This window comes from Lycium ferocissimum, chromosome 10 (genome assembly GCF_029784015.1).
Source record: "Lycium ferocissimum isolate CSIRO_LF1 chromosome 10, AGI_CSIRO_Lferr_CH_V1, whole genome shotgun sequence".
Taxonomy (NCBI): Eukaryota; Viridiplantae; Streptophyta; class Magnoliopsida; order Solanales; family Solanaceae; genus Lycium; species Lycium ferocissimum.
The window spans coordinates 23,669,757-23,813,935 of record NC_081351.1 but is presented as its reverse complement, the minus strand read 5'-3'; the positions used below and the strand labels follow the sequence as shown (position 1 = coordinate 23,813,935).

General features: G+C 33.7%; 10 protein-coding genes and 1 pseudogene across 21 annotated transcripts; 3 read left to right on the top strand and 8 right to left on the bottom strand.

Moving 5' to 3' along the window:
* Nucleotides 1-790: 790 nt before the first annotated feature.
* Nucleotides 791-5,741, bottom strand: LOC132032893 (zinc finger protein SHOOT GRAVITROPISM 5-like). Its single transcript, XM_059422684.1, has 3 exons — nucleotides 5,337-5,741; nucleotides 3,892-4,291; nucleotides 791-1,584 (listed from the first exon to the last, which is right to left on the bottom strand). Exons 1-3 carry the CDS (start codon nucleotides 5,452-5,454, stop codon nucleotides 942-944), a joined length of 1,161 nt encoding a protein of 386 aa, XP_059278667.1. The 5' UTR covers nucleotides 5,455-5,741; the 3' UTR covers nucleotides 791-941.
* A 2,645-nt stretch (nucleotides 5,742-8,386) lies between these two features.
* On the bottom strand, nucleotides 8,387-12,020 carry LOC132034737 (uncharacterized). The gene is made up of 7 exons (XM_059425101.1): nucleotides 11,715-12,020; nucleotides 11,105-11,301; nucleotides 10,498-11,017; nucleotides 9,820-10,035; nucleotides 9,605-9,665; nucleotides 9,341-9,555; nucleotides 8,387-8,977 (listed from the first exon to the last, which is right to left on the bottom strand). Exons 1-7 carry the CDS (start codon nucleotides 12,018-12,020, stop codon nucleotides 8,387-8,389), a joined length of 2,106 nt encoding a protein of 701 aa, XP_059281084.1.
* Nucleotides 12,021-21,587: 9,567 nt separating this feature from the next.
* Nucleotides 21,588-35,883, bottom strand: LOC132034736 (G-type lectin S-receptor-like serine/threonine-protein kinase SD1-13). The gene is given in 16 exon segments (XM_059425100.1): nucleotides 21,588-22,071; nucleotides 22,856-23,006; nucleotides 23,107-23,344; nucleotides 23,649-23,859; nucleotides 23,944-24,236; nucleotides 24,445-25,617; nucleotides 30,650-30,659; nucleotides 31,675-31,953; nucleotides 32,807-32,881; nucleotides 32,883-32,958; nucleotides 33,057-33,294; nucleotides 33,387-33,446; nucleotides 33,449-33,596; nucleotides 33,702-33,994; nucleotides 34,350-35,256; nucleotides 35,258-35,883. Coding segments are annotated over 16 exon segments (4,821 nt in total). The 5' UTR covers nucleotides 35,645-35,883; the 3' UTR covers nucleotides 21,588-21,789.
* Nucleotides 35,884-40,793: 4,910 nt separating this feature from the next.
* Nucleotides 40,794-43,180, top strand: LOC132035220 (putative clathrin assembly protein At1g25240). The gene has a single exon (XM_059425504.1). It carries the CDS (start codon nucleotides 41,031-41,033, stop codon nucleotides 42,210-42,212), a length of 1,182 nt encoding a protein of 393 aa, XP_059281487.1. The 5' UTR covers nucleotides 40,794-41,030; the 3' UTR covers nucleotides 42,213-43,180.
* A 1,970-nt stretch (nucleotides 43,181-45,150) lies between these two features.
* LOC132032892 (65-kDa microtubule-associated protein 6-like) lies at nucleotides 45,151-53,013 on the bottom strand. Of its 3 annotated transcripts, none has more exons than XM_059422681.1 (12): nucleotides 52,055-53,013; nucleotides 50,365-50,568; nucleotides 49,430-49,693; nucleotides 48,888-49,103; nucleotides 48,660-48,815; nucleotides 47,514-47,673; nucleotides 47,278-47,429; nucleotides 47,027-47,132; nucleotides 46,873-46,946; nucleotides 46,725-46,799; nucleotides 46,114-46,467; nucleotides 45,151-45,542 (listed from the first exon to the last, which is right to left on the bottom strand). In XM_059422681.1, exons 1-11 carry the CDS (start codon nucleotides 52,169-52,171, stop codon nucleotides 46,132-46,134), a joined length of 1,860 nt encoding a protein of 619 aa, XP_059278664.1. In that variant the 5' UTR covers nucleotides 52,172-53,013; the 3' UTR covers nucleotides 45,151-45,542; nucleotides 46,114-46,131. The 3 variants fall into 3 exon arrangements, with proteins under 3 accessions (XP_059278664.1, XP_059278665.1, XP_059278666.1); XM_059422682.1 differs by having other exon boundaries at nucleotides 47,027-47,114; nucleotides 52,055-53,011; XM_059422683.1 differs by lacking the exon at nucleotides 52,055-53,013 and adding an exon at nucleotides 51,784-51,993.
* A 16,339-nt stretch (nucleotides 53,014-69,352) lies between these two features.
* LOC132035218 (type IV inositol polyphosphate 5-phosphatase 9) lies at nucleotides 69,353-75,434 on the bottom strand. 2 transcript variants are annotated; one of them, XM_059425502.1, is made up of 8 exons: nucleotides 75,305-75,434; nucleotides 74,453-74,637; nucleotides 73,886-73,993; nucleotides 73,476-73,794; nucleotides 72,072-72,256; nucleotides 71,009-71,117; nucleotides 70,400-70,554; nucleotides 69,353-69,707 (listed from the first exon to the last, which is right to left on the bottom strand). In XM_059425502.1, exons 1-8 carry the CDS (start codon nucleotides 75,314-75,316, stop codon nucleotides 69,503-69,505), a joined length of 1,278 nt encoding a protein of 425 aa, XP_059281485.1. In that variant the 5' UTR covers nucleotides 75,317-75,434; the 3' UTR covers nucleotides 69,353-69,502. The 2 variants fall into 2 exon arrangements, with proteins under 2 accessions (XP_059281485.1, XP_059281486.1); XM_059425503.1 differs by lacking the exon at nucleotides 75,305-75,434 and adding an exon at nucleotides 75,069-75,172.
* Nucleotides 75,435-85,923: 10,489 nt separating this feature from the next.
* Nucleotides 85,924-94,334, bottom strand: LOC132032890 (uncharacterized). Of its 5 annotated transcripts, none has more exons than XM_059422675.1 (8): nucleotides 94,221-94,334; nucleotides 93,343-93,469; nucleotides 92,525-92,600; nucleotides 91,582-91,654; nucleotides 90,791-90,886; nucleotides 88,669-88,719; nucleotides 86,811-87,197; nucleotides 85,924-86,425 (listed from the first exon to the last, which is right to left on the bottom strand). In XM_059422675.1, exons 1-8 carry the CDS (start codon nucleotides 94,281-94,283, stop codon nucleotides 86,087-86,089), a joined length of 1,212 nt encoding a protein of 403 aa, XP_059278658.1. In that variant the 5' UTR covers nucleotides 94,284-94,334; the 3' UTR covers nucleotides 85,924-86,086. The 5 variants fall into 5 exon arrangements, with proteins under 5 accessions (XP_059278658.1, XP_059278659.1, XP_059278661.1 ...); XM_059422676.1 differs by having other exon boundaries at nucleotides 85,924-86,422; XM_059422678.1 differs by having other exon boundaries at nucleotides 94,179-94,289.
* Nucleotides 94,335-96,958: 2,624 nt separating this feature from the next.
* Nucleotides 96,959-103,888, top strand: LOC132032889 (dolichol-phosphate mannose synthase subunit 3). 2 transcript variants are annotated; one of them, XM_059422674.1, is made up of 4 exons: nucleotides 96,959-97,009; nucleotides 100,167-100,273; nucleotides 101,108-101,215; nucleotides 103,524-103,888. In XM_059422674.1, exons 1-4 carry the CDS (start codon nucleotides 96,985-96,987, stop codon nucleotides 103,581-103,583), a joined length of 300 nt encoding a protein of 99 aa, XP_059278657.1. In that variant the 5' UTR covers nucleotides 96,959-96,984; the 3' UTR covers nucleotides 103,584-103,888. The 2 variants fall into 2 exon arrangements, with proteins under 2 accessions (XP_059278657.1, XP_059278656.1); XM_059422673.1 differs by lacking the exons at nucleotides 96,959-97,009; nucleotides 103,524-103,888 and adding an exon at nucleotides 102,028-102,098.
* A 362-nt stretch (nucleotides 103,889-104,250) lies between these two features.
* On the bottom strand, nucleotides 104,251-128,285 carry LOC132032886 (uncharacterized). Of its 4 annotated transcripts, none has more exons than XM_059422666.1 (3): nucleotides 127,956-128,285; nucleotides 107,245-107,709; nucleotides 104,251-106,752 (listed from the first exon to the last, which is right to left on the bottom strand). In XM_059422666.1, exons 2-3 carry the CDS (start codon nucleotides 107,598-107,600, stop codon nucleotides 104,844-104,846), a joined length of 2,265 nt encoding a protein of 754 aa, XP_059278649.1. In that variant the 5' UTR covers nucleotides 107,601-107,709; nucleotides 127,956-128,285; the 3' UTR covers nucleotides 104,251-104,843. The 4 variants fall into 4 exon arrangements, with proteins under 4 accessions (XP_059278649.1, XP_059278650.1, XP_059278651.1 ...); XM_059422667.1 differs by lacking the exon at nucleotides 127,956-128,285 and adding an exon at nucleotides 110,113-110,130; XM_059422668.1 differs by lacking the exon at nucleotides 127,956-128,285 and adding an exon at nucleotides 109,877-109,980 and having other exon boundaries at nucleotides 104,251-106,754; nucleotides 107,259-107,709.
* On the top strand, nucleotides 122,884-125,765 carry LOC132032884 (receptor-like protein Cf-9; annotated as a pseudogene).
* Nucleotides 128,286-130,384: 2,099 nt separating the features above from the next.
* On the bottom strand, nucleotides 130,385-134,208 carry LOC132032883 (probable xyloglucan endotransglucosylase/hydrolase protein 28). Its single transcript, XM_059422661.1, has 4 exons — nucleotides 133,829-134,208; nucleotides 133,645-133,745; nucleotides 132,505-132,713; nucleotides 130,385-131,211 (listed from the first exon to the last, which is right to left on the bottom strand). Exons 1-4 carry the CDS (start codon nucleotides 134,010-134,012, stop codon nucleotides 130,704-130,706), a joined length of 1,002 nt encoding a protein of 333 aa, XP_059278644.1. The 5' UTR covers nucleotides 134,013-134,208; the 3' UTR covers nucleotides 130,385-130,703.
* Nucleotides 134,209-144,179: the final 9,971 nt, after the last annotated feature.

Genomic DNA, 144,179 nt, shown 5'->3' with positions numbered 1-144,179 from the left:
AGGTAAACATTGTCACCAACATCCCATGGCGGACATTGGTCCTACTATTCATCATCCCACCATATTGTGATGTGATGATATGTATCTATGATATCTTTCTTGTTCAAACCAAACAAGCCTAACAACACATGATTAAATAGTAAAAGTAAAGTAAGACCATTAGCTAAAAGTATGGCTTTCAAAGTTATTCATCAAGACTTTCAACTTCAATTGTATGATCACAATTAAAGAGCGGAATATTTTTTATGGATGCGTGGTCATTCAAATTATGATTTGTTGTTGAAAAGTTACTATTCTTTACATTGATACATAAGAAGCCCAACAAATTATATTTCGAGCTAATCTAAATAAACAAAAGCCAATCCAAACTTGTCTCTCAATCTCATTTTATGTAAACTTACTATTCTTTTTCGTATGTCTAAAAAAAGAATGACAAATTTCTCTTTTTTCTTTAAGGACACGTTTCTCTTGTTGTGTGCGTGAGAACTATTCAAACATAGCATTCCCTTTTACCTTCAATAATATGATTTGATACTTCTTTTGATACTTTACATATATTTGGCTTATATCTTAAAAGTTTTTTCCTATATTGCCGCTGTCTCTCATAATATAATCCAATTATGAGATCTACCACTAATGTTGGCGCCCCATTGTTTATATTATTATCATCTTCTTACTACAATAACAACAACCGTAACTATGCTTCAATCTCAAATAAATTGGGTTCATACTAATCATATCACCTCCTTATTTGCCCAAACAAAAATGAAATGATTGTTTGAATGATTCAGAATGAGTCTTATTCAAAAGAAAAACATACTAGCTAATAGTCCTCTTTCCAAAAGAAACAAAAAAAATTGAAAACCCTACATTAACAAAATACATTAAACACAAATATACCACAAAAAGTCCTAACCAACACATTACATTATATCTTTTGGTCATTGCTCTCCTTCAGCTTCAGTTGTAGCAGAAGACATGTAACTCATAGCTGGAGAAGACTCAATATCAATAGGTGCATTTTTTTGAAACTTGCTTTTGCAAGCATGGCAAGTAATTTCCAAAATGGAAGAACTTAGTCTCTTAGTAGCTGCCTCTTTCAAATTTGTTGCTCTTTCAATTTCAGCTTGTGCTGCTTGTCGAATTCTCTTTGCATTCGCGAATTCCATCTCTGCGTATTCCATTTGCCTCTTCGCTTGCCTTCGTGCTTCCTCAGCATAAGCTTTTTCAGCCATAGCTAAATTTAGTACCTCATTTTCCCCATGGCTTTTTTTGGGACTACTTTGTGATGATGATCCAATTGATAATTTCAATTGTGGTTCTTGATTTTCATGATCATGATCACTAGTACTTCTTATTGATGGTAAAAGGCCAAGTTCTAAATTATGATGTTGATGATCAGAATTAGTATTTGGCAAGGACATTGTGGTTAACTTTGGTAAATTTGTGTCACTTGAAGGGCTAGTACTTGAAGCAGTTCTTGAAGAACAATTACCAGCTGGTGATGCTGCTTGCAATGTTTGCAAATCTGGCCTAATTCTCCTTACAGTGCAAGTATCTTGGTGCTCAATAAAACTTTCCACTCTGAAAGGTCAAATAGTAACAAGGATTTATTAATTAACCATCAATAATTTCGTATCTTGATATTTGCACAAAGTTAGCTAGGGGTTGTAATTATATAGCTAAGAAAAAACAAAAGAGGCTATTTCTTGTAGGGTTACCATAGAAAAGGAAAAAGTTAAAAAGAATGCAGAGGGACAAGATTTTTAACAACAAACAGATAGATTGTTCCTATTTCGAAAAAATTAATTGCTATAGTAGGAAAAAGTGATTTGATGGTGTAATTTTTTAAAAATCGTTGAATGTATATAACTTAAGCTCAGGTGTTAACAAATGTAAAAAATATTTAAACAATAGAGTCATTTATTAGATGATTACGGGTAAATCTATTGACAAACATTAACTAACAATACAACAACATACCCAGTGTAATTCCACAAGTGGGGTTTAGGGAGGTAAGATGTACGCAGACCTTATCTCTATCTTTGGAATAGAGAGGTTGTTTCCGATAGACCCTACCAAAAGAAACATTAACTAACAATAATTTGGTAAAAATAAACTAGCATGCACGGACCCCCACGCATAGCGGGAGTTTAATGCGTTGGGCTGCTCTTTAAACTAGCTTACTATTACAAATTAAAATTCACAGATTGTATAAGACAAATCTTTGCATTATCAGCTTATATATGTGACTTTAATTCATAATATAATATTAAATTACACAGAATGTGGAAGTCAATTACTAATATATATGCAGCACAAACAAAGATGCACCATTGTGTTCTTGACAATGACTGTACTATATACTTTAAAAAAGTGAGGCATTTATGGGAAATAGTGAAGCTAGCTAGTTTATCACTTCCATTGGCTACAGCTACTAGTTAGGGTATAGTCCTAATTCTTTTGGAAATTGTAACAGGACAGAGGAATGTATGTTTGTCTATCTACCCCAACAGAAATTATAACAGAACTTAAAGAGAAGTATTAAAGACTTTGTAAAAGAAAACTCTACAAAAAATTAGCGACTGATAACTGCTATCGCTGAACAGTAAAAATTCATCGTTAAACATGATTCAGGAATGTACGTATGTCTACATCTCCACGGAGAATATATAAAACTTAAAGAGAAATATTAAAGACTTTGTAAAAGAAATGACCAAAGAAAATGCCACAAAAAAGTATAGGATTAGCAACCTACAACTATTGTCGCTAAATAGTAGTAAATATCTATCATTAATTTTATTTAAACGATTATTTGAGATGAATTATTAAAAAATTATTAGCTACGAATTATTTAGCAATAAATTTTGTAATTAATTCCTTTATTTTATAGCAAAAGGTTGAAGATTTCAATGAAAGCCACAAAGTTCATGATATTAGGAAATGGCTAAAGGGATCTTGGAACTCTGGAATATGCCAGCCTAATTAAAGCCAAAAAAGAAAAACCGATAACAAGAAATAGCTAAAGGATATCTAGAATTTGGCTCTAATTTCATGAAACCCAAATATTAAAGACAGAATTCTTGAGAAGGAAAAAGTTGGAACTTGGAAAAAACAGAATCTTACGGTATCGTTTATTCGGATGTTTTTATTGGCTTCTATAGTGAATCTTGTGATAGAAAACATATACTCCGTAATATAACATGATATGAAAAAATCGATGCCAACAAAAAAAATTAATCATTATAGTGAAATATTATTATAGAGGATGGGAAATGTCTGTCATAGAGAAGTCTGACCGTAGTGGGAAGTCGCTAAAGAAATCTTGAAGAGAAATTAAAGACTTTGTAAAGGAAATGACTAAAGAAAAAGGTTAAAGATTTCCATGAAAACCACAAGGTTCATATTAGTAGGAAATGGCTAAAGGAATCTTGGAACTGTGGAATATGTCAGCCTAGTTAAAGCAAGAAAATAAATAATAAGAAATGAGTTTAAGTTATATACACTATCAGTATAGTTTTTTCTACATTATCAGGTCACTCAACATATATTTACATGTAAGTTCTTTCAAATGTGGAATTTATAATCTTAAATATATGGAATTTATAATCCTAAAATAAGACATGTTATTTGCTACAACTACAGAAGATCTAATAGTATAAAAACACTAGGTGCTTTCGGCCGTATGTCTAAGCCTTGATAGACAAAGTTACCTGATACCTGTTGCTGGTGGAAGATAGCAGACAGCTCGTGGAATTAGTCTAGGTGCGCGTGAAAACTAACCCAGACACCACGGTCATAGAAAAATATGGTATAAAAAAATTTAAACTGACGATGTATATAACTTAAACCCGTAAAAGAGAGAATTTTCGAAAAGGAAAATCTTGGAACCTGGAAAAAACGCGGCCACAGTCACAAGAATGGCCTCTAGTACCACATGTTTTGAGATGTGCTTTGTAATCAGACTGAACAGCATAACCTTTCCCACATTTCTCACAAACCCATTGCTTATTATTGCTATGTTTCCTCCTAAAATGCTTCTTTATACCAACAAGATCACCAAGGGCATGACATGGATCATGGTGCAAACAACTTGGCTCAGGACAAACAAATACTCTTTTTTTAACTTGTGGATTTTCTCTTTTGACTAACTTCCATGGCACTTTGTGCCTTCTCCTGTGCATTTGCAAGTTTTGGTCCCTTTGGAAACCTTGGTTGCATATCTCACATATGTATCTATCTGATTCCAAAAGTGTTTTTGGTGAAAGCGAAACCACTTCTGCATCCGGATCTATCATAACGAAAAGAAGAAGAAAAAAACATATCAAAAGGATTCAACAGTTTATAAATAACAAAAGAAAAAAGAATAGAAATGTCGCACGTAGGAGTTAAACATGTAACCGGAAGAAATTCTTGAAACTCCTTTACCATTTCACTAGACTAATTAAGGGATTCAACCGCTTATATAAATAACAAGAAAGAAAGAAATGTTTTTAACTTATTTAAACTTGTAACCAGAAGCAATTTTTCAACCCCTTTGTCATTTTACTAGATTTTTTTTCTTATATCAAAGGATTCAACAGTTTATAAAAAATAAAACGAAATTGGTTTTATCCAATTTAAATGTATAGCCTCAAGCAATTCTTGTACCCCTTTACTATTACACTAGATTTTTCCTTATATCAAGGGATTCAACGCTTATTAATATAAGAAGAGAACCTAAGGCTTATTACTAGCATCGGCAGAGCCAGGAATTTATACAAAAAATTCAAAAATAATAATAGAATATCACACCTAGAATTTAAACCTGTAACTAGACACAATTCTTGAATCTTTTGCCATTTTCACTAGATTTTTTCCTTATATCAAGGGATTCAACCATTTATAGATATAAAAAGGGGAGCTCATGACTTATTACCGGCGGCAGAACCAGAAATTTATTTATATAAAAAAACTCAAAATAGCAATAGAATGTCACACCTAGGATTTAAACCTATAACCAGATGAACCTTTTGCCATTTTACCTAGATTTTTTACTCATATCAAGGGATTCAACCATTTATAGTTATAATAAGAGAAGCTCAAGACTTATTATCGGCGGTAGTGCTAGGAATTTATATAAAAAAAAATTCAAAATAACAACAGAATGTCACACCTAGAATTTAAACTTGTAACCAGATGAAATTCTTGAACCCTTTTGCCATTTTTCACTAAATTGTTTCCTTATATCAAGAGATTCAACAGTTTATTGCAAAAACCGTCTTTATCCTATTGGCGCATAGTTATAATTTTTCAACAAAGGAAATTCAATTCGGTTTTCAAGAATTGTTAGTTACCTGGTGTACCAGCTGGTCTTCTTTTCCTTCTATTAAAACCCCCACAATTTTCAGCAGAATTAAGTGCCTCAGAAGAGGAAGATGGACCAACTGGAGAAGAAGAAGAATTATCCAACATGGAGTAAATTTTTTGTATAGCTATAAATCTTTTTTTAGATCAAATGGAAAAAAAAGATGAATACTCAGACAATAGTACCCTACTTGTAACAGCTTTCTAAAATGGAGGGGGTGGGGACGTGGGGGTGGGGCTTTTTAGGAAGGTGGGAAGGCACTTTCTTTTTGAGAAAATCAGTTCTCTTTTTAAGCTTTTTAAAGCTTTTTTTCTATGAACTTTCTTGCAAGGTTTTCATTGATTCTCCACCTTGAGCAAGTAAGGTTGAAGATAGTCTTGCTTATCATCTTTTCTCCTTTTTATTGTATATAAATGTTGAAACAGTGAGATGTAAAAGAGAAAGTTAAGTGGGGTTTTAACTTTAAGCTGGCGTTGTCACGTGAGTGGTGAATTGAACATGTTTCGTTGAAAGATTATATTTTGTATATAAGAAAAATTATATTTTGTATATAAGAAAATAATAATTCCTTCATTAGCTATGTTAGCTTGTAGTACTTTTCTTGTAGTTTTGATAAATTTATAAGTTTTATTTAAAATTTTGTAAAGAATCTATATATACCTGAATTCATAAGGGTCAAAATTAAGTATTTTTATCCTCATAATTCTAAATTATTTCATATAAATTGGGACAGAAGGAATCTTATTTATATAGGTAAGATATTACTTTTTTATAAAAGATTGCAACAGTGATGAAAGAGGGAAGGTTAAGTGAGGCTTTTAATCTTGAGTTTGAGTTATGTACATTTTTTTATATTATTAGATCATCTATAAGGATATTTACATGTAAGTCTTGAAAATAAGATAGGTTGCCTAATACAACAGGTAAAGCTGACAGAATGGTAAAAAATTTCTTACATTCACAGCAAGGACGGATTCAGAATATTGAGTTTATGAGTTTGAATTTTAAAAGAAAGTAACTTAATTAATTGATTCTGGATAAATTATTACATATTCAAATGTCCTCCAACTTTGCTTGTGCAAGTAGACACCTCAACTTGTGTAAAGTTGAACACATAAACACAAATGCTGACATGACACTGACCTAGCACATAAATTCTGGAGGTGTTTAAATGATTATTTTGTAAGTTAGAGTGTTTAACTGACAAAGTAGAAATCGACAAGTGGAGGTGTCTACTTGTACAAGCACTCAAAGTTGGAGCATACTTTTAGCGTGAAAAGAGTTTGAAAGAAAGTGTTTATGTATTATGCTAATTTTTTTAATACAAATACATAGTTTTTTTAATCAATATTATTGAATTTTACTTATCGCGTAACTAGAATTATAACTTTGATTCTTATATATATATATATATATATATATATATATATATATATATAATAATAATAACCTTGAATTGAGCCAATTACTTTTGCTTCTTTTACTTGAAACTTTGAGCCCACACATGTACAGAGAAAGAAGCAATAAGACAAGAGAATCAAAAGAACATCCCTCACACAAGAAAACAACAAAGAGTCATTATTATTTCATGAGACAAATGTAATTTGCATGAATAAATATTTTTGGCTTTGGAGCCTTTAGAGTAAACTTAGGATATGAGTTACACGTGATCTCACGTCTTACTCAGGTAGCCTTTATTATCCTTTTTAACTTTTTTTAACAAAAAGTGAAAAGGTGAAAGTGGTTTTAAAAAAAGAATTTCCATTGACCAAAGTTTTGCTCTTTTAATAATGAATGAACCTCAAAGTAAACATGATTAAGTTTTTGTAGCAGCTTTTGTGAAAGATGGTGGAAAACGCACGATTAAGCAGCTTTGTTAACAAAGTGTCAATTGTATAGTAATGCATCTTTAAAAGGAATTGCTTCTTTTTGGAGTTTCAATTTTTCAAAAATATTTTTACAACTTGAAAATAAAAAAAATGTAATTAAATACCAAATGTATAAATGCTTTTGTTGTATATTTCGGAATTTTGTGATTTTCGATGACCCTTTTTTCACCCCCATTATTCAAATAAACCTTTGAAAATGATGATCTAAGTGTTGTGTGTGTGTGTGTGTCAGTGTGGGAATAAAGTCTCATTTGAGGAGTATAAAAGAGATGAAATTATTTAAAAGGTGTTAGCTCTTATGGTGTGAGGCTTCTTGGGAAAAAATTGTGGTCCGAAGAGGATAATACTACACTATGTTAAGCGTATTTTTGTGTTGTTTTAACTCAACAACTGATAATTAGAGTCAATAGTTTGGTCCGGCGAGTACTGGTGGCGGATCCAGGAATTTTACTTAGGGGATTCGAAAATAAAAATATTGTGCTTAGGATTTGAACTTGGAACCTCAAGGTGAATGATGAACCCCTAATCATTGAGCCAATCCATCCTAGCGAGCACGGAGATGGCGTGAGTCCTGACTTATTGTCTTTACATGTCTATGTGATAGTTTACTGCCTTCATCTGTAGCTTGGAGACACACACAAAAAAGAAGTCTGTGTTATTCGTGGCCATAAATACTCAAATGATACAGATGACACACAATTAGGAAACAAACAATATCATACCATGTTAGCTAAAAGTATTTTTGAGTTGTTTTTTTTTGGGTAACTAACTTATATTATTAATCACCAAGCGAGATAATTACAAAAACATAGCTGAACACCTCACTCAGCTATCTCAAAACAGAAATGAAAACTCCAGTAACTCTACCTACTATTGGCTATACATACTAAAAGGTTAACAACTGAAGCAAAGTTCTAATGCCTGTAGGTGATCTCACATGACAAATATAAACAATATCCTTAGCAAGCCTCTCCCAAGTCCTCTCTTCATGTTCAAATATCCTATGATTCCTTTCATTCCATATGGCATACACAAATTTAGTTAGCATTAGCTTGAAGAGTGTAGCTCTCTGAGTTCTTCCTTTGGATGCACTAATGATGAATTCTTGATGGTTCTGTCAGTTGTTGCTCTGTCCAGGACTCCTTTGAAGCTAGTTTAGCAGTCGTGTCCAAAGTCTTCTAGTGAAATCACACTTGACAAATAAGTGTTCTCTTGTGTCATCCTCTTGGTGACACAATGAACATTCTGGATCTACATTCATGCCCCATTTCAACAACCTATCAATAGTACGCAGCTTACCATGCATCAATAGCCATAAAGGGAACCTGGCTTTTGGCCTTGCTGCATTATCAAACATCACACATTTCCAGCTTACCCTTGGCGGATCACCTGTTAGATTCAAATACAAGAACCTGATAAGACTTTGATTTGGCTTACCCTGTACTTGAACTGATGCTACTATTGACCTTGCATTAATGATCTTTTTCACCATCCAGCTGGCCTGTTTGGGACATGCACAGTTAAAGAAACTCTGATCTTTTATGTAATACATGTGAATCCATTTAATCCATATCTTGTCTTGCTTGTGTGCCACATCCCAGCAGTGTTTAGCAATTGCTGCTCTATTCCATAGTTGCAAATTAATCAAATTGAGTCCACCACATGACTTGGGACTGCAAACTCTCTCCCAAGCTTCAAGAGCTTTCTTGGTAATCACACTTTCGCCAGCCACACATAACTTCTGCAGTAAGCCTTAATCATCTTAATCACCTTCACTGGTAAGATAAACATTTGAGCCCAATATGATTGTATGCCAAACAGAACTGTTTGTACTAATTGTGTCCTTCCAGCATAGGATAGTTTTTTAGCAGTCCAAGATGATATTCTGGCAAGCATCTTATCAATAAAAGGTTGCTATTGCAAGATTGCGAGTTTTTTTTATTGCTAAAGGAATGCCCAAGTACTTAAAAGGGAGCTCACCCCTAACATATCCACACTGTCGCATGATTATTTCCTATTGCTCATGACTAACCCCACCCAAATAGATTGAAATTTTGCTGAGATTGGCTTGTAGACCAGATGCACTAGAGAACTACTTGAACACCTTCTGCATTGCCAGGATGGAAAGCAAATCCCCTCTAGAAAATAGTAGTAAGTCATCAGCAAAACTCAAGTGAGTAATCCCCAGTGGTTTGGACTCTGGGTGAAACTTGTATTCTTGATTATTTATCAGGTCATTCAACCCCCTACTCAGATATTCCATAACTAAGGCAAACAGAAAGGGGGACATAGGATCCCCTTGTCTAAGGCCTTTAGCAGCTGAAAATGAAGGGGTTGGTTCTCCATTTAGGACAATAGAGTAGCTCACCGTTTTGACACTCCATAACCCATGCTATGTAATTCCTAGGAAATCTGAGCTGCTCCATAATCTGTTCCAAATAGATCCATTCGACTAAATCATTAGCTTTCTGTAAGTCAATTTTTATCATGCACTTGGGGAGATATTCTTCTTGTGTAAGCTCTGACTAGTTCATGTGCAAGTATAATGTTGTCTGAAATCCTTCTCCTTGGTATGAATCCAACCTGTGATTCACTAATGACACTAGCTATGACATTTTGCATTCTAGAAGCAAGGACCTTGGAAATAATCTTATACAAGACAGTGCAACAAGCTATAGGCCTATATTCCTTATTTGTAGTAGTATAAGCAGTTTTAGGAATTAAGGTAATAGCTGTGCAGTTGATTGCCTTGTACATCCTCCCCTTAGTAAAAAATTCCTGCACTGCTGCAATGATATCCTGCTTGATTAATTAAGGGCCAAGCTTTCTTATAGAATACTGTATTGTAACCATCTACCCAGGGGCTTTGTCATCCCCTATTGACATTAGTCTATCATAAGTTTCTTTATTAGTGACATCTGAACACAGATTGCATATTTGCTGATGTGAAAGAACTGGTCCTCTATGCATGATCACCTTATTTACTGCTGGAAGAGAATTGACTGAGGCTTCTATTGGGTTTTTATAGAATTGAATTATCTCTACAGTAATAGCATCAACATGTGTTAATTTGTCTCTATTGAGTGCTGGAAGTTCAAATGTGTTTCCTCTGATTCCTGTCTTTGATCACTGATGAGAAGTATTTATTATTAGCATCTCCTAGTTGATCCACTTAGCTCGGGCTTTTTGCTTTAATGCATTTTCTTCTATCAATGATAATTTCTCCAAGTCTTGCAGTAGTTGTTTCTCCAGTAAAATCACCTCATCTGTGCACTGGCTAGTCAATTTCCTCTGGACCTTATCTAGATATTTCCTGGCTTTCTCAATCTTTTGAGAAATATATTTAAACTCTGTGTTGTTCAAGTGCCTTAGATCAGGTTTCAGTGCCTTCAACTTGAACCAAACATCCTTCATTCTATGGCCAACTAGTCTATATTTCCACCTATCTGACACAATAGGCAAAAACTTATCATGTGTAGCCCAAATATTGAAGAACAAAGGTGTTTTCCTATTCCATAGGCTGGTCTTCAAGCTCAATACCATAGGAGCATGGTCAGATACATTTGGTACCTCATACTCTATCACAATGTGCCCCCAGTTCATCATCCACTCATGGTTGCCAAACACTCTATCAATTCTTGTGCAAACTCTAGCATTCCCTAATTGTTTGTTTGACCAAGTAAAGTATTCACCCTTCCAAGCTAATTCCGTTAGTGCTGTGTTTTGGATACATTCAGAAAAAAATTTCACTTCAAAGGCAGTCACTGCATTACCCATCCACCTATCAGCAACACTCAGAATGGAGGTGAAATCACCACTTACGATCCAAGGTATATTTATGCCCCGATCTAAAGTGTTCAATTGTTACCATAGTGTTTTCCTCAAAGCCCTAGTATTGAAGCCATATACTACAGTCACCAACCACTTATAGTATTGAATCACATCTTCTACCAAACAGTGTATCAATTGGTCTTCAACTTGCAGCACTTGCACATCATAACAGGCATTATCCCAAAGCACCCAAATTCTTCCATTGACTCCTTTTTGATAGTTAGTATGGAGACCCTATCCAGGTAGAATACTATTGCTCACCCTTTTAGCACTATGTTGCTTAACTCTAGTTTCTATCAGTCCAACTAACTTTATTTTTTTGGTTTTCATATAGTTCCTAAATTCCCTTTGTTTATACCTTTTATTGATGCCCCTTATATTCCAAAAAAGCCAAATCATGATCATTTGCTTTTACCTCTATCAAGAGGTCGAGCATTCTTTTCTCTGTTCCTCAGTTGCACATTCCCAGTAGCTGGCTTTGTAGTAGTGGTTAATGCTAGAAACTCTTCCAAACTTAAACCTGGACTAACTACTTCAGTTTGCCTATTTGCAATTATCGGACTCAGGGGAAGCTTCCCAGATGCTAAGTTTGTTGTAGCCTATTTAACTATCTCCTGGTTGCTGTCCTCATTTTGCACATGAGATACCACTTGGCTAGTTGAAGGAATATCAGGTGCCATTGCCACTTGTTCCTCAACTTGGTGCAAATTTTGCATAACTCTTTTGGACCTCCATGCTTGAGGTACCCTCATGTTCTCCCTTCTCTTTCTAGGCTGTTTAACAGGTTGTTTAGGTGGAATTGATTCTTTGCATATGTGTCCAATGACTTGACATTTACTACAAAATTTAGGTTTCCATTCAAATTCTACATCTTGTTGAAACTGCCGTCCTTTTGGACCAACCACTTTTATTTCCTCGGGCAAAGGTGTTGTAACATTAACTTCGATTAACATCCTTGCATATAATATTCGGGACTGCTTGGTGGTGCATTCATCAACATACAGTGGCTTCCCCAGTACACTTGCTATTTTACCCCAAGAGGCACGCCCCTAACAGCTCATTGGTAGCTTTGGTAATGTAACCCATAGTGGAATTTCAGTAAGAAATTCCTTGCCCAGTTCAAATTCAGCTGTCCAAGGTTTTAGAATGATCGGTTTATTAGTTATTATATAGGGTCCAGCATAAAGTATCTCTTACATATCCTCAATTGTCACAAATTTGATTACAAAGTAGCCTTCATCATGATAGAAAATGTCCGGGTCTGCAACACTCGACTCATTGCATGATAGCCAGGTCCAGGGCCTATCACATATGCAATTAGGGCACATTTCCATTTTTCCTCTTTAGATTCAACATCAGCTTGTTCCAATTGAACTACTGGTTGCCCATTAATCAGTTGAAGAGTAGTCCAGATTCATACCATTTGCGGCTAATCGATTCTTCTGGAAAAGTATATTCCATGGTTTCACTGGTGATTGCACAGGGGTTGTTACAGTGTCCTCGTCGGTGTTGACGATTGTTTCATCGGTCATGACTGGGACATTCCCCAACTCAGTTACTATTGCTTTGGCTAGATTTGTACTTTGGATGTCTCTGACAACTTCTCGATTGATTTCCCACTCATACTCAGTTGCTTATTAACACTGGAAGCTCGAGCAGTCTACACCTCTTCTCGATTTGTTTGTTGCTTCCCAATTTGCATAGGGGTAAAGTCATCTTGGGTTTGTCTCTTTCCTTGGCCAAAAGATTCCAAAAGTACTTCGGGGAAGAAAAAGTGTTTTTTTAGCTTATAAAAAAATAGCTTTTGCTACAACTCAAAATCATTTAATTTTTTTTTCCTAAAAGCTTGACCAAACACTTTAATTCTTTAAAATAGATATCTTTCTAAAAAAGGAGTCAAGTACTTTTAACTTCCTAGAAGCTTGACCAACCATACTACTATATATTAATCACATAAAATATGTTCTATTTTCCCCATTTTTCCTCTTTAAGTTGCCCTTCACCTCTTCTTCCAAAAATTATATCTCATTATCTAGTTTCTTCTTTAAAATATGAGAGATTACAGAACTGACCAAGTTGTTTTCTACATAATTGAATGAAACTAACAATAGTAGCTTGTGCTTAACGAAGACAAAAATTATTAGGACAAGAAGTGAAGAAAATAACAAAATAACAAAAAGAGAGCTGTATATCTTTTTGTACAAGCTTTTGACAGTACTCTAAAGATGATATCTTTTTCCTGTTATAGATTCCTTTGGCCCAGCCTGACAAACTTTGGACTACTTTCAATTGAGAAATTCATCATCCTACAAAAAATTTCACACACTAGCTAATTATCATCCTATATTCAAACACAAAAAGTTAAAAGTGTCGGCTATTTTGTGTAAAACTAAAGGTAGTAGCAACCTCTTATCTATTTTTTTCTGCACTATGAGACGGTTCGATGACTAAGATGTCACAGCTAGAACATGTTTGGAACTACAAAAAATAAATAAATACTCTGTCGGTCCCATTTTAAGTATCTTAGTTTAACTAGACACGAAGTTTAAGAAATAAAGAAAGACTTTTGAATCATGTGGTCCTAAATTAAAGAAGTGTTTAATGTACTAAAATGTCCTTTGAATCTTTTGGTTATAAACTTGCCATGTGGGATATTCGAATTTTCAACTAACTAAATATAGAAAGAGGCACTAGTTTTGGGACAAACCAAAAAGGAAAGTAAGACACTTAAATTGGGACGGATGGAGTAGAAATTAGCTAGGGGTGTCAATGGGACGGTTCGGTCGGTTATTTTAAAAAAATTATAGCATCCCAATTCTTCGGTTATTTTATTTTGTATAACCAAAATTAGACTTTTCGAGACCGTCCCATCATCTCTGTTTTTCTTCGGTATCGGTACGGTTTGGTTATTTTAGTTTTAAAATGTCACCTAAGAATACACCACCATTAAAATGTAACGACACAGATCTCCACAAACCTATTTGTAGTACACCATCAAATAAAGCTTCTATTAGTTTCTTATGAAATACTTAATGTAAAAGCTATTAAAAAAACTACACAAAGTAATTAAACTGAAATGTGTTATATCAAGTAGCAAGACAACAACGACGTGAATCCTCACTGATTGACCAGAGAGAAGAATAACTTGCCAAAGATAACAATGTTGAATTGAGCCAAAACAAACATTAACTTATAGGCCACGGAAATCACAACTTGAATTTGATACAATTACATCAAGCAACATAGTAGAGGAGACCAAGATGGAGGTAAACTTCTGTTAGTGCTAACTATAACCAAAAATGCCTACTTAAATCATCTAATTCTATGACCGTAATACTATGTATATGAGGTATCCTTTTGAAACTAAATCCAATCAACTAAAGGCCCAAAATTTAGTGCCCAAAATTCTTTTCAATATTTGAAACAGAACTTATAAAATATATTTTATATTTTCAATTTAACATATCTGTAATATATAAAATATATTTCATACATGTAAGGCTATTTGGTTCGGTTCAGGAATTTTTCGATTTTTTGTATAAATTAAAAAGACCACCCTAATTGTTCGGGACGGTTATAAGCTTAAATAAAAATCCACAATTTTATTGGAAAAACACTATAAATCGGTTCGGTCGGTTTTTCATATTTTTTTGACACCCTTAAAATTAGCGAGAAACAATTTATGTCGCTAACTAAACAGCAAAAATCTATAGCCCAATTTAGTTAACAATGGATTAGTTATGGGCTATTTAGTGATAAATTCACGATGATTCTATATATATATATATATATATATATATATATATATATATATATATATATATTGAGTTTGGAAGGCCCGTGCTCCCAAACTCAAAATATAAACAATTTTTTGTGCGGAGTGCCCTTACAATGCACTGGTCTTTAATTTTTGCCCCTCAAATTGGTGGTCTTTAATTTTTGTCCCTTTCGCCTAATGTCATGAGGTTTGGGGTTCGAACCCCGACTCAGTTGAAAAAAAAAAAAAAAAGATAATTTCGCAAGGCAGAATTTTATAGTAAAGTTGGGCTTGTTCGGGCCAAAGTTAGGCCTTAAGGCAGAGTTTTGTAAGGCAAAACTCTGCTTTAAGGTGTTTGGGCATGCCTGAAGGCAAAACTCTACCTTAAGGTAAACTCTGCCGGATCAGGAAGAGTTTTGAGGCAAAATTCTGTCTGAAGGCAGAAGTTTGTAGGCAAATCTCTGCCTTGCGATTTTTTTTTTTTTTAAATTTTTGACTGAGCGGAGGTTCAAACCCGAAACCAAGGGGTTCTAGTGAAGGGCAAAAATTAAAGACCACCAATTTAATGGGCAAAAATTAAAAACCACCCCAAAATAAGGGCATTACTGCGAATTGCCCAACTATAAAAATAGAAATTCTTATTAAATACGTATAACGTGACACCATTTCTACCGCACAATTAATTTAATGTATTTGCAGGTTAATGATATCTTATTGATAAGTTTTATAATTGTTAAAGTTTCTTCATCACACAATTAGATGATTTTTAATGAAAAATTTATTTATGAGTAAGAAAGTTAAATAGAAAAATTAGCAAATCTCAAAGGGACACAATGGCTTGATATCCTATACTAACATTGATTATGATAAAGTATGGTAATTACAACTTGCAAAGCTCATAAATCAAAAAATATTTTCGTATTTTTGTGAATTTGAGAGCGTGTGATTTTATTCATAGATAAAAATCGATTTGTTTTGACATTTATTAAACGAAATAACCTATATTTATTAAAATGAACCTCAAGATTCAATAAAATTTAATTCTTCATGTATTCTTTATACTTAAAAATAAAATAAAAAATTATTTAACCAAACAAGAGATTTTAAAGATAATCCGATCTTAACGGATGACATTGTCTTCATTTTCAACACTATATGGCATCATTTTAAAAAATTTACTTTTTGTATTTGTAATAAATCATAGATATTTCAAAGGCGAGTATAAAATTGTCCATAAATTTTTTTATTAGGCTAAAATTACATTCTTGAAAAATTATCTTATAAAATAAAAAAGGACCTAAAAGTGATTAATTGAAAAATTTAACATTAATTTGGAGACTTTTGTAAGGACTACAAAAGTCCCTTGATTGTCCCTTATATATAGTAGCAATATTAGCATGGAGAGAGACTGGCAGTATCACGATTCCAATTGAATGACAAGGAGCCCATTGCTAAACTATTTAAGTCCTCTTTCTTCTCTTAACTTAAAACATGTAGTACTAATTTTCCTATTTTATGTAATTTTGCAATCTCATTTCTAGGATTTTCAACCCCGAGCTATGCTTTAAAAATCAAATTCCCCCCTCAACTTGGAACAATAGTCATTCTACCACCTTTATCCTAATTGACTTTTTAAAATTTCTATTTCACCTATCAACTTGTCTTTTTTACTTTTACTTCTTTATAATAATGATTTTTTTAATCTCCTTAATCTATGTGAAAATTTTCCTATAAAAAAATAAATATTACTTTCGAGACGGAAAAAGAAAAGTGAGAAATACTAGTTGAGTATCTAACTTAATACCGTTCTATAATGAAATAAATGAGAAGAAAAATAATTTATATTTATTAATAATAATCAAAACTCTGATATCTATTTATACAAGTAAAAATAACAGGTAAAAATAACTTTATAAATATCTTTCAATGCTAGTAATAAAAAATAATTAATAAAAATAGATGTATATTCTATAACAAATTCCTAAAAGATTATCTATTTATATTATAAATGAATTTTAAATTATAACTTAAAATATTCCATTAATGACAACCAAAACTCGTTTATATATTGACAATAGAGAATAAGAGAGAAGTGAAACTTAAATATATATATATATATATATATATATATATATATATATATATATATATATATATATATATATATATATATATATATATATAAAAAATAACGATGATATACGTGTGTGTGTATTAAAATATCAATCATAAAAAGTAACATTAGATTTTTGTGATAAATTAGTAAAAGGATTATTCTACTTATAATATAAATTTAAATAAAAATCTGTAAATACCTAGGTTAAAAAAAAAATTATATAAAGAGGTATTACATAGATGGAGGATTGAAGATATCAAGGGTAAAATAGACATTGCATGGGATAATGGGGGGAAAATATCTACTGTTCATAGTTAACGGGCGAATTTGATTTTTAAACCAAAGTTGGGGGTGATTGATTTTCACCCCATTTCTAGTGTTGCCAAAGTTATTCGAATTATAAGGTAGTGCATATATTTAAATGTCCATCAATTTTTGCTTTAAAATAGACGTACTCTTTTGTCTCACATCAAATTTTGTCTTTTGAAAGTATAATCTTTTCCTTACATATTAGAAACATTTCTTTTGAATTAGAAAAGAGACTTTCCTGGTACTTTTAAATACCTTTATCAAAATCACATGCCACTAGTATCATAATACTCAATTTCACCAATGCTTGTCATCGGGTCGGGCCAAACCCAACCCCTAAGGGATGACCCTACGGGTCCAGGCCGAACCGGGCTACCCTTAAGGGGCCGGGTTTTTGGGGGTAAAGTGTTTTCCAGCACAACACCTTACCCGTTTATGGGTTAGCTGGGCTTTAGGCGGGGCACGGTAGGCTGGTGAGGCGGGCTGTAATTTATTTTCTTTAGATTTTTTTTTTTTCGAAGCTATTGAACTTTGTAAGACTTCAGCGGAGCCAGAATTTTCAAACACGATTTTTATAATTTCATGAACTTTAAAAAAATAAAGAAACTCCAAATTCAATCTCTGAACGATATTCTACTCTTCCTTTGTTTCTTCTTTCCGACACGTACAATCCAATCTCGAACCTTCTAGGCTTCTAGCCTTCTCTTTCACTCTCATATGTGGGTGCCTATGAACCAAGTGTCTCATGTATTTCAGTACCTTTTATTCGATCAAAATAAATCTACGTCGAACTATCCATTGTACAAATAGATATTTGATAGCAATTTAAGAACATGAGGAGGGAAGAGGGGGAGTAGGGTGTGTTTTGGGGGTGGTTTCGGCGGCCATTTTGGCCGTTACCAATTGTCATACTGTAGAATAATAGAAACTTGAGTATGACTTTTAACTATTGGTATGTTTGTCTCTGTAGCAAGGCACCACAAGCATATTGTATGGTACAATCACAGTTTTGGATCACAAACTTTAATGAGACAACCCTAGTCCTTTCCTTTTGTCAATTTCCCATCTTCTTAGTTGTATTTGTTCCTTCATAGCTTTTCAATCTTTTCCCTCTATCGTTCAATGGAGGTTTCTCAAGTGTTTTTTTGTTCCTACTAAGAGACAAATGGTAGGGAAAAAAATCGTCTCACCTTGTTTGGATTGACGCGTAATTATTGTTGTTATATTCACTCCATTCCAATTTATGCAATGTAATTTGAGTCAATATAGAATTGGAAAGAAAAAAAAAAAGACTTTACAAATTTATGATGTTAAATATGTCATAAGACATTCTTTGTGTTGCTATAAGATTTTCAGAATCTGTGATCTAAAAATTATAGTAGCTGAAAATTATTAGGTGATATGCAGAGTCACATACTATTTTTATTTAACTTGTACATCCCTAATTTTTTCTAGGGAAGAAAAATGCTAAAGGGTAAAAGAAGATTACGCACTCATATTTTATGTTTTACACAGAAGGAGAAATTACAACATCTTTTCACTGAATAAAAACAGAAGTGGGAGCAATACATTCATTCAATTTGATACTGATAGAGTATCCAGTTTCAAGAGTTAGAATTACTCATGCATGTTTAATAAGTATAAATTAATTTTCAAAATGTTTAATTTTATTGATATAATTTAATGTAACTTCTAATAATATAAATATATAAATTTTATTTCCTCATTATCCTTTGCGACAATAAAGATGAGTAAAATCTCAAAAAAATTCTCTACCAGTTTAAGTTACGTACATCGTCATTGTACGTAAGGAATCTTTACACCATCGTTTCACCTTTACCTGTTGTAGCACGTAACCTATCAATTACCTATCTTATTTTCAAGATTACAAATATCGTATTTGAAGGAGATTTACTCGTAAATATCCATTAGATGACCTGATGATATAAATATGTGAAGGTGTATATATATGACTTAAACTCTTATTTTCAAGATTACAAATATCACATTTGAATTAGGAGATTTACTTGTAAATATCCATTTGGTGTGACCTCATAATATAAATATCTGAAGGTGTATATATATGACTTAAAACTCTTTCTCTACTACTTCTGCTAAATATTTGATAGCTTTTACAATAAAAAAGCTTTTAATTTCAGTAAATCCAAATTTTGGTATTAGGAATTTCATTTTTCTTCTTTCAGAATAAACTAATATTTTGAGGGTACATAGGGACAAAAGGGTGTTTACTAGCTTTGGACCATACAATACACACACATAGTTTGTAATTCTACAACTCTATATTATCTCTTCTCCTAGAAAATAAAAGTTAGAGAAATCTTGCATACTGAAAAGGAGAAAAAGACAAAAATATAAAGACAAATAATAATCTTCCAACATGAAACATCCCATGCTATTGTTGAAGGGTTGATGGGAAATAGTACCTTAGTATGGGATCCTCTTTCTTGCAGAATATATTTGTTGAGAAAGACTTGTGGCATCAATATGTCTATTTGGTGTGTCTCTTAGATGCAAACAAAAGTATAGAAGACAAGATGCCACAGAATTCAGTGTAATGAAAGATGCCATTACTACTGCTCTGGTACCCACCAAAAAATTATTGAGTTGCATATGCAAGGTGTTTAATTCATATCACTACTAGAAAATCGTTAATTTCCGATGAAAATTCCGGATAGATTCCATCGGAAATTGGCTTGTCGGCAACGTTTTCGACGGTTCTTCCGTCCAACCCCTTACCAATGAGCCAAATTCTAACGGCATGTCCATCGAAAATTAACGACTTTTTGATAGTGTATGCAAGATGTTAGATTCAAACCTAAGATTTAAATATTTTAATTTAGAATTATTATTAAAAAGATATGAAAGACAATTGGAGTGACAATTGAGTGACTTGAATTTGCTTGAGCAGTTTGAGAAAGATTGGAGGGAATTCTTACTATTAGCTATCATGGGAAGACTTCTACATCAATGGGCCTTTGTTTAAGATAAATGATTGCAAATATATCAATTTCCTATTGCGTTTAACTCATATGCATAGATAATGTACAACTTTTTTAACCTATCATTGAATTTTAGCATGTAATGATAATAGGTTAGATACAATATTTATTTATTATGTCGTCAATTAATGTTTATCACAGAAAGTTACATGTAATTATCTTATATATCACCTCATTGTGATATAGCTAAAGTTCAAACAAAAATGACAGAAGTTCAGGCAAAAAAGACAGAAATGCAGAACTTCACTCATATGTAACTTCAGACACTTTGTCCGAATTTTAATTTTGTCAAGGTTAACTTCAGACACCTTATATTTGAAGTGGTATATGTTGAAAAAAAAATTAAAAAGCGGGTATAGGTTAAATGACGGTATCAAAACATACTGAACCATGAAACTTTTAACGGTTTTGATTATGAGTGTGTAAAGATGAGCTAAATAGCCCAAAGTTTGATTTGTCAAGGTTAACTTTAGACACCGTATGTTTGAAGTGATATATGTTGAAAAAAAAAAATTAAAAAGCAGGTATAGGTTAAATGACGGTATCAAAACAAACTGAACCGTGAAACTTTTAACGGTTTTGATTATGAGTGTGTAAGGATGAGCTAAATAGCCCAATCTGAAATATTTGGTTAATGGGCTAAATTGTAGCCCATTAATTAGGGGTCGCGTACCTCGTGTCTAATTAGGGCTAAATTGTAGCCCATTAATTATTTGGCTAAAGATTTCTCTTTTACATTGGTGTGGGCACTGTAAAAAAGTAATTAGGGGTCGCGTACCTCGTGTCTAATTACACCCGGTAGCATTTTATTTCACAACCATTTCTACTCTTTTAGAAAAACTATTTACACCCAGTAACTATCCCTTTTAAAACTGCAGAATCCCCAAAAATTATGGATATGGTGATATTTTGAAGGTAATAAGTGTTACTAATGTGAGGAAAGTAAATGTGTAATGGAGGTCAATGAGTAAACACATCAGCTGCTTATTATTAGTTTCAACACTTCAATCTAAATAATTAGTTTCTCATTTATAAAATCATCTTAATACCAAAAAGTATTTTTCACCACTTAATGTTTATCAACTACTTTCAATCAGGTAATCTGAATAGGCTCTTATAAGCTTATTCAAACAGTCTCATAGAAGACTCATATAGTGATTCTATCGTTATTTTACTTTGCACGTTCGAGATATATGCATTTCCTCCTGCTTCATAGAATTAAGATTCATTTCTTGACGCTAATATTCACTTGTGGCATAATATATTTGATGAATTGACATACGTAGATGCAAAAAGAAATGGGATAAAATAGCTAGCAAATGTATAAATTTTGTATATTATCTTTAAATATACATATGCTATGCATATAATGTACGTATAATATACATATCAATGTATAAGTTTCGTATATTTGGGCTACCGTCGTAATTAAGTTTGGCAGAATGGATAAAAGAAAGAATCCCAAAAGAAATTGGTAAAGCAGATGTTAATCTAGTTACTTTTCACAAATCTCATGTTAATTATCTACCATCAAGGTTTGTCAAAGTAACATAATTTACAGAACCTCCATTAATATCATCATAAAAGTTAGCAAAAGCAGGCTGCAATGGTGCTGGCAGACTTATAACTTCACTCGAAAGCATAGAAAGTACTGTTGAAATTGTTGGCCTGTCTCTAGCAAATTCTTGAACACATAGCAAACCTATGTGTATGCATTTTGTTAACACCATTTCAAAGTTGGGATCCCATATCACTGGATCAATGAAATTTGATAAATCATTCTCTTTCCAGTGTTCCCATGCCTGAACAAAAAAATGTTTTAGTGGTTTTAGATGTAAAGAGTTGCAAAACTTCAGGTTCAAACACATAAACGGATTCTGGATTTGAAGTTTATGGGTTACGATTCTAGTCCTTTGAAGTTAGTGAGTTCTTATAATTTGTACAACTTAAATGGACAGATACAGGATTTGAGCCAAAGCTACTGAGTTCCGCCGAACCTATAATGTAAACGGCCTATCCACCCCTGTTCAAACATGCAGACAGAATATGAAGGAAATCCAATAGAGTTCTAATCCGGTTGTCCACAGTAAACATATGATGACCCCAAACAAGAAATCTAAGACACCTAGATACTCGAAAATTGTTTTTCCCAAAAAAGTTGAAATAATATGACTATGATACCGGATACAATCATACAGGCAAAATGGGAATAGACACCTCTAGATGACTGAAGAACCAAAAGAGATGTTCTTATAATATGGGGGCTCCCCTCCAGCGGGATCAAAAAAGTTGTATTAAAGTTTCCGTCGATCAACCTTATTTCACAGGGCTATAACATTCTTAAGTTCTCAAGTTAGATTCTGATGAACGTCTTTATCAAAAAAAAATTTGCTTCTCTCTTCGGTCAAATTAGAAATAATGTTATAATGTTTATTTTACTTTTCACACATATGTTTCATCCTAGTCTTCTCCTCTGGGAATTAACGAGTATTGAGATAGATTCAATTTTTGTTTTGTTTTATGAGACTATATTCATCCGAGATATATTGAGAGGTACAAGTAGAACAGAGGTTTAAATGAACTTACATATCCAAGAAGGCTTAATGACATCTCCTCATTCCAAAAACTTGCAACCTTTTGCCCACTCATGATCTCCAACAGTAGCACTCCAAAGCTAAAAACGTCGGATTTCTCAGAGAACGTCCCTTTGATTGCGTACTCTGGGGCCATATACCCGCTAAGACAATGCAAATTAGATGATAAGTCAACGAATTGGCTTAATATGGGAACTTTTAGACAACAATGAAAATTTGCACATTGAATGTTTATATACTTACTAGGTTCCTGCAACTTTCCTGGTCACCGCTTGATCTTGGTTACATTTGAAAATCCTAGCCATGCCAAAGTCGGAAATCTTTGGATTGAAATCATTGTCTAGCAATATATTACTTGGCTTTAGATCTCTATGGATTATCTTTATTCTTGAATCTCTGTGTAGATATAGTAGTCCTCGGCCAATCCCTTCGATAATGTGCAATCGTTTGCTCAAATCTAACATCCCTTTATGCGTCTGATCTAAATATTCATCAAAAAGAAATGACATTTAAGATATTTTATTCCCGTAACAACTTAAGCATTTGTATGAGATAAAACAAGAAAGTTATAATGAACATACAGTCAAACCTCTCTATAACAATGACGTTTGTGTGGATATTTTTTTTACTGCTATAGCAAAATACTATTATAGAGAATATATAATATAACATAATATTAAATCGGTTCCAAAGAAAACTTGGCCTTTATAGTTAAATGTTGTAATAGAGAATGACTGTTATAGAGAAGTCTGACTATATATATTGCTGATTTTTTTAGGACTAACCAAAGAGAAAAACATCCAAGCTTTTGTTTGGCAAATACTCATAGATCAACATTTTCTCTTCTTTTTCAATGCAACATCCCAATAATCTAACAAGGTTTCTATGTTGGACTCTAGCTATCAACAAAACTTCATTCATGAACTCTTCCATCCCTTGTCCTGAGGCGGTCGAAAGCCTCTGGACAGCTATTTCTTCTCCATCTGCTAATACTCCCTACGAACAAAACAGGAAAGCGATATTACTAGATAGTTGCATTTACAAGAACGGATTGCTCCACTCGAAGAAAAAATGGTTTACCTTGTATACTGGACCAAAACCACCTTGTCCAAGCTTATTGTTCTCATGAAACTGGTCTGTTGACATTGCAAGCACTTCAAACTTGAAAATTGGTAACTCCTCCAAATCAAGTTTAGTAACATTTTCTTCCCAAGAGATCTTCTTTTCGTCCAACTGATGGTTCCTTTTAAAGTGAAGCCATATTTTACCTCTTCGCCTTGACATCCAAAACCAGCTGAGAAACACACCAACACAAATGATAAAAAATGATACGATCATTAGAATCGCGATCAGTCTAATCTCTCCGGGATGATCTGCAACAAAAACAAAACATGTAAAACTACTGAAAACAGTGGAAGAACTCAATGAAGATCCATTGGTTGCGGAGACGGAGCCAGGATTTAAAACTTATGGGTTCAAGATTCTAGTCATTTTAATTTAGTAGGTTCTAGATTAATAATTTGCATTTATACAATGAATTTCTTAAGACAAATGCAGAGTTTGCTGGAAAAGAATTAGTACCGAGTTCCGAATGTGCCACACGGATGTAAAGTGTCGTGCCAGAGCCTTGGAATTTTTGAACGTCAATCAGGAATCTGCTCCAAGACATGCAGCCTATCCCGATGTCAAAAGCATAGGCTAAGCAAGAACAATTACTCAAGCATTGGCTTCTGCATTCATCTTCAAACTTAGGAGGTAACCATTCAGCGAAATCGGGCACTTTCATGAATCCCATCTTTAAAAATCCATCTCTTTCACTTGTTATGTTCTTTTCTTGATTACATTGCAACGGTTTCCTCCTCACACAACCACTAGTCCAATTTCCCTTTTCCCATTCCTCTCTATTCTTTGGCTCGAACCCTCTTAAACACGAACAAATTGGCGAATCCAATGAATTGCAACTCCCAAATGGACCACAAGTTCCATAAACATCACAATCGTTTTGTATAGCCGACCACAAAAACTTCCAAATCCTATCAATCCCGTCCCAGTACGATTGCACAAAGTTCCCACTCGGGTCCAACACGATCCTTGTCACTTCCTTTCGTTCAACAAGACCCGTAACATAGACAGTACCTTCATCATCAACAACATCATATCCACCTGTGTGCACGCTACGCATATCCTTCACCCCAATAAAAACCTGACCATTCCATTGACCACTTCGCCAGTGAAGATTTTTCCCTTTCCAAATCAAAAGCTGAGGAAGAATCACGGCAATGCTAGTCGAAAAATTCCCAAAATTTGGGTCCAAAGGGTTTTTCCAAGATCTTAACCCTGTTTTCTCCCCTGTTTTAACAGAGTTAATAGGTATTTTCATCTTAGGCAAAAATGTATCACTAGGATGTTGGTAACTTTGCCATATTATGTTCCCATTGCTCGAGTTATCGAATAAAACAAGGTTCCCACCTTGTAATTGAGCAGTAATTGAATTCGTATTGACCTGTGAAGCAGATGAAACGTTCGACGTCCAAAGAATTTCTTTCATTCCATTCATCACAACAAGATTTCCATCCTTGTGAATCTTGAAAACCCCAGATGAATCTTTCAATGGCTTATCTCTATTTGCAACCCAAACAACAGTTGTTTCAGAGAAGTTATACCAAATACCAACGTAACGATTCGACGTATTTCCAGGACTGAAAAATCCCAACTTGAAGATGTTATCATTGCACCATAAAGTTCTTTGGATCTCTTAGATACTTGAGTCTTGTTAATGCTACATATTGAGAAGCAAAGTCCTAAGTAAAAAGAATGAAAAACAAGAATGTTAACAAGAAAATCTTGAAGATTTTGGTTACTAGTCATCATCACTTTGGTTTTTTCTCTGCTGCAAAAAATAAAGACTTTGTTGGAATTAGGCTGGAATTAATGCCCTTTTAAATTTGCAAGAGTAATATGCATACGCAACCACAAAAAAAGGTACGGTGTTGTAATGACTAAGTTCACATAATGGTGAGGGACGGTAGAGTCTGTTTCGGCCGTAATTTTTCCCCAATTTGAATCACTCTCTAACTTTGTTATACAGTAGTTTGTCCACATTTTTGCTGATAATAAGTTGACACTTGACAGTGCATTAATTTGAAAGAACTATGTTGCTCCTAAATGTACACGTAAGTATATGCGATCTTACAAGTAATATAGAATATCGTATTCACTTATGATAAACTATTTACTAAATTAAACTAATGCTAATTATCGAAACAAGAAATAAAATTCAAAGTTATATTTATAAACTAACTAAAAATAAAAGAAAGCAAATAATGAACTTCCATCAAGAAAGAGCAGACTTTTATCGGAGAAGAGATAAATCTAGGGCTATGACCACTAACAATCCAGTTGAGTCTTCCAATTGTTATATCTATTTTATTTCCTGGATTACTAGTTGAGGGGGTTAATATTTACTTTATGAGTATCTTTCGAGTTTCTCACAAGTCTGTAGATGTTACTCCAATGCCTATATCCCTATAGTCATTAGAAAATAACAAGAACGCATTTAAATTTCCGTAATCAATTAAGCAAGACTAAAGGGTATATTCCTATCCTCAAGAGCGAAATGATTACTCGAATAAACTTTATTTTTTCTAATTACGCATGCAAATTTCCTATCCCTGGTTCAATTCACATAGCCACAGATAGTGTTCAATTATTGGCCAGATAATCAAACCAAGAATAAATAAATAACCCAAAGATGAAACCAATATATATAACCGATAATCAAACGTGAACTTTCGCTAGTATCAAAACCCTAGAACTATAAAGTTTAGCTCCATGTAGACATGGAGAAAAAATAACAAATCATCCGAATAAAAACGAAAAAATAAGTATTACAGAGAAGAAAAGATAAAATCCTATAACTTCGGCCTCCACGGCGGCTCCAAGCTCTCTCTAGGTCCAAAATTATGTAAAAATTATGTAGAATAGGTATTTATAAGGTACCAAAAGGCTTGAACTTTTTAAAAAACCAATTCCAACTCGAACCGGAAAAAATTACTAGAATAACAGCCACAATTCCCATGAGCAATATTTCTGGCTGCCAGGTGCGTGTGTTGACTTTGCTCTTCTCTTTTGTTCTGCCTCTCTATTCTTTTATTCTTCACTTGGTTGCCACGTGCTAATTCAATTTCAATCTTCAATCTACAATGTGTTACTCTTGAAACATATTTTCCATTCAATCTATGTAATCCCCTTCCTTGTCTCCCTTTTTTCCTTTCTTTTCTTTTCTTTTCTTTTTGTTCCACGTTTTATTCAATTTTTGCTCCAAACGTACTAATTCAATTTCAATCTTCAATCTTCAATCTACAATGTGTTACTCTTGAAACATATTTTCCATTATGTATTCATTATGTCCCCTTCCTTGTCCCCCTTTTTTTCCCTTTTTTTTTTTTTTTTTCCTTCCACGTTTTATTCAATTTTTGCTCCAAATCTCTTCATCTTCATCCTGCTTTATTCAAAGGTCAAAAATACCCTTGAACTATCAGAAATGGATCACATATACCCTCCGTTTGCATTTAGTATCAAATATACCCTCGCCGTTACCAAAGGAAGCCACAATTACCCCTCCACTTAATAGTTGGCCGTTTAGGCGCGTGACGATTGCCCACGTGTGGAAAAAAATATCCACGTGGACGGCCACGTCACCCCTCTCCCTCTTCCTCTTTAGTTCAGGGGTATTATTGACCCCTTTTTTTTTGTTGTTTTTAATTTTTTTTTACGGATTTTCTACACCGGACATACCCCCCCCCCCCCCCCCACACCCACAATTTTTTTTTTTTTTTTTTTTTGTAGTTTTTAGTTTTTTACCTCGAATTTTCTACACCGCCACATACTCCCCCTCACCCCCACCCCCCAAAAAAAACTTTTCTTTTTTTAAGTTTGTAATTTTTTTTTGAATTTTCTACACCATCACATACCCACCCCCACCACCCAAACACCCCATCACCCCTCCAATTTTTTTAATTTTTAACCATGCAAACTTTCAATTTTTATAAAAAAAAAAATTTATAAAGGTAAATTAAATATGAAGTAGAAAATACGAGAGAGGGTAGGGGGTGCGTGTAGAGAATCAAAAAAGAAAACTTTTCAAAACTTTTTTTTTTGAGGCGTGGTGGGGTGTCGGTCATTTTGGCAGGGGGGGGGGGGGGGTCATGGGGGTGCTGGTGTGAAAACAAAAACTTTTTTTATTCTACTTTATATTTAATTTACCTTTTATAAAAAAATTATAAAAATTGAAAGTTTGCATGGTTAAAAATTAAAATTTTTGGAGGGGTTGGTGGGGTCTGGGAGGGGGGTCATGGGGGTGGGTGGTGTAAAAATTCAAAAAAAAAAGTAACTTTTAAAACTTTCTTTAAGAAATTTTTTTTGGGGGGGGGGGGGTGGTAGGGGTATGTGGTGGTGTAGAAAATCCAGAAAAAAATTAAAAAAAAAATTGGGGGTGGGGTGTGGAGGGGGGGGTTATGTGGTGGTGTAGAAAATTCGGAAAAAAAAATTAAAAACTACAAAAAAAAAAAAGGTGTGTGTGGGGGGGGGGGGAGGGTATGTGGTGGTGTAGAAAATCCAGAAAAAAAATTAAAAACTACAAAAAAAAGGGGTCAAAAACACCCTTGAACTAAAGAAGAAGAGGGAGAGAGGCTGACGTGGCCTTCCACGTGGATAATTTTTTCCACGTGGCACTGCCACGTCAGCTTAAACGGCCAACTGTTAAGTGGAAGGGTAATTGTGGCCTCCTTTGGTAACGGCGAGGGTATATTTGATATCAAATGCAAACGGAGGGTATATGTGATCCATTTCTGATAGTTCAGGGGTATTTTTGACCCTTTTCTAATAAAAATATAATATTAAGCACAAATCATTATAATTAATACTCAAACAACGATTAAAAGTAATAGAATGTGAGGCAACAATAAGTAAATATATGCATTTTTTTACCGAACATCAAACTGCTCACATGTCACAGCCAGACACTTATTTTTTATTTTTTTTTGGCTTAACCACTGAGTATATGAAGCTCACTGGCTCGATTAAGAATGTTCATCTTAATTAGATCCACTAAAGGGGTAAAATGCTCCTCACCGAAAAGTTTTTCATTCTCAGAGCTCGAATACAAGACCCATAATTAAAGGTGAAGGTTCTCTTCCATTTCATCCATAACATTCCTCAGTAGTAGCCAGGCCTACTGGCATAAAATGTTCCTTATCGAAATGTTTTTTATTCTCAATGTTCGAATCTAAAACCCCTAATTGAAGGTGAAGGATCACATCCAGAGTGAATTGGTTAAAAACCCTCTAAACTATCACCGTTTTGCGAGTCTCATACTTAACTATTAGGTGTTCACAGAACCCCTCTAAACTATCATGAACTCATACTAAAATATCCCCCGGAGAAATATGACATGTTATGTGAATATCACGCCTCAAAAGCTCCTCCAAAGAATTCCAAATCGTGATATACGTGGAACTTCTTGAGTGAATAAGTTAAAACCCCCACTAAGATTATCACCATCTTGCGAGTTTCATACTTAAACTATTAGGCGTTCACAAAACCCTCCTAAACTACCACAAACTCATTTTGCCACATGGACTCATTTTTAAGACTTTCTCTCAAAGAAGTTATCCCAAACATTTTGCCACATATTCAGCCGGAGGTTTGTAATCTAAAGAGAGTTACAGTCCAAAGAGTAATAACATGAACACCTAATAGTTAAGGCATAAAACTCGCAAAATAACAATCATTTAGGGGGTTTTTAACTTATTCTCTTTTTCATCCATAACACTCCTGATCAATGGTTGCCAGCCAGCCCCCCGCCCCCCACTGAGGGGGTAAAACTCTCTTTACAGAATGATCTTTCATTATCAAAGCTTGAATCCAATACTCCTAATTGAAGGTGAGGATTCTCATCCACCGCGCTCAACAGTGATAGCCAGGCTCATTCCTTAATGAAGTGACAAGCATGCTTGAGCTACCTACTGAGCAAGGTGTTGTTTGGTTACTCTCAAACACTTTTGAATTTCATCTTCATCTGTATAAATCTCTGTGTTCCACTTATTTCTAACGCAAGTGTTTGAAAACCGCAAGAGGCTAGGATTCAAATTTCAACAGAGATAAAAATAAAATAAAATAAAAAAATAACGCTTGAGATTGATTTCTTCTCACCTACCTAAATCTTGGTTAAATAAGTTAGCTGGTACATAGAAGGTAGCAGAAGGTAGCAGGTATCCTTTGAAATAGTTGTGAAAATAAGAGAATATAAGAAAATGGCTTTTTCAAATCTCTTATGTGTTTTTTTTTCAGATCTCTTATGCGAAAAAAATGAAGATCTCTTATAAAAAGGTCATAAAACTAAATAAAGTTTGTAAAGGACCACAAATCCAATTCTCCCATCCTTTTCTTGGACCACTATTGGTGATTGAAATAATTGCACACATTATAAATGCAGATGAATCCTCGTATGTTCTTGTGATGAGTCTCTAGTGGAATATTCCAGTGGTCACAATTGAATCATAGCAAATACTTATCTACATTGAATAGTTATATCAAATCAATCAATTTAATTTTAATAGTTAAAAATTGAAGTGAAAATATATATCATTAAATGGTTTGGTGATAAATAGATGTATGCAAGATATTTCATTGATCTCATGTGAACATATATACGAGTAAGTTTTTACCATTGAGTCATATATAGTAGCTTCTCCCCAGTTAATCATTCCTTACTTCCCTTTTTTACCATTAGCAATCTGAAAAACAAAGAGAAAAGGATCATGTAACCAAAAAACAAATTGCCAGTTTCCGAGAACTATAATGGTCCTTTGGACTGTTCTATATATTGGTTAATTTGCTGTATTATTTGTGTTATTTTCAAAGCAATTGTTGAAGATTTACTCTTCTGTCTAGTTTTTATTATAATTATTAGTTTAGATAATTAAACTCCCTCTCTCACATTGCGGATCCCAAGCCGGGGTAAAGGAGGAAGATCGCGGTAGGCTGACAGATAGAGTAAAACTTGTCAATTTATGACGAATCCTGATAATACAGATATCGTTGGGACATGCTCACATAGGAAAGCATTACGTTGGCACTTGGATGTGATGAAAAATGAATATGGAAAAGTTGAAGATTTAATATCCAAATTTACTTCGAAATATTAGGCAATCTAACGCACATACACCGAATCATGTCACATAAAATGGAACGAGGGGCCATGTTAGAAAAATAGAAAATCATAATCGGAAAAGAAATGGCTTTGAGGCATGGATAAATCGACTTTCCTTAAAGAGATATCGCCCGTATACAAATTGGGGAAAATACAGATAATTCCCTTCAGGATACAACAAAGCTCGTGTTTATACCTGCAGATTTTTCTATATGCTACTTCAAAAGTGTCCTTATATTTATATAAATTGAGAGATGACTTTTAAGAATAGTCATACCCTTTTATGAACAGATGTGTCTGTACATTTAAGACCTCCAAATATTACAAAATATCTAACCGGCTATGATTCCAAGGCCGGCTTTAGGGTAAAGCCCCTAAAGCACAAGCTTTAGGCCCCCAAATTTGGGGGCTGCAATTTTATTTTCAATAATAAGCTAAATGGTTAATTATTTTGGAGAGTAATGAGTATATCTTTAAGTAGAAAGTAATTATTTGGGCTGCCGCCATAATTAAGTTTGGAATGGACAAAAGAAAGAATTCCAAAAGAAATTTAAAGCAGATGTTTATCTAGCTACTTTTCACAAATCTCATGTTAATTATCTACCATCAAGGTTTGTCAAAGTGACATAATTTACAGAACCTCCAATATTATCATCATAGAAGTTAGCAAAAGCAGGCTGCAATGGTGCTGGCAGACTTATAACTTCACTAGAAAGCATGGAAAGTACTGTTGAAATTGTTGGCCTGTCTCTAGCAAATTCTTGAACACATAGCAACCCTATGTGTGTGCATTTTGTCAACACCATTTCAAAGTTGGGATTCCATATCACTGGATCAATGAAATTTGATAAATCATTCTCTTTCCAGAGTTCCCATGCCTGAACAAAAAGAATGTTTTAGTGGTTTTAGGTGTAAAGAGTTGCACAACTTTAGGTTCAAACACATAAAACGGATTCCGGATTTGAAGTTTATGGATTCTGGATTCTAGTCCTTTGAAGTTAGTGAGTTCTTATATTTTGTACAACTTAAATGGATCTTTTAAGACATATACAAGATTTGAGCCAAAGCTACTAAGTTCTGCCAAACTTATACTGTAAATGGCATATCCGCCCCTGTTCAAATATACAGACAGAATATGAAGGAAATCCAATAGAGTTCTAATCCGGTCGCCCACAAGAACATATGATGACCCCAAACAAGAAATCCAAGACACCTATATTGATCATGGTATAAAGCATGCCTAGATACTCAAAAATCGTTTTTCCCAAAAAAGATGAAATGATATGACTATGATACCGGATACAGGCAAAATGGAAATAAACACCTCTGGATGACTGAAGAACCAAAAGAGATGTTCTTATAATATGGGGGCTCCCTTCCAGCAGGATCAAAAAAAGTTGTATTAAAGTTTCCATTGTTTAATGACATACAATCTGGTCGATCAACCTTATTTCACAGGGCTATAACATTCTTAAGTTCTCAAGTTAGATTCTGATGAACGTCTTTATCAAAAAAAAAAAAAAATTGCTTCTCACTTCAGTCAAATTAGAAATAATGTTTGTTTTACTTTTCATACATATGTTTCATCCTATTCTTCTCCTCTGGGAATCAACGAGTATTGAGATTGATTCAAATTTTTTTATTTTTTTTTTTCCTTTTGGTTCTATGAGACTATATTCATCCGAGATATATTGAGGGGTACAAGTAGAACAGAGGTTTAAAGGAACTTACATATCCAACAAGGCTTAATGAGATCTCCTCATTCCAAAAACTTGCAACCTTTTGCCCACTCATGATCTCCAACAAAGAGCACTCCAAAGCTAAAAACGTCGGATTTCTCAGAGAACGTCCCTTTGATCGCGTACTCTGGGGCCATATACCCGCTAAGACAATGCAAATTAGACGATAAGTCAAGAATTGGCTTAATGTGGAAACTCTTAGACAAGAACAAAATTTGCACATTAGATGTCTATGTACTTACTAGGTTCCTGCAACTTTCCTTGTCTCTGCTTGATCTTGGTTACATTTGAAAATCCTAGCCATGCCAAAGTCTGAAATCTTCGGATTGAGATCATTATCTAGCAAGATGTTACTTGGCTTTAAATCTCTGTGGATTATCTTTATTCTTGAATCTCTGTGTAGATATAGTAGTCCTCGGCCAATCCCTTCGATAATGTGCAATCGTTTGCTCAAATCCAACATCCCTTTATGCGTTTGATCTAAATATTCATCGAAAGAAAATGACATTCAAAATATTTTATTCCCGTAACAACTTGGCATTTGCATGAGTAAGAGCTTTTTTAGGACTAACCAAAGAGAAAAACATCCAAGCTTTTGTTTGGCAAATACTCATAGATCAACATCTTCTTCTTTTTTCAATGCAACATCCCAATAATCTAACAAGGTTTCTATGTTGGACTCTAGATATCAACAAAACTTCATTCATGAACTCTTCCATCCCTTGTCCTGAGGCGGTCGAAAGCCTCTTGACAGCTATTTCTTGCCCGTCGCCTAGTACCCCCTACGAACAAAACAGGAAAACGATACTAATGGACAGCACACTTACAACAACGGGAGTTGGAACGGATTTCTCCACTCGAAGAAATCAGTAAAAGAAAAAGTTTACCTTGTATACTGGACCAAAACCACCTTGTCCAAGCTTATTGTTCTCATGAAACTGGTCTGTTGACATTGCTAGCACTTCAAACTCGAAAATTGGTAAGTCCTCCAAATCAATTTTAGTAACATTTTCTTCCAAAGAGATTTTCTTTCCCTCCAACTGATGGTTCCTTTTAAAGTGGAACCATATTTTACCTCTTCGCCTTGATATCCAAAACCAGCTAAGAAATACGCCGACACAAACAGTAAACAACAATAATATAACCAGAATTGCTAATAGTCTGATCTCTCGGTGATGATCTGCAACGAAACCAAAGCATGTAAACTACTGGAAACAGTAGAATCACTACTAAAAAAAAAAGCAGGAACTAGAGACCACAAATTTTGTAGTTAAACAAAGGAAATTCGTTGCTAATCGTATTTAGGGACAAATTATGAGATAATTCTGTTAGCTATGACCAATTTAGCTACAGATTAGTGCTTAAGTTCATAGCTAAACCCCATTTTCTCTTTGTAGTGAATACACTATAGAGGCAAACCAAGAAACTATTCTTGAAATTCCGCGAACTTAATGAAGAATTATTGACTGGGAAAAAGGGAACAACTAGAATAGTTTTACGAGGATAATGAGAGTTTGCTGCAATAGAATCAATACCGAGTTCAGAATGTGCTACGCGGATGTGAAGGGTCGTGCCAGAGCCTTGGAATTGCTGAACGTCAATCAAGCTTCCGCTCCACGACATACAGCCTATCCCAGTGTCAAAAGCATAGGCTAAGCAAGAACAGTTACTCAAGCATATGCTTCTACATTCATCTTCAAGCTTAGGAGGTAACCATTGAGCGAAATTGGGCACTTTCATGAATTCCACCTTTAAAAATCCATCTCTTTTACTACTTGTTTTGTTCTTTTCTTGATCACATTGCAAATTTTTCCTCCTCACACAACCACTAGTCCAATTTCTCTTTTCCCATTCCTCTATATTTTTTGGCTCGAACCCTCTTAAACACGAACAAATTGGCGAATCCAATGAATTGCAACTCCCAAATGGACCACAAGTTCCATAAACATCACAATCGTTTTCTATAGCTGACCACCAAAACTTCCAAGTCCTCTCACTCCCGTCCCAGTACGATTGTACCAAGTTCCCACTCGGGTCCAAGACGAACCTTGTCACTTCCTTTCGGTCAACAAGACCCGTAAGATAGACAGTACCTTCTTCATCATCAACAACATTATATCCACCCGTGTGCACGCTACGCATATACTTCACCCCAATAAAAACCTGACCATTCCATTGACCACTTCGCCAGTGAAGATTTTTCCCTTGCCAAATCAAAAGCTGAGGAAGAATCGCGGTAATGCTAGTCGAAAAATTCCCAAAATTTGGGTCCAAAGGGCTTTTCCAAGATCTTAACCCTGTTTTCTCTCCTGTTTTAACAGAGTTAATAGGTATTTTCATCTTAGGCAAAAATGTATCACTAGGATGTTGGTAACTTTGCCATATTATCTTCCCATTATTCGAGTTATCGAATAAAACAAGGTTCCCACCTTGTAACTGAGCAAAGAATTGAATTCGGATTAACCTGTGAAGTAGATGAAATGTTCGACATCCAAAGAATTTCTTTCATTCCATTCATCACAACAAGATTTCCATCCTTGTGAATCTTGAAAACCCCGGACGAATCTTTCAAAGGCCTGTCTCTATTTGCCACCCAAACAACAGTTGTTTCTGAGAAGTTATACCAAATACCAACATAACGATTCGACGTATTTCCAGGACTGAAAAATCCCAACTTGAAGAGGTTATCATTGCACCATAAAGTTGCTGGATCTCTTAGATACTGAGTGCTGTTAATGGTACATATTGATAAGCAAAGTCCTAAGTAAAAAGAATGAAGAACAAGAATGTTAATAAGAAAACCTTGAAGATTTTGGTTACTAGTCATCATCACTTTGGTTTTTTCTCTGCTGCAAAAAATAAAGATTTTGTTGGAATTAGGCTGGAATTAATGCCCTTTTAAATTTGCAGAGTAATATGCATCTGCAACCACAAAAAAAGGTACGGTGTTGTAATGACTAAGTTCACATAATGGTGAGGGACAGTAGAGTCTGTTTCAGCCAGAATTTTTCCCCACCTAAGTGAATCACTCTCTAACTTTGTTATACAGTAGTTTGTCCACATTTTTGCTGATAATAAAGTGGATAGATGAAGTGTATTCCATAATAAAGTGGATAGATGAAGTGTGGTTTGGATCTCATATGTCAAATCAACATGTCATTTTCTTCGACCACTATTGGTGATTGAAATAGTAGCTCCTTTACAATACCATAGAAACTGTTGGGAGCTAATTGCACACATTATAAATGCACGTGAATCCTCATATGTTCTTGTGAAGAGTCTTTAGTGGAGTATTCCAGTGGTCACAATTGAATCATAGCAAATACTTATCTAGATTGAATAGTTATATCAAATCAATCAATTTAATTTTTAATAGTTCAAAATTGAAGCGAGAATATATATCATTAAATGGTTTGGTGATAAATAGATGTATGCAAGATATTTCATTGGTCTCATGTGAACATATATACAAGTAAGTTTTTACCATTGAGTGTTATATTGTAGCTTCACCCCAGTTAATCATTCCTTACTTCCCTTTTTTACCATTAGCGATCTGAAAAACAAAGAGAAAAGGATCATGTAACCAAAAAACAAATTGCCAGTTTCCGAGAACTATAATTGTCCTTTGGACTGTTCTATATATTGGTTAATTTGCTGTATTATTTGTGTTATTTTCAAAGAAATTGTTGAAGATTTACTTTTCTGTCTTAGTTTTTATTATAATTATTAGTTTAGTTAATTAAACTCCCTCTCTCACATTGCGGATTCCAAGCTGGGGCAAAGGAGGAGGATCGCGGTAGGCTGACAGAGAGAGTAAAACTTATCAATAGATGACGAATCCTGAAAATACAGATATCGTTGGGACATGCTCACCTAGACAAGCATTACGTTGACACTTGAATGTGATGAAAAATGAGCATCGAAAAGTTGAAGATTCTATACCCAAATTTTCATCAAAAATATTAGGTAATCTAACACACATACACCGAATCATCAGGGACGGATTTGCCTTGCCTTGACACCCCTTCGTCAATTTTTTTACTAGATATATTTATATAAAAGGAAAATAGAACGTAGATCTATTTATATATAATAGGAGAGGCAAAAGCATGATATGATGACAAGTGTCATCACCAGAAAATTCATATTTAAAAAATATAATAAAATAAAAAAGACAAAAAAAAAATGAAAAGAAAAGACAAAAGTGAAAAAACAAATTAAGAAAATAAAAATAAAAACTGCAACAATTAAAAAAATGCAAGGAGCAAACTACTTCAGCAAAATTTAAAAAGAAAAAATGGCAACAGTTAAAATATTTAAAATCCAATAACCACGTTTTCTCCTCCTTATTTCAAGGAAAACGTAGGCTACATTGTTTAATGAAGAATTTGAATTTAAGTTAAACCCTGCAGATTTAAAAAAAAAAAAAAAAAAAACCGTGCAGCCATAATCCAGGGCACGTTTAGACCTCTTTTTTTTGGGGAAGTTATCATATTTTTATATTAACTATTTAAACTAATAAAATATATTTTAATTAAATTAACGTATTTGAACTACTCCTTAAAAAATTGCAGATCGCTTACATTAATTTTTTAAATCGAAATATAAGTTTTAATTACACTTTTGAATCCAAATCAGTTACAACTTCTCAAATTTATCCTAAATTCATCCCTTACAGTTTTTATCTCTTCTTTTCAATTTGTATTCTTAACCCTACAGTTTTGCTCTCCTTCTCTTTTGCTTACTTTATTTTTAGAATCTCAGTAATGGTCGCGGACTCGCAAGGATGACTTGATAAGATTCAAGATACATGTGAAGGTGAAAGATAATACTGATGATACCACATTTGTTCTTTCTTATGAAGATGTTGAAACATTAATTGATTCGACTGCAAAAAGTTTAGTGGATCTGAATCATTATCAAGTGATGTTCCTCTACAAGTTACATTATTGTGCAGTCGTAATTTAGTTTTTAAGATTAAAAGTTGAATAGGACAATATTGACGATGCAGTTTCGAAAATTTGCTATTACAATTTTTAAGATGTTGTAATTTATATTTTTTTACTCTCCAGCAATTTAATTTTAAGCTCTTTTGTATTTGAATTTTCGCAGGCAAGATGGAGCATCGATTTTTAATGTCTATTTACCGGATGAGAAACTAGAAAGGAACTATGCTCTTCATTTTATCCTTAGTTTGTTGTACCAAAAGACTTCTCCAGCCCATTGAAACTCTATATGTTGTGAACGCTCAGCAAATTAAGGAGACTAATCCCTACTGTGGAATAGATTGTAATGATGTTGGCACAAATGACATGCGTGAGCAAAATGTCTTCGAGACTCTAATTGGGAAGCAACAACAGATTTTGCTTGCAACTCAGATTGCCAGGATGGCAATTTAATTTTAAGTTCTTTTGTATTTGAATTTTTGCAAGAAGATGGCACATCAATTATTTTATTAATGTAAACATAATAAAGATTTAGTTCTCCTACCATTACTAAGATATGATGATTTAATGAACATTGGTTGTTAATTTTTAGTTAAGTATTTTTTATTGTTTCATACTGAAAAAGTTTATGATTTCCTTTGATTATTTTATGTTTTTGTTGCAATTTTCAGAAACCTAAAGTCTCATCCGGTATTGATTCTAAGGTCAATGATGAAACCACAATAATTAAGGTATGTTTCTGTAAAAATTAAGCTTTGTAAATCATAAGGACCCGCTTGGCCATGAGAATATTTCACTTTTTTGCAGAAAATTATTTCACTTTATTTGGAAATCAGCGTTTAACCATGAGAATATTCCACTTTTTTTCACTTTCAATACATTCAAACAACCAAATATTCTTTTGCAAAAACAATAACCAAACACAACTCCATCTTCAACTCCAACTTCAAAATTCCAAATAAAGTGAAAAATATTTGATTTTCATGGCTAAACACCTACTTAATATTCCGGACATTACTTTTATCTTTTATCCGTTAATTTTTTTCTAACTTAATGTTTTTTTATTAATCCATTTCATTTTTTAAATTTTAGGAATCTCAACATGATTTAGTCAGGCCATTGAATGAAGATGTCTCTGAGCATAAGAATGCTATAAGAGGCTAAAAATGAGAAATAAAATACCAACTATTTTGTAAGATCATGGGCCATCTCAAGTTTATGATTGGGAAGTTAGAATGAAAACTTTATTTCATGTTGTATATGATTTTAATACGATATTTTAAAACATTGGTATAATTTATAAAATACTAATAAATCAAATCTTTGTTTATAAGTTACAAAAGTTAAAGCAATCAAGTCAAGTCCTATTAAAATATTGTTAAATTATTACATAGAGATGCCACTAATATTCTTAGGTCTATCTCAAGTTTGGATTGATTTAAGTTATTTATAGCTCTCAAAATTATATTTCTTTTTTAAATTTAAATAATGAAGGAATTTTGAGAGTATTAAAATAATATAGATTTAAGGAGTACAAAATATTTGTTTATATTCATAGTAAAAGATGAGTGATAAGTAAGGACATAAGCGGAAAACTAATAAACAATCGTATGATTAGGTACTTAAAAATGCAAGCACAATAAATATGCAGCAAGAAAAAGAAATAGTGTATAAATAAAAAGAAATAGTGTATAAAGGATAAGGCATATTTAAATTTGATATGAGAAAGTCTTTAAATTATGATAAGAAATCATACTCTACGTCTACGGATAAAGTCATGTAACTAAAATCTTAATAGATACTGAATAAACACAAATATAATTTAAATTCATTTGTAGGCCAATAATTCAAACTAAAATTTGATAAATCATATTGAAAACAAAGTATAAGTAGTTCAAAATTATTATTTGAATTATAGCTAAAAACACTAAATAAAAAAATCAACTAAAAATATTATAGTAAACAAATGCGTACAAGAGGATAATAGGGATTCTGTGAGCATATTTATGATTTTGATTAATTTATAAAATAAATAAAGTAAATAATTAAATAATGCTAAAAACTATGGTTAAGAAGTTTGGAAATTGAACTAAGCTTATATAATGGGTTTGTTTTTCATAAGTATTGGACTAATTATTATAATCTGTTAAGGTGCTAAATATGCTAACATTCTCTCATGTAAACTTTACAATATTAGTATTTTAAAACAAGCTGATTCTTGAAATTATTCAATAAACCTGTATATTTATGATTACGTTTGTCAAGTGACAGCGCATCGCGTGGGTACATATACTAGTATAGATAAAGGAAAACCCTCTACAAACGAAGTTGCCCACTGGCCTGGTGGTTGAGCGCCCTAACTTTCATATTGGATGTCGTGTGTTCGAACTCACACAGCCTTATTTTTTCCATCAGGTTAGTAACTTTCTTTACTATAATTATTTTATTAAGTGCTTCAAGTTTTATTTTTATTTGTTCATCACAATAAATTCATTTCATTCTACTCTATGTAACAGTGAAATTATTTAGGGTTCATTTAAATTGATATTTATATTTATAATTCAGCTTAAATTTCAATGAAGCGATATTATCATAAGGGTTTTATTAATATTATTTGAGTTGTCTTTTTATAATATGATATCATTTTATTGATTTATTCAATTGCTCACTCCTTTTAATGGTGACACCTCTAATGAAAAATCCTACGTACGCCATTGCGAATCATGTCACATAAAATAGAACGAGCGGCTACGATTCAATGTACTACTAAATAACTAAAATTCTTTCTTACCGTGTCAACCCTCTCTTACGCGAACGCAAATGCATGTTTGTTTTGTTTAAAAACAATTACGAGTATTTTTTTTTTCTTGAAAAAATAGTTGACTTATTTACCAGAAAACAAAAAAAACCTCAAAAACAATTGTTCCAATACACAAGAGATACTTCATACAGAACAAATATCAAATACACAAAATTAGTAATTCTAACAAACTCACAAAATGGGATTCCTTTTATTTTATATACTTTTGGCCGGCTCGTTATGACTTATGCCATGTGTTTGAGTTTCCATTACTAGCCAACTCTCTCTTTCTTTCTTTCTTTTCTTTTTTTTTTTGTTTTGTTTTTTGTTTTTTTGTTTCCAATTCCTTAAACAAATGCCCATTTTTTTACTAGCAAATCAAAAACTTGAATATCAAGAATAAGAAAGAAAGAGGAAAAAATCAGGGCAAAACACAAAGCTTAGAAAAAAAACAACCCAAATATACAACAATGAGGCTATGGAGAAAAGCTTCCGGTTTACTCAAAGATCAAAATAGCATATGGCTAGCTAGCCTATCAAGACGAACATCATTTCGAAATCCAGAAATGGAAGCTGCCATAATCAAAGCCACAAGCCACGACGAATTTTCAATTGATATGAAAAACGTTGATCGTGTTTATAAGTGGTTACGTTTATCTCCTAGCCACCTAAAATCTCTCATATGGTCAATTTCGTTACGTATGGAAAAAACGAGGAGTTGGGTTGTTGCAATCAAAGGATTAATGCTCATGCATGGGGTGTATAGTTCAAAAATCCCCGCTATTCAAAGGATTGGAAGGTTACCATTCGATCTCTCGAATTTCAAAGATGGCCACTTGGATCCTTCCAAGATTTGGGGAATAAACGCGTTCATTCGTGCTTATTTCACCTATCTTGACCAAAAATCCTCCCTTCTTTTTATGAATTTGCAAGAAAGAAGGAACTTGCTAAACTTGGAACACGTCAACAACGACAACAACAATAATAATAATTATACTATTGTTGTTGGTGAAGGACGATATTCGATGATTCAAGATCTTGTCCTACTTCAAAAATTGCAATTTTTGCTCGATATGTTGCTCGAAACTAGGCCATTATGTGAAACAGCTGTTGTCCCTCTTGTTCTTGAAGCTATGGATTGTGTCATGATCGAAGTCTTCGACGTTTACAGCAGAATTTGCAACGGAATTGCTAGAATTCTGTTACGGATTTATTCTGCTGGAAAAGTCGAAGCTAGCATGGCACTTAGGATCGTGCAAAAAGCAACGATCCAAGGTGAAGAATTGTCATTTTATTTCGAGCTATGTCGAAGTATTGGGGTGAAAAATGCAATAGAGGGTCCAAGAATTGAGCAAATCCCTGATGAAGATATCAAAGAACTCGAAGAAATTATCAACGGGGTTTCTGAAAAAGACGCGCAATTGTGTAAAACCATTGTGGTGCATGAAAAAACTAGTGATCAAAATCTCGAAAAGCAGACGAAATTGAGGACAGTGATTACTGATGATTGGGAGAAATTTGATGAAGATTTGATGCAAAATGATGGAGTACTAATTAAAGTTGCACCAAATTCAATTAATCCTTTTGAAACTTGCACAAATAATGTACCTAGTAAACCTCAAGAGTTGCCAGATCTAATTAGCTTCTTATAGCAATGATGACTGTATGTGGAAACTTTCAGATGCATTGGTGACACAAATCTTAAGATATGGAAAAAGAGACAAAGGAAACATTATTTACATATTTGTATCACTATAGATATTAGTTAAAGGAATTCTTCTACATGTTTGAGTCATTTAAAAGCACTGCTACACACAAGAGCTTCGATTTTCACTTCTTTTGAGCCGAGGGTATCGGAAACAGCCTCTGTACTACCTCACAAAGGTAGGGTAAAATATGCGTACATCTTACCATGCATCCCCAGACCCCATTGTGAAATTACACCAAGTATATTGTTGTTGTTGTTATTGCTGCACACAAGAATTATGTTGGTGAAGACCCCTTGAGGTTGCTACAAGTTTTAATATGTAAGATTCATTTCAGAAGAAACAAATGGCAAGGTGGTCGAAGCTCTTGGAATTGAAAGAAATTTGGTGGATCACAAAATCTTAATGATCTTCTCTATCTAGTGAATAGGAAGTTCCTACCTTGCACCCACTCCTACGTATATGCTTCAACAGGAATTACCCCTGATAAAATGTCGGGATGGAGAGAACAATTAGGAATGACAAAGGAGAATGAACTATTGGCTTTCTCAAAATTAGGAAGACCTTTAGCCAATGGTACCTTGCAACGAATCAAGTCTATGCCGTGCAATAAAGACTTTCCTTATGGTTTAATTTACTAGTGGCGACGAAGTTCTTGATGCATGTTCTTGGTTATCATTGCATCATTGACGACCGCAGGTTGGTGCTTGTTGAGTTAAGCTACCAACAACACAAAATGTCCATAGGGAAGCGAAACAAGTGACATATAATTTAGCAAAATGTGGATGTAAATTTCTATGGGATAATATTATTATTCCTTTTTTTGTATTGAATACACTTGTGTAAGTGATCTCTTGGTATATGGTACCCAAGGAAAATCAACTCATGCACTACTATAATAATAATAATTATGAATGTGATAATTTTTTCCTTTTGAGCAAACAAGAAAAAGAAAAAAAAAAGGGTGGGGGTGGGGTGGGGCTTGTTTGGGTTGTTTTTATTCATATTCTAATTTCTACTTTGTCCTTTATATTATTCTAGTTTTTTATCTTTTTAAATAAATTGTGGTACTGTTAATTATGTATACCTCTGATCAAGACATATTACAGTTTGAGTTTCCACCAATAAACAAAAAGAAAAAGAAATAGAGAAGGTGATTTGGAAAACTGGAGGTTAACAAATACAAAAGTGTCAAAAACATTTGGGTCAAATATTGATTTGTACAATATAAGAAAGACAGATATTTGCTTTAATTCCAAACAATTTGGAGTCGATTATATAAATTCTCACTGACAATATTACTTCATGTTCGTGGCAATGTTTTCAAAGATTCATGGATTAGTAATGAAATGGTTTAATTTTCTTCAAATAGTGACTAATCATCGTGCATTATTCTCTATTTAAATTTTGCTTATGATTTAGGATAAATATATCCTGTCACATGTGCCCGCTTCTCAAGCATATCAATGTCCCGTGTGGCCACTCCTTAAGCATATCAATGCTAATATTACTTATTTTATTATCGAGTTTAAATTATATATACGGCCAATATAAATAATTTTTACATTATTTATACAACTTAAGTGGCTACTGTGGATAGTTACCCTTTCTTCCAGGTTGCCATGTTTAATCTAATAGTATAAAGAGTTATGTGTTATTGTAGGTCAACTTAATTTGATGACGTAAAGATTGTAAAAGTTAGAATAAAGATTGTAAGAAAGTTATGTCACACCGACATAACTGGTGAACAAGGCAAGTTTTGCTAATCCGACAAAATTTGTGAACAACTTAGCAAGATATGTAGAATGAAAATTGTACAAAAGTTATGTCCTGCCCAATATAACTTGTGAAAGCGTACCTTTTCATTCAAATGTGTAGTGCTTAGCTATTTTTGTATTAATTCTTAAATGTAGACAAAAGTGAAAAAACGAAACGCAAATGATCCTATTTATGCAAATCAACCTTATTACGATGTGTTTATTGGACATGTTCATATTGGTGAAGGGCTTGGGATAAGTGATAGCTTTTTCTCAAAACTTATTACTATGTGTTTATTGGACTTTAAGTGTAATTATACAATCATGATGTGTTTGTCGTCTAGCCAGGTAATTACTTGGTCATCACGAAATTGACTGTAATTAAGAGGAAGAAATTACATCATCCAATTCTCAAAAGGGATGTGAGAATTGCTGTAATTACACAAAGTAATAAAACTTACTAGTACTAGTAATTTAAATGAAAAATCAATTTCTTATGACATCTTGATTGTGTTGAGCTGGCCAAGAAAATAGAGGGTCAAGACAGCAAGAATATCCTTGAATGACGTTGGAAAAATTATCTTCCACAGCCTGGCTAACTTGTCTATTTGTACCTTACAAATCCATAGGTACGACCAAATATTTAATATGGGGGATCCACATGGCCCCATAGACTATAGCTACACTAAGGAGGTCACTCACATGTGAATTCAAGAATGGAAAATTCTCAAGCTAAGGTTTTTGTCTCTTTAAGGTGCCACATAGAACCATTAGATCCAAACAACATCCCCATGTTAAGCTCATGGTTACAATGTGATAATCTATGCATGCGAAAAACTTAATGCTCGCATCCGGGAAGGCTGCCTGTATCACACCCTTTTTGGGTGCGGCCCTTCCTGGGACTCTGCTTAAACGCAGAATGCTCCGAACATTCGGCTGCCCTTTCCTTAAAAAAATAATTTGGGAGAGATTAGGGAAGGGAAAAAGAGAAAGAGGAACATAAAAATTGAACACACGCCTGTTTGTGAGAGACTCCTACAGTACCACTAGACTCTAAGTCTTGGTGGTACATACTAACGTTAGGTTGCCGGGAACAAGCTCTTCTTGGGATCTAGCAAGCTATTCGATTTCATCCAGCTACAGAATTTATTTATTTTTGTCACGCAAACGAACATGAAGTTATTAATGTTACCAATACATGAAACAAGCTCTTCTTGGGATCTAGCATATGAAAATCCTACATTATTCAATCCAAAAAAACAAAGTATGGTGGAAACTGTATTGCAATATATATCTACAGATAAATGATAAAACAAGTAATCACATCCAAATGCATATTGGCCAGTGATCTTCTGGTACCTGCTAATCTTCATCCATCAACATGCACAAGGTGGTCCTCAAAAAGCTCTACTCGTTACACTAATGTACATCTCCTTCGGTATTCACAAGTTTTTTAGGTGTATTATCTCTGAATGTGACCTGGGAAATAGTTGCTACGGATGAATTGAGGGTCATCGCCCTGCAAAGCCAATTAGACTACTATAAGTGAAAGAAATATCAAGCTGAAACATGACACCTGAGTAAGGTGAAACAATAGTATTTGAAATTGAAGCAATCATATGCACTTTAAAGTAATAGGCAGAGCAAAATAAGAATAATAAGAGGACAATAAACGAATGACCGGATGGTTTTCACACCATCTATTTCAGATAATGATCCCCGGAAGCACTACTTAAAAAAATAGTAATTCGCGACGGACAAATTTTGCATCTGAACGGCAAAATTCGTCGTTATTCCTATTTGCGACGGATTATCAAAAAATTATGTTAGCTACAAGCAATTTAGTGACGAAGTGCGTAGCTAATTCTAATTTTTTTTCAGTGAACCAAAAATTGGAACTTTTATTCATGAGTTCTAAATAAAATATCACGAGAGGGTAGCGGGAAAAAGTGTTTTCAAGAAAGTGATTCTTTAACATCAAAATTTTAAAACTGAAAAGACACTGAATTATATTCCACAATATGATTGAGATTTGACAGGTTAACTCCGAAAGCGAAAATGGAATAAGACAAGAAGCAGGAAAGACATACTATATCCAATTTGTGATTTCAGCCTTGAGGTGGAGATTCTGGCTCAGGACCCGAAATAGAAGAGAATGACACGGTATCTTCTTTAGCCGTAGCCACGAAGTTGAGAGGGACAGTAGAGAGCCTTCTCATTTCCTTGAAATAACCATTATGCCGCACAGAGTTGGAACGCGGTGTTAAGAGCTCTGGAGTTGCAGAAGAAACTGAGTTCCTGTGCGGTGAGGGTGTCACAGATCCATTTCCATTGGTACGGTAACCATTTGCTTTCCTAAAGCTGCTGCTTCTTCTCGGGCTAGGTTTTGAGCCGTATACAGATTCCTTCTCTGCCAACAGCATATCGTGGAGTTTCTTCTGATCCTGGATAACAAGATAATACAGTCAAACCTCGCTATAACAGTCATCCGCTATGATAACATCTCACTATAACAACCATGTTTTGTTTGGAACTGATCTTTCATGTTATGTTATGTTATATTATACTCAAACATAATACTGATTGATTTACTCTCTATAACATTTCACAATTTAGCAACAGATTAGCGATGAAATGCGTAGCTAACTCCAGTTTTTTCTGGTAATGAATATTGATTTATAGATGAGAATATTTGACTTACCCGAGCCCGTTTCTTTGCATCTTCTTTCTGCTGTCTAACCAATTTGTAATCCTCCAATATTGACACCAATCTCACCTACAAGTAGAGTTCAGTTCATTTGAAAAGCAGCACAAACAAAAAAGATAACTCTAGGCGGAGGAGAACTTACCCCATCATAAATAAACAACTTTTGTTTCTCATCTTCCCAAGCTAGTGTCTTGTTAATCAAAGTGTTAACCATGACTGAAAAAAATGCGGTTGATTTCAGTTTTTTTACGGACTACAGAGATAAAACGACAATAAAAAAAAGCCAGAATATGTACCTGGAATCTTAGTCACTTTAATTCTAGCTTGTTCAGCCCGCTTTAAGTTAATGTGAGCACCTCTTCCACCACTGTAACGTTTATAATCCTGATAACAGGAAAAGCGCTACTTAAACATTGGACAAAGTAAATCTATAATTAACACACACATCATAAGGAAAACTAGAGTAACTGGATTAATCAGTACAGTAGAAGATGGAGTTCTATGATAAGCTATGTCATTGGTCTACAGGAATTCATTTGATTTATACCTGGTTATAATCTTCAAGCCAGTTTTCGTCCTCACAAGCAGAAAGCCACCAGTCTATTCTATCCATTATATCTTTTCGACTTAAAGCTTCATCCTTTGCTTTGCTTATTTGTGCTTCAATATTTGCCAGGAGTTCACAGGGGTCCACGAGACCTTCAAAATGAAGATTGGACTCAGTTCTGTATGCGGACGTCTTAGAGGAATACAGATTTGTGTAACCAAGATTTGATGTCATACCAGAGTCTATCATTGCACTAGATTTATCGGCTGAAGTACTTGGATCAGGTTCAATATGGTTTCTGTAGCATATGTCCTCCAGCTCAATCCTCCTTTTTATGACCAATTCTTTCATCCTGCTTGCTTTCAAGTTGGTTAGCCTCTCAACTTCTGTCGATACCTATCAAAATCAATACAATGTCAGACAAAACCAAAACTTCTCTACAGCGTGAGAAATTGTCCACTACAAGTAGTCACTACGATCAGCCATTTAGCATGTATGGATAATATTCAGTGACAGATCAATGGTTGCAATTGTGGGAAATCAATCCAATGCATTAGTACATTAACTCTATGCTTCATCAGTTTCATTAGAATCCTATTATGAGGTATACTACTGCCTTTATGCAAAATTAATTAATGATTTACCTTATTATCAGTGTCGAGTCAGTTAAGGGAAATCACAACGAGAAGTTGTGAGAACAGAAGGTCTAGCACTACATTGTTTCCATTGTGCGGCGCTATGAAAGAGAAAAAGAATTCTTCCTCGCTAGCCTTTTCGCCTCTTCTCTTCCGAGCCTTTTTGTTAAACCAGTTTCTTCACTCTTTTGAATGAATTACAGATAGTAAAGCAATCTGGTGGAAGGGGTCCATAGACAAAAAATTGGCTTCTTTTTCTTTTTTCATTTAGTTTTAGAATAGAGAAAGAGTAGAAACTAAGGGTACGCTCTATAGAAGATTTGCTCGGAGCTTTATTTTTTTTCCTTGGTTTCCTGGTATCTTGAAACTAGCTAGAACTGAATGTGGAAAGTATGAAAAACATCTCGTAATATATTTAACCAGGAAATAGATTATGCTCCTGCAGAAGTAGCTGCTCGTTACGGGATCTCAGGTGTCGAAGTGTAGTAAAAAAAAAAAAAAAAAAAAAGGGACGTGCTATATCTGAAACGTATGAAATATAGTAAATATCGTAGGTCGGGATATGGATCAAATTATAAATATTCCTTTTTAGGTGGTCTATGCGCAGCTGCTCAATCAATTAGTTATGAAATATCATTAGCTTTATGCATGATATCAATATCTCAACATGTGATTCGGTGAGACCTAAAGTTTCTCCAAATTCTTTGCAAGGCAGAAAGTTTGAAAAGATTGTAAATGCTCACAAACCTGTTGAATAACCTCCAACGAAAGAGCACCTGGTTCTGTAACCTCTGCCTCAGAAAGACAAAGAACGGAAGTGATCCTCGATAACTTACTCTTTTCTTCTCTGGTTGTATCCATCAAGGTCCAAAGCTCAAACAACAATCCAGCAACATCTTTTAGCTGCATCAGTGATTATATTAAAATTGGAAAAGAAAAAAAGCTAAGAGAAGAGAGAAGTAAAGTAAGCAATACCTTCTGATATCGAACTTTTCTTTCCGTCTTCAGTCTGATGATGGCCTGTTCTAGATTTTCCAATGCACTGGCGCTAATGTTAGTGGATTGTCCCAAGCTTGTTTCGTGCAAGCTCGGATGCACATCACTCACAGTTTTTCCAAAATCCAGACCTAGCACACCACACAAAGAGTGAACCTCATTTACACAGTCCAAAACTTTTTGGATCCGCTCAGCCTGCAAGCATAAAAAATGAGATAATTACAGTCCAATGCCTTTCAGTGATCTAATTAATAGAATAGCCAGCAAATGTATAGGTTATGTATATTAAGTATAAATATACATATAATAAACAGATAGTATACATAAATATACATATAATATACATAACCCGTGTATATGCTTTGTATATTTTGGCTACCGCCCGTAATTAATTTCGGCCAACGAGCCAAAAATGAAAAAATCCCAAAAACGTATACTCAACATAACCAAAAGTACAACATTCATGATGGTTAAGCACGAGGTGTTGTTCCTTGTTAAAATGCAAGTCAATCCATGCATACCTTTTCCTTTTGAAGAGCACGAAGATGAGATTGGTATTCGGAGAGGTTTCTCAGCGATAAGTCGTGATTTTCGTGATTTAAGGAACTCATAGCATTGATGATATTAGAATACTCGGAAATCTCACTACTTATCTTGTCGATTTGTGCCTTTACATCTGCAAACTGCTTAACTCTTTCATCTTTCTTAACTCTTAAATCATCTATAAGTGGTGTAACTAGTGCCAGTTGCTCCTTCAATGACGCTGACTTCTTCTCTGGCTTTATCTGTTGAGTTGAGAAAGCACGGTTTTGAAACATTAGCATACGAATGATGTTTGCTTGACTTTTAAAGTATCAAAATGGACCTATCAATAAGAAAAAATTTCAAAAGGATTTGATAATTAATATTAGGCTTAATACATTGATAGCCCCTTAAACTTGAGAGTAAATTTCATTTTGATATTCGAATTACGACTTATTCCAATTGAGCACCTGAACACGTGATAAAAGCGTTCCTATTAGACATTTTCCATTCAAATTTTAGAAAATATTTTGCGCGTGTTCTCAAGCGCCTATTAGGTAGTTAACCACATAAAATATATCATCTCCTTTAATTACACACATTAAAGGTGAACACTTTATCATGTGTTCAGGTGCTCAATTGGAACAATAGTAGTTCGAGTGTCTAAATGAAATTTACTGGTTGATGTATTAAGCCTTAATATTAGTTACATCTAAGTATTTAACCATATAGGAAGGGGAACAAAAAAGAGGAAAACTAACATTTGTAGAAGTTCATATATCAACCTTCAACCTATTCAAGACTTTTAGCACATCCCTTTATCTTAAAGAGAAAGCAGCACTAATAGATTAAGGGAACAGAAAATTGTAAACACAAAAGTGGGTAATCTTCTATAATTTTTCCAACACAAGGAGAACTGGAGAAGAGTTCTTACCAGTGAATTAATATTGAGTTCACCAAGAGCAGCCATTAACGTTGCAACCTCGGCTTCTTTGGTAGCAACAGATTGATAAAGACATGATTTTCTATTGGAAGCTTCTTCAACTTTTCTTCGGTATACTTCCAAACAATCCCTCTCCAGCTCCGACAACATACGGTTTTTATCAGCTTCAGTCTCTCCAATGTCCTTCCATATTTGCTGAACATCACATAAATACAGTCAAATAAAGGTTGTATATTCCTAGTTCTAACTTGATTCACTGAATTCATTTTCTCCCATATAAAGGGAAAGAAAACTACTAGTATCAAATTTAGCAAACATTTTAGGAACTCCATGATTTTGCCCTTTTAACTCCTTGCTCAATAAACAAGGAAAAAGTTGGACATGATTACATGAATATTCAGTATTCACCAGCACGACTAATTGATGAGAAAATCAAACTAAGACACTGACAGAAGCACAAGAATTTAGCAATTGAAGATTCTAACTACAATCAATCAACTATAGCTCGGCGTTGAATTAGTTAGGATTATTCATATGACAGAAAATTTAGACAACATCTGAGATGATCGACTAAACCAACGATAAGGTACACAAGAATTCGAAGCCAATGAAAGCATTAATTATTCCCATCAGAACTCTTCTAGTCCCTCTCATCAGCCGAGTAGCAAAAGGAATGAACTTTATTCTTCCTTTATGCATATGTACAAAGAATCGAACTTTATTATTCTTCATCATTCTCTGGAGGCTAAGGTATATGTCCTCCTCCGTGTACTAATCCTTTTTGATAACTCACAAGTCGGGGTCATGGCCTAACCTCCACCAAGGTGGAATCTTTTATTAAAAAAGAAAAAACTACATGATTTTCAACTTACCTAAAATAATGCAAAAAGGGAATGAACTATTCCAGCTCAATTGAGCTATCATGATAGTAAGAACACTCATGCCAATGGCCAAACCATTAACAGACCATTCAAAGCAAAAAAGTGATTAATTATGTTCAAGTCCCACTACTCTACAGCCAAAGTAGCAAAATCCATCTCAATTAAATACACTTTTTCAAGACGCATAAATTTGTCCAAATTTATGAAAATTAAAGCAATAAATTTTTAAATAACTGCAAAAGGGAACTATCCAACTCAATTGAGCTACCATGATAATGAGAATACTCATGCCAACTGCCAAACCATTAATAGACCACTCAAGGCAACAAGTGATCATGTAGTTAAGCAAAAAATATGTCTATATTATGAAAATTTAAGCAAGAAACTTTGGAATATCAAGAAATAAAAATTCAAGAATCATTAATAAGGTTCCTGTAAACAGAACATTCCCTCAATAAATACCCAAACATAAGCAATAAATTTTGAAAATAGTGCAAAGGGGAACTATATTCCAACTCAATTGAGCTACCATGATAGTGATAATACTCATGCCAACTGCCAAATCATTAAAACCCCACTCAAGGCAAATAAGTGATCATGTAGATAAGCAAGCAACTTGTCCAAATCTATGACAATTTAAGCAAGAAACTTTGGATTATCAAGAAATAAAAATTCAAGAATCATTAATAAGGTTCCTATAAACAGAACATTCCCTCAATAAATACCCAAATTTCCCTATGAAAGAACAAGAATGAAAGTTTCCTTAAAGCAGTAAAATCAAAAGAAAAAAAGGGAAATACCTCTAGTTCTTTAAGTAAAGTTTGGCAAGTGGAACTGATATGGACACTGCAACATGGACTTGCAAATTCCATCATACCTTCTGGTAATGAATGATAATATTCCCCTTTCTTTCTCATTCACAAAGCACAAAAAAAGCTAAATATGAACAGAAGAATATAAAGCCAAACTGGAAAAAAGTACTTTTATCCTCAAGTCTTTTCAATCAACAGAAAAAGGGACTAATGATAGTACAATTCTTTTTTTTTTTTGAAAAAAAAAAAAAAAAAAAAAAAGAACAAACTTCTAGATAAACCAATTCATAGTACTTCTTATGGTAACAGAACAAGTCACTATCAACCCAAAAAGACACATATACTTAAAAGATAAAAATCTTTAAAAGAATGTTTCCTTTCTTATACTAATACTAAATCATATGATTTTTGATCAGCAAAATAGAAAGCCACAATACAATTGTTTTTTAAGAAAATAAAACAAACTTTAAGATAAAACCATTCATATAATTATTTTTGTATGGTAACAGAATGAATCATTATCAACCCAAAAAGAGACAATTACTTAAAACGTAAAGAATATACACGTAAAGGGAACGTATTACAAACCCCAAAATATTTATTTTTTTAAAAGAATGTTTCCTTTATGATATTTGAACTGTGAAGGTTCCTCAAATTAGGTAATAACCACCAAGCCAACAACTATATAAAAAAGACAAATATAAACTTTGCTTTCCTTAGTAACTTCGTTTCTTGGTTCTTTTTTGTGCTGTTTACTTTAGGATAAAACAAAGAAAATGGAAGTTAGGTACAGAAAAAGAAGACAACAATAACAACTGAGTACTTCTAAAAGAATTTACTAACAAATGAAGAATTAATTGGGAAAGATATGTTGCTCTTTGAGCTGATTTTAGCTCAGTTTTTTATGTTGGTTGGTTCACTTTTTTTTCTATCTGTGGAACAAGAAGAAGTGAGAAGAGATGCTTCAACTGCTGGACAATCCAGCTTTGAAAATGGAAATATATATCTCAATTTTATATATTTTTAGTTTATCAAATAATATTCTTCCTGTTTCAATTTATAGGACATTTCTCAGTTTTCGAGTAACAACAACATATTCAGTGTAATTTCATAGGTGGAGTCTAGGGAGGGTGGAGTGTACGCAAATCTTACTCATACTTCGTAGATGTTGTTTCCGATAGACCCTCGATTTAGGTAAAAAGCAATTTAAAAAAGTGAATACATAAAAGAAAGCAACAACAATGCAAAATGGGAACCAGTTCACAGCAATTTTGAAGAAAGATTATTAACACCAACTAAATAATGTGATACCAGAGCACATGCAAACTATGTAAATTTTTATTAATATTTTAAAGTACATATTTTCATCAAATTAACTTTCGAGAAGCGAATAGGAGAAAGTATTTTATGTTTTTATTTAAAAATAATTTAATTTTTTCGAATAGAAGGAAGTATTCTATGTTTTTTATTTAAAAATAATTTAATTTGACCTTTGAATTGCTTTATACTTATATAAATGTTTGTAACTTATTTTAAATTATAATCTTCTTTTAAAAAATTCTTTTTTAAAGTTTTGTGTCCAATCAAACATAGTTTTTGACTCATTAAAGTGATGGATAATTCTGAAAAAAAAAAAATTAATACTATATTTTTTGCCTTTGAAAAATTCATTTATTATGGACATTAAAAAAATATCAGAAATTCATTTATATTGAAACAGAAAGAGTACTGAGTAATTCCAATTATTATCAATGATTAGAATACGAAGTAGATCATCATATCATTAAAGAATGATTGGTCTGTTTCAAGCTTATTCATATTTTTAATACTACTATTTTCTTCTCTCAAGCCAATGATATAAACCATGTGATATGTGAATAGATATATTCCAATTTCCAACATGAAAATGCAGCGTGAGCTTCACGTGCGAACAAGCGCGTGGTTTAGAAGGTTCCAGCAGTGACGCCAGCTGTTAAGAATTGTACACTAAGACCAAAAGATTTTTTTAAAAATGTACTTAAATTATTGAAAATAAATTATCATTTATTTGTTTTTGGTATAAAAATATTTTTTTTCCTGTTAGAATATATGTATTTTTGTGTTAAAAAGTAAAACGGAGGATTTAATACTCTATTTTCACTACTAAAAAAATAAGAATTAGCGATTGACAAAAGCTAAACAACAAAATATGTTGCTAATTCTATTTAGCGATGGAGATTATCAAAAGAAATTTGATAGGTGCAAACAATTTAGCGACGGATTAGAGACAAAGTTCGTAAATAATTCAAATTCTTTTTGTAGTGTTTCAATAATTCAGGGTATTTCCCTTCTCTGTATAATAAAAGTGGATGAGAAATATTACAATGATGACTGAAAAATAAATTTGATAGAAAAAATTTAAAATTTTTGGCAATCTGTCGCAATTTATGCGGCATACTTTATTTTTTAATTTATCTTTAAAAGAATGTCATGATCATTCTATATTTGAAATAATTTAATTTAAAATGCTCATTTTAATATAAACGCATGGATATTTATAATCACTAAAATATCTAAGATTTATTTTATACCACAAGTTTTAAAAGTTTTTTTTTTTTAATAGAAAAGAAACCAATGTTCTTTTCAAACTCTTTCGCCTTATGGTTATCGTAAAATATCGGTTAAGCTTTGATTCCTACACATGGTAATTACAATTATAGCCAACTTTGCATGGGACCTATTCTTACTATTTCAAAAGTCGTTTTTTTTAATTTTCAATCACTTTTTTCTTCTTTACTTTTTAATTTTACTGCTCATGATGTATATACTTGCATAATGAAGTGAATATTTCGTGGTTAGATGCATGCTATAATTGTCTTGCTTTTCCTTTTCTATAAAGTACCAAACTTTGCACAAATGCTCATGTAAAGTGAGCATTTATGTAATAGTTAAAGTGTTAAGCTTGATTGTTATGACGTGTTTTTGTATTAAAAAATATGTGTTTGTTGAGGTTGAGATTGGAATGGAATAAAATGTGTGGTTGTTAAAATGAAATGGAATTATTTGGGAGTTAATTAATGTGAACGTTATAAAGATAAGAAGAGTTGGAAGGTCATGTATATATGCATGACCGAGGCAAGAGATCCAATTATTCTCACAAGTGAAACATGACCTAACTCCAAAAATATATAACACAAATATATATAGGAAGAACATGTAGTATGCTTTTTTTAAGGAAGCTGATAGCCTTTTAAGTTTAGTTTCCAACGGTTTATTAATTATTTGAATTTTTTTACAAAATTTTGTTATCATTTTATCGAAGTGTGACAGTATTGTAGCAAAATGCTTCACACAATTGTGCGAAAGTTGCATTTTTTATACCACACATTGACGCAATTATTGTGTGAACTTTCATATATGCCCCTCCCCCCCCCCCCCCAACAACCCACCCCTTTACCCTCAAAATTTTAATGAGAACATCACTAATTTCCGACTGAATCCGTCAGAATTTAGCTTGTCAGTAACATTTCGATGAGTTTCAGTAACATTTTCAATGAACTCTCCATCCAAAATCCTTTACCGCGATGAGTATTTAATTTCTAACAGGATGCCCGTTAGAAATTAGCAATTTTACGATAGTATAAACATAGATATAAGATCATAAGTAACCAACTTCCCTTTCATTTACCTGCAGGTATATTAATATGCTAGTAATGTTTATCAAGGTATATAATCAAGGGCTTGGGACCGTGATTGATGTATTAGTATTATCGTTGCAACCTTATTTCAAGTTTTTGACGTGTGTGACATTTTATCTAAATTTGGTATCCCTACCTGTTTATAGTTTATACTTTATATCAACAGTGATTAGTTTGGTGGGATTAGGTCGATGAATAGTACAACTGGAGAAAAGTGATGATACTATGATAGTTCTCACCTAAATTAGCAAACAGTAATCCTAATAATTGATGTTATGAAACAGTAATCCTAATAATTGATGTTATGAATTAAGGATGACAAGAAAATTAAATATTATCCAACAACAAGATGATGACGTAATCCAACTATGCAATAATGCATGTGTTCTTCAAAGGGTAATTTTATATAAATGATCACTCAAAATTTGTTTTATTTTACCAAGTCAGTAAAATTATTTTTGTAACCAAAAAGAAAAAAAACTCAACTTTAATTAAGTATCACAAAAAAAAAAAAAAAAAAAAAAAAAAAAAAAAAAAATTGTCTAAATATCACAGAAAGAACATCGCTCAGTCCTGAACTCGAATAAATTGTTGAATACCACTTTTATTACGAACTGTCCTAAGCTAAACTATTATAAATTCGTTCCTCTAACAAAAATTTGACACTAGAAACTAAGGAAAGAATAAATGGTACGGACAAATGAAGTTCTTAACCCAGATTGGTGGATTGATTTGCCAGATTTATTAGTTTTTAACATAGTCTAAGGGAAAGATGAAACATGCAAAATTCTGGACAATTAAGGATATTTTTTATTCATTGTGATTGTTTGGATGTATCTTAAGTTTTTAGTATATTTTTGGCCAAAAACTCGCCTAAGTGAAACAAAAAATGTTATACCCAGTGGAACACTCGACCCCAGAACCTAAACTTAATTAATTTTATTTGTTAAAGCTAATCCAGTTATGGCCGTGTGGTGGTCTTAGTGGACCTAACAGTCATCAAAGTGTCGTACATACTTTTCTAACACCCACACAACTCTAAAGTATCGGTGCATATATCTGAGGTGGGGATTAGAATTTTTAGTTTATATTTGTTTATTAAGTAGATCATGTAAATAAATTTTTAGTGAAGGATCAAAAACAATTATCACTGTTTCGCGAGTGTCACATCTCAATAACTATCAATTGTTCTCTTTTTCTATCTTACCAATCATCATCTATATATTAAAACACACATTCATTGTGCGAACAAAGTACGCGTTGATAATTTAAAAGAAAATGGAGGTATTTATAAAGAGTTGGATACTCTTAATGATGTGAGGCTTTTGGGGAAAACCGTGCGCCAGCGCGGACAATATCACATCATGTTAAGAGTATCTTTGGGCCGTTTTAGCCCAACAAGTGGTATTAGAGCTTGTGGTTGTATTTGGTTGCGTTGATTGTCTATTTGAATGATAGAGGCAAATATGAGCAAGATGGTTTGTTTAAATGGCAGTAATTACCATATTTGGAAAAGCAAGATGAAAGATCTTCTATTTGTCGAAAATTGCATTTACTCCGTGTTTCGCTTCAAGAAACCCGAGTCTATTAAAGATGAAGAGTAGAATTTGAAGACTTTACGGGTTTGTGGCTATATTAGACAATGGGTTGAAGATAATGTTTGAAATCATATTGTGAATGAGACAAATGCTAAAAGCTTATGGAAAAAGCTCGAAACACTTTATGCTTCAAAGACTGGCAATAATAAGTTGTTCCTACTGAAAGAATTGATGAATATTAGATACGAAGAGGGCAGCCCTATTTATGATCATATCAGTGATTTTCAGGGTGTTCTTGTTGCTCGAATAGGGTGTCAAGTTTGATGAAGAATTACGAGGACTTTGGCTTCTTAATACTCTGTCGACTCTTCGGAACTCTTAGAGTTTCTTTGACTAATTCTCGCTCCCAAAGGATGGTGTAACTATGGAATATGCTAAGAGTGTTGTTTTGAATGAAGAGATGAGAAGAAGATCTCGAAGCTTCGTCTCTTCAACTTCACACTCCGATATTTTGTTACCGAAGACGGGGGAGAAGTAACTTCGCAGGTCGAATGACGAGGAGGCAAAAGTAAAAGTCAAGACCACTCACCCAGTACAAAGACTCTTACATGTGACTATTGTCACTTGAAAGGGCACATCAAGAAACATTGCTACAAGTTTAAGAGAGACAAGAAAGAAGGCGATAATGAAAATCGTGTTGTTGTTGTATCCATTTGGAGAACATTGTTGTAACTCTTGTTGATTATAGTGGAGCTTTTGTGGGCCGGAGGTCCCGTGGATGTTTTCTCTTCACCTTGAAGGGGTTTTACCACGTAAATTTGGTGTCTCTTCCATTCGATTTATTTTTGCATGCTTTGCTATTTTATTGTTAGTATAGCTGCTGCCTAGATTTCCGTTTGTGCTAGTGTTTATTGTCTTCTCTTAATTCAAATAGTGTGGGAAGTTTAGACTTGGTTATTTCTTCCGTTGTTACCTCGTCGTGCAATTTGGTTATTGCTTGTTTTTTCCCAACAAAGTGGTATCAGAGCCAATGGTTTGGCGGGACGAGTACGAAGATGGCGGAGTGTGGTGTGGGGCCCGGCTTAGTGCCTTTGCCCGTCTATAGGCCGGTTTACAATCTTTACCCGTAGCTTTGAAGACGCGTACACGAATTTTCGGATTCGGTGACCATAAATACTCGACGATATGGGCACACGATATTTAATCTCTGATCCATGGTATGATAATGAGCCACGTGGAACTTAGTTCGAGGGGGAGATTTTTGGGTGTGCGAACAAAGTACCATATTGATAGCTGAAAAGAAAATGGAGCTATTTATAAGTAGTTGGATACTCTTAATGATGTGAGGCCTTTTGGGGAAAACTGTGCAGGCTTGGCCCAAAGCGGACAACATCACATCATGTTAAGAGTATCTTTGCGAATTCTTTTGGGGTGGTCTTTAAATTTTGCCCCTCATATTTGAAATGTTTAAATTTTGCCATCTTGGTGCTCACCCATGTTCCGGTTCGAACCCACGCGCGAGTCAAAATTTTAAAAAAAATTCGCAAGGCGGTTTAAATTTCGCTATGCCGCCAACTAAGATACATACAAAAGAATTACCAAAGTTATGCCGAACCCGCATACTTATGCCTCATGAAGGCAGAGACTTGGCATAAGTATGCCGAGTCCCAAGATAACTTCGATAATTCCTTCACAAAGTTATCTTGCCGATCCGCATAAAAGTTTGCCCATTAAAAGTATGCCCCCCACCGACATAACTTTGAAGGAATTATCAAAGTTATCTTGGCCGTCTGTAAATAAATATTTGAGTGATAAGTCATAGCATGTTTTGTTACCCGTTATCCCGGAAAGTGGTTCAAAATATTCATCATTCTTGTGGAAGCTTGCTGTGTGTGTATCACGTGGAGGACCTAAAGTTTCGATATTGTGGATAGCATTCGGGTTGATCGACCATCTATAAGCTAAATTTTACTTACACCGTAATTATTGTCTTGGCTTTATCTAAGATTTACTGACAGAATAAACATGCTCTTGTGTCAAAGGAAACGGTACGGTACGGTGCAAAGTACAATTCATGATGAGGTTGTCAATCGTGGCGGATGTGTTAATATTGTTAAGTTTGGATTACTGTTTATTTTAATTAGGATGGGCGTAGTAGTTAAAAATTATGCGAAGAACTCGACTTTTCTTGAATATTTATGCCTTATGGGCAGTATTTAGCATAAGTATGCCTGGGTCCGCATAACTTTGATAATTTCTTCACAAAGTTATGCGGGGCATACTTTTAACGGGCAAACTTTTACGTCACCAAGATAAAGTAAATTATCAAAGTTATGGACAAAGATCTTATCCAAGTCTGCCTTATTGGCAGTATAAAAAGTATGCTTAGTCCCGATAACTGTAATTCCTTAACAAAAGTATCTTAAAGGTCCGGTGATAGCTAAATTTAAACTCTACCTTGCTAATTTTTTTTTAAAATTTTGATCGCGGTTCAACCCGAACCTATGGGTGTTAAATTAAGGAGCAAATTTTAAAGATTTCAAATATGAAAAAAATTTAAAGACCACCCCAAAGAAGGCACTCCGCGCAAAAAATATATTGAATGCTTTTAGCCCAACACATGAAGCTGATTAGGCCAACTATTAGCTATTCCGTTATCCTATCTGAACTATCAACATCCACTCAACTAGGTGTGTTTTAATATATAGGTGGTGATACTTCATATAGGAAAAGGAAACAACTGCTAATTGGAATGTGAAACTCGCGAAAAGGTAATTGTTCAGATATGGTTTGATCATTATTTCATAAATTTTTGTAACACAAATACAAAGTTTAAATTAAAATTTCTAAAATTCTATCGAACACATAGAATTCGATATATGTACTCGTGTGACCCGTACCATTTGAAACTCTTAAAAGTTGTTTATTAGCTGCAAGGTTCATACACATCCACAATTTCCATTTGCAAAAGTTTGTTGGTAACGTCCCCACTTTGACTGCAAAAGTTTAATTAAGATCATTTATCAAGACTCGTGAGACCAAGATTCACTTTAGATAAATTGGTATCAACTATGTCCAAAACAGACAAACTACACTCAAAATCCAGGGACGTACACTTGTGTGCTTTGACAGAGAACCTTTTAATTAGTGGATGTAAGAAAAGCTAGCAAAAAAATCGTCCAAAAATCACAGCTATTTTGGACTTTGGCCCTTTCCATCACAGCTACACAAAGTATAATAAATTTTGAGCAAATATTGAACTCAAGTTTGACGCTCCGTGGAACGAGGTTTAGTTATTAGATGAGGCCAAAATTTCCCCTTGCTACGTTATGTTATTCATGATTTAGATGTACGGTTTTTTGTGTTGTGCATTATTTCCTTTGTTTCATTTTGTTTGTCACACTCTGATTTGATACTCGTTGTGTTCCAATTTATGTGATATAATTCAGATTTTGAGAGTGAAACTTCTTTATTTTGACCGTGAATTTGGACGTACAATTTTTACGTTTTTTGAAACATAATTTACATATTTAGAAACTACATAAAAAGCATTATAAGTCACAATATTTACAATTTAAAATAATTAAAGGGCATACAAATAAATCGCTGTCAAAGTTTGACTCTCGAAATTAGAACTGTTTTGAAATGAGCTATAAAAAGAAAAACACGAAAACATAAATTAAAAAGGAACCACGAAAGGATGTGGTGCAGCGGATGAAGGTTTTTCCTTTAATCGAGATCTCGGATTCGAAAGGTATGAAAAAATTCTTGATACGAAACGCTTTTCTTAAATGAATCCTACAAAAAAAATTTAAATTTAATCGGGCTTCAATGCGGATATCATACAAAGTAAAAACCAAAAAAAGATATTAAAAAGATTGGAGTAAAAAAAAGTTTGGTAGGCTGTTGATAAGAATAGGATGATAAGACAAATGTGTCGACAACATTGAGATGACTATCGAGTACAAGCTGGAAAGAATGAAAGCCATTTTCAATCACCAAAAGGAAAATAAAAAATAAAAAAGTAAAAGTGGGCTGGGGTGGACACCCATAACTACTGTACCAAATAATCATTTTCAATCATACTGACTAACCAAACAATGGTTCATTCAGGTCTATCTCTGATCAACAGGAATACAAGAGCAATTAATGCGGTCCGTTTGTTTGGCAACTTTTTTTTTTTTTTTTTTATTTTCTGTTTGGCTAGGGTGGTACGACTATTTTGTTACGACTTCATTGCAATCATTAGCCTTGCGCCTTTTTATTCGTTTACCTGACGGATTGGATAAATTTTCGGTTTGGATATTCGGTTTCGGATTGAAGAAATTACAATTCAAATTCAACCCAAATAAGTTTGGATTGGATTGGATATATTAAGTTCGGTTTTGAATTATTCGGTTTGGATATTTTGGATTTTCGAATTTGACTCTTGAGACTTAAGGCAAACTTATTAGGAACGAACTTCATGTGTTAGTTCCGCATAGGTAAATCTAAATCTTAATTGCTTAGTAAAAAAAAGCCTTCCAGTTCAAATTAGGATTAACAAATCCAAGTCATGTCCAACATAGTAAATCCATACCAAATAAAAGCATTCTGGGAAAGTGGAAATGAACAAAATAACATGAGACTTTTGAGACTTGAGAAGTAAGAAAACGTAGAGAATTGTATATTGGATTTAATGGATAGGGCCTTAGGTACTAATCTATTAGACCTTTAGAAACTAGATTTATTAATAAGGGGAAATGACCTAATAATACTACTTAAGATTCTATATTACAAAATATAAGGATATTTTTCCTTATTTATAAAATATATCGACTTAATTACAAAACATAACGGATCTAAAAAAATTAAAAGCCCATCCGTCCCTTCCCCTTCATTAATCTGCTCAGATCTGGAAAAAAAAAAAAAAACCCTTCTCTTCCCATTCTCTCTCACAATCTGCTCAGATCTGGAAAAAAAATCGCTCGCCGATACTTTGTTTCATCCATGCTCTCCGGCAAAGCCCGCCCCAATTATGAAATCCTTCACTAGAGAATACGATTAAGTCATCCGCAAATGCTAAGTGATTCACTTGTGGCCCAACCCTATTCATGTAAAAGCTTCTAAACCTTCTTGTATTGTGTAAGATATTTAACATTACCGAGAGTAGCTCTGCACTGAGCACAAAGAGTGAAGGAGATGTTGGGTCTCCTAGTCGTAGTCCATTTTCTGACCGAGAGAAACCATGTCTCTGACCATTTACTATTAGAGAATATCAGTTACTGGATTTGTATATCAGTTCCATCCATAACTCTGAGAATCCAACTTTCTCACTAGACAACATAAAAAGTTCCACGAAGGGGAAAAAATTTCATCCCAATTTGAAGCGAGATACAAAATTGTATTAAATTTGTATGAAAGTTGTATAAAATATTGTTGTAGTTGTATTAAATTTCCAAAAACCTAACATGAACTTTATACAAAATTTATACAGTTATATACATATTTCATATCATTTTTATATAGTTTTCAAACACGAAAAATATGAGAATTTTAAGCTTTGAGCAAGATATACATATTTCATAGTATAATTTTCATACACAAATTTGAGCCAAATTTTTTAGTCTTGAGCGAGATATACATATTTCATAAAGTTTTCATACATAAATTTCTGAGCGAAAATTGTAAGCTTTGAGCGAGATATATACATTTTATGCACAAAATTTTCGTATATCTTTTGTAAGAAATCTATTGGTATGTTTTGTAAAGGCGAAAAATATCGTCATATTTTGTAAATATACCTTATTCTTATGTATATATAGGTTATTCTCCCTATTAATAATGGTCACATATGATACAGGCAGGGCTAGATAAAAGGTATAAATTTTTTGGATATTCGGATATCCAAAAATCCATAGTACTAAATTCATATCCAAGCCGAAATCCATAAATTTTAAAAATAAAATCCGAAGTTCAATCCATAATCCAAATATCCAAACCAAATATTTAAAAAGTTCGGATTTCGGTTTGGATTTTGGGTTGACCCAAACTGTGCCCACCCCTAGCCTTGCCTTTCGGCATTTCCTCCTTGCCGTTAAGGTAATTTGTTGTAAATCAAGCTAGCTTTATAAGGGTCTGCGGTCTAAAAGTGGTGAATGAGATTAAACATGAATGAGATTAGACAGAGTAAATATTGGAGTGTTTTATAAGGGATTCAGGCTCAGTTAGTAATTGGTTAAAAGGGACAAGGGGTTTGAAATGTGAGAAAATGTTTGTTCCTCGCATCTTCTTTTTTAGAGTCTAAACTTCTCATCTTTCATTCTTATATCATTCTTAGTTACTTGTTATTTTAATATTTTCCATTGTAGTTTAAGTGTTGTAATTGCTATACTAGAGCTATCTAATCAAGTTAAGGTGTCTAGATTTACATTTTCAAAGTTGGAATGTTAGTTACCAGTTAGGTCAAGTTAAGATGTCTATCTATCTATCATGTCAAAAATTTATATAGTCGTCGATCTTGTGTGATATTATGATGTAAACTTATGTCCCGCAAAAAAGTTGTTTGAGTTGAGGAGTAAAAATTAAAGACCAGCACAAAACAAGAACAAAAGTGCAAATGGCCCGTAGTTGCTTCCACAATAAACGAGTTAACTAGGAAGCCCATGGGCCATGATGGAAATGGCCCAAAGGATTTCATTTGCTTAGATGTCAGTTGGCCCATTTCAAATATGCATGAGATTTCGGTTAACAAGATATTGTCCTTTAAAACCATATAAGAGAAGAATAGATATATCTAAGAAAAGTACTTCAAGTAACACGAAGAGAGATCCAAATGAAAACCAAAAAAGTGGAGTAACAAAAAAAAAAAAAAAAAAAAAACTGAAGTTGCAAAGAAAGCTAAGTTAAATTTTTACAGTGAATTAATAATAGGCAATTGATGTGTTCGACAAAAAGAAGTTAAAAAAATTTAAGTTAAATTTATTTCTTCACCAAAAATCGATCAAAACATCTTCATTCTCTACATTAAATAATCTTTTACTTAAAGAAAAAAAGAACTTCTAAACTTCCAAAATTTGGTCAAACAAGCTTGACTCTAAAAGCGTCCTTTTAGTGCTTCTACACGTTACAAATCCACAATTATAATTGTCTCTTTGGACAAATTAAGTCCATAATTTCAATGGGCCAGTCCTTGTCTCATCAACTTATAAATTTGCGAATTGCCCTTCTTTTGGGGTATTTTTAAATTTTCTTCTCTCATATTTGCGTCTTTAAATTTTCGCCTTCATATTTGCGTCTTTAAGTTTTGCCCTTAGCTTGGATACACGAGGCTTTGGGTTCGAACCCCGCTCAAGCATAAAATAAAGAAATAATTTCGCAAGCGCAGGCACGGGAGGGTATACCGTTTCTCCCAAGATAACTTCCTGGAAAAACTAAAGTTATGCGGAGGGCATAACTTTTCCTCAAGACATAGTTTAGTTATGCCTTATGAAGCAAAACTTTTCCTTAAGGAACTATGTCTTATGGGGCAGACTTTTAATTAAGGCATAACCAAAAATATGCCTTAACTAAAAGTGTGCCTTGAAAAGTTTTAAAAAAAAAAATGTCTCAAGGCAAAGTCTCCCCCTCAAGATAACTTCCTTAAGGAAAAACTAAAGTTATGCCGGAGGGGGCATAATTTAGTTTTGCTTGATGGGCAAAACTTTTCCTTAAGGAATTATGCATTGATAAGATTTTTAATTAAGGCATAACCAAAAGCATGCCTTAACTAAAAGTGTGCCTTGAAAAGTTAAAAAAAAAAAAAAAAAATGTCTCAAGGCAAAGTCCGCCCTCCGGATAACTTCCTTAAGGAAAACTAAAGTTATGCCGGAGGGGGCATAACTTTTCCTCAAGGTATAATTTAGTTTTGCCTTATGGGCAAAAATTTTTCCTGGAACTATGTTTACGGGGCATACTTTTAATTAAGCGCATAACCAAAAGTATGCCTTAACTAAAAGTGTGCCTTAAAAGTTTAAAAAAAAAAAAAAAAAATGTCTCAAGGCAAAGTCTCATTTTCCAAGATAACTTCCTTAAGGAAAAACTAAAGTTATCCGAGGGCATAACTTTTCCTCAAGGCATAATTTAGTTTTGCCTTGGCAAAATTTTTCCTTAAGGAACTATGCCTTATGGGTATACTTTTTAATTAAGGCATAACCAAAAGTATGCCTTAACTAAAAGTGTGCCTTGAAAAGTTAAAAAAAAAAAAAAAAAATGTCTCAAGGCAAAGTCCGCCCTCCGCATAACTTTGGTTTTTCCTTAAGATTGTACGCCGGATCCGCATACACTCTCCCCAATACTGTCTTGCGAAATTATTTTTTTATTTTATGCACGAACGGGGGTTCGAACCTGTAGCCTCGGTATCCAAGCGAAGGGCAAAACTTAAAGAACACAAATATGAGGGGCAAAATTTAAAGACCACCCCAAAAGAAGGGCAATCCGTGCAAAAAATTGTAAATTTTATATTATCCAAATGGTAATCTTTTGCAGTATATATGGGGTCATTTGCAAGATTGTCCTTCAAAGGCACTGGTCTTTAATTTTGGCCCCTCAAATTGGTGGTCTTTAATTTTTACCAGTACCCCGAGGTCTTAGGTTCAAACCCCGACTCAATCAAAAAAAATAAAAAATCACAAGGCAGAGTTTTGCAAAATTTCAATTGAATAAAAAAAAATTGTCTTAATGCAAACATCTACCTTAAGGTAGAGTTTTGTCTTTAGGTACAAGGCAGAGTTAGCCTCAAACTCTGCCTGAAGATAGCGAAACTCTGCTTGATCAGGTAGAGTTTGAGGCAAAACTCTATCTTGCGAATCCAAACTCTACCTTACAATTTTTTTTTTAATTTTTGACTAAGCGGGGGTTCGAACCCGAAACCAAAGGATTTTTAGCGAAGGGTAAAAATTAAAGACCACCAATTTGAGGGCCAAAAATTAAAGACCAATGCCTTTGAAGGGCATTCTGCACAAAAAAAAAAAAAAAAAAAAAAAAAAAGAGAGAGAGAGAGAGAGAGAGAGAGATATGTGCTGATAATCGTCGCATAACTTAATATGAAGTTTGATTCGCTTCGTTAAGCTCCACATAGCTAATGCTGACATAGTTATGTAAAAATTTGCGTATTATTTTATGCATGATTAGAATATGATAAAAGAGTACATAAATTAGCAATATATGAAGGGGAAAAAACCCTTAAAATAAGCAATTTCTGAATAAAAATCACTATATTATTATTATAGCATAACAAACCATTCATTATTTATCTCTTAAACAATTCCTACATTATAATTCATGCATAGTTAGTACATGAACCAAAAATTCTTTAACAAATCCACAATTAAAATTGTCTCAATACTGGACAAACTAAGCCCATAATTTCAATGGGCCACTCTTTGTCCCTATATAATCCTCTAAGTATTCCACATTATATTTCACTGTTTGTGGTGTTTTCAAATTAAAGCATAATCCACTTTAGGGAACATTAAGGATAACACGCCCCATGTCTCTTACAGACACCTACATCATCAAACATTTCACAAATCACAAGTCTAAATTATTTGGCTTAAAAACAAACATATGTAAACAAATAAATAAATGGTATACAAATGAATTAATGCCTATATTATATGTCGGTTGAGAGAGAAAGAGATGAGTGCCATTTACGTAATATGTATTAAAGGGTCATAAAAAGATATAATCTCTATATATAAAATCCTGCATCATTATAAGAATGTTCCAATTACTATACATAAGTCATGCAAAATTATATGCATTGTAAGAAGAATACAGATTTTCGTAATATATGGATGGAAAGAACTAAAATGACAAACCTACTAATCTCCTAATAGCAAATAAACTTTCTTTTGTTTGAAAAAGAAACACATATTTTAGTTCCGCACAATATGCCAATTTTAATACATCAAATAAAACATTTAACAAGAAATAATCTTATATTATATTCCATGCATAACTAATTCATATTTTACTAGTCCCTACAGTACAATCACTGCATTACTAATCCTCGCATTACTTACATCTAAATGAAATGATTCTTAACATATTTGTGCATGATTAATGTCAAAAAGAAAATTATGAATTCCAATTTCAAGTTGTAATGATTTAGTAGATTTTTTGGAGTAGTATATATGATCTTTTTAATTATATAATCGGCTGGTATCTGAAACCTAATTGGTTCAACTAATATAAATTCGCCAGGCGTAGCTACTAAAGACTGGAAAGTGCTCCATACCAAAAATTTCTCCATTCTGATCAAGGGTCGATCAAAAACTTTCGATTAAGGGGACGAGGAATCTCATCCATCGATCCCACCACATCCTCGAGTGTTGATCATCGCATGCTAGACGACTAATACTTGATTCAAAACATTAAAATTAATTAAATAAATTCGAGTTTTCTCTTTTTTCGGATTGCTACAAATTTTCATGCTTCTAGAGTTCTAGTGTTGAATTATCAGACCTTGATTTCACTATTTCATAAACCAACAACCAAGTCCACACATTAAAGTAAAACTAAAAGATAAAACTGGTTTATATTTTTCTTGAATAAATAAATTGTAACGTGTATCTGTGTATACATCCAAAGTAATCAAAATTTGTTAATTGGTGTATGAATTTCTCCACTCTGATTGGTTCATTCTGTCCAATCAATTGCTTGAAAGATTGTACCAATCATTTGCAATCCTTTCAATTTCTTTAATTTACCCAAAGAAAAAAAAATTAATGAAAACATAAGAAGGTGGGCCATTTTTAATTGAGAGTTGCATGGAAGAACCTGTCTGGAAGCATCATCTAAGGATAGTAAAATAAATAAATATGCCAAATCCATGGGTGGAGAAAGCATTGATACGGACATATACTGATCCACTGATAATAACATGGTGGAGAAAAAAAAATACTGCCAACTTACAATATACTACTGATTAGCTTGTGTTTTTTCACTTAAGTATTTTACTACTACAAGCTAAGTTCTAAATTTTGTTACGTTTATAGATGGAGCTTAAGTTATATATACGTGGTCAGCGTAAGAAATTTCTTATACTATCAAATCATTCAAAAACCCTTCTAGGAAACTTAAATAGTGTAAGAATGTCTGTCCTAACGATTTATATAACTCAACATCTTTTAGATAAATAGCTTATATATGAGTTTTTTCCGCTTATATCTATTTATTTAAAGGAGTTATATTATTAACGTCCTTAATTTGATATTTCTTTATACTTATGTGTATATATAATCAGTGCCGAAGACGGAAGTATTTAATATAGTGATTAATTGCATGGTCCAAACTTCGCTTTTGGTCACATGTTTTTTTTTTTTTTTTTTAATTTCCCAGGATGAATCCTGGTAGAGTTGTATATTATTATTGAAGGCAATAACTGGGGGATTAGGCCTTACCTCTAATATACAACAGCTGATTGTAAGCAACCAGCACAAAAAGGAGAATGCAAATCATAAATCTTATGCATTCTCTTAGATCAAACTGACCTATACATCTAGCTAACAAAAAAGCTGGCTTTGTCATATCTTATCACAGGGAAGCAGCCTTTTGTCCAAACTGAACAGCCCAATAGCTCCTCTAGGTAACCTGAATAGTAAGAGGCTCATCCAAAGTAGTAGCAAGGTTTGCAAAATAGTCTGCAACTCTGTTAGCTTCCCTATAACAGTGGTTGATGCTCACTTCCTTGCCTTCAGTCAGTATCAAGGTATCCTCAATAATAGGTTTCAAGTTGAGGTTGCTGACATTTTCTTTCAAAAGCAACTTTTTTACAAGCATTGAGTCCAGCTCTAGAATGCATTTGTTGATATTTCTATCCTTTATCCATTGTCCACCATACTTTGCAACCATAGCCTCTGCCACATTATGGCTACTACATTGTATTTGGACAGCAAATGCAAATAGAAGATCACCATTTGGTCACATGGTTGAGTCCCAGATGTAGCATTTTTCGCTTTTTTTTTTTATTGAATCCCCTTATTAAAATTTCCGGCACGAGTCAATAATCATAAATCAGTATATTCATATTTATACAGATAAAAAACGGATTGAGTCATGAAAAAGGCTCTTTTCTTTTGATCTCAGATTTAAAATACAAAAGCACCAAGATCACACAATATTATACATTGTGTACATGTGGGGGGTGGGGTATATTATATATTGCTTATCTTTAAGTTGAAGGTTTAATCTTCCATTACCTATTCTGAGTGCATCTCTAGTTGGCTTGTAATCTGATCAAATCTTTCTGATAAAAAGAAACTCTGTAATCTCTTCAACTTTCTTGAAACTCTCACTTGTGTGCTGAAAATTGCCTTTACTGGTCTGTGATCTGATAATGTTGATTCACCTCTTGCATATAGTTGTTTTTTTAACCCTTCACCATACCATATTATTCTATCACACCTAAAAATATAGTTCCATCAAATAGGAAAGAAGAATTACGCCTTCGTCAAATATTTTTTGCATTACTAAAGGTGAAAAATAACTTAATATACAAAAACGGAGGGATCGGGGGGTGGGGTGGGGGGTGGGGGGGAGTAGGTGGGAGGAAGGAGAACTAATTTATATGATCCGCTTTTATTTTTGTTCTGTCAAGTGATATAATTTAACTTTAGATTTCCCAATTTACCCTTCATGTGATGATTTATAACCCTATAAATATCTACGGCTCATTTAACACTACAAGTTTCAAAAGTGTTTATTTCTTTCTTAAGCTTTATGATTAATCAATGTGTATCTCATATCAGTTGAAATTAGTGGACTATGATAGGAGAGATCAGACATTATGCAAACGAAAGTGTATAAATACAGTTTATATATTTTGTGCACTAACAGTATAAAGAACTTTTACACTCTCCGTTTAAATTGACCTATATCAATAGTTAACTCTTCATATATATATATAAAGCTTGATATGACAACCTGAAAATAAAGTAATAACCTGCTATAATCCATGAAAGTTAGACCGCATTAACTATATATCAGATTCTTAAAGATACTAATCAATATTCATCTAAATTTAGGTAATCTCTCATGAACAAGGTATGCATTTTTATTAGTGTGTTACTTGAGTTACAAGTAAATAACAAACTTACCATGCAGGAGAACGTTTCTTTTCGCCTCTTTTCACCTCTGGTCTACCATAGTAAAAATTACTCGAATTTGGATAATATTTGTATGTAGGAGCAAATTTGATCATCCCTTCTTGCCAACCTTCAAATACTTGTCCATCCATGAGCTCCATCCTCAACTATATTTAATAATGACACATTTTTAAAATATTAGTTATAGTGGCTTTGAATCTGCTAAAGGCAGCCCAGTGCACAAGTCTCACATTTGTGCTGGTCTGTAAAAGGGTCGTATCCTACTACAAGGGTGTAATTTATACTAGGCATAATACCCTGATGCAAGTATTAGTGGCTGATTATAGAACTCGAACCCCTGATAAAGGTCTCATGAAGACAACTTTAACGTTGGTCCAAGGTTCCCGACACCTTTTGGCTTTCAGATTTCCTAAAGAACAGCCTAGTGCCTGAAGCACTCCGCACAGAGTCCAGGGAAGGGCCGCACTCTAATCTAGGAGGCGTGATAAAGGCAGCTTACCCTGTTGCAAGCATCAATGGCTAATTCCACGACTTGAATCCCTGACCTATAGGTCACACGGAAACAATAACTTTTTATAATTAATACTTATAATAAGCTACCTGATCTTTTTCCAAGAGTGCATTCCAATCTCCTTTTTCCACTAATATTCTTGTAGTTGATTCTGGTAATGAAATCCTGTAGTTCAAATCTCCAAGCAGTATCACTCGGCTGCAACCAACCAATTCGAAAATTAGGTTAAAAGTGATGTCATGAAGATACATAATTACTTTTTAAAAATGATATTTGTGTTCTTCATGTACAAGGGATTGTGATGGCATTTAGATATTTACTTTTAAATTGATATTTGTGCTATTAATGTAAGAATAATCAACTTTTCCTACCGTTGGTACAGAAAAAGAGTTATACTTTTACAACTTGTTGAAGGTCAATTGATATTTAATAGGCAACTTGCCCAAGTTCGAAATTGTCTTTTTATTTTGTATTCTTTTCATTGTTTAGCTACCCATTCAAGACTACTATACTATAACAAGATTATTATATGTTTAAAAGGTGATTAAATAATTATCAAGACTTAATTGTGATTCGATTGGCGGCTTCAACTAACAAAACAATGTTTAACTCTTCAACAACCAATACTTAATTGGTTGTTAAAGTTTAATTTTTATGGACTTACTCATGTCTTATTACCACAAATATCTGTCATTGATTAGAAAATTTACTAAAAAAGTCGATTAATCGAAGTAATCGTTAACGAATCGTTTTGGAAAGTTCTTATTAAATTAAGTTAAATTAAGCACCAAGGGTTGTTGGTGGGATAGATACGATCAATCCCTCCACCCTTAACTATAACCAAATATTTCAGATTCGAACCCTGAGAATGAAAAAAATCTTGATTTGGAGCATCTCCCCTTTTAGTGTGCCTTACGCGGCGAGAATCACTACACAAAATCACTAATTTCCAATGGGCGTTCCTTCAGCATTTGGCTCGTCAGTAAGGTGTTCCCAAGGGAAAAACTGGGAACGTTATCGACATCCGAAATTTCCACTAGAAATTAGAATTTTTCTGATAGTGAATCCAGATTTGTCGGGTGGACACTGAGCACTGAATGAGAATCTAAAAAACATTAAACTAAAGGAGCTTAATTAAGGTTATTGACATACTCATGATCAAGAATTTTTCTTGGCAATTCAAGTGAAGAGCCTTTGGGGAAAGTTGTTCTTGAAAATATTTCAGCAACATTTGAATTGCGAATTTTCTCATCTCCTTCTCTACCACCAGAAGCTAAATGAGTGCACACAAAGCATAAGCTTGTTTGATGTAATTGAAATCTAACTGATACTGCACCCTGCAAAACAAATTTTATACATAATTAAATACCAAATTAAATAATAAACCGCCATTTAAATTAAGAGTCATGTCTTGTTTCTGCACAATTTAAAACAAAGACAAAATGAAAAATACATGATATATAGCCTGTTTGGCCAAGCTTCTAAAATCAGTTTATTTTAAAAAGTACTTTTGTTTAAAAGTACTTTTCAAAAAAGTACTTTTGGCAAAAAACAGTTTGTGTTTGGCCAATTAATTTAAAAAGTACTTTTGAGCAGCAATTAGTGTTTGGCCAAGCTTTTAAAAAGTGCTTCTATATGTATTTTTCTCAAAAATACTTTTCAAAAAAAAATGCTTTTAGGCAAAAGAAAAGCCTATTTTTTTTAGGCTTAAAAAAGCTCGTTCATATCTACTGAAGCACTTATTTTATCCTAACAGCTTGGCCAAACACCTCACTTTTTTTCAAATAAGCACTTATTGAAAAAATAAGTACTTTTGGGGGGGAAAATAAGCTTGGCCAAACAGGCTAGTAATATGCTTGAGATAATCCATTTTCCATAACAATACTTCCTCTGTCTCAATTTATGTGGACATGTTTGACCAGAAAATGAAAGAAATTTAAAAAAGAATACTTTGAAACTTGCATACTAAAACAAGTCATAAATATTTATGTGGCTATAAATAAACTCATTAAGGATAAAAACAAGAAATTTAAAGTTGAACTATTTCTAAATATGAAAAATGAATCATGCTTTTGTGAACAAACTAAAAAAGAAAACTATGACACATAAAATGGGACAGAAAGAAATAGAAGTTAAAAGATTACTCATTAAATGTAGAATATGCGACTTTGCAAACCAGAATGAAATGGTATGAACGTTATCATTCATGAAAAAGGAGGAGCTATATTTCTTTGTTGGGAAGTTGGATTTTTAAGAAGAAAATAATATTATTGAATGAAATTTGGAGATGAAATATTATTTTTGATTTATTTTACGTGTCTTAGTTGATTGGACATAGAGTTTAAGAAAGTAAGGATCAGAAAATTATGGAATTTTGTAATTTTAAACTAATATGTGTGTAGTGTACCAAAATATCTTTTAAATACTATCATCGTAAACATACATGTGATACATCAAAATTAAAGAGTTACTAACTATAAAAAGTGACCTTTTCTTTTAAACAAACTAAAAAGAGAAATTAAACACATTAAATGAATTAGATGAAGTAATAATTACCTTGTTCCCTAAGCAACCCATGACTCCACAGCCAACACAAGAAACACTAGGGTATCGAATAAACGAACGAAAATCATTTCGAACCCAAACTGAAATCAATATTCCAACCATTTGTTTACTGATAATACAACTGAATTCTTGTGGAAATAATTGGCCAATATTTTCATCAATATTTGCATTTCCATTCTTTGGAGAATTTGTATTTTCTTTTCCTTTCTTGTTCAAAGCTTGTCTTATTAAAGAATTCCACTTTGCTGAAATCCTTCCACTCTCTAATCCAAGAACATTTGCTGCTCTTAGTGGCACTACTTCTTGAAACCTTCAAAAAAAAAAAAAAAAAAAACATTGGGTACATTTCATTTTGTAATAACTTGAATTAAAAAAAAATGTTTTGGGAAATAAGAATATACCCAAAAACATAGATGTCACATGAGGTGTGGCACGTGCCGAGCAGATCATCCACATTGAAATCATCAGTGGGTACAACTCCTCCAACATTCCATGTATTAACAAAAACACTGTGAAAAAAAAAAACATTATGTATGATATAATAGGCATGAAAACACACATTATGAGAAATTATAACAATTAAGCCATGAGGAAGGGAATTTTTCTTATAATTATTCGGTATTCAAACTCACTGGCCCTATTAATCTAAATTTGCGCCGCATAAGGCTAATTAAATAGGAAACACTTTATATCAAAAGTTTCTGTTTTCGAAGCTCGAATTCAAGATATTTTATTAAAGATGAAGAGGTTATATCCATCCTATCACAATCCGTTGGTGGTACTATGAAATGATTAATTTCCTCAATGGAATATTCTCCTAGTATCATTCCTTTTCGGAGAACGAATCTAAAACAATATAATAAAGTTGAATACATGTTTCAAGAATTTCATTGGTTGAATTCTAACCACTAAAATCTAATTATATCTAAATAGTGGTTAGGATGTTGAGCACTCCACTAATTAATTACCTGTAGTTTTGAGTTTCCTCATGAGGATCACTGAAAATTATATCACCAGAACTGTGGGATCTTTTATCAAAATGATGTGGAATCTCTAATAAATCTTCAGAACCATCACTTGGAAAATCTGCCACAAAATTGGTGCTCCCCAATCTCTTTAGGACCTTACTAGCTACCAATCTTGGCCACATAACCTTGAAAATGAAAAAACGAAAAATTAGAACTTAGTAGAGACATATACAGAAAAGAACAAAGAATTCAATTAGCCATGCAAATTAATAACTATGGACAACATCTAATTACTTCCAAAGTATAATTATGATCTCCCAACCCATCTATAAATTCTTGGAGACATCTAGAATATTATAGAGAAAATAAAAGTATAAGCTACAACATATTATTAACTAAATTATAGATTCTCACAAAGAGAATGCAGTAATAGTGTTAAATCTTGAAGTTGTATATAGGCCCACAATGATATACAAAACAATGAAGTTAAACACAAAGACATGATAAGAGAAGAAACGAGAAGGGAGATTAGAAGAACATGAAGTGATAATTTTCTCAAGGGGTTCATCATCTATAATATACACGTAAAAAGAATGTTTTGACTTTATATATATACAGTGTAATTTTCTGACAAAGGGATTTCGGATGAATTCCTTCCGCCCCTCAAGCTTCTACCATGGTTTCGAGTATAGAGGAAAATGAAGTGATAAAAAGCAATAAGAAAAGAAGGGGTAAAACGCTATAGTGACAGACAATCAGCTTTTCATATACAAACAGATTATTTCTAACAAATATTGGAAAATGGAAGCATGAAAACACAAAGAGAAAGAGAGAGTGAGAGAAGAAGCATACTTCTCCTTTCATTGTTGAGGGTGAAGAGTGAAGAGAAATGGTATTGTAATGTTGAAGAAGGTGTCAAGAGAAATGGACAAAGATATATATAGGCATATAGTACGTAAAAGAATAAAAAGGGAGAGATTATGCTGGGGAAGTACTAACTAATAGTAGAAGATTATAACTAATTAGGAGTAGAGGCAATAGTATCATGACGTGGTCATGATACCCTTCTTTCAAATTACCCCACATACATAAATAAAAATAATATAATATGCTAAAGTAGTCCAGGATCATATGAATTCCTTTGGGAACTCTAGCACAACTAATGAGGAATAAACTCTTGAATACCTTCGGCACGTATTAATCGGTTCTAGAATGTATATTTGAGTTTAATTATTCTGTTTATTTTTTATTTTTTCCTTTAGAGATATAATGTTTGTTTACCCGTAAAACGGTTCAGTTGAATTTATAGACGTGATCAGGGACACGTAGATCAGAGTGACTAGTAGAATTAGACTATTCGTATAGAAATAATGTAAATATACATAAATAAGCAAGAAATAAGGAAAAAGCCTGGGCCGTAAACGATTGTCCCGAACGTAGTTTCCTCCATTCCGATCTAGTCGTGGCACCGAAGCTTGATATGAACACAATAGAGTTAAAGAGCTATGCAAAGAATTTGTATTGGAACTGAGTATATTATCTTGTATTTTGTGTCGTTACAATAGGAATGATCACCTCTATTTATACTAAGACCAGGGGCACATATTCCATGTATTATGCCTCTGCTCATAATGAGCATTGAATACAGGGTAATAATGAATAATGAAGAGGGCCATAATGTCTGATTGCACCGAATCTGTAACGCCTAGCTTGACTTATAACGGAAGACCATTGGAGTCTCTTCCGGAGCTATTATACTTCACCACCGGGCATGGTACTTCTCTGGTACCACGGTGCTACCACCGGTGGTAACAGTGCTGACTCGCCTTATGACTTGTCCTCCATGCCACGTGTCCTACCCGTATTGGTACAGCTGTATACTTCGTATTTTGCCCAATACAATGCTCAATTGGAGTACCGGGTCTCTAAAAAAGGAAGACTGATTAGACTCAATAGGTTAATAAGTAGGCCTAGAGCAATATGGTCTGATAGGTTGAATTTAGAGAGATAAAGGAACCCTAGAGCAGCTCCATTGACTGAGTTGAAAGAGAAGTCAGAGCACAATAGAATTAACATGACGGGAGAAAGTAGTTGTGCAAACAAGTTCACTAAAAGTTGGCTCTGATACCATGTGAAAGAATGAGAATTCAACCCAAAATCTTAAGACAACGAATGGACCATTTAAATCAATTTGAAAAACTTTCACAACTAAAAAGGGACAACAGACAAGCTCTCTAACATTAGTAAATAGAAATATGAATCATTTATATTACTAAATGGATAGAAACTTTAAGAAATAAAAGAAATTTTTTAATGCCTAATTTAATTTTAGTTTTTTTTTTAATTGGTCAAAGAATCAACATTTTCTTATTCACATCTCAACCAACACGTTACATCTTTACTCTTTTGAGAAACCAGAGAAATTAAAAAAAAATAGGACCCATCAAATCTATCTACCTGCTCCTACCTATCCTTCTCCTCTTTGTAATAATTCCTCTATCCACACCCTATCTTTACCTTTTTTCTTCTTTGCTATAGCCTCTACTATCCTGTATCTGCACTCTCTTTGTATTTGCTTACTGATCAACAATGGTCTAGGTACCTTTTTGTTCCACAAAGCTTCATTTCTTGCCATCCATATATGGTAAATTGTTGCAGCAGTTACTGTCCATAATTTAATTTTACATCAAATTGAAAATCTTATTGCATTCTTTCTGATAATAGGTTGAACTGTAAATTTGTAATATTAAAAAGGAGTCTTTCTCGTCGATATACCTTTTGGCCATATTAATATATCTCTTAGATGAAATATTTTTAAAAAAATCTTAAGTATATAAGTAGAATACTCTTTTGTATATGTACCTCAATTAATTCTTGATTTTACATGTGTATGTATTAATGATTTTTAAAAATAGAGAGAAGGGGCTAAACATGAGAGAATATGAAGTAGAGGAAGATATATATTAGGTTTAATAGGCTTTCACCAAGAATTTAGCTCTGATACAATGTGAAAATTTTATGCATCTGATTCAAAAAGTTAAAGCTATGAGTGCTGAGTGAATCATGAGATTATAAACTCCGACTCTTTGTAGTTAATCCTTATACAATAAATGAAAAATTAGTGTATCCTCTAATAATTAGGTAAAGTACCAAAATTATTTTTACCAACAACAACAACAATTAAATGAGAGATAGTAAAAGTTCTACATATCGTATTATTTTTCTCTTTAATAAAAAAACAACTTCTATATTAAGTATCATTCAATAAGTCAGTGCAGTATTCTTAAAACAAAACAAAAAAGGAATAGGATCAATAAAGATGAGTCAAAGAAACTAATAATTTTTCATTTATAAAAAGAACATGGCGTGACTACCAAAGAATTTAAATGGCCCAACTTTGTACTATATGACCCGACATACACTTTAGCCAAAAATAAAGACAAGTTTTAGCCAAACCCTAAAATTTCAATGTACATTTTTAACACCCTTTTCTTACTTTTCAGAATTTAGAATTCCTAAAATACTTTGTCTCTTTTCATTTTCTTGGAGAACAACCGACTCAGCCTTCTTCTCCGACAAAGCTCCGTCGAACTAGAGTAACCAACGATGATGCACAAACCACTGCTCATCCCCTCTCCTCTGCCACAAGCTTCTTCGTTTGCAAGATTCTCCTGTGATAGCCGGAGAAAATTCCAGATCTGGCCAATATTCATCGGAATCGTACCACGCACCACCACTGATTCATGTTCACCACTGTTTTTCCCCTTTCTCTCTATTTTGTCAGAGTTTTCCGCTAAAATTTCGTCGGTGGTATCGTTCTTTGTTTGTTGCCCATAGTCGTTTTTCAGATTTGGAAATGATCTCTCCTCAGCCACCATTTTCCGGCCAAGAGAGCCACGAGGGAGACAAATCTGGTAACGGAGCTTTAAAGCTTGCTGCTGAAGACCGTTGATTTAAAAACGCAAAACAGATCGAAATCTTTACTCACATCTTCCTTTCTTTATCTCATTCATCACACCGCGATGAATCATACCGAAATCATACCTAAAACTTGCAGATCTAACTGAAATTAACCGGATCTGAAAGTCACTGTCGGAATCCCATCAAGTTTATTGTCAATTATGCATTGTGTAAATAGAATATAATAAATGTATAATATGTTTATAATCTTACTGGAATCACACCTAAAACTTGCATATCTAACTGAAATTAACCAGATCTGAAAGTCACTGCAGGAGAATATATTTTTCCCGATCAAGTTTGTCGCCAATTATTCCGTTGTGTAAATAGTGTATAACCAATGTATAATATGTGTATAATTAGTGTGTATATATTATACACTGAGTATACGTTGATTATACATTTATTATATACAAATTATACAAAACTGAATGTAATATGTGTGTGTGTGTATAGAATTAAAAGTGTATATATGAAGTATATAATAAATTAATAGATAGTGTATAATATACATTCTGAATACAATATTTTTATTTTATTTTATATGGCCATTCGATTATCAATATTTTCACCAGATAACTACTTATGCGCTATATCCTTGCCCCTTATAGTTGCAAGCCTTGGTTGGATAAAATTCCCTGTAAATAAATATTCAGATTGAAGTATTCAACAAACTTTAAAATTTTAGATTAATATATCCAAGACTATTTTGAACTATCTTAACACCATTTAACTTCATAAATTATGTTAAAAATCAGTAGATGTCTTTATCCATCTTATCTATTATTTGTTCAAAGTACATATTTGTCATTGGCTTTATTAAATTTTCTTGATAATTTAGCGAAATTTTAGATTTCAGATTTTCTAGTTGCTTGTTTTAATTTCTTGGATTATTTTATTTAATTTTTTTTTAAAATTTCTCTTTGTTTATTTGATGGGTTACCATAGCCCTAAACTTTTTCTTGTCGTTTTCTTGTTTACTTAATTTATGACAGGCTCCACAACCTTAAACTGTTGTGTTTGTTGGCTAATTTGAAAGTTTTTTTTTTTTTTTTTTTTAACTTATTTAGTAAGCAAGTGCGGTGGGCCATTTCATTTTTTTATTTTTTGTAATCTAGGCAATTATGCATAAAAACACACGAACGTTATGCCCCAATAACAGGAAACACAATTGCGCTGACGTGTCAACACATTATCGATCATTTCATTGGAAAACATTAAGGAAACTGTTGTGCCACGACAATGTTTATTCTAAGCTTCCAAATGGGCGTTTGCTTCATTCTATTACTCCTAATTTACGCAACAATAATTTCTTATTAGTGATCATGGGTTGATAAACGATCAAGAGGGAGGTTATATATCGACCCACTAAAGAGGTCGATTTATTCACTATAGGTTGATAATCGACCACGAGAGTATTTTATAATCCACTGAAAAAAAGTGAGGTCAATTATCGATAGTAGGTTAATAATCGACTAAGGTAGTTGATTATCGTCCTATTCGACCATAGGAGGATAATCGTCGCAAAAGCAATTGATAAGTCAATAATCAACCACAAAGGAGGTCGATAAACGATCAATAAAAAGGGTTGATTAGAGATAATAGATTGATAATCGATCAAAGAATGGGGTTGATTAATAACCATCAGTCAACTTTAATTGAAACAGTAGGAAAATATTATATTTGAACTATTTTGAGAACTACATATCATGCATCAAATGTGTAGTAATAATACAAGTTGAAACATATTGCATGGGTAATTAAGTGGAGAAACAATTAATAACTATGATAAATTTGTGAATATAGGCAAATAATAATAATAAAAAAACATTTCTATTAATTAAGGTTAAATGTTTACATATCTTGACTCTCGGGAACAAAATATGACAAATAGCCTAAAACAATAATTTCTTAATATGGGGAAAGATTAAATAAAATAAAAAGAGGTAGGAGGGGGGGAGTAAAGATGTAGAATCTTTGGTGTTAATTATCATAGTGGATATAATTTGAATAGTGTGTCCATGATTTTGGATTAGTATCTAACAAACCTCAAGGACTATAAAATTCACAAAATGACTTCTTTTTTAATGTAAAACTTACGTGCAGATTACAACAGTGCATCGTAGATTTAGACTAGAGTCCATGGAAATATATCGTTTTTTTAATTCTTTATAATTATTTGTATTTGATAATAAATCGTGACTTGTATGGTATTATTAAATTTCCATAAAACATGCACCCTCCATTATTATCTCCAAAATTTTGCAACTTGCTTTGGATTTGGTGGCATGCAGGAATATCAACCACATGAATCAAATCGCAAATCCAAATGTTTAATTAATAGAGAGAGATGATAAGATAAATTCCAAGTTGCAAACACCAAGTTGTGTGTCTTTTAGATAATTCGTATTTCGATACGAGATTTGCGTGTTTGTCCCATTAAGTAGATATTTTTAAAGAACCACACAAATAGAGGCAGATCCAGCTTGTTGGTACCAGTTCATATGAACACAGTACTTTCACCATGAAGTGTTAATTTGTATGAAAAAAAATTACTGCAATTGCTATAAAGAGTAGATATGCATAACTTTTTTTTAGTAATTAAGTGTAGATATGCGTAACTTTAAAAACATAATAAGTTAACTTTAAAAACCTTAAAGTTCAAGAATTTAAATCCTGAATCTGCCGATACACATAAATATTATTATTCCTACACAAAATGTTTAAATTATAAAATAAAAATTAAATAAAACAGTATAAGTTTCAGAAAATGATGAATGTTATCTGGTTTAGTTAGTTCGACCTATAGGTCAAAATGATAAATAACAATGAATACATTTACGAACGGTAAAAACTCTATGTAAAAACACATATCATCCATTGGCTTGATTAAACAATGGATGCAGATAAGGTTTTTACTAGGGGTGTACAAAGTAAACCGAGAAACCGCACCAAACCGATAAACCGAGTCAAACCGAGAAAAAAATCCGACTAATGGTTTGGTTTGACTTGGTTTGGTGTTGAAAAAAAAAACCCGACCATAATTGGTTTGGTTTGGTTTTAGCTAAAAAAAGTCAAACCGAACCAAACCAACCAGACATTATATGTTCAATTTTTAAAATATTTTATACATAAAAACATTTATTTGTAATGTAATTTATAAATATTTCTTAAATTTTTTCGTACTTTTTTATTTATTTATTATCATATTATTCAAGCTTGAACTTAGAATTTTGAATGTCAATAAGTTTTATATCCTATGGATGTTAATAACTCAAATAAAGTCCAAACCAAAACCAACTCAACACTAATGCTAACAAAAGAAATTCAATTTACCACTAGGAATGATAATAATGTTGGATATCTATTCTTTAATTTTGCATAACTTGTTTACAGAGTGAAAATACATAACTTAAGTTTTTTTTCTTTGTTATGTAATTTGTACTTATTAGCTGTACTTATTTTAGCATGACTTAATATTTTTAGATTATGGTCATTTTCTTTATGGCTTATTAATTAGCAATAATTATCTTAACCGATTTTATTATCTTTTGTTGAATATTTTAATACAATGTCAGCACTCTTCTCACATTTTGTATTATTTTCTTAAGAAACACCTTAATTATAGTTGTATCTTACTAGGACTAAAGAAACATTTGAAGTAAAAGTATATATGTTTTGCATCAAGACTATTCCCGAAAAAAAAACCCGAAAAATCCGAGAAACCGAATAACCCGAGAAAACCCGAGGTTGAAAAACCCAAATTTTATTGGTTTGGTTTGATGTATAAATTTAAAAACCCGACGCAATTGGTTTGGTTTGGTGTTTAAAAAATCCGGACCAACCCGGTCCATATACACCTCTAGTTTTTACCGTATGCCTTTATGTTTGTTATTACGCACCAATACGACACAATATGAGGTAAATATGTCATTATCACTTTTAAAAAATACTTTCAAAGTTTTCCACAATTCTGCTTAATTGTTGCACATAAATACGAAATAAAATTAATATGAACATGCAAACTTTTACGTGGAAACCTCCAAAGGTGTAAAACAACTGCCTATCCCTGTACGATTATATCCAAACTCCACTAAGCTACATAACACTACTAGAATAACATTATTTTCCCATTAAAAAATATTCAGTGACTATTTTCACATAAATCAGTGAGAAAATACAGAATAGCAGTGTTCAATTTCACATGAAAAAGAAAAAAAAAAAACTTGTTTCTCACCATGCTTTGTTTCCAGTGAGCTGGTTTGATGGAAATGAGGTTGGAAAATCATATTTAGAAAATAAATTTCCACTAATTTACGATGAAAAAAACTTCTATTTCTAGTAGTGCGATATTGTGTGCTTCTCAGCCAGCACGTTCCTTATTCAACTTTTCAGAAACAATGACGTCGCAATATGTAATTATTAGTTTAAATCATGCGATAAAATCAACATAAGAGGTTAGAATAACTCTTACTATCAATTCATACTTGTCATTTTATTTTATACATGAATACAAGCAGGCCAATAGGCCTTTCTAACGAAAAACTCATTTTGAATTATTTTTCAGTTTAACATTTCCTCAAAAAATCTATGGCATTGGTCAAACACACAAAGTCCCCAGATGATTGGATGGACGGCTCAACTTGGAAGAAGACTACAATTCAATAAAAATACTATATTCAACTTTATCACAAACTGCCTTTTTTCAGATATTTTCTATTGGTAATTTAAAAGACTGCCTTTTTTCAGATATTTTCTATTGGTAATTTAAAAGACTAGGTAAGAAAAATTATTATTTTTTTAAAAAAGAGGCAGTAGGTGAAAGGATAAGTTTCTTCAGTCCTTGGATAAGTTTGGCAACCAAACAAGCTATTGGTTTGCTTAGATGTGGTTTCATTGATCAATATAGGAAATAGTTTTTAGGGAAAAGGGTCAAAAATGTCCCTTTACTTTGGAAAAAGGGCTAAAAATATCTTTCGAACTAATTTTGGGTTAAAAATACCCCTCCAGTCATTAAAGTTTTCAAATATACCCATGTCTTAACGGAAATCCGCAATATAACCCGATTTCATTTTTAAACCAGCTCCATTTAAAACTGACCCAACTGAATAAAAAACACATATGGGTTGCCCGCTCTTGTGCCTAGTGGCTCCAAATGTAGGACTTGAGAACAAGTTGGCCGCATATGCGTTTTTTATGTAGTTGGGTCGGTTTTAAATAGAGCGGGTTTAAAAATAAAATCGGATTATGTTGCAGATTTCCGTTAAGACAGGGGTATATTAGAAAACTTTAATGACGGAAGGGGTATTTTTCACCAAAAATTAGTTCGGAGGATATTTTTAACCCTTTTTCTAAAGTAAAGGGGCATTTTTGACCCTTTTCCCTAGTTTTTATTGTACCTCAGAAATGAACAGAGTTATTTCCTCCCCACAATATAAACATGCTAGTTTATAAAATAAAAACCTCCTTTGAAAAGAAGAAAAAAAACAGTGCGGTATTCAATTTTAATCACAAGAAAAATACTACTCCTACCGTCTCAATTTAAGTGTCTTAGTTTGACTGGGTAAAGAGTTTAAGAAACTTTCTAATCTTGTGGTCTTAAACTTGTTCATGTAGAATGTGGAAATTGGAAAACTTACTACGTATAGAGATACACTCTTTTTGGGACAGACTAAAAAGAAAATTAAGCCACTTAAATTGGGACAGAATTGAAATTGGAAAACTTACTACGTATAGAGAGAATACGTATCCTCTTTTTGGGACACAATAAAAAGAAAAGTAAAGCACTTAAATTGGGATTGAGGGAGTAGCATTTTTCTTGTGATTAAAATTGAATACCGCAATGTTTTTTTTTTCTTACCGAAAAATATACTTTGGAAATTTGGGGTTGTCTAGCACAAAGTTGTAAATTAACCACAGTACACATTTGGTAGTTATAAGATTGACCAGTAGATAACACACAGAATTGGAAAAGTTTTATGCTGGATGAGACACACGTATGACTTGGCATGTGAGGTTGATTATTTTTTAAGAATTGCTTTCTCCAGCCACAGCAAAACTTCTCTCATGGTTTTTTCACTTTTCTACCTGGTCATGGGTTTTTTTTCGCCAATATTTTATTTATTTCATGCATATATTAATTTATCTACTCCATTTGATGCAATTAGTACTCAAACTTCTTTATAAAGGCAGTGTTTGTCCGAAAATTCTATGGCTGCTATAGTGAGGTGTTGTTATGTATGTATACTGACATTTGATATTTACATCTCATTTAGTTGTTACAAATAAAAATGCTGAAATAATTATTTTCCTGTTATAAACGAAATAATATTCTTGTAATTTTAAAACCACAATTGATTTCATATCTCATTAATTAAAAATTAAAAAGACTATAAGAAATTACCAATAAATCCATAACTAGTTGTCCATCCCGATAAATAATTAAAATCGAAGGAGCATTTGCATTTAAAATTACTTAAGAATTTAAATATTTCAAGTTTGACGTAACAATTCTACAATTGTAGGTTGTTTCGTAAATTTCAGTCTCTTAGTGATAATATAGCAATTGAATTGACGAAGAATTTTATTCAAAAGCAAAATGGAATTCACAGTATTCCCTTTAAGGTTATTTAAGAGCTTAGCATAAATATTTTAATATTTTATTTTATACATAATATATTTCTTACAAAATATTATTACACAATATTTGAGTATAACTGTTATAGATAGGTAATTTTAAAAAGAGTGTAGCGATATAATTGATATATTGAATGACATTGCTCTTATAGGTAGAATGTTGTTATATAGAAATAAAATATAACATGAAAAATCAATTCCGGAAAAAATCAGGCCGTTAATAGTGAAATGTTGTCATAACGAATGGTAATTAAAGAGATGTTTGACCACACAATGATATTTCAGTGCACCGTGTTAACAAATTGACCAGAAGGTTACTTTGATGGAGATTAGTTCTTATTTAGATATAACTTATATTTAACGATTAACATTTAATATTTTATTTTTATTCTTATCATTAACCACCATTTTAAATGACATTAGCTACATTCCTGAAATTCTAATCTCATGGCATTGCTAACCATTTCACTGTGCCTTGTCGCGTTATTCAATTTCTTCAATCAGATGGTTGTGTAAACAAATTTGGAGAAAAAAAAAATGCAATTGTCAAGCTTAACCAAATGCAGATTAGTAAGGCATGATGGTGTAAGTTAGTTGGGGGGGGGGGGGGTGGGGGGCTTCGAATGGAAGAAGTGGTAGCGTGGCAGGTGAAGAGAAAAGGAGAGGTGACTAGTGAAAAGGGCAAAAATGTGAGACTCACTGTGCACTTGTCAATTAATTGACACCCTCACACAATTATGACATGACACATCTCACACATAAATTTTTTCCACAGAATTGCAAAGCTAAATAAATTTCACCAAGACAAGAAGTTAGTTATCATGTCCATGCCCACATGGATAAATCAAAGCATCTCTATGAAACAATCAGAATGATTCACGTGAATCTAGTAACTTTTGTTAAGACCGTAAGAAGTCCACTTATAAATGTTTGACGGTGATCTCAGTTATTATTATATGTAACTTAAAATCGTTTTAGAAACTCATAAACTTCAAATCCTGGATCCGTCTCTGGTAACAATATATACAAAATCCAGATTCAATCCTCAAGATCTCCCAATGGAACACAAAAGATGGATTGATTAGTTCTCCAATGAGGTAAATGCAAAAGCAGTTCCCTCTGTAACTTGAAAACATAACATTCCCATTCAGGAACTGCAGCTGAAAAAGTAACCCAGTCAAATTCATACACCTTGTCTTTGATGGGTCTTGAATGGCCAAAGAAACGTTCCCCGAGTTGAATATCCTTCAGAAACACAGATTTTAGACGATCTATTTCAGTTTTTTGTTTCTGGGAAGTCGGAATTACTTGTGGAGTCGTTTCTTCGACCTTTGTCTTTAAATTGGAGAACTTCCAGAGATAGAACTGCACCATCTGCTACACAAAGAAGTTGCATATGAAATCAACCTACCAATTAATCAAATACTAGAATATACAATTCAAAAGATCGACGACTTTTTTCTTCTGTTTTAATATGTAAAACAGTATGCTAAGATAACACAGGAGGGCATTCGGTATTCTGGTTGTGACATCCGGTTTAAACTTGGAAACTTCAACTTAAAATACCCTCTCTAACAAGATTAGGGGTGTCAAATGGGCAGTTGGGCTAAAACGGGTTGAGCTAACAAATGGACGGGTGTTGAGTGGGTCACGTTTTCATGGGCTAATTTTGCCACCCCTATCAAGATCAAATAACTGATGCAATGTTCAGTAGGATGCTTGCTATACTAATCTTTTCAAGGATAAGATTAAAGGAAGGTACCTGAAGTGCATGCATTATATTAAGAAATTGGGTCTCAAACAACTGGCTTTCTCGTGCTAAAAGTAGTGGTTCTGATAGTAACTCCAGTAAGTTGTAAGATGAATCCGATGCTGATAAATCGCAAGTCTCCTGAAATGGATAGATATCGAATCCAACAACATGCAATCTTCCGCAGCGTATATCAAATCCGGATAAGAAACTTGAAGCTTCGTCTGGTGGAAACCAGTACATATTGATGGACCCCGGCAAAGGTAAATATGAACGCAACTTGCTATCTACAACACCCGATAAAGCTGGTGAGAGAGATGAGATGACTTTAGGGTCTTCATCATAAGAAGCGTCACGGCTGAACCATAAAGTAAGCGTAATTCGCTCCCCTTCAGTAATCTGTATGGAAGAATTAGTGAATTAGAGAAAAGAGATAGGAAGCAAGGAAACAGGCAAACAACAACAACATGTCCAGTGTAATCCCACAAGTGGGGTCTCGGGAGGGTAAGATGTACGCAAATATTATCCCTTGCCCCTACCTTTGTGGGGTAGAGAGGCTGTTTCCGATAGACCCTCGGCTCTCGAAGGAAAAATGAATCCAAATACCGGCAGGACATAAGAAGACAAAAATTCCTAAAATTGATGAGAGATACATTCAGATGACTCATCTGAGAAAATTAATCTACACTAATTATGCTAAAATAAAATGTCCACTTTATCTAAGGAAATGATCATTCAGCACTCTGAAGTTGTTTCCCACGCCAGCTAATTTGTTGACAACGCTTAAACAAAGCATTAGATGATCTTAGGGTGTGTTTTTGGTATGGAGGAAAAATCAGAAAATGTTTTCCAATTTTCTCATGTTTGGGCGGTCAAAATTTGTGGAAAACATTTTCTCTAGGAAAACAAGTTCCTTAAAAATGAGGAAAATGACTTCCCTAATGGAAGTCAGGAAAACATATTCCACAAGTGACATTCCACACTACTTTTGTAATACCCACCCCACCCCAAGCCCAAGTCCCATCCCCACCACCCCCATACCCCTAGCCCCCATGGCAACCTCAATAGTATTTGCCTAGATTATATAAAAATGCTTTTAGAACAATATTTTCTGCTTATAATAAGTAAGAAACCCACTTATTTTCCGGGGAAACATTTTCCTTCATACCAAACACACCTTTAGGTTTTTCTGAGCAAGAGCACCTTCTATTGGTTTCATTGGCATCACAGACTAACCAGAGTTTCTTTAAGTTCAATTATTTGTCTATTTATTTTGTCACACTTCAATAAACTCCATACAACCACGAGTTGAACCAGTTGCTTCTCTTCTCTGAAGTTGGTTGATCCATTGATCCATGTGGAAGTGGTTAAAGAATAAGATTATAAATATCTTTTTTCAGTGCCAATCTATTATTTTCTCAAAGCAGTAAGGCTTTCATTAGTAGAAGATGACAAAATTAGAGCTTGTGTCTGGATTTGACAAGTATGTGTATAGTCAGTTAAAGGTACCATGTATCTGTACAATATCAGGAGGACGATGTATCTTTATCCAGAAAAAAGCAAAACAGAAAAAAAACAAAAAAATGGAACAGTGACAATATAAAAGGATTTTGGAGTAAATTGGAGAACACACAAAGAGTCCGTTTGGCTTATCTTAAAAAAAGTGGCTTATAAGCTGGTTTGACCAAAAAACAGCTTATGCCCAACTTATTTTTTTTGGGCTTATTTTAAGCACTTTTTTAGCTTATAAGCTACTTTGCCAAACACCTAAAAAACCAAAAAACAGCTTATAAGCTGGTTTGACCACTTATAAGCCAATCCAAACGGGCTCAAAGAGGTTCTATTTTTACTAAAAGAAGAGGGAGCATACCTCATCAACAGAATGTATATTTTGGTCATCAGCCGTATACATGATAACATCCTAATGAGATAGAAGTATCATCAGTAAGGAAGAGCAGTCAAGAGGGGGAAAAAAGAGTAAAATGGAAATTACACAACAGAGCAGAATCCAGATAATATAATATTTACATTTCACTATAGAACAATACATTTCAGTCAGATAGCAAATTATAACTTGCATGAGAAGCTATAACAAACAAGCTTCGTATTGATCAATAAAAGGAACTTACAAGCAGATTGTTCATCAACTTCAGCAACCAAAAGAGCAAAAGGGAAGTTCCAGAAAAGTTCTACAAAATTTGCACCCAAGGGTGTGGCCTAGTGGTCAATTTTTTTCCCCATAAGAACTGTCCCTATTTCATTGCCACTTAAAGACGATTACATTTGAAGGAGGAGGACTAGACCTTGCCTTCTTGGAGAGATTTGTACAAGATTTTTGAGCAAAAAGTATGCACATCAGCGGCAACAGAGAAGCACTTCAAGGTGGTTAAAATAAAATCATCCCCGGCTTCCTTTTTTTGACTCTAAAAGAAGGAAATTGCCATCTATCTATGTTCAAGAGCTCCTAATTTGTCTTGGGATAGAGTTTGGATGAGTAGAAACTCTAGTAACCTCAGCAGTATGACTCATGGAAGCAAGCTTATCTGCCACTTTTTTGGCTTCTCTAAAACAATGCTTAATAATTACCCCATGTCTTAGAACAAGCTTTCCAATTTCTTCAATTGTTTCCTTTATCCTCCAAGGAGTGGTCCAATTGTCATCTATGCAGTTCCGGAGGAGTAATGAATCAGTCTCCGCAACAATGAGATTGTGTCCATTGTCGATGCACCACTTGAGGTCAAAAAGGAAAGCATTTGCCTCAGCAGTGTTGCTGGTACCATTTCCAAGTGGAAGGATGAAAGCCCATTATACAATTGTCCATGGAGTCTCCAACCACTCCGCCTCCTCCACTTGAGCTACCTATACAAGACCCATCTGAATTCATCTTGACAAAAAGAAGAGGTGGTTTAAGCCATTTGACGGGAACAGTAGTAGTATCAACTAGTATAGATTCCATGAGCTTGAGAAGGTTGTCCCAGTTATCAGGAATTTCAAGCTTTGAAAATGTTTTCTTGGTCAACTGGCAGATGTTGAAGGAAATTAAAGATATAGATCTGATGGTAGAAGGCTTTTCTTCCTCATATCTAGAGTTGCATCTTGATCTCCAAAGTTCCCACATTGTGATAGGTGGGAGAATTTTTAAAATGTAAGCTGCTACTGGGTTTTTTGTTGTGCGATTCCAGCACCTATGCCGCAATCTCTGAGATTATAATTCCTGGTGTTGATGCCCATGGCCTAGTGGTCAATGAAGTGGGATGAATTCCCTGAGGTATCAGTTTCAAATCTTAGCCGAGACAAAAAAAACTAGGTGAGCCTTGGTCGACAGAGTTACCTGCCACCTGTGTTGATGGGAGGGAGCAAATCTCCCATGGAATTAGAGCCCGTTTGGATTGGCTTATAAGTTGCCTAAAAGCTGTTTTCAGCTTTTTTGAGTGTTTGGCTGGCCAGCTTAAAGCCATTTTGTGCTTAAAATAAGCCCAAAAATTTAATTGAGTTTGTTTGGCTTAACTTATCTAAAGCAGCTTATAAGCTGAAAACAACTTATAAGCCAAAAAAAATAAGTTGGACTATACCAACTTATTTTTTTTGGGCTTATAAGCTGTTTTCAGCTTATAAGCTGTTTTTTTTAAGCCCATCCAAACAGGCTCTTAGTCGAGGTGCGCGCAAGCAGGCCTAGACATCACGGTTGTCAAAAAGAAAATAGAAAAGGGAGGTTCCAGAAAAGTTCTACAAAACTAATAAGGAAAATTATACGTATTAGCATAGCCCTAATGGAATATTTTCTCTTCTATATATAAGCATCTTCAGTGTACATTCTCTTTTAAACCAGGGTCCCAAATTCAGAACTAAGAGACTTGTTCAAAATTTACATTACATTGGGGGAAAAAAAGGATTTACATTGCAAGCAACCATACAAAATGCCAGAGAACGTGACATATTCCAAATGTAACTTAAGTAGTCAAATGCACCACCAAGTCCACACATTTACTTACACCAGCCACGGGCACAATATCTGCAGGTTCTCCATCCTTGAAGTGAAAGATACCACCCTTGAAATCTGCTTCATAACTATTTAAATAACACACTGCCTTCAACAAAAGAATTAAGAATTGTCAACTGGAGTAAACAAATAAGGACCTCAAGATTTCATAACAGTGTGATTCAACATTACACCTCTTTTCACTTTAGTGTTCTGCAAATATCAAATATCCAAACATCTACTCATAGACCAATATCCATAAAGAACCCATTTGATTAATTGTCTCTGTTACCAGAATTTTGACTTTCTGTATGCGTCATACAAAGTAAAAATTATTTACATCCAGCACATTAGATCATAATAAGAAGCTATTATATGGTCCATATTAATCCAATAATAAGTATTTCCATAGCATGCAACTCGACATCATGCACAAATACTATGTCTGATTTCCCGGAGAGCAAAAATTCGACCTCTCACCAACCTTCTTAAGGCATTTATGCCACCACTAAAGCCTAATTAAATTCATCTATAGTCTTCTTTTACAATCCCACTCCAATGACTAAACCAATCATTTATTGGCTAACTTTTCAAAATCATTAAACTCGTACCCATCACTAGAGTGACTAAACATCATTTATAGCTGATCAAATGTTGTCGGTTATCAACAAAATCAATTTAGAGAACATGAGAATACTAATAACAGCAAGCTGCAAGAAGACTCAATACATTGTTAATAACATAAAACTAAAAATATGTCGCAGATAACAACGACGGAAGATACAACAGCAAGTAAAGACGCACCGCAAAATCCCGTTGTTTAAGGTAAGGTCTATTGTCATCACTGTGCCAACCGATGCTTGCTCCTCTACACCAGCTGTAATTCATACAAACATTAGACAAATAGCTCCATATCAGTGGAAATTTTATTTCACTACGATAAAAAACAAGAAGGATAAAATCCTGAAGGTGAAATAATGCCATTGAACTATTTGCTTGTGACAATGAAGGGCTAAAAACTGCACAAAGAACTAAAAATAGAGTGAAACTGAACTTGTTAAACCCTCAAGCTTCTGATGGATTTTGTCCAAGTTCCATCTGGGGAAATATATCTTCTACTGCTACAAGAAATATCTTAATATGTCGAAGAAACTTCATGCTATATACCAAACTGACCCAAAGTCTTTTTCCTAGTTGGACGGGTGATCTCTCTTTATTCTTGTAGCTTCTCTCGATTATGGATTCTATAACTTGAAAAGGCACATACAACAATAACATCAACTAATCCTCATTTCAAAATAGTTGAAATAGCCTGTATATGAATCCTCTATATTCATTCTCCTCTATCCAAGTTCATCCAGTATTTAGAGGTAGACTATTTTTTCTATGTTGCTCGGACTCTTCAAAGTTACCTACGGGTGCGTGTCGGGTCCTTCATAGCATTTTTTGAGGATCCAGCACAGGTGCGGCAACATTCATTGAGAGTCCAAACAACATAGATTTTTTTTTTTTTTTGCTTTCCATCCCAGGGCCCCATACCCGTATTGGGGCCCGACTAAATCCGATTCACGCTGTGATTGGGGGGTAAAGCGCTCCCTAACAAAGGGTAGCACATATACTAATCATCCTCATTCATCCGGGCTTGAGACCGACTATGCTTTGGCAAAGCTCACATAGGCAGAGTTAATTATTAAAAACGATATGATCATGAATAAGTTTAGAAGGGAAAAGAAATTGGAGTTTGAACCTGATTAGACCAGTGAATTCAACAAACAACTCATACTGGCACCCAAAATACTCTTCTGCTTTCTCCCTTAACCTTTCTACCAACACCCACAAAGCAAAAATCAAAAAATTAAGTAAAAATAACAAAAAATTCACCTTTAAACTAATAATACACTTTTGGTCTCATAGCTAATGATAAATTCCGATTTTGGTCTTTGTAATATTTGGCTAAGCACATCTAACCTTCAATTAACTAAAACGTGTGGTGCCATTTGATAGGAAATATAACTATTTATAGAATTACATTACCCTCAAATACAAAGTAACAATATAAACTTTAACGCAACACATCGATAATTGAATAATTCAACACTTGGGATCCATTTGGCCATGAGAATTATTCACTTTTTTCGGGGATAATATTTCACTTTATTTGAAAACCATTATTTGGCCATGAAACAGCCTCTCTACGTCCCAAAGTACAACCAAACACAACTCCATCGTCAACTCCAACTTCATAAATTCCAATTAAAGTGAATTTCTTTTTTTTTTTTTTTTTTTTTTTTTTTTTTTTGTATCTGTTGCCAAACGCCTACTTAATAACTCGTTAAATTTGTAAAACTTGACAATCAAAGGGATCAAAAATGCACATATCAAGGTTAAATGTGCTTAACCAAAAATCACAAGGACCAAAATCATAATTTTATCAATATTTGAAGGACTAAAAGGGCAGCCCGGTGCACTAAGCTCCCGCTATGCGCGGGGTCCGGGGAAGGGCCGGACCACAATATTTGAAGGACTAAAAGTGATAATTTCCCAAAACTAAACATTAGATTTTACCTCTAATGGGAATAATGGGCATGATCAAATGAGCACAGTTAGTGGCAATAAGATGAGATAATGTTGTAGAAAACACATTTGGCCTGTACCCTACAGTACCACAACTCTTGTGTATAAACTCTAACTCCTGCAATTAACCACAAAAAAAAAAATCTTCAACATGTAGTATGTAAAATTATAAAAAGAATGATTTGTTCTATCATATTTTTACTTTCTTTAAGGGATCGTTTGGTACACACGATAAGGTGGGATATCTCACGATTAAGTTTATACTGTGTTTCAAGTCTAGTAATAGACCATGATGATTTTGCAACAACAAATAGAAACAAGCAAAACTAACACAAATTTCAAAAAAAAAAAAAAAAAAAAATCAAAACTTTATGAACACTAGGGTCTTATCAAGATTGAAAAAAACAAGTACTTTTGTCATCTTTAAGGGCAATATGGAGCTCAAAATGCTTAATTTTTTATGTCAACCAAACACATTTGGCTTGTACAACAACTCTTGTGTATAAACTCTAACTCCTGCAATTAAAAAAAAAAAAAAAACATAATTCTTCACATGTATTATGTAACCTCCGTTTCAATTTGTTTGTCTCGTTTTGACTTGACACATAGTCTAAGAAAGTAAAAGAAAGACTTATTCATTTTTTAATATTATGATCTTAAATTAAAGATATATAAAATGATCAATATATTCTTTAATATTGTGGTGTTAAACATGTCACGTGAAAAGTTAAAATTAAAGAATTGACAAAAAAAAGAAAGAGACATTCTTTTTTTTTTTAGCGGACTAAAAAGAAAAGTAATACAAATAAATTGAAACAAAGGGGTACCATTGTTTTAGTTTGTTTGAGTTTCTAAATTTGGAAACTGACCTTGCAAAGATCTAAAGAGAGAAAGTTATGGAGAATGAGACGAGGGTGTTTGCTATCTGCCATTTTTTGTAAATTGTAACTCTTTCTATGATGAACTGGTGTTTTTATATTTGGGCTGGTCGGTTTCAGTTTGGACCTTTTGCACTAGTAACCACTTTTAGGGCTTCTGTTTAAGAGTTTGCAAGCGCTTGCAAAGTATTTAAATTTTAGCCACAATCGATTACTTCTTCTCTACAACTGTTTACAATAGATAGGCTAGAACTCGATTAAATGAGTCGAAATTTATGTCGAGGGGTCAAAAATATAAAGAAATATAAATGAAAAAATTAAGGGGTTCAACGTCTATATATATATATATAAAAAATAATTTTCGCTTGTATATACGGTGTAATTTTTAAATGAAGGGAGTTCGGATGAACTCCGGCTCTTGGGTCATGCCATCGGACTCGACTCCATATGACGCAAGGCTTAGTTCATTAGGTGCTTCTACTATTGTACTTTTGTGCTTCTTTTACTTCTTCTTCTTGGAAGAAAGAGAGTGAATGAACAAATGATGCTTCAATCTCAAATTTAATTCCAAGACTTTAGCTTCAGGATGGTTCAATCAAGAGCCATTGAATCTTCAGGATATTTTACCTGGAAGTTCAAATTTCACAGTTCAAAACTTTAAGACAGTGTGTCTTGAAGTTCAGATTAACCCCTTTAGTTTTTGTTCTCCACAATACATATGAGAAGTTCGCTTCGTTGTGATGTCAATATAAATATAAGGATTACGCATTCATAGTTTAATCATGCGACTCAAAGAAATGCATAATTAACATTCAATTTGAACTGAAATTACTTAAGTTTGAAGGGAAAAAGTTTGTCGTAAGTTTAAAAAAAAAATTAACTTCATGACACAATATCCTGAAATTTGAACTTAAGAAACTGAATTTTAGAACATAGTACCTTGAAGCTTGAACTGAAAAAAATGAACTTCATCACACAATGTGCTAAGTTTAAGGAATCATAGAAAAATAAGAAGAAGCAGCAGGTCTCTATGCTTTTTACTAGTTATGTGAGGTCCAGATATAAAAGTAGATATTTTAATTAAAGAAATATAATTTGTGTTAATACAAGTGTACAACAACGACAACCATATGCTCATTGTAGTTTCACAAGTGGGTAATTACGTTAGTAATAATTAAATTTCATATAAGTATATTTTCAATATATGAAAGTAAAACTTTCATTCCACTGCTTTAATATTTTAACTTTCATTTTTATGAAATTATTTACTTCAAATTAAATACGGCATAACCGAAAGTATGCCCCATACGGCGGAACTTTTCCTTAAGGCATAACTAAGAATTTGCCTTATAGGACAAAGTACATGTCTTACAAAGTTATGTTATAGGGGCGTACTTAGTTATGCCTTAACTAAAAGTACGCCCCATAAGGCATAACTAGAAAAGACTTTTAGTTAAGGCTTAACTAAAAGTTTGCCCATAAGTATGCCGGACCCGACATAAACTTGTGAAGGAATTACCAAAGTTATGCCGGACTCGGCATACTTATGTCAAGTCTGCCCATAAGGCATAAGTATGTCGGGTCCGGCATAACTTTGGTAATTCCTTAACAAGTGTATGCCGGTGGGGGCATAGCGAAATTTAAACTCTACCTTGTGATTTTTATTTTTAAATTTTGACTGAGTGGGGGTTCGAACCTGGAACTCATGGGTTTTAGCCGAAGGGCAAAATTTAAAGATTTCAAATACGAGGGGTAAAATTTAAAGATTACCCCAAAAGAAGGGCAATTTGCGAATTGCCCAGTAAAAAAAAAAACCGCAAGGCAGAATTTCATAAGGTAAAATTTTACAAATCTGACAATATAATTTCTGCCTGAAGAACAAAATTTAAAGACCACCATTTTTTAGGGATAAAAATTAAAGACCAAGCCCTCCCCCCAACCCCCCCCCCCCCCCCCACCCAAAACAAACAAAAAATAAATAAATTAAGACCACCCCATTTGAAGGACAAAGATTAAATACCAGCACAGAATAGGGTAAAAAGTGCAAATGACCTTAGTGCTAATAGCCATTATATATTATTCCCGGTGTCCCAAAAAAATTATTCTCCTTTCTTTTTTAATCTGCCTCAAAAAGATTATTCCCTTTCTATATTTAGAAATAATTTATGATCACACAAATATTTAAAGCTTGTTTTGAACCATATATTTTAAAAGCTTTCCTTTATTTATTAAATTTTGTGCAAGTCATTTTGGGAGGGAGGGAGTATTAAATTGTCTAAAAATATTACTATCTGGTTGAAAGTTAAACACCTAAATATAATTAACTAAAGAACAACGAAAGAAAACAGGCACAATTACCAACCTTGAATTTGTACAGATCCTGTTTTATTTGGGAGCACAATTGACAAGGTTTGTTCTTCAATTATAGTTTTACCTTTTACTAACTGTTTTCTTTATTCAAAACAAAATTTATATGCTTCTTTATTTCCTTTCTTGTGGAATTACTTGGTGAAAGATTACATTTTTAGGTACCAAAGAAAAGAAAGAAAGATTACATTTTTATGTACCAAAGAATGAAAAGATTAGATTTTTATCATGTGGGTGTGATCAAATTAGCTAAATTTGAATTGGGATTTCTTTAAATGTTTATGGGGTTAAGAGTTATTTGTAGATTTGGTGATTTATGGTTGGTTGATTAGAAATTCTTGGAATTTTTTTTTTTTTTTAATTGAGAACTTCATTAATAAACAAAATTATGAGAACAAAATATTCAATACCAGGTTTGTTTTTTGATTGTAGTTTTACTTGTCATTAACTGTTTTCTTTGTTCCAAAACAAAATTTATTTACTTATTTATTCCTGTCTTATAGAGTTACTTGGTGAAAATATTACATTTTTATGTACCAAAGAAGCAAAAAAAGATTATATTTTTGTCATGTGGGTGTGGTCAAATTAGCTAAATTTGAATTGGGATTTCTCTAAAAGTTCTTGGTGGATTTTTGGGTGATGTGGTGATTAAATTCCACTAAAACAATATATAATTTACCAAGGTAAATGTTTTCCTGAAATTAGTGGGAGAATGACTTATAGTACATACGAGTTTCTTGATATCTGGGACAATTTCTGTTGACTTCTAGGTGGCAGAGTCAGGATTTTCCCTAAGGGGTTCAACACCTATTATATGTACGTAAAAAACAATGTAATTGAACCCCCTTTCAGTACGCTAGCTCCGCTCATGTGGCCCTTCCTCTCTATGTGGTATTTGGTAATTTAAATTTTGAGTAAATTAAGAAATTTTCCTGCTGAAGTTTTGAATCGGCTTTCTTACTTAACCCTTGCAAGATCAGTATGTTTTCCTTCTTCCAGATTAAACAAAGGCGGTACTTGTGCTGGTGGGAGGTAGCAGGTACCCGTAGAATTAGTCGAGGTGTGTGCAAGCCTGCTCGGACACCATGGTTATCAAAGCAATTTGAAACCCCTTTGGAAATATTAGAATGATATTTCGTATAGTGCCCAACCGATTACAAGAATACCAGCTACATTACCTATTATCCAAAGAGGAACCATATTATGTGTACGATTCAACATGCCAACTATTAAACAACTTATTAGAAATACAAGACAGCCAATCAGAAATGTCATTGTAATCTTTTTGCTATCGCTCTAGATCGTATATTACATAGTTGTATATTTAGATTCCCCTATTCTATTCCCTAAGTTAAGTAATTCTCTTGAGCCACCCGAAACAAAGCCCATAAAGTAATTGTGGTTAGAGGTGTTGTTTGAATTTAGGATTTTTGATATTGTTAAGGTTTTTGGTTTTTGTTGTGGAACTTTAGTGGATATTCAACTTGTATAGAACTTAATTTTATTTGTTACTCTGTCATCTAAACCAGTTAGTCGAGGTGAGTGCCGACTTTTGCAGTTTATTTTCTGATTATATTTTCTAAGCAGTTTTTGATAGTTTATGTTGCATGTTATTGTTCTAAGACTGTTTTATTTTAGCTTATATATTTGCTTATGTTGTTTTTGTGTTTTTCCATTTACTCATATGTAATGACTTTAGTCTAGCACTTTGTGCCAAATGGTTGAGTTTGCGTTGCGATTGCAATCTTATTCTTATTCAATGTGGAGTTTGACTTACTTTAAATTTTCCAACTGCTTATGATATATTAGAATTGAGATTCTCTACTGGAGCAACCACTTGTCTGATGCAGGAGTTTACAATTTCTATTGTTTTTTCGATTCATTTTTTTGATTCAGCATATGCTGTGTCTTTCTTTTTGTGCCTTGGTTTATTTCTTCATGTCAGTACTGCACTTCCTTTTGTTTGTTCTTAGGGGTCGTTTGGTAGAGTGTATTAGGTAGAATAATGCTAGTGTAAATTTTAGTTCAGTGTTTGGTTGCAAATTTAAGTATACTACAACTAATACCTGTATCACTTATACACCCTATTCAGTACTATTCTTATCCATAGTAAACCATGGCATTAACAATACCACTACTATTCTTATACTTATACACCCTATTCAGTAAGTATTATTTAAAAATGATGAGATGCTTGTTATTATTAATACAACAAACCAAACAGTCGATAAGAAAAGAATGCCAGCATAACTTAGTCTTTCAACCAAACGACGCCTAATGAGCTAAAGCATTCCAACCTTCTCTACTGGTGCCGTTTGCTATCTTAATTCTTCCTATGTTGCCAGTTACCCCATTTTCTACTCCTTGACTACTAGAATATTATCTGCTTAAGGAATGTAAGCTCTAGATTGTTTCACTTTCCTGGTAGTGGAGTTCAATGGTGGCAAGTCTCTGAATTAATGATCAAGTGCACTGCGAGCCAGAAGCTATTCCTTCTATTTGAATTGTCTTTGATGATCGTAAACTATACCTAGACTGCCCATCATTCTGTAATATCAGTACCAATGATGAGCTTTTGAACAGATTATCAATGTAAATTTCAACAGATTCCTTTAAAAATATGCTGTTGATGGTGCTTGCTTATCTGGTTTATGTTTAGAGATTTAATGTGTTTCCAGTAATAGTAAACAAATGGAGGGAAGGGCGAGAAATAATTTAAGTGGTGAAAACCAATGGAATATTTGTGATTGGAAAGTTTCAAGCAACAACACTAAGATACATCAACAGTTAGAAGAACATTGCTAGATGGGTTGACAGTAGGTTTTAGTTCTTTCATTGATTATTATTTTTTTATCTGATCTGCTGTAACCATACCGGATTTTAGTAGTTGGCTTCAGATAGTGCTCCAGAATTTGGTTACTTTGCTGCATCATCCAATATATTGTTAGTTTGGATTTAAGGTTTTATAAATTTGAAAAATTATGTAGAGATCTTTGTTTTTTTTGCTTTCTTGCATTGTCTTTGATTCTGACAAGAAAAGTAGTTTGTTCCTCAGAAGATCGATCATAACCAACTAACATTGGACATCCATGTAGGCCATGAAGTTTAATGTTAACAGGGCATTTGTTTTAGGGCTTTCTACACATTTGGCCGCTTGACCACTAATATTTCCCCTACTCACGTATATACATGTATTATACATCTGCTAGCTACTTTTTTGGGTGCCGGCTATGCAGTGTAAAAATCCCTTTTTTATTTAATAGATGTAAATCAATTTGTCTAGGATGGGAGGGGTGGGGGATGGGCGTGGGAAAATGACACCGGAAACTATTGTAATATTGTTAGCAAGCTAATTTTCTCCTTACAACCAAAGAAAGGAAAATATTTACTCACCAACCAAACATTGAAACATATTTTCCTCTCACCAACCAAACACTGGAAAATAAGTAAGAAAACCTTCTAGTTTCCTTCATACCAACCACACCCTGAAAGTTTATTTGATTGGCTTCTTAATGTTTCAGTCGTTGCCTTCTATTATATCTTTATCAATGAAAAACTTTATTGCTGCAGATCCAATGAAACAAATCGTGAAGATTTTGACGTTATTGCTTGCAGTAACTGCTGTTTGGATAGGCTTGTTGCAGACATCGACAATTCCAGAGAGCTATACTTGGCTGGTTAGCCCTTATTGACCATCTTTATATGGGAGAAAATGACAAAAATAGTCCTTTATGTTTGAGGGTAGGTTCAAAACAGTCCCTTAAGTATGCACTTAACAGTTTTGGTCAAGTTTGTCAAAAGTTAAACCCTTTTAGTCTCTGTCAAATATTTATCGAACTTTGTCCAAAAGAGATTTGACGAGAACTATAAACAAAGAGGAAATTATCGGGACTCACATTTAGAGGTATAATTTTTGTAGTTTCTGGCAGTTTTTTGAGGTGTAATTTCTGCTATTTAAAAAAAAATAAAAAAAAATTAGTGTCTAATGCAGTTTTTTGTGTTTGATATTTTAGGTTTTGATGGGACTTTCTTGGTGTTATGATTAAATTTTGTTTTCCCGCTATTTCCATCAAAACTAAAAAAAAAAAAAAAAAAAAAAAGGGCAGCCCGGTGCACTAAGCTCCCACTATGCGCGAGGTTCGGGAAGGGGGCTGGACCACAAGGGTCTATTGTATGCGGCCTTACCTTGCATTTTACAAAGAGGTCATTTCCGCGGCTCGAACCCGTGACCTCCTGGTCACATGGCAGCAACTTTACCAGTTACGCCAAGGCTCCCCTTCAAAACTAACGAACATAAATTGTTAAATCGTTAAATATCTGATGGAGACCATGACTTTTCGCAAACTGAAAGGACTAAAACTATTAAGTACATAGTTAGGGCACTATTTTGAACCTACCCTAAAAAATATAAGGGACCATCTTTGTCATTTTCTCTTACCCTTTTGGCAATGGCCTTTGGTTGAAGTTCTGTATGTTTTCAGCGATTCTTAGTTTTGCTAATATTTTTGCAGTTGCCTCTATACCTCATCGTGTCCCTCGGTTGCTATGGTCTGTTAATGGTTGGCATTGGCCTAATGAATTTTCCCACATGTCCTCAAGAGGCTCTTTTCTTACAACAGGTACATTTGCATTTTTCCTTTGAGAAAGGGTTCATGGTACTTTTGGTTAGTCCTTTTGATATTTGACTAAACATTTAACCTTCAGTTACTTGAAATGTGCACTTTTGATCCCTTTGCTCGTGAATAATCACTAATTATCTGAAGTATTAACTGTTCCACCATTTAATTAGGTGTTATGTTAAACTTGTATTGTTACTCCATACTTGAGGTCGGGGTAATGTACTTCTAACAATAGTCAAACATAGCATATTCCCGACATAAAGGGACCAAAAGACACGTTTTAACTGAAGGTTAAATGTGTTAAGTCATACTCTCTTATCCAAATTTATGTGAAGGTGTTTGATCGGGCACGGACTTTAAGAAAGAAAGGAAGGCTTTGAAACTCGTAGTCTAAAATAAGTCATCGGTATGGTGTGACCGTAAATCATCTCATTATGGGTAAAATGAGCATTTTAAAGTTAAATTATTACTAAACATAGAAAAATGTTATTCTTTTTTAGACTTACAAAAAAGGAAAGAGTGTCACATAATTGTGACGGAGGGAGTATATAACAAGGACCAAATTCAGAATTACCCATAATCCAGGGACCAACAATACTATTATTCCAAGAATATTGCCTATATTCTGCCAGCTGAAAGGTTGATTGTTAGCCAAGATATATAGTGCTTGTAAAACAAAGGCTTCTTGGCATTTCATTGTGAATAAAAGGATCAAATAATTGGAAAAAGGGTCCAGAATAGGATGATGGAGTTTGCTGAAAACATAACTAAAAACATATCTCATATTTGTTCATTTGTTTTTTCTCCTGTAGGATATTGTTGAAGCCAAGGAATTCCTGAAGAGAAAAGGGGTAGACGTCGGTTCTGATTGAATCTTGTTTAAGTCAGGATGACAGTTTAACATATGGAAAATTACATTCAGCGAAGATGAAAAATTAGATGTCGGGATTTCTGTAGCATGCTTCAAGTAGGAACATAACAGTCCTAATTTTCTGATGCCCCCATCTACGCCACTCGACAGCTGACTTCCCAAGTTATCGCTTTGACTTGGACATGTTTTGTGTTTTTTTTTTTTTTTTTTTCATTTTTATACTAGTATTCTTTTTTGAGTTCTGTTTTGAGATAGAACATTATGATGGGGTACATTTTCGGCAACTAAGGCTTCAAGTAGTTGAAGTTGGGACCAAAAGAACAAGAATCATGAATTTTTCTTGGCTCTGTTTTGATTGTTTTACCAGTTTTTGATCTTATGTTTTAGCACTTCGTTTGATAGTATGGAATATGAAGACCTAAGTTGTTCTTTACCTAATCATGTTATTTATTTAACAACAGGTTATAGATTTTGTTGCTAAACCCTTGCAATTTCTTTGAGTTAATTTCTCAAATGGTCATCCAACTTATAACATTTTTTTCAGTAAAATCACTAAACGAACTTTTATCCCGAGCACATAAAATTTGTCCATGTTTCTGAAAAACTAGCATAACGTTACTACTTTTGCAGCCAATGTCTTGCGCTTCGAGTTAATTCCACAAATAGTCATTCAACTTTTAGCATATTTTTTAGCAAAATCACTAATGAGCCATTTTTAATAGTTCGATGGCATATTTGAGCCTTTTCCGTCTGGAACCATCTTTGTCATTTTCTCTTACCCTTTTGGCAATGGCCTTTGGTTAAAGTTCTGTGTGCTTTCAGCAATTCTTAGTTTATTGCTAATGTCTTTGCAGTTGCCTCTATACCTCATCGTGTCCCTCGGTTGCTATGGTCTGTTAATGGTTGGCATTGGCCTAATGTGTTACGGCATACTCTCTTGTCCAAATTTATGTGAAGGTGTTTGATCGGGCACGGAATTTAAGAAAGAAAGCAAGACTTTGAAACTTGTAGTCAAATAAATCATAGGTATGGTGTGACTGTAAATCATCTCATTATGGGGTAAAATGAGCATTTTAAAGTTAAATTATTACTAAACATAGAAAGATGTTCTTCATCAAAAAAAAAAAAAAAAAACATAGAAAGATGTTATTCTGTTTGAGACTGACAAAAAAGGAAAGAGTGTCACATAATTGTGACGGAGGGAGTATATAACAAGGACCAAAATCAGAATTTACCCATAATTGAGAGACCAACAATGCTATTATCTCAACAATACTGTCTATAGATAGTGCTGGGAAAACAAAGGCTTCTCGTCATTGTGAATAAAAGGATCAAATAATTGGAAGAAGTGCCCAGAAAAAGGATGATGGACTTAGCTGGAAATTATACTAACTAAAAGCATATCTCATATTTGTTCATTTGTTGTTTCTTCTGTAGGATATTGTTGAAGCCAAGGACTTCCTGAAGAAAAAAGGGGTAGACGTTGGTGCTGATTGATTGAATCTTGTTTAAATCGCGGTTGTGGTTGTTTAACCTGTCAAAAAACACATTCAGTGAAGATGAAAAGTTAGAAGTCAGTTATCAGTAACATGCTTCAAGCAGGAACATAACTGTCCTAGTTGAAGTTGGGATCAAGAGAACAAGAGGCATGGATTTTTCTTGGCTCTGTTTTGATTGTTTTACCAGTCTTTAATCTTCTATTTTAGCACTTCATTTGATACTAAGGAATATGAAGACCTGAGTTGTTCTTTTCCTAATCATTTTAGTATTTATTTAAAAACAGGTTACAGTTTTACTCCTAATCCCTTGCGCATTCTAGGAGTTAATTACTCAAATGGTCATCCAAGCTTATAACTTTTTGTTTCAGTAAAATCACATAAATAATTACTCAAATGGTCATCCACTTACTCAAATGGTCATCCAACCTTTTGGTACAATAAATAGAGATTCGCAATCCACATAAATAATAACTAAGAATTTTGGGAAAATTCAACTTGAGCTATTATATTAGATCAAAAAATTTCGGTGCAAACTACATGTTGGAGTCGACTATATGAATCCCCATTTGCAAAGAAATAGACAAATGATCATACCATCATAGGTAGAGTACAACACCACCACCACCACCTCATCAATTGCAAAGAAGTTGGAGCCGACTAATATAAATCATCATTGAACATTTCGCTCCATTTAAACTCATGTTATACAAAATAAAATTAAAATATTAAAATAACTAGAAATTCTCAATATTTTCTACTAACATGAAAACACAGGCCTATATAAGCACGTCCCAACAATATATTCTGTACATTGACTAGTTTTATTTTGGCTAACAACCTACTGCAACCTGGGGCTTAGGATCGACACTGTGACCAAAGCTCACACAGGTGTCTCAGCCATTGGCAGGAATTTCGCCCTCATCCGATCCCCAATTCTTGTTCACCCCGGATGATCATGTTGGGTGAATTGTGACCTCGTATGATCGTGTCGGTGAGCAACAGCCGCTTCGTCACAGTACTTACTGATGGGCTAACAGGTCACACTTTGGCCAAGTATCCTACAAAGAGACTCCCGAGAGCCAGAAGCATTAAAGGAATGACTCAAGTTTTAAAGCAGTAAGTGCAAAATACTGATACACACATAAAATGCCTCACAAGAACCCAAAGTTATCTCTGAAACTTGATCTGTAAGACCCAATTGCAAGCTTAAACTGGAGAAGGGGTTCACTGATAAAATTGTTGATACCTTCAACAATATTTACTGTGCAACAGAACTGCATTTAGTACGTTTATTATGTCCTACCCCGCCACACTTTGAACACCGTATAGGTCTTTTTACAGTTTCAACCTGAGGTCCTTTAGGTTCTTTCCGGGGACGACCAGGAGGTCTTTTAACACGTGGTGAAAGTGGACATAGCACGACGTCATTACCTGAGGAAGCCGAAGAAACAATATCATCCGGATGTGGTATATCAAATTTTGCTAGTTCATCCATAACTTCAGCATATATATGTTCTTGAGTCTCCCTTTTGTACCAATCAGCAACATACTGATAAATATTCATTCTTGCCGTGGTAATCGCGTTGCATGCATGGCTGCACGGAATCCCAGTCATTTGCCACTCTAAACATGTACATGTCCAGAGTTTGAGGTTTACAACTTCTTCTTTGCCATGCAGGTCCCGTAATTTATACTCGATATCAGATAGAACCGTCACCGCTAGGTGATCACCGACCTTTTGGTTTTCGAAAATCTTTTCAGCAACCCGAGGACCGATCGAAAGGTTCCATTCTTCGATTTTGAGCTTGTTACTCTGTAATAACATATAAAGCTTCTCATGATAAGTTTCCATCAACTCTAGGACATGTACAAATTTCAATTTCTCCTCCTCTATAAAAGAGTTGGGAGAATCCGTAGATTTACAATTCAGATGGTCCCACCGAGGTTTCCTGAACAAGGCATTAGACCAACGCTCCGGCTGGCTAGCTATTACCCAATTGTACAATTCTCTTCGGAAAGAACAGATCTTTCCCAAAGCTTCATTATAACTATCTAGTGTTCGTGCATATGCAATGTCGGTCAAGTACTTAACTGCAATCTCCTTACCTCTCCCCTGCACTTTAAAGGCAGTATTTCCGTCCACAAATTTATTAAAACTCTCTTTTATGCAATGAAAACAAAAGCTGTGGTTTTCATCGCCAAACATTTTGTCTAAGCTGGAGAGGAAAGGGAGACTCGTGCCAGAAACAACAACGACCTCACGATTTTGCACAACGAGCTTTAGCTTTTCTAGAAACCACAGAAGATCTTCCTCATTCATGGACAGGAGAACGCCGTAACATAGAGGATACATCTCGTTATCCGCATCCAAAGCCGAAGCAACTATAAAGGAGCTGTTGTTGTGGAGCCCATTCAAGTTGCAAATGTCGATAAAGATTAAAGGTCTACATCCGACGTGGAACCCACGTATCGAGCAATGATATGACATAAAAAGCCGCTTGAATCTGTTTTCCTCGGTGCATGAATATGTAGCAATAGTTCCGGGCATTGCTTCGGTTAACCGATTGCATAGCCAGGGGATGAATTTATAGGATTCACCTGACTTCTCATCAATTGCCTCGCGAATCCTCTGCTTTACACTCCAAGCCTGACGGTAGGTCAATTTGATCGCCAAATTCTTCTCAGCATCCTCGCACACTTTACGAGGCAAACAATCAGGACTTCCCAATATGTCTTCTTGCATGATACCCCCTAACCACTTCATCCTGATACGAGGCTTAAGTTGCGATGAATCTAGAGGAGGATGCGAGTGAGAATCAACAAATTTCCTAATGGAAACATTTTGAGATTTTTTCTCGATCCCAGCACTTACTTTCCACAGGCAGCCATCGGAAGCACAATGTATGCTAATATATCTAGGTTTGTTGTGCAAAATCCTGTAGTGAAATCTATTCGCGATCGAGTACTTGAAAACTGATAGCCTAAAAGCATCAGCGTTCTCGAAAGCTTGTCCTTCCCCAACAAGTAATTCACTCCAGTTGGCAGCAGCATCTGGAGTTCCATCAGTGATCCATTGGTGTGAAGGTGAGGGAATTGGAGTATCGGCACTCACTTGTTCTTCCTCAGCACTTCCGAGAGAGACTGCTTCGACCTCAGTGGTTGAAACCCTGTGATAAAACATACAACATTATTTACAATCAAATTCGAGGTATTTCAATTTTTTTTGAGGAAATGACAAAAATGGTCCCTTATGTTTGAGGGTAGGTTTAAAATAGTCCCTTAAGTATGCAGTTAACAGTTTGGTCCTTCAAGTTTGCCAAAAGTTAACACTTGTAGTCTCCGTCAAATATGTACCGAACTCTGTCCGTTAGATTTGACAGGAACTATGAGAAAAAAAAAAAAAAAGGAAATTAGTGGTAACTTAGACGTACAATTTTTGTATTTCTAGAGTGCTATTTCTAGATTTGACAGAGTTCGATAAATATTTGATGGAGATTAGAAGTGTTAACTTTTGGCAAACTTAAAGGACCAAAACTGTTAAGTGCATACTTAAGGAACTACTTTGAACCCACCCTCAAACATAAGAGACGATTTTTGTCATTTCTCCAAGAAAAATAACCATAATAAGAACTTGTGGACCCTTATAAAATGACCATTACCTAGTGGTAGCCATATTAGGAGCAACTGCAGAATTAGGCTCCTTCTCCGAACTTGAGGCATAAACATGGGCAAAACCATCATTAAATTGCAACAAAGTATCGACACCTTCTTGGTCTCTAAGTCGTATCAATTGAGCCTTATCAAACTTCACGGTAAACTGCAAGACTTTATCCGAAGGATCAATCCCTAATCGGTCGAAAACTGCATTCACAAAATCATTGTACTTTATGCCTGTCTTCACAATAATCTGATCGGTAATACCTCCTACATACGAAGTGGATCCATCTGGAAGCACTTCGTTCTTTCCGCCCCAATGGCAGAAACAAAACAGCGTTTTATCTTCAGTTCCCATCATGAAGTAGTGTACATGACCACAGAGCCAAAAAGGGCAACAAACTCTTCCTTCTTTTTCCTTTTCCGGAGAAAAACCTGATCAAGTAGTGTCTGGGATTTGAACTAAAAACCTGATCAAGAAATAAAATGAATTTAACGGAAGTTACTTATGAAGGCTGAATGTACTAAAATCACAATCCATAAGAAAGATCAAAATAGCACGAGGATTAACCAAGCATCTTCAAATACAGGATTAAAATTTTGTAAAAACATCTCAAGCTTTATGATCTTGGAACAAAACCATATTCTCGATACAGGATACAAATCAACAACCAGTACCACAAAACTAGGATAATGAAAAAATTTTGGTGGTTGGAACAATAGCTTTATCTAAATATGTCAGCCAACAAATAGGTATCATTTTTCGCTTTATCTAAAATTCACTTGTGCATCAGCAAGAGACCTTATTAGACAGAGGAAAGCAAAAAATGATACCTATAGCAAGTTGTGGAAGAAAGGAATTCCTTTCAAGACCCCTTCCTAAATTGGAGAATCTTGGAGAGAAAACTCCCACTAGATGATGCGTTAACCAAGTTTGGCCAACAAATAGTGTCCAAATGTAATTGTTGCATCACCCCCTAGGCAGAAACTACTCAACATATATTTGTGGAGGGTGATATAGCTGAGAGAGTCTGGAATTTTTTTGCTAATTCAATGGCCATTAAACTCAATAAATCCCAAATCAGGCTACTTATGTGGAGCTGGTGGGTGCATGACTACTCCAATCCTTTGGAAAAAAAAAAAAAAAAACCTTTGTGCTATTCTTCCCAACATCATCAACTGGGAGTTATGGAAGAGAAGGTGTAATAGCAGATATGGACAGAACTCCACCTCTGTGTACAGAATCATATCTCAAATATGCTTTCAAGTTAAAATTCTATTATATAAGCATTTTAAGCAGATTAACCTTCACTTGTCTTGGAAAAATATTTGTTGTGTTGCAGATAATTATGTACCGACCATCACAAGCATTCCAATTTATTGGGATAAGCCACCTCTAATCAGTTGCAAAATCAATACAGATGGAAGTTCTCTATGTGGATCGAACAAAACTGAAGCGGGAGGAATTATCAGGAATCAATATGGAGAGATGCTACTTGCTTATTCTGAAAGACTGGAATTCTGCAGCAACAACATTGCTGAGGTCAAAGCTGCTATCCTAGGACTTCAATATGGCTATACTCTAGGAATGCAAAATGTGATCCTCGAAATGGACTCCAAAATTATCATTGATATGATAAATGGAGCTAACAAGCCATCATGGAAACTCCAAGCACTAATTGATATTATCAAAGACTGGCTAAGGAAATTGAATGACACAGCTAGACATTGCTACAGAGAAGCAAACATAGTAGCTGACATTCTTTCAAAACAAGGCTCCATTCTCGGTCTAAACAGTGTTTATCAAGACCATAGGAATCTTCCAAAGAATGCCATTGGTGAGTATAGACTAGATAAGGCTGGAATGGCTAATTTTAGGATAAGGAGGAGGAAAGTAGGTATTGGCTAATGCCTACAGAACAAATGATGAATCTCTCAAAGAAGAAGATTCACCATTTGTTCAGCTATTCTTTTGTAAGCTGATTCGAAAAAGGGGAAATCCCTCTTTAGCATAGGAATGGCCTGTTATTCCTTTCTGCTGGACGGTTACAATGTAACTGTCCTTTTTGTGTAATTTTGTTCATAATAAAATTGAATATTTAAAAACAAAAAAAATGTCAGCCAAAAATGAAAACCACCTACATAGGTAAATCTCCTCTCCAGTTTCTGTCATATCACTACCAAACATAAAATAAACATAGGACTTCAACAAATACAATAGGGTGTCAAAACAGAATCCCAACAAACCAAAAAGTTTCAAACTTTAACAAAGAATCAGAAAATCTCAAAATGAGTTCAAAGAAAACTTTATACAACCACTTTTCATGACATAATCAGCTATTTTTGCTGTGAAACATGAAATAAGCAATCAAGACAAGGCTATTAAGCCATAAAAATCCTCAAGAAAACAAAAAAGACTCAAACTTTAACAACCAGAATTTTTCAAAATGGGTTCAAAACTTTACCCCCTCACAAATTTTATAGGAAAGTCAGCTATTTTTGTTTGTGAAGAATTCCATCAAATCCAAAAGGGTCAAAACAGAACCCCTAGCAAAGCAAAAAGTTCCACACTTTGAAGTATCAAGATTCAGCCTTTTCACTTTCCAAATTCAATAATTCAAGACATACAGTATTTACCTTTAAGCTGCAAATTCTTGAATTTTAACCAAATGGGGTTTCTCTAATATGCTTTTTAAACTATAATAACAACAACAACAACAACAACAACAAAAAAAAAAAAAAGAATCAAAACAGAAACCCAAGCAAAGCAAAAAGTTCCAAATTCAATAATTCAAGAATCATCTCATTATACTATCAATGAAATACATACTGTTAGCTTATCTATAAGCAAGAAAAAGAAAAAAAAATGTTACCTTTAAGCTGCAAAAAAAATTAAAAATCCCCTTTTTAGTTCACTGATTTCAGTGATGAATTAGGGCTTCAATATTCAATCGGGTAAAGGGATGCCAGTAATGTGTTTGCCATAGTAATTTAAATGCTGCTTTTCTTTTATGTTTTATAATATGAAGAGTAGTACTGTTTTTTCCTAAATAATTTTTAAATATATTAACAATAAATTTTACCGAAAAGGCTCAAATATGTCATCACCGTTATCAAAAAGGCTAATCTCAGTTTTACAATACCATATATGACACTTGGCTTCCAATTACAGGTACACATCATTTAATTAAACAAGCGCAAATTAAATCCTAAATTAAACTAAAATTCTGACCCATACACCTGACCCACCCAAATTCCCCAAATCTCAACTTATGAGGTGGAGTTCGGATTTCAAGAGTCAAATGAGTATCTCTTTGGCCATGATATTTTCATATGCCTTCTACTTATTTTGAATTGTTAATTATTAAAATTTATAATACTTTTTACGTAATTTTCAAATATGTAAATTTCAATTTAAAAATCTAAAAGATATTATGTGCAAATTGAAGGTCAAAATTAAAAAGTCTGACTCTCGAAAGTCGGACTATGACACAGAGATAGAAAGAGTAATACTTTTTTGGTTATAAAATTTTTATTTCATAAAGAGTGAAAAAAGTCAATATTAATATTTGTTGACACCTAATTTTTGACCACCCATATCTTGTTTTGATTACCCAAAGCCATTGAATATTAAACAAAGTGAAATATGTGTTTTTAGAAACCAAAGTAATTTTATAAAACTATTTAGACAATATTTGATAAAGTATTTCCTACAATATTATAAAATTAATCTAAGTATTTTACAATTACAATGTGCTGCTAAATTAACCAAGAGAAAATAATTTACAACAATTATTTGCTCAAGTAAATTGTCAAATTGTCAATTGTTAAGTATTTCACTCTATTTTTCAAGGAAATTGATTAATTAAAATAAATAATCTTTTGCCCCTCAAATTTCAATTTCTGCATGATCAAGTCATATTGATAATTTATAAAATTAATCATAATAGTTTTAAATAGTTAATTATGGTTGTATTTATAAATTGCTTATGACGTGTTAATTATGGCTACAATTGAAATAATCAATTAGTTAGTCAAATAGGGCCATAATTGAAATAACAAAATTCATGTTTCATTCAATTAAGGCCATACTTGTAAATTAACTATTTTGTGAAAATCAGTTGTGTTTTTTTTAATTAGTTTTAATTAAATTGCTTTAGTAATCACCCTCTTTAGTTTTTGTCCATTTATTAATTTGCACATTTTCTTTATATATATATATATATATATATATATTTTTTATTTTTTTTTGGTTATAAAAATTTTATTTCATAAAGAGTGAAAAAAGTCAATATTAATATTTACTTCGAATTTTTTTTAAAGAATAACCTTCATACGTTGAGTTTTTTCTTCTAAAACAACTTAAATGGACAAATAAGATTGTCACGCCCCAAACCCAACGAGGCGAGACCAGCACCCGGTGTCTTACTTGACTGAGCGTACCAACCTGAAACACATACCATTTGAACAAAGATAGAGGAATCTAGGCCGACAAGGCCAAACAATATACCATTCTATAACTTACGAAAGATCTGTAAACGACAAATAACTTTTTTTTTGCATCGAACGCCCTTTAAAGGCACTGGTCTTTAATTTTTACCCCTCAAATTTTTGGTCTTTAATTTTTTCCCTTCGCCTAAAAACCCATGGGTTTCGGGTTCAAACCCCTGCTCAGTCAAAAAAATTTTAAAAAAAATTGTCAGACAGAGTTTTGGATTCAAACTCTACCTTAAAGTAGAGGTTGAACCTTATAAGGCAGAGTTTGGGCAAAAGTCTACCTTAAGGCTAACTTTTCTCTGAATAGGCCTCATTTTGCTACAAACCTCTGCCTTGCGAAATTCCTTTTTTTTTTTTTTTGACTGACCCAGGTTTGAACCCAGAACCTCGGGTTATAAGGCGAAGGGCAAAAACTAAAGACCAACAATTTGAGGACAAAAATTAAAGACCAGTGCCTTTGAAGGGCAATCGTGCAAATGACCCGACAAATAACTCCACTGAACTGTAATCAACCCAAAAGATATATACAAATATGGGCCGACAAGGCCACCACGAGTGTTCAACACTATACATATCAAAAGAAATATAAACAAGGATCGACGAGGCCATTATGCTGTAAACTGTACATACAGGACATTTTTACAAGTTCCAAAAGAACAACAGTTGTACTGTGGTCTGGACAGGGCCCCCATCAAGTCTACACATTCAACATATGCTCTCAAAACTCTAGACCTGGTAACTCCGGATGATGTGAAGCTTACCAATCAAGCTGAACTCTGGCAACGCCTACTGGGGAGGACCTCTCTGTCTGTCTGATAAGACACAGGCATTAAATGCAGTGTTCCCGGCAAAAGAGACGTCAATACGAAACAATGTACCGAGCAACGTAGAACACTTATGAATTTTTGGAATTCATTTATTTCTCTAAGGTATAGCTTGCTTTGGTTTTGGTGCATTTTATGTAACAGGTTTATATGACCTCAGAAGTATCATAAAACAAAAATAAACTTCTTTTTCCCTTATCAAATCAATAAAGTCGTGAAATTCTTCATTTTCGTAAATTTAATTTATCCAAATCAATACTTTTAAAACATAGGATCAATTACAAGAATGATCACCGCACTCTATCCACTATAATATCAAAGTCATAAAAAACTATTTGCATTAAACTAAGTAAACCTTACCTACTATAACAATACAACCACAAAACTATTTATTTATCACATAAAAATAACTGAACTAGTATCTTTTCTTTTCGTCCAACCGGTAATTTCTTTCTATATGTCTCGGCAATGGCGGAGCCTCAATGCTAGCTATGAATTAGGCAGAACCCAGTAGCTTTCGCTCAAACCCTGTATTTATGTTAAATAATCATTTAATATGTACTAATAATCTATTAGAACCCACTAAGTAAAAAAGAATTGTGGTCCAGAACGCATAAACTAAAAATCTTGACTCCGCCTCTGTGTCTAGCCGGAACTGAACTATCTTCCAGCAGCTGCTGCATTCTTGATTCTTGTTTATCCCTTAGTACTAGTAGTAGGTAATTCATTCATTGTTGTATAGAGTGATCCCATTAGATGGTTAAGTTATTTCTGCAAAGATATAAATATTTGATTATCCCATTTACATTGTTCACATCAAGTCTTGCCAATTTCTGGTCTCTAGGATACAATATTATGGCCTTCAAAGCAAACAATTTCACTCCAAAAAGTGTCCCTTTTCCAAGATTTTTCTTTCTACAATTTCGTTATTGCACTGCACAATATTTCAGCCAATCAAGTAATAACCTGTCACAAAAGAAAGTATAGTTCCTTCATAACTCGAATAACTAGTGATCAATGGGGCATACACTAAAGGAATGAAAGGGGTAATCTCATAGTTAAGTTAGTAAACATTGAATTGCACGTATGATTAATTAAACTAAGAAGTTGTGACAACAAAATTACACTACAGAATAGAGGCACATAAAGAAAAACTAACCTCTGTGCACATTATCAAACCAATGATGCTTATTGTAAAGAGTACTAGAGCTTTATTAAGAGTATAGGATGTAGTTATTTTTTCAACAATCATTCATATTCTAGATGATTGTATCATGGACTTGATGAACAAAAAAGTTGGACTTGTGACTAGAAGTCAAGGTATAAACCAAACAACACTCTCATCCTAATCAATCAATTTTTTTTGTGGAATTTTGACTTGAGATGTTTTCTCTCAAGATCTTTACACCACTTTGTTACTCTTATTCTGACTAATCAAACTTTTTTAAATTTTAGACTTGAGAAGTTTTATTCAAGGTCTATACACCAACTAATACTCTAATAGACTTCACATATTGATATTGCGTGACATGCAAAAGGATCAAAAGAGAAACCCCAGCAGAGCAAAAAGTTTCAATCTTGAAGGAAGGATCAGAATCTTTCTAAATAAAGTTCAAACTAAGTTTTGCAAGAGTATAAAAATAGAGCTAGTTTTGAGTACCACGATTCACTCTTTTCACTTTCCAAATTCAATAGTAAACATCTAATTATACTATCAATAAAAGACATACAACTAGCTCATTTATAAGTAGAGAATGAAGCAAGAAATAAAAGTTACCTTTAAGCCGCATTTCTTGAATTTTAACAAATGGGGTTTGTCCCTCACGATATCGATAGTCTGTTTATGATAGTAATTTAAATGATGTATTGGTCCCTTATCTTTTTCTTTATGTGAATTTTGTCATTGATATATCTAAGAATTGTAGTGGGGCAAATTTTAAGTATTTTACATAATTTCTTTATAATGTAGATTTTATTTTAACAAGAGTAAAATGGTTGACATCTGAATTTCCTGCGAATATTTAAAAAGTAGCTTCATTCATCGAGCTGTTAATTTTACTATTTTAATATCATACTACTTTTCTATTTTAATAAACATTTAAATTGAGCCATTTAAATTGAGCTTGATATTGTTATTCTGAACAAATTCATATTGTTAAAAGTTGATTCTTTTTATGATCTAACATAGTCTTTTCTTGCATTTGCCAACTCAAACTTATATTATTTGAATTTTTGACTTAGAAATATCTTTGTCATGGTCATTACAATTAATATTCTTATAGATTTCCCCCTAAGAGAACTTGGCTACATTGACTTAATTTTTTTACTTACTTAGAGATATTGTTGTCACGATCCCTACACCAATTAATATTCTTATAGACTTTTCTTCCCCTCCCCCCCCCCCCCCCCCAAAACCAATAAGAGAATTGATTAAATAGTTATTTATTACTTGACAACATTAATTGAATTTTTGACTTAGAAATTTCTATCATGATTTCTACACCAATTAGTATTCCTATAGTTTTCTTTTTCCCCTAATTAATATTTTTGAATTGATTAAATAATTATTTCCTACTTTATTACTCTTAAATTAAAGTTAATATTATTCACGGTGCATTATTCTACATTATATAAGAGACTACTTGCAGAGACTTGGGACTATGACGATTTCGTCTCAGAGGCAGACCTAGCTACATGTATGGTAGGGGATCGGAGTCATCGAGCGTTGTAAACCTTGAAGAAATATCTTTGTCTCTCTCTATCTATAAGTATCTTGAAGAACGAACATATATTTAATTAGGGCACCCTGATAAACAAATGCTAGCTGGGGCATCCCCCCCCCCCCACCCCACCCCCACTTCGGGTGCCATCCATTAGTCATTCTCGAAAGTTTATCGGTATGGGGTGAGACCCTAGCGGTGCCTCCACCGTCTTCAAATGAATGTCGGCCAATATAAAAAGTTCCAAATACTCAAATCAAAACACGACCCATTGCATAGAAAGGTTCAAACGAAAGCTACAACAAAAAAACCACATCACTTAAGTATGCCATTGAATTATCGGAAATGGCTCATTTATGTCATCGCCGTTACCAAATGGCTCATCCATGCCTTTTTTTATTAATGCCGATTTTACAATACTAGATATCCATGGCCTTCAACTAGAGGTCTACATCGTTTAATTAAATCAGCACAAATTAAATCCTAAATTAAACTAAAACCCAACCCATAGCAACATAGTGTAGTTCTTTCCAAAAAAAAAAAAAAAAAAAAAAAAGAAACGCAAAATTGACTACTAACACTATTGGGTAACCATATTGACCTTATCCATCTCCCATTCCAACATAATCGACTTGTCCTCAAAATTGGACAGCATTTCACCATAAGGATGATTTAGGATCGAGGAAATGAGGATAAAATAAAAGGGTCTTGTTAAATATATATTTGACACGCATAGTTTTAGCAAGCGGATCAACTGGCGTGGGTCAATAAAATGGCTAAAATGAGTATCTTTTTATTTCTTAAAAATTCACCTTAAAATAAAATTTCATGTCAGCAAAACTTAATTAAAAAATCATTTAAATGGGTTGGGTGACTTTTAGATTATAAAGCAAAGTTGAGTGACTTTCTAAGAGAACTACTCTTAGTTGAGTTACATCTGAGATATTATCTCTGCATTCTCAATAACATAGCTCGGATCAAATCGATGATAATTTTTTTTACATAACAAGTTCCATGCCCCTGAAACATGTTTATATGCTCCTTCATATCAAGATGAAGCATGAAATTAAGCTAGCTAGTTCTTTTGAACTTTTTCCTCAACTTGTGGACCAACTCCAAAGAATGCAATAAAAATTTGCTTCCTTATTGTTCATGTCTGCAAATATGCATTTGAGTCCAATTTTTCTCTCTGCAATTTCTTTATTACAAAAGAAAGTATGGTTCCTTCACAACTCAAATAACTAATGATCAATGGAGCATACACTCAAGGAGATGCTGTAGTTTATCTAATAATGCATGCTGAAAGGCGAAAAAAATTCACCCTCTTTCTTTTGGGAACGGAAGATTAAGGAAATCTTAGATTTTTTGTCACAATCATAAAATTCACCCTTACACAAAGAAGCTCAGCATCGTTTCATTAGGCCATCATGGATTGATCCAAATAATACTTATTTATCCCAATTTTTTGTTGTTTTGATTCTAGACACAATTTTATACTGTGGTAAAATTTTCTCTTTTACTTGAAATTTAAGGTAACTAGATAATTACGTTTCTTAATATATTTAATTAACATTTTTAATAACACAACAATTAAACTCAAGTATATATCTCTTAATTTCTAAATCTTGTGCATAACATCATACTACCTTTATTATTTTAATAAACAGTTAAATTGAGCTTGATATTGTTATTCTGAACAAACTCATTTTGTTCAAAGTTTATTCTCTCTATTATCTAACATTGTCCTTTCTAGCATTTGCCGACAAGCACAAGGTAAGAGCTAATCAAACTTATATTATTTGAATTTTTGACTTAGAAATATCTTTGTCATGGTCATTACAATTAATATTTTATAGACGTCTCTTTACCCCTAAGAGAATTGATTAAATAATTATTTCTTAATTGGCTACAATAATTGAATTTTTGACTTACTTAGAAATATTGTTGTCATGATCCCTACACCAATTAATATTCTTATAGACTTTTCTTTACCCCCTAAGAGAATTGATTAAATATTTTTTTATTACTTGACTACATTAATTGAATCTTTGACTTAGAAATGTCTGCCATGATTTCTACAGCAATTAATATTCCTATAGACTTTTCTTTTTAACCTAATTAATAATTTTGATTTGATTAAATTATTACTCCTTCTGTCCCAATTTATGTGGCACTTTTCACTTCCCGAGATTCAAACTGCATGAACTTTAATTAATATTTTAAAATTGTATTTTCCACCAAAATTATATGAGAAAAGTTGCAATTTATAGTACTTTTCATATAGTTTTCAAATATAGAAATTTTAATGTTAAAATATTGAGTAAATCTAATCAAATTTTGTTTCAAAATTTAGTCAAATTGACTCTCGAAAAGAACAATGATGCCCGAAGAATGGAGGTCGAGTGTAATAATCCCTCTATACAAGAACAAGGGAGATATCCAGAGTTGCAACAACTATAGAGGTATCAAGCTGCTAAGCCATACTATGAAAGTGTGGGAAAGGGTGGTGGAGATGAGGGTGAGGAGAGGCGTGTCTATTTCAGAGAACCAGGTTCGGATTCATGTCGGGACGCTCGCCCACGAAGCCATCCATCTTGTGAGGAGACTGGTGGAGCAGTATAGGGAGAGGAGGAGGGACTTACACATGGTATTCATCGACCTAGAAAAGGCTTACGACAAAGTTCCAAGAGAGATCTTATGGCGATGCTTGAAGGCTAAAGGTGTACCTGTGGCGTACATTAGGGTGATCAAGGACATGTATGAGGGAGCCAAAACCGGGGTAAGGACAAGAGGAGGAGACTCGCAGCACTTTCCGGTTGTGATGGGGTTGCATCAAGGATCAGCTCTTAGTCCGTTTTTATTTGCCTTGGTGATGGATGGATTGACGCGGCAAATACAAGGTGAGGTGCCATGGTGTATGCTTTTCGCGGATGATATAGTCTTGATCGATGAGACTCATAGCGGAGTAAACGCTAAGCTGAAGGGTTGGAGACATACTTTGGAGTCCAAAGGGTTTAAGCTGAGTAGACCGAGACGTAGTACTTAGAGTGCAAGTTCGATAGGAAGCACCTCGGGAGGTCAAGCTTGAAAGTGAGGCTTGGTACCCAGGCCATCCGTAAGAAAAGTAGTTTCAAGTATCTTGGGTCTATTATGCAAGGCAGCGGGGAGATTGACGATGATGTCACACATCGTATTGGGGCAGGGTGGATGAAATGGAGGCTCGCTTCCGGAGTGCTATGTGACAAGAAGGTGCCACCACAACTTAAGGGCAAGTTCTACAAAGTGGTGGTTAGACCAACTATGTTGTATAGGGCGGAGTGTTGGCTAGTTAAGATCTCTCACGTTCAAACGATGAAAGTTGCTGAGATGGATGTGTGGCCACACCAGGAGTGACAGGATTAGGAATGAGGATATTCGGGACAAGGTGGGAGTGGCCTCAGTGGAAGACAAGATGCGGGAAGCGAGATTGAGATTGTTTGGGCATGTGAAGAGGAGAGACACAGATGCCCCAGTGCGGAGGTATGAGAGTTTGGCCATGGATGGTTTCAGACGAGGAAGGGGTAGGCCGAAGACGTATTGGGGAGAGGTAATTAGACACGACATGGCGCAGTTACAGCTTACCGAGGACATGACCTTAGATAGGAGGCTTTGGAGGACCCACATTAGGGTAGAAGTCTAGTAGATAGTCTCGTTATCCTTCCTTATTAGTAGTCGCATTATCGCAGTATAATTTCTTGTGCTCAGATTTCTGCTATTATCTGTTATTTCCTGTGCTTTGATCATCCTATTTTATCTGTGTCGCTTTCGTATTTGCATTTCCATATCGCTTTGAATCTGTTAGCTTTATCTGACTTTTTTTTATGCTTTTTATTGAGCCGGGGGTCTTTCGGAAACAGCCGTCCTACCTTGGTAGGAGTAAGGTCTGCGTACACTCTACTCTCCCCAGACCCCACGTTGTGGGATTTCACTGGGTTGTTATTGTTGTTATTGTTGTTGACTCTTGAAAAGCGAAAAATGCCTCATAAATTGAGACGGAGGGAGTATTTCTTATTTGATTACTCTTAAATTAAAGTTAATATTCTTCACAATGCATTATTATATATTAATGATATAAGAGTACTTGCAGAGACTTGGAACAATGGCAATTTCGTCTCGGAGGCAGACTTAGCTACATGTATGGTAGGGGATCAGAGTCACCGGACCCTGTAAACCTTGAAAAAATTTCTCCCTCTCTCTCTAGACACACACACACACACATAATAGATACCTTGAAGAATGAACATATATTTAATTAGGCACACTGATAAATAAATGCTAGCTGGGGCATTGGTTGAAGCTATTGCTTCCCTTAGTTGTGCTTGGGGTTTAATCCTACATTTAAATGACTTCACTACAACTATGATTTCATTCGTGCATTTTAATTTAGTTCCACATCACCCCTCCCCCTCGGGGCGCCACCCATTAGCCATTACTGGTAGTATCACCGGCATGGGTGAGACCTAATACCTCATAATTAGTGGTGCCTCCGGCGTCTTGAAATTTTTTGTCCGCTTCTACTTTGTCTGATAAGGTATCAAACAAAATGTATTACAAATGATGTGATTTTTTTGTTGTAGCTTTCGTTTGAACCTTTCTATGCAAGGACTCGTGCTTTGACTTGAGAATATAATATTCTTGCGATGATCATTGTCAAGTTAATATTCGATTTGGTGCATACATCAAATAACACTTTTATTCTAACCAATCAAAAAATTGTATTTTTCTTTATTTGAAATATTTTAATCAAGGTCTATAGCCCAGGTAACACTCTTATCCTAACCAATCAAAACTTTTAAATGATATTTTGACTTAAAATGTTGTTGTCAAGGTCTATACACCAACCAATATTCTTATCCTAACTAATCAAAGTTTTTAATGACCGTTGACTTGAGATTTATTTTTTGTCAAAGTCTATACACCAATTGTAATGACCCTCTTGGTTGTTATAGTCTTTTCGGCGCTCTTTGACCTTTTCCCGAGCTTGTTAGCTCACTTTTGACCTGAGGGGACCGTTGACGAGCTTCGTGCGGTGTTCAGATTTGATTTGGGTGACTTTTTGAGAAATTTGGCTTTAAGCGAAAAAGAGTTGACTCAAGGTTGACTTTTGGGTAAACAAACTCTTTGGAAATCCATCGATTCCGAGAGGTCCGGATGGTCAATTAGAACTTGTGTGCATATCTGATTCGGTTCCCAATGCACTCGGGTGCATTTTGGGACTTGGGTTGGGAAATGGGAATTAAGGCATCGGGGGTTGACTCGGTCAACGAGACCTCCGTTGGGAATTCTGAGGCCACGAGTGCATTCGTAATGTGTTTTTATGTGGGTCTGTATATGTGGTTTGTAAGCGGATGGCCTCGGGTATTAGTCGGAATTTCGGATTGAGATTGAGATTATTTTTGGGGTAAATCTGGTGCTGGTGTCCGCTTTGGCGGAACCCTTACCGCCTCAGCTGTACCGCCATAGCGGCCAAGTGCATTGAGGGCCGACTGTCACGGTGGTCTAACAGACCGACGAGGCGGGACCGCTGCCACAGAAATGGTATCGGGCCTAGTTATTTTATTTATTATGTATTAAAAACCCTCAGTCCCTCATTTATTACTATTTCGAAATCTGAGCTATTGGGAGCAAATATAGGGTATTCTTGGAGGAAATTCTTGGTGGTAAGTTCTTCTAATCCCTTTACTATACCATTTTCCTTAGTCACGTTGGAATCCAATTATCTTGTTAGTTCATTAAGGGATTGAAGATTAAAAGTGGGTTTAATGAGTTATTCTCTCTAGGCTTCTAAATCATGATTTGCTGGTTGAGTTAGCTTCTTCAAACATTGAATTGATGATTAGAATCCTTTATTTCATAACTTCTTCCCAATTAGTGGCTAATTTATGGAATTGGAAGTTGCGTTTTATACCCAAATTTGGGGATTTTGCCTAGAATCTGAAATTGAGTGAATTGTTGATTATTCTAGCTTGATATTGATGGGAATTGATCACCTATAGGTTTAATCTCATGTTGGGACCTTTAGATTCCTAATTTCACCCTCCTAGTTCATAAACCCTATTCCATAGATTGGGGATTTGAGTCTTTAATGGAAGTAGGGTTTGTTTGTTGTTCTTCTTGAGTCTAATTTCATGATTTGAATATGCTTAGGCTTTCTTGATCTCGAGGCTCAAAGGATAGGAAAGGCTAAGGTGTAATTGTTGGTGATATTGTTGTTCGGTCTTCCAGGTAGGTTACGATTTACCCTATGATGAGACTTCATTTAGCGAAGCAAGATAATTTCACAGGGAAATTATTTTATGGCACCAAAAATTAACAAATAACTTTTCCGCATGATATTTCATATCACAATATCCCACATTTTATGCCCGCGCACTTAAAGAATTTATGCCCTGCTAGGTATAAGTTCAATTTTGAAGGACAAAAATTAAAGAGAAAAGGTGTAAATATAACCCCCAACTTTGCGATTTAGAGCAGATCTACCCTCGTTAAGAAAATGATGCATATATACCCCTGCCATTACACAAATGATGCAAATATACCCCTGCGGTTATAAGGTGCAAATATACCCATTTCGCTGCCAGATTTTTTTTTTTTTAAATCATTTAGCTTATTTTTTAATTAAGAAATTGTCACGTGACTTTAAATAAATATACCTATTTTTTAAAGCTACGAGGCAATTTTTTTCACTAGTGGATTGTCTCACTCGTTTAAAAAAAATATCTCTTTGGATTTAAAAAAAATAAGTCTACCCATTTTTTTAAACGAACCAGATCCGACCACTAGAAAAAAATTACGTCGTGGATTTAAAAAAAAATAGGTAGACTTATCTTTTTAAAGTCATGTGGCATTTTTTAATTAAAAAACAAGCTCTTAAAAAAATTAGAAAAAAGGGCATATTTGCACTATTTTTGCAGTGGCAAGGGTACATACGTACTACTTTTTTAACGAGGAATATAAGTTCTAGTTGAGGAGTATATTTGCACCAATTCCCAGAATTAAAAATCAACCCATTTGAAGGGCAAAAATCAAAGTCGAGCCCATTTGAAGGGCAAAAATAAAAGTCGAGCCCATTTGAAGGGAAAATCGTGCAATTAAACAAAAAGAAAGTTAAACATCTGCCCAATATCTACCCAACCCACCCATTCAACTTTGATCCATACCCGAAAAAAAGGGTCTAAGTATGGTGTATGTTGTTGCAGTTGCAGAAGGGAAAACTTAACAAAGTACGTTCTCTCTTCTCTTTTATCTCTCTATTTATTTTTGTGTGCCCCTTTGTTTGTTTCAATTCTCCACAGAATTTTCTTTGTTTAGGACTGTATTTGAATCACAGACGGTTTCTACTTTGATTTAAATGGAACAATATCAAGTTAAATGGAACCTTGCAATAATACTGTGTGCTGATGGAAAATAAATTAAGATATGGCTTACACCTTGTGGTAAACATATTAGGAGCAACTGCAGAATTAGGCTCCTTCTCCGAACTTGATTGAGATTCTTGATTGTATAGAGAAAGCAGAGTAAAGAACAAGTATGTTATTTATTTTTTTCCTTGTTGACTTGTAAGTCAAGGTCTTTACACCAAGTAACACTCTCATCCTAACCAATCAAAATTTTAAACCTGAAAATGACTAGGTGACCTTCCTGGTATTGACTACTCCAAAGCTACAATAGTAAATGTTCTTTGCTTTCTGCTATATATAACTCAATATTATTGAATAGAGGAACAAAGCAAAAGTTTCTTGATTTCTTCTCTACCAACTTAATTTTTATAATTTTTAGTACAGAAATGGGTTATCAAAAACTTGCATTGTTTCTGCTATATATAGCCTTTCTCAGTCAACTTGTTTCCTCTTCATCCTTACCTCATTTGTGCCCCAATGATCAAGCCCTTGCTCTTCTTCAATTCAAGCACATCTTTACCACAAATCCTAATGCTTCTGATGATTGTTTCAACAGTACAAACGACCAAATTAATTCATATCCAAAAACACTTTCATAGAACAAGAGCACAGATTGTTGCTCATGGGATGGAGTAAACTGTGACGAGATGACTGGATAGGTGATTGAGCTCAACCTCACTTGCAGCCAACTTCAAGGCAAGTTTTATTCTAACAGTAGCCTCTTTCAATTCTCCAATCTCAAAAGGCTTTATTTGTCTCTTAATGATTTTTTCGGGTCACTCATTTCACCTAAATTTGGTGAGTTTTCTAGTTTGATGCATCTTGGTTTGTCATTTTCAGGTTTCTGGTCTAATCCCTTCTGAAGTCTCTCATCTTTCTAAATTGTGGGTTCTTCAAATCTCTGATCTTGGGCTTAGACTTAAACCTCACAATTTTAAATTGCTCCTTAAGAACTTGACCCAATTAAGAGAGCTTGACCTTAGCCTTGTGAACATCTCTTCCACCATTCCTCTAAATTTCTCTTCTTTTCTAATAACTCTATGGCTTCCAGACACACAGTTATTTGGTATATTGCCCGAAAGAGTTTTCCACCTTTCCAACTTGCAATATCTTGATTTATCATCCAATACCCAGCTCACTGTTGGGTTTCCCACAACCAAATGGAATAGCAGTACATCTCTCATATATTTAATTCTCAGTGACGTGAATTTTACTGGTAGGATACCTGAATCATTTAGCTATTTAACTTCATTGCAAATATTGTACATGAGGTCTTCAAATCTCTCAGGGCCCATTCCTAAACCTATATGGAATCTCACCAGCATAACAAGCTTATATCTTGGGGAAAACAACTTGAATGGCTAAATTGAGTGCTTATCAAAGTTGGTCCAACTAGAGCAGCTAGATTTTTCATCTAATTCCCTCACTGGTCTAATACCTTCTTATATACTCTCCCTGCCATCACTATATGAGTTAGACTTGAGCAATAACAGTTTCACTGGCAAAATTCAGGATTTCAAGTCCAAAACATTGGATACAGTTGTTTTAAAACACAATCAGCTGCAAGGTCCTATTCCAAAGTCACTCCTAAACCAGCAGAGCCTAGAATTTCTTGTCCTTTCTCAAAATAATCTCAGCGGACAGATCGATTCAACTATCTGCAATCTGAAAATAGTGAAGGTGTTAGACCTGGGAAGTAATAATTTGGAGGGATCGATCCCGCAATGTTTGGGCAAGATGAGTCAACTTTGGGCTTTGGATTTAAGCAACAATAGTCTAAGTGGGACAATTAATACAACTTTTAGAATTGGAAAGCAACTCAACACCATTAAATTGAATGGGAATAAGTTACAGGGAAAAGTCTCACCATCTTTGATCAATTGCAAATATTTGGAAGTTCTTGATTTAAGTAACAATGAGTTGAATGACACATTTCCAAATTGGTTAGGAGCCCCACCTTCTTTGAAGATTTTAAGTTTGAGAACAGACAAGTTGCATGGCCCCATAAAAAATTCAAGGACTGAAAACTTGTTTGCTCAAATTCGAATAATAGATCTCTCATCCAATGGATTTAGTGGAGATTTACCAATGAGACTTTTTGAGAATTTTGAAGCCATGAAAATAATTGGTGAGAACAGTGGAATCCGAGAGTATGTAGCAGATAGAAATGCTAGTTATTACACAAATTCTTTGACAGTTACAATAAAGGGATTGGATCTTGAACTTTCTCGAGTCTTGACTATAGACATAATCATCAATCTCTCGAAGACCAGATTTAAAGGTTATATTCCAAGTATTGTTGGAGATCTCATTGAGCTTCGCACATTGAACATATCTCACAATTGCTTGGAAGGTTTTATACCAGCATCACTGCAACATTTATCTGTACTTGAATCATTGGATCTCTCATTTAACAAAATTGGCGGAAAAATTCCGCAACAACTTGCATCTCTCATATTACTTGAAGTCTTAAATCTTTCTCATAATCATCTTGTTGGATGCATCCCCAAAGGAAAGCAATTTAATACGTTTGAGAACATTTCATACCAAGGAAATCATGGATTACGAGGATTTCCACTCTCAAAAGATTGTGGTGGTGATGATGGGGTACCACAAGGGATAACTCTAGTTGAGCCAGATCAAAGAGAAGAAGGAGATTCACCAATGATCAGTTGGCAGGCGGTTCTCATGGGTTATTGTTGTGGTCTAATTGTTGTACTGTCTGTAATATATATAATGCTGGCAACCCAAAATCCAGCATGGTTTTCGAGGATGGTTAACGAATTAGAACACAAAATTATTACAAGAATGCAAAAGCACAAGAAAAGAAAATAGTGTGTAACCTCAAGGTATTCAACTTGATCTTTATCCTTCAGAAGATTCTTTTTTAGATCAACGTATATATTCTACCTCCTTCATCCTTAAAGCTTCTTCCCCAGACCCCACATTGTGGGATTTCACTGGGTATGTTGTTGTTGTTGTTGTTGTTCATCCTTAAAGCTCTTAAGTTTAATTATTCATTTTTGGGAAATTGCAAGATTCAAGTTGCTGGGATTCAAATAAAGGCTTTTACTTTCCTAGTTTGTGATGTTTTATGAAGCGTTCAGTACCCTATGAATAAAGACATGAGTTTTCGTTTATCAATAGTTTTTTTACACATTTAGCCTATAATATTAGTTAGCTAATTGGATTCAACTGTAAAGTTCAGTTAATTAACTGACGAAGTTATGTTTTTTTTTTTCTTTTTTTTTTAAGTACATTAAGTGATTTCAATAGCAAGCTAAACACTTACCTATTAAAACTATCCTTGATGATATGATTAATTGGCTTAAATATCCTTATGGTTTTAACTCAATTGATAAAGATTGCTCCAAAGTTCAAGCATATTACTTCTAAATATGAAAACATTTAAGCATTTAACCCAAAATCTTAAGGCAATCAAGAAAGTAACTCGGGACTAATAAATCTCTATCCATAGGATGTTCAAGTTTTCTGATGAACCAGTTTTGGAGCTTATTTTTCAATGCAATGAAGGCATTTACGCTGAATCAAAACCAAAGAAAAAATATGTTCTGGTATCATCCGAAACTCGGCACAGACGGAAAACAAAGAGAAATTGTATCATGATTATCAATACTTCTATTTCTAACATTAGAAACTGATAACTCCATTAGCTCAAGGGTGGATTTACAGTGCTGGTTAATAATTTTTGTCAAGACTCCATAGATATTAACAAGTTCACTAAATATTTAATTGTGAACCTAATTATTATTGTATAGTATTAACATGAGGTCGTTGTAGGAACCCATAAACTTTAAATTCTAGATCTACCGATTTTCTCAAAAGTGAAAATATACGAGGAGAGAAGATGTGGAAAATGAGGTTCATCATCTACTCTATATATTTATTTTTTAAAAGAATATTGACCTCGTACATTAAGTGTGAATTTCCGGCAAGGGGGTTTCAATGAATGCCTCTCTAGCTCCTCCACAGGTACCAATCATCATTATTTTTAAATGAAAATTGCTCCGTAACAACTCGAACATCGAACAGTAACTAAAGTAACTAATGAAAATTGGCCAACACCTCAAGTATATGTGTTGATTCTTAAAATAATACACATAAAGCATTCGCATCCAAGCTTCTACATAAGTTGCAGTACAAAATTGTAACTTCATACAACCAGTACTAATGGTAAAAATCACATAAAAGACCAGGAAACATCTCCATAACTCTCAAAGCTCATGGTCAAGCTGCTATGTAAGTTTGATCCTGATTCCTGAAGCCTGAAAGTGTCAAAAATATTAACAACCTTCATGGCTTGATCATCGACCCCATCTCCCCCCCCACCACCATCCCCCCCCCCCCCATGGGTACATCAATGTCCCCAAACGTAGAAGAGTTATCTATTTGATAAATACCTTACTAATCTATTAACAAGAAGTAGATAACTCCATTCTCAAGAATTACTAATGTATCAAGAGAAATTAGTACAAGAAGCTGTGGAAACACTTCTTGACAATGGAATCCGATGACAACCAATTAAGGACGGTCATAATAAAGTTTACAAGTCATTTTCTGATGCGATTGAGGGCAAAGAGGGAAAATTCCATGAGACTCTACTTGGCAAACGAGTCGATTATTCAAGACGTTCTATCATTGTCGTGGGTCTTTCACTTTCATTACATCAATGGCTCCCTGAACGGCCCGCTTCCTTTGTACTTTCGAGAGCACTCTATTCTCAAGTCTGTTTAAGGAAATGAATCTAAAAGGAGCTCATCACCGGAGAGAAGATCCTGATAAACCAACATGTTTGCATATAAGTTTTTTCTATTTCTAACTCTGAAGAACTTGCTTAAGAAAAACGCAGTAAGTGCACCCACTTTTCCAGCTCTCTAACAACTTCTTTTATTAGGATGTTGAGCAGGACAACCAGTTGCGCAATTTTATGCAAAATAACCACTTTGATTCACTCGTCAGTCTTAATTTGTTGACAACAAACTTGAGGTGAGAGAAACTAAAATTCTGTTGAATGATAATGCCGACATTTGCACCATCCACCACAACATTGAATGGACCATGCTTCTGAAGCCACTCCTTGCCGCAACTATGAAGATAAAGCATCACAATTTTTCATCAATAACGTCCATACTAGAAAGAGGTTGATAATGACATTTGAGGCCACCACAAACTAGAAAGATACCATCTTTGCCAAAGTTCACTGATAAGAGCGCACCTGATATTTAAATGGAGAAGGAAAAATAGGTAGGTCCATTATACACAGAGTTTGAAACTTGTGTTGGCTGGCTCTCGAGAATTTCTCTATTATTTAAAAAAAATACTATCAGAATCAAGGCATTGATAATTCTGAAGATAGATTTATCGTCATGTTCAGTTCTGCCACCGCATTTTCCTCATTTTTGTTCCTTGTGTCCTGTAAATCTTGTGCGTGTTATAAGATACAATTTCATGTTATATTACTTGATGACATGAAAGAAAAAGAGCAATAGAGATATGCAACACAGTGATAAATCCAGACAGCACTAAAGCTGACATTTTATCTAAAATATTTGCAGAATTCCATTCCAACGATGTATGTTTTTTTTTTTTTTTTTTTTTGGGGATCATTAATTTTTATTAAAGGAAACAGTATCAAGGTGATACTGTTAAAAGTACACAAGAAGACACTGGACTTGGTTACATTAAATAGCTAAGCTGTCTAGCAAGTCCAGCAAATTAAGCAAATTATGGGTTGCTCATAGCGCTTTGTGTCATTTAAGTACCTATAGAGAAGAACTTGAGAGATTAGATTGGTAGAATTCTACTGGTTGATCGTAAACTCATTAGAGATCACATACAGCTCACAAGCACATGATCATACTAAAACATGAGAAATTTGCTAGAAAATTGGAATAACAATAGAAAGCACATTAAAATTTCTAAAACAGTTCCAAATTCTCGTGTACTTTTAAATAGAGAAAGTATTCATTGATATTGGTCAACATTTATTGCGACGATCACAATGGATGTGGTATAGCAATTGAAAAGTTGGAGAAACAACCTCGGATACTAAGGTAATCAGCGGCGCAAGCGAATGTTAGTGGTGCAGTTCATTGTCTATCTTAACTTTTACCTCGTTTTTCCTTCCTATCCCCTATGTATATATTAGAAAATTTTAAAACAAAAAAAATTCCTAATCGGCTTGCTACATTATTAAAAATGTCAAGTGTTTTTGCCTTTGTAAGTTTAAAAGTTCTGACTGATGCTCCTATTGGAACAAGATTGGTGGCAGCAAAATAAATTTTGATCTTTTGTAGGATAGGAAAATAGGGTAACAAATGCTTTAATCTCTCTTTTTCCCTCCTTTTTTTTTTATTTTTTTTATTTTAGGGGTGACTGACTGTTAGTCAGAGGGTTATTGTCATTTGGATGTGAAGAAATTTGCTGAATAAAAAATAGAAAATTCCAACAGTCTAAGGAGCATAACAGGTTATTGTTATAACACTGTTTTTGTCTCCAAGGTTCAACTGCCAACAACACTTGCTGTTTAACATTTTAAAAGGGGAATATCTGCAAATAAAAAATTATGTTTATTAGACCGGTATTCAAATACATTAATCTATCTGTCCTTGATGAGAAGAAAGAGTTTTGGTGAAAAATAGCTCCTTTTTTTCGGTTTTCCATTCAATGTCCGGTATCTATTTTAAAGATATTTATTCAGGAGTCCAATTAATTTAGATTCGCATCGAAAAGGGGATAAATGCACAAATAATCGATTTTGGGACCACCATTTAAGCCATAATCGCAGCGTATAAAGATTTGCAACTCTTCGGAACAAATTTCAGGCATTACCCGACTGACATTGCAAAAATTCACTTATTAAGTTTGGCAGTGAACCTTCGACATTTTTACCTGAAATTTTGTTTTTTAAGACCAAACTTCAAACATGTATTCTTAAAGTTTCAAACATATATTTTCAAAACTACACATATATGTTCGAAATTAAAAGTATTTTTTCTTAAGTTTGAACTATCAATCTTTATCACTGCCAATGTTTTTAAGTTTTTTCAATAACACCCACTTAATTTAAACTCAATTTTCATAATCAAAATTCAAGACCCACTTTTTTAATGGTGAAGACCCTTAACTAGCTACGGATGAAAAAAATTTAAATGGTGGTTGCACCTTAAATGACATTGCGTCAATACTCTACTTCGCTGAAAAATCCTATTTCGAGGGTAAAGCGTTCTCCACCAAAAACGCCTCCATTCCAAGAACTCAAACTCAAAACTCCTAATTTAGAAAAAAAGGAACACGTATCACTTCACCACAACCCGGTAAAATATTGAAGTTCACTTGGCAAAAGCAAAGCAAATGGCTAAACTTCTTTGCTCCCTGGTATTTTCTTCTCTCTAAAGGTTTAAGTGTGGAGATAGGGGATAGAGGGAAGAAAAAGCTAAAACTTTCACAGTTCAAATCCTAATTATTCTTTCATTAAAGGAAAAGAAAATCTGGTCTTTAGATTTTCAGCAGTCATAATCAGACACTTTGGATTCTTGTAGCCAACCATTGACAAATGGTCCTCACAACATGACAAGAAAGGCCTAATATTATAATAAGACAGTTTTATAAATAGAAACAAACATGCTTAGAGAACACACAATATGTGATAAATAATCTCTGTACTATGCAAGTATGCATGCATTTATTAAAAGTGCCACAGAAAAAGTACACAAAATCATATAAATTGGAGGCCCAAACAACAAAAACATCAACAAGTAGAACATGGCTGGGACCCTATATAGGTATGACATATATACATACCCCAACAAATATTTAATCATGACTCATATATGGATAATCTTATCCTTTTTATATCTCCTCTATTCACATGTGAAAATAACAAAACCTCAAATTCAAATTGGAGACCAAACAATGATCATCATGATGTGACAATATAGAGAAAAACTTGTGACCCTTGGCTTTACATAAAGGATACATCATCCTTCAACTTTGATCTGCTCCGGCGGTGTCGTTTCCCGTGATGATGGCGGGACCCACCAAACGTAACGGGGTCGAATGCTCGGAGCCGTTCAGCTTCCTTAGGATCGATCACACACTCGGTCGGAGGGACCTTGTACCGAGTCTTGTCATAGCAGTACGAATACTGCATTCGCCTCTTTCTGAAGCTCTCCATTTTTCGTCTTTGGTCAGGGGTGATACCGGTAGGGATCGATGCAGTTTTTGATGAGGTGTCGTCACATTTGGATGATAGTTCAATCGGATCGACCGCGCATCCGTGGAGGACAAAATCGGAAAACTCAGCAATATAAGGGGCATATTTGTAATTGACTTTGTATTTTCCACCATTTGTAGCCCAATCAGAACCATCCCATATTGTAGCAATCAAAGACATTGGCTTAGATGGGAAATCCCCACCCATGGCTTCTGTCCTCTTGATCTCTCTTATGGGGACATTATCTACATAAAAGCTGCAACAAGATGCACAAAAAACACAAATACAAACAAAAACAGAATCAGGACAAGGCATTCTTTACCAAACATCACTAAGTACGTGATAGTCCGAGCTATGTTGCTCGGACTCTCCAAAAAAGTTGCCACACCCGTGTCAGATCCTCCAACATCCAAAATATACTTACTTTTGGAGGATCAGACGCGCACCAGGCAGAGGCCAAGCAACATAACATGATAGCATATGAATTCTGATTTTTTTGATCAGCAAGGCAGTACAGTTAGATATACAACAAATCTAGCAAATACTGCTTAAATTTTACAGCAATGAATCTTTAAGTAAAATAAACAAAAAGAAAGAAACAAAAGATTCCCTTAGTCCCATGCCAACAAAAGGGCATGTTGAGAAAGCCTAGTCACCCTTGCACATTCATTGACACAACATATAAATCATAAGGCCTGTCACTCTTGAACATTCATTTGACACAACGTATCAATCAGTACACACTTTCTAGTCACAACACTAGTTCTGTTTTTTTTGGGTTTTCCACCCGTTGTCCGACACCCGCATTGAGGCCCGACTAATCCAGATTCAAGGCACATTTAAGGGGGAAGCTCTCTAACATGATTGTTAGGCTCGAACACTAGTTCTTCAAATATGGTTCTTAAGCTTAACCATGAAAAATAAACAAATCAAGAAAGTCTGGCAAATTTAATACTTGCACTCATTATATAATTAGTTAAAATCCAGAAGCATGTGTATCACACAACACCCAAACATCAACAGAACAGATTTAGCAAGAACCCTCCATCTAAATTTATTAGCACCTGGACCGTGCCAAATTATGGTTTTACAGCTGTTTAAAATTTCATCCACAAGAACTTTTTTATGACAGGGATTTCTCTCATTAATTTGTTTCCTATGGTTGGCTTTGAGGAGTACAAGAGGATGATATATCTATATTTAGAATTAATGTAAGAGCAAACTATAAGGTAATTGCACTAACTTTGGTATAGAAACAAAACAAACAATTGACACTAAATATAAGATAGTACATCTAATCTAAATGGACCTTAGTGATAAAAGGAAACCATTTTTCCATCATATGAAATGAAAAGATCACAATACAAACACCAAAATCAGTAAAAACAGCTCAGAGGACAAAAGATATTTCAGTATAATATAGCTGGATGTGAAGGTAACACATTGTATGAGAAGCAAAAAACAGCTGTACAGGACCATATATGAACAAAATTAGGAAAAAGAATTTTGAAAGGACAGAGATATTATTATTAACTAGTAAGTTACTTACATGATTATATTATCAGTCCAAAGTATACTGTATTGATGGAAATCTTCAGATGGATCAAACCAAAGTCCATATCTTTCTTCTCTGCCAACATTTGTGCTACCATTACCATAAATATTTGTCTGAATTCTCCAATCTTTGCCTCTAATATTTCCCAAGAACTCAAAGTCTATTTCATCATGGTTCTTTTCAAACATGTCTCCATTAGACATCTGTCATCAAACCAAACTTAGTAAAAAAATCAACAAAAAAATCAACAGAACAATCAAGATTTTAATTTGGAGAAATCCCAGGAAGAACTTATGTTGCTCCGACTCTCCAAAAATGTTGTCGAACCCGTGCCAGATCCTCCAAAAATGCACTAGCTTTGGGGATCCGACACACACCCGTTAACATTTTCGAAGAGTCCAAGCAACATATTTACTCATTATTAACACAATTTATAAATTACCAACCAATTTCCATTAGGTGGCTAAAACTCCATTCTTTAAAGGTAAAAAGAGTTTAAAAATAACAGAGGAAAAAGGGAGCAAATTTAGAAAATTAATTACATCATGTTAAACAACATCAAGAATTCATATGGGTGTGAAGTAAAAGTCTAAAAAGATCAAAACTTTCCCCTTTGGGAAGCAAAGACTGATAGTAATTTATAATTAAAGAACATTATAAACCAAAAAAAAAATATCATTTGGAGAAATCCCACACAGCATAACTTGTGGTTCATTATTAACACAATATATCAAAACTACCAATTTCCAGTCTTTACAGGGAAAAATTTCCAAAATCAATTAGCATGTAAAATAAAACATAAAATTAAAAAAAAAAAAAAATCCAGATTCTTACATTAGCACGAAAAGTCTGAAAAGATCAAAACTTTTTCACACATGGAAGCAAAAAAACTGCATAATTTACATAATGAAAAAAAATAAAACAAAAATAAAAAAATTCAAAGATCATCAAAAACACATATGAGTGTGAAAGAAAAATCTGAAAAGATCAAAACTTTGCTGAAAAAACTGCTAATTTACATAATGAAAAAAAACAAAACAAGAATCCAAAAATACAAAAATCATCAGGATTTAACATTTATTATTAAAATAAAAAGAATAAACATATCATTAATCAGTTAATAAAAAAACTTACATAAAATGCAACAACAACACCAGCTGTATAATCTGCAGGTAACTTAATAGTAGCACTGAAATATCCATGTAAATAAAGGTCTTGTGACACAAATCCAGCCCCTAAAAAAAAAAAAAAAAATTCATATTAATAAAACATACTATATATTAATAAAAATATTAAAACCCCATAATAACAAACAAACCTGTTCTTTCATCTAATGAAATATGTGCTGATTTTCCATCTTTAAGTATCATAAGATTATTATCACCAAATAAATGTGAGTAACCTTCATCAAAAGATATAATTGGAAGGTTTCTTGAAAAACCAGAAACAAAAACAAGAATAGAAGAAAAAAATATGAAAAAAAACAGATTATACTTCATCATTTTAATTTTTTTTTTTTTTTTACCCTTTATTGAGAGGGGTAGTATTATTTGATCAATTATGAACACTCAAAGAGTAGTGTGTTTATTTGGTGTATTTTTTTATTTTTTTTCTATAGAGTTGTAATGCATAAGCAAAAACTGAGAGAAGTGGGGAGTGAAAAATGATGTTTCAGTTTAATGTGAGAAGAAAGACAAAAGTGGGAGAGAGGCTTATTTTATGGGGTAGTGAGACTTTTAGGTATGAGCTGTTCACAACATTTAGAAAAAAAAAAAAAAAAATTATTCGCTCTATCCCATAATAATTGTCATCTTAATCAAAAAATTTATCTCATAATAAATATCACTTTAGAAAATCAAGATATAATTTGACTAGTTTTTTCAAATCTATCCTTAGATAAAAATAATAAGTTAGAGTAATGTCTAAATAATTATTGGAAAAGCCTCATACTAACTTGTTATTGTTGCATTCTCAATGTCAAATAATTTACTGCTTGTGCATGTTTTAATTAAGAGGAAAAAAATAATTTATTTTTTATTATATAGGGGTAATTTAGTAAATTTTACATTACATTATTGATTTCTTAATATGCGTATTTTTTTGCTAAGGTGACACTTATTATGGGACGGAGGGAGTAATCAATAAGGATTGTGGTGCGATGGATACGACCATTTTACCTTAATTAGAAGATTGGGTCCAAATCTTGAAAATAAAAATAAAAAATTATGTTAAAAAGCATTGTCTTGATTTTACGCGATGTAAATCCTGATTAATTAGGCCTCCACGCGGATATTGAATATCCAGTGGGAAAAAAAGAAAAAAAAAGAGACAAAAATTTCAGTTGAAATTTTAAATTTAAACTTCTCTTTTTGCAAAAAAAAAGGTCCCTTTTGTAGTTTTATTAGATTCCTGGGGAAAATGGGGCTTTTTTTCTAGTTGTGAATAATGGGTTAATTTTATTTTGTTGATTTTCTTTGTAGTTTCAAATTTGGCTTTAAGAGAAAAAAAGATTTTTTAAAATAAAAAATAATTAACAGAGGCAAGATGTAAATAAAGTGAAAGAAGTTGGGAAAACGAAAAAACAAAAAAGGAAAAGAGAGTGAAAGAAGTTGGGGAAAAAGGAAAATTAGTTCATCCTTTTTTGGGTTTTACAACTAATTATTCTGAATTTATTAAAAAAAAATCTGAATTTATTTTTTCCTTTTTGGTTGTTGTACATGCAAAACATACTAGGGGTAACCTTTTTTCTTTAAAATGGTCTTTTCTTCACTCTATAATAATTGGCGATGGTTTTTCTCACTAAGTGTACAAAATAATAAGGAAAATTCTAATCATAAGTTTGGTAAAATGATTTTTTTTTTCAGATTTTCATAAATTATAAGAAGACTTTTAAGCTCTTGCCTTTTAACCTCTACCCACCTTCCCAAATGAAAAAAAAAAAAAAACAAATTTGGTGGAATGAGGAAAAAAGAGAAACAAATATAGGCAAAAGGTAAACTTGGATTTTGCAAATAAACTATTACTAACCTAACTTGGAATATTTAAAAATAGAAAGAAAAAATATTTAATTAGGCATCACATGTTGTTTCCTGACACATTAGATGTTTGTACCTCTAATTAAAGTGATGTTAGGAGAATGTCTTTTAGCCTAATTTTAATAACGAGAAGAGAATGGCATTTGACTAATTAGCATTTAGCACTTGCAACAATTAAAGCTTTCTCATAAGTACTTTGAAGAAGAAACCAAATAAATATACTTAAATTAGTCATAAATCATAATACGTCATTAACTTCTTGATTGACTAATTTATTTATTTTTGTGCCCGGTCAATTAGTGCTTAGTTCACATTCAAAGAGATAATAAAGTAGTGGCTCCAATTAGGTTTTGCTTTTCATTTTGCTAAAAATTAGTTTTTTTTTAAAAAAATATTTATTATTTAAAAATTATTAAAGAAATAACTATTTTATCCTTAGTATCAATAGAAAAGATTTGTACAAGTTATGTCACTTTGTGAAAAATTATTAGGTATGAATATATTAGATCATGTGACTCGAATGGTGAAATTGTATTCACTTTCTTTCCTGAAAAGCATATTTTTTAAACTTGTTGCTTGATTAATTTTTCTTGTGCCCAATCAATTTGTGCCTAATTCATTTTTGGTAGTGGTCACACGTAATCACATTCTAGAGATAATAAAGTAGTGGCTCCAATTAAGCATACAAATAGCTTGGTTTAGCAACAAAAATTAGCACCTACGCTCATATAGATGGGGACATCCTTGTAAAATAAAGTTACTCCAACATGTCTTATGTTTGGCAAAAATAGTTATCTTATAATATATATTATTTTGAAAAATCAAGAAAGAAATAATATTGTTTTCACTTTTAGACCTAACATTAATTGGGTGAATATTTTTTTAACTGTACAGAGAGAGGGGGGGGGGGGGGGTTTATAAGTAGCCAACCAACTGCGCTGTCCTAAACCTCTTCATATACTGGAGAGAGAATAATATGATAAAAGATCAAAGAATAGATAAACTTAAATTTAACTGAATACATTTTACTGTCAAAAATAAATGTTTGTTTGAACTGTTTTTGCAACAAAGAAGAACTCAACTTTTTAAGAAATTCTCAAACATATTATCTCAAATCTTTTCAAATAATGTAACATTGCTTCATGGCCAAGTATAATTTTGTTTAATAATTGTTCTCTTTGCACTGTCATCATAACTTTCTATTAATATTTCCTTTATTATTAACGATTTATCTCTCTACTAGTAATAATTGGTTGAAAATTTACAAAATTGGGTTAACTTAAATTTCAAAAAAAAAAACAGAAACAAAAAAAACACTTAAATTTCAGAAACTTTATCACTGCAAACTACTGATTAATTGCATATAAAAAGGTAATTCAAATATAATGCAATCCTTGCTCCTAAATTTAAGCAGTAAAATAACAAGGACCATAACCTCTTTTTGAACTTTTCTTATAGTATTTTTTTTTCCTTTTTCGTAAACTTGATGTAAATTGTTATTATTATATCAACCAATTTATAAAGTATTCCGAACATGATAATACTGTCGCAATTATAATTATTTCTTTACATAAAACATGAATTATGGCATTAAGGGGCCACTTGACTTCACATATAAGTTTAGGACAATTGTATCTTCAAGGAAAAACTACGATTACGATTTTTTAATACTATTCATATCTCGAATTACCATAATTTCAACTTGAATAAAGAAATAAAGTACCAAAATTACTGTTTTTCGTATAAAATATGAGTATATATTCATATAGTTTAACATTTGAAAAGTCATTAATATATGAAAATTTGTTAATGGAGGTTCTGAGAGTGCAGAATTAATTATATTAATTGTATGTTTAACATGCTTGATTAAAATTATAACAACCGATAATATATATAGGTAGTTCAAATTCTCTTAGAGGAATAAGAGGATGTAGGTCCAATTCTTGCTAGCCGCGGTTTCTAATATTTTTAGCTCTTCGTGTATTTGTTTCTTTAGTTTTTTGTTTTATACTCGCTATCCACAATTTCTAATGTTTTTAGCTCTTCGTGTGATTTTCTTTAATTTTTTGAATTCCCTTAAAAAAAAAAAAAATTGCCTCCATCACTGCCACCACGAATTGTGATGGGTGGGTACAATTTATCCACCCTTAATTAAAGGTCTCAGATTTAAGGCCTAAGAATAAAAATAAATCTGGCGGAAAATATTTCCTCCTTTAACAATATTTATGCGGCGCGAGTCCAGACTAGTTGGACACCAAACAGATATCATATACAGGGTGGTTAACAAAAGCAAAGTCACGAGATATCCTATTCCTAGCATTAGAATATATATCAAGAGATTCCTTAACCAAAGTAGAAATGCTAAACATCAAAGTAATTTACACTAATTAGCATCCATTAACAAATATAGAATAAAGATCACAAATTTGCATTTTGTCACTAACAAGAATGTTGGAGGTGATTCAATAATTGAGCCCTTTTATGTATTAATTTTCCTTATGATCTTTTTACTCCAAAAACAATTAAATTTTGTCCACTTTGTCCCACTAAGAAGTCTTATGGACAAAGTACTAAAATTACCACAAACGCAAAGGTACCCTTTTAATGCTCACGCAAAGGATAAGAAGTGGGGCCAGATATGATTATTGTTATTTTAATTTATAATGAGGGTGAAATCATTAACTTTAAAAATAATGATGGATAATGCTTTTTGGAGTAGAAAGTGGTTTCCCTTTCTTTTCCTCAACTTCTAATTAGTATTTATTAGTACCAAATATGGTTATTGGCTTTGTTTATTAAAAAAAAAATAACAATTCTACAGTATTATTATTGTTACTACGGTTATCTCTTTTAGTACTTGAAAACAAACATAAATTAATGATTTGACCAAACTTTTAAAATTTGCTTATTGTGAAAATTATTTTATTAGAAATAATTTTTATAAAATAAATATTTTTAGAGTGTAATAGTTTGTGTTTAAAGCTAATCTTGTTTTATCAATATTAGATCAGTAATTTTTGCTTGATAATGCTTCTGAAAATAAAACCTTTGTCAATTTCGGAAAAATAATTTCTATTACTATTCAAAAGTTATTCTCTATTTTTCAAAAACTCGGTCAAATACCTCAAATCTTTAAAACAAGTGTTTTTAAAAAAAAAAAAAAAATATGTTCCCTCCATTTTAATTTGCTTGTTTGGTTTTGACTTGCATAGAATTTGAGAAAGTAATTTTTTTTTTATATAATCTTGTGGTCTCAAACTAAAAATATATAAATTGTATCAAAATCTCATTTAATCTTGTGGTCTAAACATGTCATGTAAAAACTAGAATAAAACAATTACCCAAAAAAAAAAAAGATATTCTTTTTTAAACCGATTAGAACATAAAGTAAGACAAATAAATTGAATGAAAAGGCCTTATATTTTTAACATCTCAAAAGCTTAACCACACAGATTAAATATAATTCTACCATTATTTATTTATTTACTTTAATATAAAATTTTGGTATATAAAATGGTGAAGAAAGTGAATGAAAAAGTAGACAGCTTTGTCTGCAGTGTTCACCAGGTAACCGCCCCACGCCTCGACCTTTACGGCTAAGTTGACAACTTTCCAAAAGTAACCCTGAAATTATAATAGAACTTCGACTTTGCCCTTATCAAATGATAACAACTTGTTTAATTGCACCTAGTAGTGTTAGTACTAGTTTCGTAGTTTCTTGTCCTTCGATCTCTGTTAGTACCTGTTGTTTATGTTTTTCGGTTATCACAGTATCTATAGTCTATTGTCCTTTGATTCTTGCTACTATATATTATTTCTTGTACTTCTCTTATCTTATTTATCTGTAGTAGATACTGCTTCTTTTTCTCAGACTGCTTTATCATGACTCTTTCGCTTTTGTTAGTTTCATTTTCATATTACTTTGAATTGCTTATGCTTATCTCACATTTTCTCGTCATATTTTCTCCTGAGCCATGGGTCTTTCGGAGCCAGCCTCCCTATCTTCCGAGATACAGTGGGTCTCACAGAGACTTTACCCTCTCCCCTGCACCCCACATTGTGGGATTTCACTGGGTATGTTGTTGTTGTTGCCTTTATCATAGTATGTTATTATTGTTACTGTTCTTTTTATGAATGTTATGTAATGATTTCGTTATTATTAGTTAGTCTGCTTCACCTCTATATATTATTTTATTTTAATATTACTTTATTATGAGTTACTCGAGCCGAGGGTCTTTCAAAACAACCTTTCTACCTTCATGAGATAGGGTAAGGTCCGCATATAACCTACTCTCTTCAGATGCCACCCGTTAAATTTTACTAGATATGTTTTGTTTGTTGTCGTCGTTGTCGTATAGTACTCTTGATGAGAAAAATTATATAGTAATCTTTTCTATTCTTTCGTAATTAGTGCAGGGTCAAATATACCCTTCGTTATACTTTCGGTTCAAACATACCCCTGTCGTTATACTTTCTTCCAAATATAGTCTTCCTCCGTTAAAATTGACCAAGCTGGACACCAGGTCTGACATGACACTGACAATTCGGTGAGGTGGACACCGCATGACATGCCACCTCACCACTCTAACCCGTTTAGCCCTCTCTTCCCTCCGCTTGTCTCCTCTGCTTGCTGCATCACCACTCCAACCCGTTTAGCCAATTCGGTGGCGACGATGATGCACCGTCACTTAACCGTATTCCCTTTCAGACGATCTTTACCTTCGTTCCGTTGGATTGTAACGATGTGATAACGAACTTCAAAGCCCTGCTTGGGGAGCTCCGGTGAACTATCATCAACTCTCCAATCGTTGGCTGACTCATGAGGCATACAACTCATCCCGGTGTCTACCTTAGACAATTTTAACAGAGGAGGGGTATTTGGACCGAAAGTATAACGACAGGAGTATATTGGAACCGAAAGTATAATGAAGGGTATATTTGACCCTTTTCCGATAATACAGGAGTATATTTGGCCCTTTCTGATATTCAAATAAAGTAAAAAAAACTGAAAAAAAGTGAATAATGATAAATCACAAACAAGTGCGATTAATTTGCTTTATGCATGTCCACGTCAATCATGAGGCTTTTTAGGACGGAAATTAACGGCGTTAATTATGGGGTCAATTCGATTAAAAGGTGCAAGCGTTAATTAAGTTGGACTTTAACTAATGATCGTAACGTCCGTTTAGGATCGTGTCACGGCTTACACCATTAATCTCTTTGCTAAATGCGAAAGTTTAGGCCTCAAAAAGATTTACGAGGCCACTGTAACTAACTTCATCCTTAAATTAAACAAACTTAAATTATTACTCAAAGTACCTTAAATTTCTAAAAGAAAATTAATTAATGCTTAACACACAACCTCTTAAACTTGTCAACAAATTTCATTTAGACACCCGAACTATTACTTGTTCTAATTAAACATTCAAACACATGATAAAATGTTCATATTAGACACTTGCAATTCAAATTCGGAACAAGCTTTTGCGCTTATTCTCAAGCGTCTATTAGGTAGGTAATTTAACCACATAAAATATGACATCTTAATTAGAACAAACCTGATGTTTTACGGCTTATTGAGGCTAATTTGTATAATTAAAGGAGACGACATATTTTAAGTGGTTAACTTATTTACGTACTGCGCACTTAAGCACGCACAAAAGTGTTTCCAAATTTTGAACCTAAAATGTCTATAAGAACACTTTATCATGTGTTCAGATGCTTAATCGAAACAAGCTGAAGTTGGAGTGTCTAAATGGAATTTGCTGACAAGTTTTATGGACTATCTATGTTCTAAGTCATTAATTAATGTTTAATAGTATTAACACCACATAAAACGAGACATATTTGTAATTTAATTGCGAGTGCTTATTTAATTTATTAATAGAACAAAAAGAAATAAGTGTAATGCAAGATTTTTGAAAACATGTATTCTTCTATTTCAATTTATTTGTCATATAATGTGACGCGAAATATAAGAAAAAAATAAATATTTTTAAATTTATGAATTTAAACAAGCCGTAGTACTAGTGAAGGTATAACACCAAGGAGTGTGACCTAGTGATCAATGAAGTGAATTGAGAATTACGAGGTATCAAGTTCAAATTTAATGGACACAAAAGCACTACATGATTTTTTTTCATTTGTCTAAGCCTAATTGGAGAGAGTTACCCGATACGGCTGTATTTGTGTTGGTGCGATGTGGCAATTAATCCGTCAAAATAGTCGAGTTGCATGCAAGCTGACCCTTGCATAAGTATAAAACTTTAAACTTGTGTTAAACATGTCATAACATTTGGCTACGCAACTTTGTGAAAAATTGCTGGACGTTGTTTTTCAAATTAATTTAGAACTTGATTAAAAAGTTATAACTCAAAAATGAACAAACTTTCATAAACTATTTATCAATAATATAGTTATAATCTGACATAATTTCTGTTAACGAAAGAAAGATTTCATATTTGCAAAAAAGAAGTAGATAAATATTGTTGGAGTACAGACCCTCCATGGAAACACAAAGAAAACGAGAGAGAGAAAAGAAGAAAACGAGAGAGAGAAAAGAAGGAAGAGAAAGTAAGAAGACTATGATGTACAAAGAAAACGAGAGAGAGAAAAGAAGAAAACGAGAGAGAGAAAAGAAGAAGACAGCTATGATGTACAAAGAAAACGAGAGAGAGAAAAGAAGAAAACGAGAGAGAGAAAAGAAGAAGACAGCTATGATGTACAAAGAAAGAGAGAGAAAGAAGAAACGGTACAGCAGACGTTAGGTGAATTAATGTCGGCCGTGTGGATTAATCTCACCCATACAACACACACACATGATAGATCAATCTTCCACCCTTAGATTAGAATCATGGCGATTTAAATATGGTCATGTGACCAACACGAGAAAGAATAAAATTTGTTATACAATGGACAAATTAGAATAGGACAGGTGTAATTAGTTTTGTCCATTTCCTCTTCTTTCTGTTACATCCTGTTTGTATAGTTTTGTGTATAAAGAGAGGTACATACTGATGAATAAAATTTACACAGAGAAAATTCCCAAATACAGTGTCTTCATCTTCAATTTTAACATGGTATCAGAGCATCTCTAAGCTCTCGATCCGGATCTGTGTCAAAACATCAAAATCATCTTCAAATTCTGGGTAAACCAAAATGCTCGAAACAAATGAAATGTAGATCGGGCAAAGGAGAGAAAGGAATCACATATGAAAATGGACATCCTTATCACCTAAACAATTCGATTCACACGGTATGACTCTAGTCAACACTGTTTTTGATGGAAGAGGATACCTAGGTTGGAGGAGATCTATTCTCCTATCTCTATCAGCCAAGAGGAAACTTGGCTTTATCAATAGAGCTTGTAAAGCACCAGATCTGAAGTCTACAGAATTTGAGCAATGGAGTTATGTCAATGATATGGTTATATGCTGGATATCAAATGCATTATCTAAGGATATTGCGGACGGTGTGATGAATTCCAAGACGCAAAAGAACTTTGGACAGTCTAGAACAGAGATTTGGCAAGTCAAATGGTGCCAAACTCTACCATCTACAAAAGGAATTGACGAGACTAGTACAAGGTAATAGTGACATTCTTTGGGTACTTCACCAAACTTAAGAGATTATGGGATGAATTAGATGGGATAAATGTGATTGTTTCTTTGTTCATGTGAATGCACTTGTGAGGGGAAAGCAAAATTAACAAAATCCCTGGAAGATCGTAGGTTAATTCAATTCCTAATGGGACTAAATGATGTGTATGCTCGGGCAAGGGAAATATACTTATGATGAATCCTTTGCACGGTATAGATGTTGCGTATTCCTTGCTTTTGCGGGATGAGAACCGAGGGAAGTATATGCAAATGCACACTTCACCTCTGATTCTGGATCATTTATGGCAGTTGGACAAGCAAAACAACCAAACAACACATTATTTGCTGAGTTTACAGCATTCATGGCTAATGGACAGGGAAGAAATGCACATAAACTTAAAAGTCAAGCAATGAGAGGCCAAGCACATATCGAAATATAATAACTCAAATCGTAGGAATTTGCTAAGCCACGAACAAATTTAGAGGCAAGAAGAAATATGATCCAAATGTATCTTGCACATATTGTGGAAAAACAGGACATGTGCATGATGATTGCTACAGACTGCATGGATTTCCTACAGATTTTGAGTTCACTAATCCCAGGAACTATCAGCCCCAGATTAAAGCAAATGCAAGTCTAACTCATGAGGCAGAGGAAAACATGGGAGGACAAGATTTTGGAGTCAATGATGGCAATTTTCAAGAGCAATTTAGCAAGGAACAGATTGCAGAAATGATGCAAATGTACAAGCAAAGTAAATTGACACAAGCAGGAAAGATGGGAATCAATGCAAATGCGATCATTGGTACCATTCTTAAATACTCAAGTTCGTGTTCACTAGTCTTAAACAAAACACTTGGATCATTGATTCGGGAGCTTCAGAACACATGTGTTTTGACCCCAATTCTTTCCTATTTTTAATTCCTCTCCCCATGCCTTTGAATATCAATTTGCCTAATTCTTTCAAGGTAAGTGTAACTCACATAGGGAGTGTCTCTATCTTACCAGGTCATGTCATAACTGATGTGCTTCTTG

What these genes read in the sequence shown, in the direction of transcription:
- LOC132032893 (XM_059422684.1), bottom strand. Translation starts at nt 5,454, where the DNA reads ATGTTGGATAATTCTTCTTCTTCTCCAGTTGGTCCATCTTCCTCTTCT. An exon ending in AAGACCAGCTGGTACACCAG is followed by an intron (nt 4,292 to 5,336) that starts GTAACTAACAAT and finishes TCGTTATGATAG; the next exon opens with ATCCGGATGCAGAAGTGGTT. An exon ending in TGTGGCCGCGTTTTTTCCAG is followed by an intron (nt 1,585 to 3,891) that starts GTTCCAAGATTT and finishes TTGACCTTTCAG; the next exon opens with AGTGGAAAGTTTTATTGAGC.
- LOC132034737 (XM_059425101.1), bottom strand. Translation starts at nt 12,020, where the DNA reads ATGTTAATCGAAGTTAATGTTACAACACCTTTGCCCGAGGAAATAAAA. An exon ending in CTAGCCAGTGCACAGATGAG is followed by an intron (nt 10,036 to 10,497) that starts GTGATTTTACTG and finishes TTAATCAAGCAG; the next exon opens with GATATCATTGCAGCAGTGCA. An exon ending in CCATCCTGGCAATGCAGAAG is followed by an intron (nt 8,978 to 9,340) that starts GTGTTCAAGTAG and finishes GGCTTACTGCAG; the next exon opens with AAGTTATGTGTGGCTGGCGA.
- LOC132035220 (XM_059425504.1), top strand. Translation starts at nt 41,031, where the DNA reads ATGAGGCTATGGAGAAAAGCTTCCGGTTTACTCAAAGATCAAAATAGC.
- LOC132032892 (XM_059422681.1), bottom strand. Translation starts at nt 52,171, where the DNA reads ATGAGAAAGAAAGGGGAATATTATCATTCATTACCAGAAGGTATGATG. An exon ending in GAAAAGTTCGATATCAGAAG is followed by an intron (nt 48,816 to 48,887) that starts GTATTGCTTACT and finishes TCACTGATGCAG; the next exon opens with CTAAAAGATGTTGCTGGATT. An exon ending in AGTTGTTTATTTATGATGGG is followed by an intron (nt 46,800 to 46,872) that starts GTAAGTTCTCCT and finishes CTCTACTTGTAG; the next exon opens with GTGAGATTGGTGTCAATATT.
- LOC132035218 (XM_059425502.1), bottom strand. An exon ending in TGTGACATCTATGTTTTTGG is followed by an intron (nt 73,795 to 73,885) that starts GTATATTCTTAT and finishes TTTTTTTTGAAG; the next exon opens with GTTTCAAGAAGTAGTGCCAC. An exon ending in TGGGTTGCTTAGGGAACAAG is followed by an intron (nt 72,257 to 73,475) that starts GTAATTATTACT and finishes TTTGTTTTGCAG; the next exon opens with GGTGCAGTATCAGTTAGATT.
- LOC132032890 (XM_059422675.1), bottom strand. Translation starts at nt 94,283, where the DNA reads ATGGCAGATAGCAAACACCCTCGTCTCATTCTCCATAACTTTCTCTCT. An exon ending in GCCCATTATTCCCATTAGAG is followed by an intron (nt 92,601 to 93,342) that starts GTAAAATCTAAT and finishes GGGTGTTGGTAG; the next exon opens with AAAGGTTAAGGGAGAAAGCA. An exon ending in ATATTGTGCCCGTGGCTGGT is followed by an intron (nt 88,720 to 90,790) that starts GTAAGTAAATGT and finishes CTATCTCATTAG; the next exon opens with GATGTTATCATGTATACGGC.
- LOC132032889 (XM_059422674.1), top strand. Translation starts at nt 96,985, where the DNA reads ATGAGAACAAAATATTCAATACCAG. An exon ending in AACAAAATATTCAATACCAG is followed by an intron (nt 97,010 to 100,166) that starts GTTTGTTTTTTG and finishes TTATTGCTGCAG; the next exon opens with ATCCAATGAAACAAATCGTG. An exon ending in AGGCTCTTTTCTTACAACAG is followed by an intron (nt 101,216 to 103,523) that starts GTACATTTGCAT and finishes TTTCTTCTGTAG; the next exon opens with GATATTGTTGAAGCCAAGGA.
- LOC132032886 (XM_059422666.1), bottom strand. Translation starts at nt 107,600, where the DNA reads ATGATGGGAACTGAAGATAAAACGCTGTTTTGTTTCTGCCATTGGGGC. An exon ending in CCTAATATGGCTACCACTAG is followed by an intron (nt 106,753 to 107,244) that starts GTAATGGTCATT and finishes GTTTTATCACAG; the next exon opens with GGTTTCAACCACTGAGGTCG.
- LOC132032883 (XM_059422661.1), bottom strand. Translation starts at nt 134,012, where the DNA reads ATGATGAAGTATAATCTGTTTTTTTTCATATTTTTTTCTTCTATTCTT. An exon ending in GTGTTGTTGTTGCATTTTAT is followed by an intron (nt 132,714 to 133,644) that starts GTAAGTTTTTTT and finishes GTTTGATGACAG; the next exon opens with ATGTCTAATGGAGACATGTT. An exon ending in TGGACTGATAATATAATCAT is followed by an intron (nt 131,212 to 132,504) that starts GTAAGTAACTTA and finishes ATCTTGTTGCAG; the next exon opens with CTTTTATGTAGATAATGTCC.